General features: G+C 39.9%; 1 protein-coding gene across 1 annotated transcript; it reads left to right on the forward strand.

The window, feature by feature from the left end:
- The first annotated feature begins 22521 nt into the window (after positions 1 to 22521).
- LOC148346639 (steroid hormone receptor ERR2-like) lies at positions 22522 to 86787 on the forward strand. The gene is made up of 7 exons (XM_088325573.1): positions 22522 to 22792; positions 33471 to 33901; positions 48651 to 48767; positions 54258 to 54368; positions 56522 to 56683; positions 69986 to 70255; positions 82522 to 86787. Exons 1-7 carry the CDS (start codon positions 22743 to 22745, stop codon positions 82764 to 82766), a joined length of 1386 nt encoding a protein of 461 aa, XP_088181699.1. The 5' UTR covers positions 22522 to 22742; the 3' UTR covers positions 82767 to 86787.
- The last annotated feature ends 33343 nt before the right edge of the window (positions 86788 to 120130 follow it).

A 120130-nucleotide genomic window follows, 5' to 3' on the forward strand; every position in this document is an offset into this window, starting at 1 on the left:
CTGCAGTTCCTACAAAAACCTCATAAGTAAATGATTCGATGATTAATAGATTATTTGTTAATGAATCCAATTTTTTTTTTAAATGTAACATCACTTTTTTTATAAAAATGGGTCTTGGCGCCCTCTGCCGGACTAAAGCCGCAGTACAACTCCCAGTGTCACAACGGAATTGTATGCACTCTTGATTTAACGTACTTGGTGGCTCATAAAACACGTGATGAAATGGATCAATGATCGAATTAGTTGCCAACGCTTTTAATCATCGATTTTAACTGATTTTATCGATTAGTTTTTGCAGCCCCAATTCAAACCACTTTAATTTTGCTCCGTAAACCTCTTGCTGGATCTGTTCATTGACTGCATCTTGCCAACTGACCACGGGGCAGAATTACGGGTAGCCATAACTCAAACAAAATGTTTTTTTGTTCAGGTAATACGCGGACACACAATGATGGCTGGTTTCATCTGAAGCTCGAGGGGAAGATCCTCTCTGATCTATCAGTGGTCGGCTGCGACTGGCGTCACATTTTAGTCCTGGTGCCCTTTCTTGGAACATAGTCAGAAGTGGTCCAAAAAACCACTGGTAACAGGTATCAAGAACCAGGTATTTTTTCATAATGTAAAATCAAAAAAGGCGAGGCGAGGCAGCCATGGGAACATGTCGTGGAAAAACGCCATAACACTGTTGAAGGCCAAAGGTGTTATTTGAGAAAGTCTGCTAACGTAATTTTTGCTTCGATCTCATTAATTCAAAACGGCACAAATTGTCTTTGCGAATCAAGCGGGGGGTCTAGTTTAATCTCATTGAATGGAGCGATGGTACGTAGAGCTGCGAGCACGCTTCGGAATACAAGATTAGCCCGTCCCGATATAGCCCCATCGCTCCGCACCCGGTTTATTTTTATCCTCGCGTTACGGCAGTGATTCCCTTAAAGGCTGCCAAAACGATTCCGGGCCAAAAAAAGTGCTGAGTGCGGAATATGAAAGCTTCCCGCCGCCTCACGCGCATGACGGAGCAATGTGACTGCTGCGCTTGCAGTACGCAGACAGGGGTCACCCCCAGCAAACCCCCCCACTGCTACGCTCAGGTTAGGAGGTTATATCCGATGAAAGTCGTTTCTGGATTCGCCGCAAGGTGAAGTTCGGAAACGCGCCCCTTCCGCTTGACTTTTTCATTGTTAGCAACGGTGCTGTTTCCCAGGATGCAATCTGGGCGGCGCACTTCATGTTCTATGATCGGACGAGAGGACCGTTTTTTAGATCAAGTATTTAAGTTGAGTGCTTGTAGATAGTTTACGCTTAGCGCTGAAGAGCTCCTGGTAGCCCGCGGGCGATCCTGTCGCACACTCCTTTCTACTTCTTTATCGCAACTTTGGGTACGCATGGTAACGAATTTTTAAGTTCGTATGAGGAGTCGTACGTGCAGGTTACTTTGAGTTGATGTATGGTAACCAGTGTTGGACACGTTACTTTAAAAAGTAACTATAGTTATTTCCTACTTCTTCCACAAAGTAATATTAGTCTATAATTTATAAATGTAAATGACTAAGTACCCGAATAGGGGCCAGGTGCTTTAATCGTTGACTGAGCTCAATTTAACCCTACACATAGAGTTGAGCATGTTACTTTGAAAAAGAAATTACCGTATTTTCCGCACTATAGGGCGCACCGGGTTATAGGGCGCACCCCCAAAAAATAGTTTTTGGTCCTATATTTGACATACATAAGGCGCACCGGATTATAAGGCGCTACAATTGGAACGTCGACAAAACAGTCAGATGATTCAGTCCAACTTATTACCCCCTTAACATTCCCAAAGCTTGCAAAGAAGCAAATACGTGTCATAGACACGTGCGGATGCGGTGTTCGTACGATGTCACTCAATTGCGTCATTCCACATATCATTCGGAAGGTTAAAGTCTTGGGACTCAAGAAATAATAATAATAATAATAATAATTTCCTTTGTATTGTCATTCTTTGTAACAATGTACACAGAACGAAATGTCAATACACCTGACCCGTTGTAGCGAGTCGATGCAGCCGCAGCCAGAGGGCGCCGCCATTATACCAATTAGGTATGTCTCGGTCGAGGCGCGAACCAGCGACCTCCCAGTCTCAAAGCGGGCACACTACCATCTAGGCTACTGAGCTGGTAAATGCCAACCATTCCTTAGTTTCTATTTTCTTTTTCGCTTGCAACTTTACTGTGCAAATGACAATAAACACTTGGAATTGAGTTTAATTCACTCAACTCATCACAGCAACATCAAGATCGTTCTAAAACAAGATACCGGGAAAATATAAGGCCGCATAGCTCACCTAAGTTCAATAATGATACGCAATCATGGTCTTCTTACAACCGTGAGTGTAGTAAATCCAGGAGAGTAAAATGTTTACAAATACAGACTAATGAAACATGTTTCTTTATGGCGTAGTTTAGCAAGCTTGCTATTCAGTCATCTTTTTCGGCCAATTGCAGGGTTTGTTTTGGCGCTCTAGCCTGTCCGAGGCTCCGAATAACTTTAGCCAATAGCGATCGATTCAAATGATGATTGACACATTGGTTAGCCAATGAAACGCCGGTATATAAATCCCAACATACACCGCGGACTACTCCACGTTCGGGGGGAAATCGAGTCGGCAGCTGTTGCGTAAGTTGCGAGACCTTGCGACTTAATATTGAGCCATATATAAGGCGCACTGTATTATAAGGCGCACGGTCAGCTTTTGAAAAAAATTGAGACTTTTAGGTGCGCCTTATAGTGCGGAAATTACCTTAGTTACTATTTTGTCCAAAAATTAACTGAGTTAGTAACTGACTTACTCTATAGTAAAAGTAACTAGTTACCCGGGAAAGTAACTATTTCCGTTGCTTTGAAAAGAAGATGTTATGTGTGATATAATTTTCTATGCAGTATACAAGTTAAATAGAGAAGAACAGACGGGTTGTTGTATTGTCACGGTTGCCATGGCACCCAATTGGCCCCATCTGTGTCGCGCCAGCTGCGGCTCAATGACAGATTGGCTTTCCGCCTATTTAAGCTCAGTGCTCTCATTCTTCCCTTGTCAGTCCGTCAACGAACCTCTGCCCCGCAAGACTTGGGTTTTGACTCAGTTCTGTTTCCTGTTGGCATTTCCTGTCCTGTTCCTGTTTATTTTGTCCTGTTTAATATGTCCTTGGGCAAGACACTGAATCCCTAATGCCCCCAATAAGCAGGTTGGCGCCTTGCATGGCTGCATGGCCGCTAATGGTGTGTGAGAGTGTGTGTGAATGGGTCAGTGTGAAGCACATTGTAAAGCGCTTTGGGAGGTCTTCATTGACTTGAAAAGCGCTATATAAATGCAGACCATTTACCATTTAATATCGGTTCCCAGTTTTGTTCCCATCAAGTTTGTCCCGTTTAACTTCGATATCCTGTTTTGATATCAATCCTGTCTGTCCCGTCCTGTCCAGTATCGACCCCATCTGTCCGATATCTGCTCGGGCATTTGGTATCGATCTCGTCGGCTTCTGGCTTCCTATCATTCCACGCCAGACTACTGCCTAATGAGCATGACTGCCCATTTCCCGTAAAATAAAAGGCTTGTGTGAGAAACGTCACGCATTTGGGTCCTGGTCCTGTTCCGGTTCATGACACACCTAATAATTATGATCTAGTAATTATTAAAATTGAGCATGTTACTTTGAAAAACTCACTAATTCGTCCAAAAATTAACTTAGTTAGTAACTGACTTAATCTACAATAAAAAGTATCTAGTTACCCGGGAAAGTAACTATTTGTGTCAAAGATATTTATAATTTTCTGAGCAGTATACAAGTTGAATATAGAAGAACAGACAGGTTGTTGCATTATAGAACCTTGTAATTTCTATTGCATCTTACCAGCAACAGATTTATCCTACACTTGAAGTGCAATCGAAATAAACAATAGAAAAAAATATCATAAAATAACAATATAAAGTGAGTTTAATAAATGAAATCTAACTCTTACAACCTGAGACACTTGGTCAGGTAGTCATATGCTACTGTACTTCAAGAATTTGACACAACACTTGTAAACAATATAAAGTGTCTCGCGCCGCGCTACTGGGGGATGTCGGACAAGCGGGCTCCCCCCAGTTACGGGGGTAGCCCGATCACGCCCGCCGACTTTTCTCGCGTCGCAACGTGTGACGCCGCGTCCGCCGAACTTGCTCCGTCGCGCGGCCTGGGAGTGACCTCCGCCGACATTCAAACCCACCCCCGTCCCATCCAGCCGGCCGCCTTACCCTGTGTCCGCTGACGTTCCGCCGAAATAACCCGCAAAAAGTGAAAATCTGCGAAGCAGCGACGCCACTTCAATTAAAAAAAAAAATAAAAAATGCCAAGCAAGGGAGTCGGACTGGCAAAATTGAAGCTCTGAAGCCGCGAACGTCGAACCGCGAAATAGCGAGGTCCCACTGTATATGACATAATCTATATTTCTATCTATCTACCCTGGTCATATCCCTCGAGAGGGGTGACCAACAGCACGACAAACACATACAAAAACAAAGAAAATCCCTTATGCCTTGTCAAAAAAAGTTTTAGGAATTATTTATCAGACTTTACAAAATTGACAACGCTATTAGATTTAGTAAACTACAAATAATTACTTCTTAGTGGAAAAAAACTATTATTCTATTGTTTTATTATTTTCTAAAAATATTTCTGTACATTACAAAATGATTTGCAGTATATCATGTCATAAAATGTAATTATTTTTTTAGTGTTGTTATTATTACACCAACCCCCACATAAATTAATCAAGTTATTTACTTAGAAAAACGGGAACATTTTTTTTTCCAAAACGTTTTTTTACTAGAATAGGAAAATGTTTTGATTATCTTACTTGAGAAATTGTCATGATTGCTGATTCAGGGCACCTGTGACTGCCCAATTGGCGCCAACAGCCCTGAGAGCTGATTGGTTCAGAGACTCCTTTTAAACCCCCGGCTTTCAAGAGGAAACTGTAAGATCGTTGCGAGCCGATGCTCCCAGCTGGGCAATCTCATACCTTCAGACATTTTCCTGCTCCGTTTTTATCCTATCTGATACCTGTTGCCAACCTGATTCTGGACCCGTTTCTGCCCTGATCTGCCATCCCGACATCCGACCTGTTTTACCCCGTTTCCTGCCTGATACCTGTTGCCGACCTCTTTTCTGAACTCGATACCGCCCTTGCTCTCCCGTCCCGGCTAGTGACCAGTATCCCGGCTGTCTACGATTATTCTCGATAGACACGGAAATGCAACTTCCGCGTTCCAGCCATCTGCTACCCGTGTCCATCGATCATCGGATCGTGGAAGCAAGGACTGCTCTCCCTCATTTTTCAATAAAACTGAGTAGACGAATGCTACTGGGTCCTGTCTGCGTTTCTGGCCTGTGACAGAAATAATAGAAAATCTAGAGAAATATGAACAGTGATTCAATAGCAAGTTTTGTCAATCAGGCAATACGTTTTTTTTTTTAATTAAAAAAAAAAAACACAATAAATGTATGCTCTGAGAACCCAAACAGTTACAAGACAAATCCAGTTAGATACTACATACTCTCAAGCATTTTTATCAAATGAAGACGATTGCTACTCCACTACTACTGCACTAGTACTACACTAGCGTGTATGTAATTTACCGCCCCCCTGTGTCAACAAATATAATGTTGATTAAATTGGAGGGGAAGTCGAGCAAAAACTTCTAAAACATAATATTCAGTGTAATTACAGTACGTAACTTAAAACTAAAATATGCTATTTGCTATATGCTATTTATTGCAAAACAACGTTTCATTTCTGTAAGGCGGGAATAGGTCAATGCTATTTATGTGGATTTTTTAAGGAAATTCTGTTAACTCATCTTACACTCACTGTATTTTCCGCCGTATAAGGCAGATGCACCCCCCAAAAAAGTATTTTGTCAAACATATTCATGTATAAGGCACACTGGACAATAAGAGGCATTAAATTAAAATACAGCAAGAGCTACCGTATCAGGAATTTAATTCAGGTGACAAAACCTTACCACTGGTAATGGAAATAGAGTACGAAAAGACATTTGATGTCATGATTACCTAAGTGGAGCCTCCTGGGGTAATCATCTGGCGCGCTGGAATGCGCTTCCTGATTGGTTCATGTTCCCTTTTTAAGCATGCTACGCCGAGACCTCTTCGTCTGAGGATTACTTCTGTACCCCGTATGACTCTCCCGATTACCTGTGCCTTCTTGTTTACCTGATTCTGCCTGCCTGCCTCCGATCCGACCTGCTTCCGTCCCACGCTACGATCTTCTCTCCAGTCCTGGTAAACTCGACCTGCTTCCGTCCCACGCTACGATTGGCTACGTGTCCCGAAGTTGTCTTCACGGCGTTGCTACTGACGTTCGACGGTCATCGCGTCCCCCGCTAACCCTTACGCTTCCCCAAATAAAAGACTTGTAACGAACGCTCTGGGGTCTCCTGCTCTGTTCTGGTCCGCCCTGACAGAATCCTCAGACCAGAATGGACCCCGCGTTCGTACATGTGCCCCCTGACGACTATGAAAGCCAGAACCAGCAGCCCAATCCCCCTTTAGAATGTGCAGTTCGGCAAGTCATTTCCGACGTGGCGGAATTGGCTAAGCAAGTGAGTCAGTTACGGCTCGAGTGGGATCTGTTAGGTCGGGACTGGTCCTATCTCTCCAAAGTAATGACCCATCAAGCCACTTCATCGGCGCCCAACACTGACAGGCCACCTTCGGCCTTTCCCAGTTCATTCAGCGCAGGATTCGCTGAGCCGCGAGTGGGCTCGCCAGAAAAGTTTGGGGAAGATCCCGCTCAGATCCGCCCATTCATAGTAAATTGTAGATTCATATTTGATCTCCAGCCCCGCAATTTTGCTACGGAAGCAGTTAAGGTAGCGTTTGCCATTAATCACCTCACGGGAAGAGCGCGTCTTTGGGGAACGGCCGCCTACGAGAGAGGTGCTACGGCGTGCAAATCATTCAACCTCTTGGCTCAAGAGCTGATTAAGGTCTTTGACTCTGGTTCCTCATCGGTCGACGCCGCCCGCTCGATCATGAACATCCGCCGGGGAGACGTTCCATTGCTAACTATGCTGTCGACTTTCGTACGCTAGCAGCACAAAGTGATTGGAATAAAGAGGCGCTGGTCGACGCCTACCTCCACAGTTTGTCCGGTTATCTCAAGGATGAATTAGTCCCCCACGCTCCTCCGGCAACACTTGACGAAGCTATTGACTTGACCGCCCGGATCGACCGTAGAGTTCAGGCGAGACACCGAGAGAGGGAGGGTCCCAGCCAGTCCGTCACCAGGCAAGTTCAAGAAGCTAATAATGTACCGAGCCCCCGGGTTCCGTTCAGCCCCATCGTAGAAAGGATGGAGGTGGACCAGGTCCCGGTCATCCCCATCGAAGAAAGGATGGAGGTGGACCGGGTCTCTTTCCCCTGAGGAACGCCGGCGAAGGTTTGTTAATCAATTATGTTTATACTGCGGTGGCAAGGGACATCGCGTGGCCACCTGTCCGGTAAAAGGCCAACGCTCGTCGGACGTAAGGGGCGTCCGATTGAACTCAGTCCTTGTATCTGCTCCCAAAGACGCTAGACCCGTTATCCAGGCTTCTCTCTTCCTCCCCGATTCTACACAGACATTCCCGGCCCTGATTGACTCTGGCGCTGAGGTAAATATCCTTGATCTGTCCCTCGCACGCAAAATGGGGATACCTGTTAAACCCCTTCCTAATCCGGTATCTGCTCGGGCTTTAAATGGTCACCTGTTAGGCACAGTGTCTCAAATAACTGAACCCATAGAATTACAGTTGTCTGGAAATCACCGAGAGAAGATCCGATTCCATTTACTTCACTCCCCGAGCCAACCCCTCGTTCTGGGTCATCCATGGTTGGTCCAACACAACCCCCATTTCGACTGGCGCACTGGGTTGATACTGGAATGGGGCATGGACTGTCACCAAACCTGTCTGCGAGCCACTCCTTACCCGGGTCACTCTACTTCCACTAGAGCTTCACCCAATCTGTCCAAGGTCCCAGTTCGTTACAACCACCTACGGGAAGTCTTCAGTAAAGCTAAGGCCTCTTCCCTGCCACCCAATCGGCCTTATGACTGCGCAATTACTCCCATGCCTGCCTGTTCGACTCCCTTGCCTGCCTCTCCGACTCCGCGGCCTGCCAGTCCCACTCCGACTCCGACTCTCCGGTCTGCCAGTCCGACTCCGACTCCGCCGCCTGCCAGTCCGACTCCGACTCTGCCGCCTGCCAGTCCGACTCCGACCCTGCCGCCTGCCAGTCCGACTCCGCCTGTCCTGTTTTCGCCTGCCTGCCTGTTCGACTCTCCGGTCTGCCTGTTCGACTTCGACTCTCCGGCCTGCCACTCCGACTCCGCTGCCGGCCCTGATTCTGCCTGTTCTGATTCTGTCCTTTCTGCCTGCTCTGTTTGCCGGTTCTGATTCTGCCTGTCCTGTCTCCGCCTCTGTCTTGCCTGATCTGATTCTGCCTGTCCTGTCTGAATCGCCGGTCCTGATTCTCCTTTGCCCTCCGGACCCACCCTCTGCCGCCCCTTCGGATGCTGATGAGGGGGGTTCCCTCCATTCGGAGAGATTCTGAGAGGTATTGTGCTGTTACATAGTTCCCCGATTACCTGTGTTTCCCTGTGACGTGTCTTGGATTATTTATTTTTTTCCTGGGGGACTTCTGGAGCCGTCCCTTGAGGGGGGGGTTCTGTCATGATTACCTAAGTGGAGCCACCTGGGGTAATCATCTGGCGCGCTGGAATGCGCTTCCTGATTGGTTTATGTTCACTTTTTAAGCATGCTACGCCGAGACCTCTTCGTCTGAGGATTACTTCTGTACCCCGTATGACTCTCCCGATTACCTGTGCCTTCTTGTTTACCTGATTCTGCCTACCTGCCTCCGTTCCGACCTGCTTCCGTCCCACGCTACGATCTTCTCTTCAGTCCCGGTAAACTCGACCTGCTTCCGTCCCATGCTACGATCTTCTCTCCAGTCCTGGTAAACTCGACCTGCTTCCGTCCCACGCTACGATTGGCTACGTGTCCCGAAGTTGTCTTTACGGCGTTGCTGCTGACGTTCGACGGTCATTGCGTCCCCCGCTAACCCTTACGCTTCCCCAAATAAAAGACTTGTACGAACGCTCTGGGGTCTCATGCTCTGTTCTGGTCCGCCCTGACATTTGATTTGATCTCATAGGCACCATAATTTTACTCACGGTGCCAGAAACAAAGAGAATGGAGAAAAACGAAAAGTTGTATTCATTCGCAATAAATCTTTTAAGACGACGCTCTATTCTCTAACAGTCTAGTTTCTGGTACTGTGAGTAAAAAGGGTATGATAATGAGATAAAATCTAATGTTTTTTGCATGTCATCTGTACCACTAAAAGTCTAGAGCAGGTATGTCCAAAGTTCGTCCCGTGGGTCAGATACGGCCTGCGAACACATTTTTTACTGGAAAGTATTTTTTTCACCGAAATCTGAAACAACTGGGCCTCCAGAATTTCAAACGGGAGCACATGCATTGGAGCTTGAGTTAAGAGAACTGCATCAAGCGAAGCGAAGTCCTACCTGTAAGTCCACCTTTAATTTGTTTCAGTTTGACTGTTTTGTATTGATGTATTTGTTTTATTCAAACGTTCCTGTGGAGTTAGGAAAGTGAATGGTGCTTTAAAACATATATTATTTGATTGCTTTGTTGTTTATTTGGTACTTGAAATGAAAGTAAAGTAAATTATGTTTGTTGTATTGTATATTTTTCACTTACTTGACAGTCTGAGTGACTGAATGCTGTTGGTGGATCCATCCATCCTTTATCCTGACTAGGATCGCGGGGTGCTGGAGCCCATCCTAGCTATCTTCGGGCAGTGAGCAGGGGACACTGGAACTGGTTTCCAGCCAGTCACAGGGCACACAGAGACAGACAACACACTCACCCATTCACACCAAAGGACAATTTGATCATTTGGACCCGCCAATCAACCTGATACGCACAGGAAGGCTGGTAGCTGGATTTTATCCCATGACCTCAGAACTGTGCCACAGACACCCTAACCACTCAGCCGCTATGCCACCTTGTTGGTGGATCCGATAAGGAAAATTAAACATACAGCAAGAGTTGACACCGATTACGCTTCCTTGGCACCCCTTTGACCCCTAGTCAAATGAAAATGCTGGAAAGGCGAGCCACGATCGCCAAGCACTGCAAGCCTTTCACGGAGGGTGAAATTATTTAAGACTGTGTCATAAAAATGATCGAGAAAATTAGAATGTTTCATGTTTTTTGATTGAATAATCATTGCACAAATCCTCTTTTAGTAACACACACGTAAAAATACTGTATGCATGACCAATCTTATCCACTGTATATTGCAGTATATAAGGTGCACCAAGTTGTAATGGGCACTTTCAAATTTCTGGCCAATTTGGGGTTTTTAGGTTCACCTTATACTCCTGAAAATACGGTCTTTTTTCCTCAGTTGTTTGACCCACTTGGCGTACGTCACGAATCGCTGACGCCGCGCGGGACATTTTTGTTTTCCACCTCCTTGCCGCCTTCCGCCTGTCAGGGACGAATTTGAGATGAAGGCATCGATCCGCCTGGTCAACGGCAATGACACGTAACGCGTCGGGTTTAGAGGTGACTCTGTCGTCAAGATCGGACGCCAGATGCAAACAATGTAACAATTTGGACGGTTCCACAAGGAGCCGAAGAAGTCACGATCTTGATTATTCACCGTTTTGGAGCAGTTTCCAGAAAAAGATTAAAGAAAAAAGTGTAACACATGGTGCCAGTGACAGAGTCTTTTTTTTTAAAAAAGAGACGTTGTGTTTTACAGTAAAGCTTTGTTTATCGCAGGGGGTAAGGTCCTCAGAGAATCCGTGCTAGGCAAAATCCATGAAGTAGAATCCTATTCTTTTTGAATTTATGCAACGAGAGGTGGGCGAGTAGCCATAAATTATACTCAAGTAAAAGTACTGTTACTTCAAAATGATATGACTCAAGTATAAGTAAAAAGTAATCATCCAAATAATTACTTGAGTAAAAGTAAAAAAGTACTTGGTGAAAAAAAATACTCAAGAACTGATTAACGTCTTATTTATTGATTTAAAAAAGTACCATTAAATGAAATCATCAAAGTCCTTCCCATCTACAATAAATAACAAGTTTGGGTGAACCCTCTGTGGATTAAAAAATATGTGAGGCAACAGCTGTATACACTGCACATACAGTAGCCTACAGAACAAACATTTTTCCCAACCCTGCTTACAAGTGACACCTGGTGGTTGGGTCACTGGTCAGATGTAAATAAAAAAAATTAGCTTGCTCACAAAATAAATGTGCCCTAGCAGAGACAGAGAGATGAGTACTTACGTAGAGGATTTAAGTGACGGCTTCAATGTTGCCTAATATAGCTGAGTAAGGAAACACTTTCTTCTTCACAAATCTACTTGAATAAAAGTGAAAAGTAAAGTGATTTGAAAATAATCCTAAAAGTCCAAAATATCACAAAATTTACTCAAGTAACTCATTTAACGAAGTAAATGTAACTCGTTAATACCCAACTCTGTATGCGACTAAACACTCTATTGAAACCAAAGTACAAACCTTTTAACAAATTGAACTGTACTACTGTAGACTGTGGTACTGTAACCAAAAGTAAGATCTTTAGCTTGCGCCTGACCCGAAATTAGAATCGGACCTAAAATGTTAACCATTACGTTTGGGTTATGCGAATCCGGGCTCCTCCCTTGCTGAATTTAAAAAAAAAAAAAATTCCACCCGCCGTTGTTCTTTTTTGTCTCTTAGCCACTCTCTGTCTGTGCCACGCTTCTTAAGGACATACTGCTGGTGTTGTTTATGATCCAATTTTCAACCTTTCAAAACGACCGACGGCCTTAACAGTCAATGGTCAATCATGGCAAATTGTCGGTAAATGTAACCCCTGCAGATATAGAAATATAAGAGATGAAAATGTTTATACAGTCTTGTTTAACTTAGATTTTGTAACAACAGAGAGGCTTTACATGCTGCGCGTCCAAGTGGCGCAGGCGACTTCTTTAAAGACTCGTACGTAGGTCAAGAAATTTGTACTGATTTTACATAGCATGAGCCTCACCTAGAAGGAGCTGACAGAATAGTCCGCTATCTTGAACAAACACCTTGCCAAACACTAGATAAAAAATGGGAAGAAAAATGGTGTGGTTTGATTACTTTGTGTCTCTGTAGTTTTTTAATTATTTTTTTTTGCTTTGAATTGTTTTTGGTTGGACTACACCAGCCATGTCCAAAGACCAGCCTAGGGGCCAGTTACAGCCAGTGTTCACATTTGTACTGGCCCGCAGCCTCTGTCGTAAAATTATTTACAGTATATATTGTCCGCCAGTCATGCTGACTACAGTACAAAATTTGTACAAAAATAAAAAAATCACCATTCCGCCAGATGATGGCAGTAGCCCTTGGACTTTGGCCTTTGGCCAGAATTTTAGCCCACCCCATTTCCAACATTGCGACCTTAAATAAAAAAAGGAAAGTAGATTGTGAGGGCGGCCACTTCCAGGACAAGTGCAAATTAGTATATTTATCACTGAAATAACCATGTCTGCATAATTTGCCAAGAGACTGTGGCCATTTTCAAAGAATATGATATCGAGAGGCACTGCCAGACGAAACATGCTGACTACAAGAAGCTACCTGGAAACGAGCGCTGTAAAAAGATTAAGCAACTGGAAGCCATTTTATGGCACGGGCACGCTTTTTCACGAGACTTGGCAGGTCAAATGAAAATGCTAGGTGAGCTACGAGGTCGCTGATCGCTAAGCACTGGAAATCTTTCACTGTGGGTGAATTTATTACAAACTGTTCAAAAAATGCCAGGCTGAGTAGTCAGCCCTCACACATTTTCAGCTTACCAAATCCGGCACACTTTCTGAAAAGTTTAGATACCCCTGGACTACACATTACAGTTATCTCTACAGGTTGAATATTACACTGTATGCGTTTAATGCTAACTGGCGGGGAAATGTCTTGGCTATCTTAATTTGATTGTTAGTATGGACAAAAATAAATCATAACACAAAATGTGGCCGCAGGATGGTGGCATTGAGACGGTTTTGGATGACATCGCCGCCTAACAATCATTGTTTAACCCAGCTAAAGGTCGGTCTATTGACGAGGATCAAGAACAGTGTGGGAAAGCACCAACACCAGGTCACACCCAAAAAAATGCAGTCAGCTGACCAAAGCGAGCACCCCGTGAATCTTCTCATTTGCACGCAACACACTTCTTCCACACAACAGCCAAATGATACAGAATTCACATTAACTAAAGTGTCTATTTATACATAGCTAATTTTGGCTAAAAGGACCTATCCATACGCTATAGAGCAGGGGTCACCAATGTATTACCTTCTAATAACATCTGAATAGCCTGCAGACGGATCCTTGATATTGCTCCCCAGTGATAGAAAGTTCTTAAAAAAGTGCATGCAATGACCTAACTGGCATGATAAATTATTGACATGATCAATCTCTTTAAATACATGATAAATCCTCCCCAAATTGTTTTTAGAACTAGCCTATAATTTACATATGTAAATCACCAAGTAACCTTATAGAGGGCAGGTGCTATAATCGTTGACTGAGCCTATTTTTGTCAGAACCCACACAGACGGCGGACCCAGACGGGTAACGTTTTCACACAAGCTTTGTTTTACGGGAATGGGGCAGTCATGCGCGTGAACACAAACGCCAGGGATGCGAAGATCGCAGGGCGGAAGAAGTGAGACAGTAATCAGTGGCAGACGAGATCGAGGTCGGACAGAACAGATGGGATCGATACAGGACACACGGGTAGATATCAAACAGGACAGACGGGATTGATACCTGACACTGGAACAAGATACCGGACAGGTCGAGACCGACGGGATCAATACCGGATACCGAAGACTGGAGGAAGATACTGGACAGGACGAGACAGATGGGATTGATACCGGATACATGAGACTCAAGTAAGATACCGGACAGGACGAAACAGGCGGGATTGATATTGGATACTGGAGACTGGAGCAAGATACCGAGCAGGCGGAGACAGACAAGATCGATATCAGATACCGAAGACTGGAGCAAGATACTGGACAGGACGAGACAGATGGGATCGATACCGGACACATGAGACTTGAGTAAGATACCAGACGGGACGAGACAGGCGGGATTGATATCGGATACTGGAGACTGGAGCAAGATACCGGGCAGACGGAGACAGACAAGATCGATATCAGATACTGGAGACTGGAGCAAGATACCGGACAGGAGGAGACAGACGGGATCGATACTGGATAGTGGAGACGGGAAAAAGATACTGGACAGGACGAGACAGATGGGGTCGATACCGGATACTGGATAGACGAGCAGGAAACCGGACAGAGTTAAAACACAAGTCTTGCAAGTGGAGATGTTCGTTGACGGACTGACAAGGAGTGAATGAGAGCACTGAGTTAAATAGGAGGGCAGCCAATCAGGAAAAAACCCGCAGCTGGCGCCATATGGGCGGGGCCAAGTGAGGACAGTAGGCAACAATTTTAACCCTACTATTTAGTGATAATCAGTGTTGGGCATGTTATTTTAAAAAGGTTATTGGTTATACAGTAACTCACTACTTAGTAACTGAATTACTCTATAGTAAAAGTAACTAGTTACCAAGAAAAGTAACTATTTCCGTTAATTTAAAAATATGTTTTGCACTATGTCAAAGAAATTAAATATTCTAAGCTGAATTGGAGTCAGTTGAATAGAGAAGAACAGACAGGTAATTGTGTTATAGAACCTTGTCATATTTGTTGCATCTTACCGGCAACAGATTTATCCTACACCTGGATTGCAAAAAATATAAACAGTAAACAATTTAATAAAATAACATTTAGCACTAATCAATGTATAATGGCTTTAGTGAATTAAATGAAAGATAAGGTAGCCTTTAACAATACTCAGTAACAAAAAATGGGCTGAGTGTTAAATAGCTATAAATATGGATGGAATAGAAAAAAATACATAAACGGATTTCCTTTATAAATAGATTAGGACCAATGATTGGTAGGACTAAATACAAAAAAACAAAATCAATAAGAAAGAGGTCAACGTATGAACAAGCCAATACAAAAAATTAATAATGTTATAAATAAAGGAAGGGCAGCACGGCGGCGCAGTGGTTAGCGCGTGTGCGGCACGGTTCTAAGGTCTTGAGAACCTCCTGTGTGGGTTCAAATGAAGCTACCGGACTTACTGTGCGGAGTTTGTATGTTCTCCCCGTGCTTGCGTGGGTTTCCTCCGGGTACTCCGGTTTCCTCCCACCTTCCAAAGACATGCATTTCAGGTAGATTGGCCGGTCCAAATTGTCCCTAGGTGTGAATGAGATGGGCTCCAGCACCCCCGCGATCCTACTGAGGATAAGCGGTGCAGCTAATGAGATGAGATGAGATGAGATAAATACAGGAGCCCAAAAACAAAAGTCACATTTTACTTAAGAACTGTTAATCAAGAATCAGTACCGATTTTGGCTGCATTTACGCCCCTTCGCCTATACTGAGCAGCTAATGCAATTATGACTCTAGCCACTAATTTTTGGCTTCAAATGACTAGCATCACAGACACTAACTACCAATGCTAGCATCCGCGACTCTAGTCGCTATATCTAGCTGTAACATGTTTGCGGAATCAAATCAAGAAATAATTCCCAGACTCTCTGTGACAGCCCACTGTTAGTGAGGGCCCACATATTGATCAACCCACTTTTTGTTGGCCTTGATTGACTTTTCGCTGTGCTGCACATGTTCGCAACCCCAATTTTTGCTGTGTGAAAAAAAATATCCGCTGTGATCAATATAAGCTGTGTTCTTTCAGCAGAAAACAAGTTTGTATTATTTGAAGCTGTTTGAACCAGTATGTGGTTTGTTTAAAGGTGGGGTGCATCGTTCGAGGTGTCCTTAAAAAGTTGCAAGTTAAATGTTTCCTCCATTAGGTACTGTATGCGTTAACAATGCTCAACTGAACCCTATGCTTTATGTTTCATTGTGCCTATCTGCTCTGATCTTACTAGTAGTAGAGCTGTTCGGCGCGGAACACGTTAATTTCGGGAATTGGGGGCTTAGGGGAGTACTGTTGAGTGATGTCATGCTCATCCACATGGGTTTTTGTTAAGTCTAGTCATGTTTATTTGTATATCCCTTAATCACAATAAGTCTCAAAGGGATGCACAGACCATAGAGTATTACAGACTACAGAATATTATTATACCATCCCCTGATCTATAACCTACATGAGGGCAAGGAAAAACTCAAAACCTTTAAGCCTAGATTTAAACAGTTCCACTAAGGTTTCAGATCTCAGAGGCAGGGTATTCCACAGCACCAGGGCCCAAATGGAGAACGCTCCTGAACTTGCTCATCTCTTCTTGGCTCTTGGGACCTCTAGAAGACCAGTATTTCCGAGCGAAAGCTATGAGCAGGAACATCGGGGGAAATTAAATCTGAAAGATACAAAGGGGCATATCCATGTATAACATTGTATAATATTCAACAGAACCATAAAATCACATTTTTAACTGTCAGGGAGCCAATGCAGGTTGGCTAAAATCAGGGTAGTGTAATCAAAAGTCCTTGTCTAAGTCAAAAGCCTCACTGCAGTATTTTGTAACAGCTGCAGGCTTCTGATGCTAGACTTTGGGAGACCGTAGAATAGTACATTACAGTCATCGAGATGGGAGGTAACAAATGCATGGATTATAATCCTAGCATCAGACTGTTCTGTTTTATTTGTAAGTGTAGCATGAAAATTGTAAAAAAGTATTAAAAAGCCGACTTAAAGTACAGTCCCAGTGCCACCCCAAACCCTAAAAAAGAAAAAAAAAAGAGTTTATTCGAGTGCATCTAAGAAATGCACGTACTTTCTTTATGAAAGAGCCCATTGAGGCTGCAATTTGCCAGGAGATGGTGGCAGAGAGAACAGTTCCAAATTCCTTCCAGCTCCTGTAACAAAATGGTTTATAACCAAAAAAGGAAAGTAAAAAAGCCTTACAGAGATGTGGCGGCCGTGTTTATTTATACAAATATCCCTATCATTCATTTGCTGAGCGCTTACGAGTTGACATCCTGGCCCTCATCAAACAATTAGCGCACCAATCGCCTATGATTCGTCGATTTGGACTCGGCGTTTCAACGCCAAAGTTCACTGAGCTTCTTAGCACAGAGCTTGAAATCTGTTTTACTTTGACACAGATGTAATGATTGGATTAGCCGCTCTTGCTTTAGCGCTAGCGCAATGGCCGGATTACATAGATTTCCTGCCAGATGTTGCGGTGACCACGCCACGAGTCAACAAACAAATGGGACATAGTTTGAAATTTCTTGTAAAATTTACCGAAAGTCTGTTGACAAAATTCACGTTACTAGGGATGTCTTTGTAGAAAATCTTTCATTTTCCTGTTGTTTGCGGTGCTCCTCATTCAGAAAGATCAACATCTCCCCCTTATTGATTACGTCTGGATGTCTTAATCAGATCAGCAGAATCCCGCTTCACCGGAAAGTACATTCATGCCGAAATATTGATTGGGAATTTAATTGAACGCAGCGCTCCGTTTAATAATCAGCCCCCACCTGATTTTTTTTTTCTTTAGGCTTTCTGCGCCGCGACTGTGATTGAATGTGACAGCAAAAGAAAATGTCTTATTTTTGTTATTAAAAAAATAGAAAAAAGGAGGGTGGGTGGTCGGGGATTGTCCCCGCGGCTCCTGGGCTGTGATCGGTAACGAGCGCGTGATGGCTTTCGTATTGATTGCGAATGTGGGTTGATGAAGTGGTTTTGAGGAGGCGGGGCTAACAACACTCAAGTATTATCCTTGTATTGAGTTTCTACTATTTTGGTGCTCCATTCTTTGTTTACATTTGATTTTTACGCAGTTCTGTTTTTGTTTTGACACAATCCATCTAAAACAATGCTCAGCCGCCAAGAACTGTCAAGAAAAATAATAAAAAGGTGCACTACTACGTTCACGCCAACATGTTTGACAGCACGGAGATCTCCGGAAAAATTCATGTTGTATACAGCAGAGTTTTTCAACTGTTTGATCGCGGCCCAAAAGTGGATCACTGAACCATTTTTATTGGGTACATAATGGCAACATAATGTTAAGAAGAAGAAAAAACACATGTCGAATACAAAGTAAATGGCAATTAAGCCAAGCTTGAACTCTTCTTCCTGGTGAGTCAATGCCGTTTGTGTTTGTTTTATTTCCTTTTTATACCCAAAATAATCAGTCCCAAGCACGATAGTGGGAGTAAAAGTGGAAAACAGTGACAGCAACAATCAAGTCGAAGGAATGCAAAATACCAAACATTTTACGTGTGTCTGCCATTGAAGCACTGCATGGCAGTATAGTACATAGTTTAGAGAAAAGTTATATTTCAAGCTTTTTTACCTGTATATTGATCTTTATTATCCACAAAATTTACAGATGACACTCAACTATATCTTCCGATGGAGGAATATGCCACACTAAACTGTGGAAATGTGGAGGCCTGCCTCACTGAGATAAAAGAGTGGATGTCACTCAACTTCTTGCTCCTTAACTCTGAAAAGACCGAAATGTCAGTTATTGGTCCATCTAAATGCCGTCACTTGTTCTCAAAAACGTCTCTGAACATTGACAAATGTTATATCACCCAGAGTGACTGAGTCAAAAACTTAGGTGTCAAATTTGACCCTGATCTGTCCTTTCAAACACACGTTAAGAATATTACTAGAACAGCTTTCTTCCATCTTCGCAACATTGCTAAAAATCGCCCTTGCTGTCTCAGTCGGATGCGGGCATTATAATTCACGCGTTTGTTACCTCCCATCTCGATTACTGTAATGCACTACTCTCCGGTCTCCCAAAGTCCAAAATCAAGAACCTTCAGCTAAGACAAGAAAGTGCGATCACATAACCCCGATTTTAGCTAACCTGTATTGGCTTAGCTTAAGATGTGATTTTAAGTTTCTGTTGGTACTATACAAAATCATGCATGGACTTGCTCCCTCATATCTTTCAGATTTAATTTCCCCCTATGTTCCTTCGCTCTGAAAATGCTGGTCTATTAGTGATCCCAAGAGCCAAGAAGAGATCCGCAGGTTCGAGAGAATTCTCCATTCGTGCCCCGGTGCTGTGGAATGCTCTTCCCCCTGAGACTCAATCTGCAACCTCAGTGGAAATATTCAAATCTAAGCTTAAACACACTTCTATTTTATAGCATATGAATAGCCTATGATTTATGTTTACAATATCTGTGTATTATTTGCACTCTTGTAGGTTTTGGATCATGAGATTGTGTCATAATAGTCTGTGGTTTGCTGTAATCTGTGGTCTGTGCAGCCCTTTGAGACTATACAAATAAATATGACTTGACTTGACAAATAGGTATTAACTGTTCTTTACATACATGTTTTTTTAATAATTTGGGTACAAACTTCTTTTTGTATGTGGCTATTTTAAAGAGGCTTTAGGGGGTCGCTTATATACCATGTAGTCTTATATTCGAGTATACTGGTTACTTGAAGACATTTTGGGTTTTACCTGTCATTTAGTTTGTTTTTTGAAGAAAAAAAAGAACATTCTACTTTCTTTGCTTTAAACTGCAATACTTTCATTTGATAAATTTGAGAAATATATTACTGATTTGCGTTGCAGCTTTTCATTAGGGTGGAATGGTGGGTCCTCAAGTCAGACCAGTTGAGAACCACTGGTATGCAAGGTTCATACGGGTGCTTGAAATCCTTGAAAATGCTTGAATTTTAATGTGTTTTCAAGGGTTGAAAAGTTCTTGAATTTTGAGTGATGTGCTTGTAAATGCTTGAAATTCTTGCCACATTTCTCAACAAGTCTGCCTAAAATTCTCTTTCTGGTGGCTTTGCCATTTTATCTCTTCTTCTCTACTGATAAACGGAAGCTGGTATTTGTTTACATGCCATTATCCTATAAAGCATCATTGCCACCTAAGGGTCGCGCCCAAGAAGACAGATGCATGCTACGCATGAACAGGGCACTATTAGTGCAAGGATTGCGCATCAATTCTAGACAATTATGATGGGCCATGCAAAAATCTAAGATAGCGTTCCCAAGTGGTAACTGTAATGGGAAGAACTTTCTGAAAATGTAAGCTACATAGTACAGTTAGTTTTACCCAACACTATATGGGGAAACATTTGTCTCAGAAATAGTTATACACATATTGTTCAGATCCACACATAATGTATACCGTATATATGCCATTTACTCAGGATGTAAATATAATATGTCTGGATAAATGACCACACAAGATTAAAAATTGCATATGTAAATCGCAGGTATATTTGTTCATCTGCAAAACACATGATTCAGACCGGATTTCTTCGTTTATGTTACTGGAGATATTGGAAAATTGGCATTGAAAGTCCTTAAAAAGTGCATGAATTTGGTCATGAAAAAAGGTGTATAATTTCAGTAATATGAAAAAAAAAACAGCAATTAGAACACAACTTCCTACATGCTACATCTTTTTAACGTGATTGGTGTTGACAAACCACCCCTTAAGCCCCCCCCCCCCCCCCCCCCACGGTGTGGGAAGCAGCTGCCGTTACTTCAGAAGAAAAGGCGGATGCAATGAAAGCACGACTTTAGCCGTTTGTAAGCTGGCACTGAGCCTGTAAGGCGCCATAAGCAGTCCGCTGCCCGTCAGATGAAACTTTGTAAACACCTAGACTGACACCCACGAAAAACACTGCCCCTCTTCCCACAATAAAGCTTTTTATGTCTCACACAATTTTTATTCCACTCCCAGCATGTAGGGGGCAGGACACAACAAAGATTTTTTTTTTAGTATAGATTTTCAAAGGCTTAGCATTTGTCCTTCTGGTGTGCAACATCATATTTATATTCAAAAATTGTGTTCAGTTATCAAATGTAAATATTTCAATCTTTTAGAGGATAAAGAATACAATTATCCCTTGTTTTCCGCGGGAGTTGCCTTCTAAAAAAGCGGCAAGTTAAAAACATTTATTGATTAGATATCTATAACACATAATCTATACAACTGTAACAACATAACAACTGTAGATCTAAAAATTAAAACACAGAACACAGATTTGTAGTTGAATAAATAGTCTTTATTGTTATTACACAATAGTGGAAAAAAATTGGAGGGCTTCTCTTTCAATGATGGAAATCGATCTGGAGAGCGGCCGGCTAGCTGCATACAACACCGAGGATACTTATGTTGAGCCAGGTCTTTGTGATGATTAGAATATAAGAGTCACAAATGTAGTTGTTTCCCACGAGTTCTAGCTCCTGGTCATCTGTTTTATGAGTAATGGCGTTGGTGTGATACAGGCTTGGCGAGGAAGCTCGATATAGTTGTTGCCAAGACCTCTGCAGCAGCTAAAGAGGTAGAGCGCTCGTCTCGAAACCAAGAGTTTGTAGGTAGGATTTCCGGCTCCTCCGAGTTAAATGTCAAAGTGTCCTTGACACTGAACCCCTAATTCCCCCAATAAGCAGGTAGACTTTGCATGGCTGACTCTGCTAAGAGTGTGTGATTGTGTGAGTGTGTGAATGGGTAAGTGTAAAGTACATTGTTATAACCGATTATAACGCTGTAGAAATGCAGTCCGTTTACCCTTTAACCCAGCAGTAGGCCAGACCAGCAGTCTCACTATTGGGAGGTCTTCAGTGATTGGTTAAAACACTATAGAAATGCAGTCCATTTACCATTCAACCTCGCCATACCATTAAGCCGGACCTGCAGCCTCTGCTGCTTTCTCTCGAGATGCTACCACAGTCTCTTCCCGGACCCGAAAACAATCCACGGAGTACCTGGTGGTGATCAGCATTTCATTGTGCTTTTCTGGCTTTTCTCAGAGTTTGATTGTGGATTTCTTTTCAATGCAACGAGCCGCTAAAACAGTAGTTGTCGCGGTGGTTTGCAGTATGTTGTGGTGGACACTTGTGCACAGATAGACAGTCACGGCCACCCAATAAACACACAAAGCCCTCCCAACCTGCCCCCGTAATGGCATTTGCTGTGGGCTGACTGCTGCAAAACACAATGCATGATATGAAATGATATTTTAGAGTTAGTATTAGTTTAATAGTAAAGTTCAAGAGTGACCAGATATCGCATGAAGACATAATGCATTTTCTTTTTGTTGCTTTGATCAATAATTGCTTCCCTTTCAGACAATTATAACTACTTTAGCTGATTTATCCTTTTTTTCAAGGACCTCTTGATATGTGTTTCCCTCCAGTGGAATAACTGGATGCCTATCACTTTCTTACACCTTTGCCATTGGCCCCAATGAAGCTCCACCCCCTCCAGCCTTAACCAATAGTATCCATATGAGGGCCCACCCCTCTGCATTTAAAGCAACTCCCTGCATCTTCAATGGAGACTTCCTATCTCATTTGTGATTGCTGTAGCTGTGCTGCCTTCATCCGTCTGACTTCCTGCCTCACCTCTCGCGCTGCTCCTCTTCCCCCCTCGGAGGAGTTTGTCAAGGGGCGGGACGGGGAAAACCCCCCCGGCAAAATTCCGAAAAGATGCGGAGACCCGGAAACTGATCCCCACCTCACACCTCATCTTTTTCCCTTTTTGTTTTTGTGTGTTTAATTCGGTTTGATAACATCAGGAATGCTTCTGGTGGACTGATGGATGTTTCCGGACTCTGCATCCCTGACTCGCTCTGCTACCATAACCAGTAAGTGCATCCTCAAACTTAGTTTTTTGGGGGAGACGTTAACGATAAGTTACTAGAAGACATCTCCAAACTCTTGCAAACAGAAAAAGCTAAATGACAGTGTCTTTCAGGCTATGTGTTGTGAAACCTTCTCCAGTGTGCTGCAGGAAATTGTTCTAATTTGCAAAAAAGCATGCCCTCGGTCAGTGTCTTTGCTTTCCTTTAATGATTAGCCAAATAACTGCAACATTCATCTATATCAGTAGATGGCAGGAGAATACTTTTATCTGCCTGTAAGGTAGCACAGTATATTTAAAAATACTGTAATAACTAATATGATGAAGCTGTTTAATTTTGCTCTGCAAAAATAATAAAACTAATTCATAAAAACTCTAGTTCATACGTTTGCTGATTTTAATCATTTATAAACACACAATTCAACAAAAATATTTTGTTCAACTGGAAGATCTTTTTTTGGTTCTTTAAGTAGTATTTTTGTAGTTATTCTAGAAAACGTTTTTAAAAAATTGGAAACTTCAGAAAAAAGGTGAAAAATAAAGAAAAATTCAGCATCAGGTCTATTTGATTGATTTGCTTTTTTAAGTTATGCCGAGGTACTGTTGCTTTCTGTTTTGTTTCATTTGTATTATAAAAACAAATTCAAATTGTGAACTTTAAATTAATAATATATAAACAAATAAATAAATAAAACTGATGCTGGAAATAAATTTTCAAACATTTACAACGGACTGTGTGCCTCAGGTTTTTTTTTTTAATGACTGGCTCAAAAAAGGTTGCGAAACACTGGTCTAATGATTTAATAAATAGATATATGATAATCAATGCTGGAAATAGATCAAAATGTTGAATATTGATTAATTTTGCTTCAATTACAGAGTTAATCTACATTATTTTAAACTAAAATACTTCATTTTAGTGTTTTCGTATGTATCTTTGTATTTATCTATATCTATACTGTATATATATATATATATATATATATATCATATATATATATATATATATATATATATATATATGATATATTTATATATATATAGACGCCAGAGTTGAATTGGGTTCGGGTGGCCCCTGCACGCTAGAGGGTCTTTCAGGCCAAACGCGTCGGAAAGACCCTCAAGTGGGATCCTCTTAATGTTAAGCTGAAAATGGGATTGGAGAGCTTTAACTCGCTTGGCACTTTGCACAGCTCTGTAATTGAGAAGATGGAAAAGTGTATGGAAATAATACACAAAAAAATGGTGCTAATCCCCCTTGACCATCACCCTCGACAATATCCCGTATCTTTCAGCTGAACTTTATTTAAACGGCTTTCGAGAGAAGATATACATGTAAACGTTTTATGTTGATGTGAAAATTGGTGAAAACGCATGATAGGGAACCACTGAACGTTTACAACACTTTTATTATTATTATTATTATTATTATATAGACTAATAATGTGCACATAGACTGACAAAACAATACTTTTTTTGTAATTGAAGGGCATTTTATTACTCAAAGCTTACAATGAAAACATTTGGTTAAGGTAAGAAATGACAAATATTGAGTACCCTTGTCAAAGGTATCTTCACCGCCAAATTGATTTTATGCAGTAATTTTAAGCCTTAAAGTTACAAGCAGTCTGGATAACCTGATTTTTGCCACTTTTTATGTACATACATTCCATTTTTCCTTTTGTGTGTGTTGTTTTATAAATTATGCATAATCATATCCTGCAAAGTTAATTTTACATGATTCTCTTGATTAATGCGGAACATATACAAGCAAAGACAAAGATGAGTTATTTTATGATTCGTTTCTGCTCTCTTGGGACCCTCACACAAGCACTCGGAAACACAAATGTAAAAAGATATTGTACGTGCGCACAAAGAAGAATACAACAAATTGGATCGAACTCTGTGCTGCTTTCTAATTTTAGCGTTGTTAGTAAAATAACAATACCTTCCACTGTTGTATATTGTTTCTTCATGTACTTTACAAATTCGCCTACATTGTCTTTGGGAATAATCTTAGCCAAACATGAACAAATCGGGAAGTGAACTACAGTTATTTTTTATGGTGTAGGAAAAAGTTTTGATTAACAGTTGTGTTGTGATTGTATTTATTGAACTTATTCTACTCAAAAAAAAGACAAGTGTTTATCCTGCAACTGTTTTCAAGATTATTTTTTCGGAAAGTGACCCTATCCCCTACACTTTTTTCTGTCAGTATATAAATGTGAAAACAAGATCAGGAATTCCAGCATCAAATAAATCCAAGCTACATATCAATTAACGGTAATGAAATATTATAAACACGACTTTGGTTACCATGATGTCAAATGATGCATCTGATTTCCATTCAAAATAAGTAGAACAATATGTAGATCAATATCTGAAATATCTGAAAATTCGATAATTTCCTAATTTTCATATTAAACAAATCAATAAAAATACAGTGAAAAATGTTGAAACTGAATTTCCATATGGCCACTAGTGATGAGTTTGCCTAATCGATCGCTTTGCAGCAGGAAGTGTATCATAATCGTAACCGAGGGAAGTTCAAGACCTTCTTCCCCGTCAACGTTTGCATTCTGTCAACGGTAGAAGAGGTAAAGTAGCCCAAAATTTTACTCAAGTAAAAGTACTGTTACTCCAGAATGATATAACTCAAATAGGAGTCAAATGTAGTCAACCAAATAAGTACTTGAGTAAAAGTAAAAAAGGGCTTGGTGAATTAACTCCCAACTCCTCATTTGTCTCTTAAACAACCATTCAATCAGATGATAAAATCATCAAAGTTTATCATTCAACAATAAATTACAAGTCTGTGTCATTGTAAGTCTGTGTACTCAGATAGTTGTGTTGTTTTGCTTTTGTAGAGCATGGCACTACTGGTTAAATCTCAGTAAAAGAAATGTGACAGAGGTGGCAGAGGTCTCTGACATAATAAATGCGCCTTTCAAAGTCAGACAGACGCATAGTTATTTGGAGGGAATTTAGGTAAGGGCTTCAAAGTAGTCTAATGTAGCAGAGTAAGAGGACACCTTCTTCACAAATCAGCTCAAGTAAAAGTAAAAAGTATAGTGAATTAAAAATACTATTGGAAGTACAAAATGTCCTAAAACATACTCAAGTAAATGTAACGGAGTAAACGTAACTCGTTGCTACTCACCTCTGGTCAACGGTGCTACTAGTTTTAGTGTTCTGTAAACTGTTGTTTGCATGTGTATTTGTTGAGAAAAGTAAGGTCTCGAACTCTTTTTGTGAACTAAAAAATACATAAAATAAATAAGATATAAATACAAAAATATCTGTTCTTATAGAGAAGAAGAAAAAGAAAAAGGGAAAAAAATGCGCTAGCTAGGTATATGCGGTCTTGAAGTTGACGGAACTCAAAGCGTGGTTAAGTTCGTAATACGTATTTCAAACGGCTTGTGCTAACGATAAAAAATGTAATTCTCGTTGATTTGTTCTTTCACATTAACTCTAAATCCTTTTAAAATTTTGAATATCAACATCGTCATGATGACATAGTTGTCGAAAATATTTGTTTCTATTATTTACCTTTTTGTCCTAGTGCTTGCAAATCCCCCCCCCCAAAAAAAAAAAATTAATGCCATAGTTGTTTTTTTCTGAATACATCATAACTCACAGAAAACTATGTATTTTTTGTATTTTTCAGACTATGTGTGCACCTAAAAAACAAACATTTGCCAAAATTCTTAAAGTGTGCCCAATTGTCAGGAAAATATGATAAATAAAACTGTCACCATCTTGAATTCGGTGGAAATTAGAATCTGTATTGTATAAGGCGCCGCCAATGAGGAAATATTAGCCATAATTTTTAAAGTGCCCCTTGTAGACAGTAAAATGCTGCGAATAGAATTGTCAATATCCTGTATTTTCCATACTGAAAGTGCACCTAATAACCAAATTTCTGCTAGTATTTTAAACGTATGCCTATTAAACAGAAAAATACACTAAAACATGTTCGTCTAATAGACCTAAAAATCCAGTCTTTGTTTATTTATTCATACACATGGTTTTTATATGAGTATATTTTGTAAACATATGAGACATCGTTCAATATTTGTAAAAGAAAATGATATCCAGAATAACATTTTTTTAACATCAATAAAAATGCCATATTTTCCAGACTATCAGACGCACATAAAAAAAAAATGGCGAAAATTTCAAAAGTGCACCTTACAGACGTTAAATACGTAAAATACTGTATTTGTTTATGTATTTATTTATTTTAAAATGCATAATTTTTATTTAAGTATCTTTTGGAAATGTATAAGACAACATTCTATATTTGTAAAATAAAATCATGAAAAACAAAATGCCGTACTTTACAGACTATAAGGCACAACTAAAAAAATAAAATTTACCAGAAATTCAAAGGTGCGCCTTATAGTCCATAAAATATTTGTTGTTTCTTTAAATTATTTTTAGACGTATATTTTGGATTCTAGTCTCTTTTGGGAACGGATAAGACAAAATTATATGTTAAAAAAAAAGAAAATACAAAAATTGACTTGAGAGAATTAAGAATTATTTGTACATCTTGTTCCCTTCAAATTTTGATAAATCTTTTAACTTTAATTTCAAGATATTTCAAGAAAAAAAATGAATAAATGGTGTTTCTAGTTCAAACAAAATAAAAGCGGACAATATTTTCTTAAGCAGTTGCATCCTTAATTGGAATTTATTTTGAAAAAAACTACTCACCTAATAAATTCTGAGCTTTGTTTGGATGACTATTGCTTATTTTGCAATCATGAAATGATCTAATAAATTTTATGTCTAGTCATGTTTATTTGTATAGTCCTTAATCACAAAATGTCTCAAAGTGCTGCACAGACCACCATTACAATTCATGAGTTATGTGTATATATAATCAAAATGAGACAAAAGTAAACAAATAACTCAAGTGTCGGGTTTTAGGTGTATTTTTTATGCATAATGGTAACTGTCCTTGTTGAAATACTGTAACATAACTTCTCATTTTTAGATAAAAATCTTGTGACGTATTATCTAAATATGTTTTTTTCCCCCATATTACGTTATGGCGGCAGCAGACGATTGAAGGTTACGCTTCCGGGCGCTAATTGAAATGCAAAATAAGAGGCTTGGCGATCGATGTCCATCTCTGTTTATTTATGAAATCGATATGCTAACTGTCCCTCAGCGCTCCATCCGCCGCCTTTGACGCCGTTTCCCAATGATGGCTTAAGTCGTCGCTCTTGACTTTGCAGGGCAATTTTGCAGATGCCGATTTCACCCCGCGGGTGAGGCCACATTAGGGAAATCTCATTGGCTGCTTTGACTTTGAACACACCACGTTAGGAAATTTATGCCAGTTTGAGACCACAAACATGAAACAGTAATGGCACCCGGTGGCAGAGGAAATACCTCAACGCACTTTCGACAAACTTGTAACCAAAAACAAATTTGTGGGTTTGCATAAAACGTTTTCAGTTATCTAAGATTAAGATATATACTGTAGTATAGCCTAAAATATAAGTTGGGAAGGTTGCTTTATTAATTTAATCCAATACTAGTTACCTGTTAAAAAATGTAATCAGTAACGTAATCTGAAAACCATAATATTGCAGTTATGTAACTTGATCACTTTCAATGATGGTTGGATTACTCCTGTACCAAATGTTCCAATAAAAGACCAAATAAACACAATATGAATGAAATTAATACATTTTGTTTCAGATAAATGAACAGTTAACCCTTGGAAAAGAATAGGAGAAACCAAGGTGAGGTACTCGCTTGTAGTTAGGGGTAAGATCTTAAATCCAAGCCTGAGCCGAAATTTGAGTCGAGATGGGCGTAAAATGTCAATCTTAACATTTAGGTTTGGGCTAAGTCGGTTTCTCTCTCGAAGATTTATTTTTAATTATCCACCCGTCATTATTCTTTGTTTTTTTTTCTTTTTGGAGGATCCGCATGATGGATTCCGCCCCCCTCTTACGCAACCTGTGTCCACGCACTTGTTGTCGCGCACTTTGGTGCGCACTTTGGTGCGCTTGTCCGTGTGCTTGGCGGAGCACTGGCGGCCGCAACATCAGACCCAGAAGAGTGGGCATGCTGAGACGGGGCAGTCAGCCAAAATCACCCTTTCTCCTCTCAAGTCCTCACAAAAAATAGATTTCAGGTTTACTTCAGGGCTCAGTCCCTCATATCAAAGTTAACTGGTCAGACTCAGGCTGGGGCCAACTTTAATACCTGTGGGCCTTGGTCGATTTTAGGTCCCGATCTTACTTCTACTTGTAGTCCTGCAGAAAGTAGTATATTTTCTCATCTCATCTCATTAGCCGTACCGCTTATCCTCATTAGGGTCGTGGGGGGGCTGGAGCCCATCCCAGCCATGTCCGGGCAGTGGGCAGGGGACACCCTGAACTGGTTGCCAGCCAATCGCAGGGCACACAGGGACAGACAACTCATTCCCTCATTCACACCTAGAGACAATTTGGACCGGCCAATTCACCTGAAATGCATGTCTTTGGAATGTGGGAGGAAACCAGAGTGCCCGGAGGAAACCCACGCAAGCATGGGGAGAACATACAAACTCCGCACAGGAAGTCTGGAGCTGGATTTGAACCCACGACAGGTTCCCATGACATGAACTGTGCCGCACAAGCGCTAACCACTACGCCGCCGTACTGCCCGTAGTATATTTTATGAAGCAAAAAAAAAAAAAATTGTTTTCTTTGGCAGACTACATATGCTGTTTTAGTTCACATCAAGATACAGTGATCGTATGGTGGATTTTGAACAACGATTAACTGCAAAATACAAAAGGAAGACAAGCAATAAAATGTAAATGCATCACAAGAGCGCAACTGTGCCCTTCAATACACACTTGTAACTAGGCTCACAAAACTGCAAGCTTGCTCCAATTCAACAAAATGAGTGCTATGTTAAAGGAGAAATAAAATACAGACCAAAAAAAAGGCTTTTTACCTGCAACACAGTTATTGGGTGTAAATCTCTTCTCTCTCTTCTAGTCTTTCTAGTGTCCGTGACACAATTAGTCTATCAGTGCATTATGTATATGTAAATGTAATATAAGTAAAAATGTTATTTTTTGCAACATGATTGTGGTCCAATATTTTCAAATGTTTACTTTCCTTTGCTCTTTCAGGAAATTTAAATGCAAACTTCAAGACTCTACTCCATGCCTAAATGGTCAATTACTATTTAGGGCCGCAGTCGTGAAAACAACAGAATTTTAAAAGAAATCAATCTAAAGCAAAAATACATACTATGGTATAAAAGTGCAGTTTTCTTTTAGACTTTGTAGTTCTAGAAATATATATTAATTTAACATAATATGAGGCTCACCTAAAATGAGTTGACATGATTGTTTGCCATTTTGCTGCTAAGCGTACACAAAACGTTGCGAAAAAAAAGAAAAAGAAAAAAAGAAAATGATGTGGTCGGTCACTTTGGGTCTCCATAATTTGTATTCACCCTTGTGCTTTTTAGCATACGTTTTTGGCTGAACCGTACTATACAGCGGCATTTAGTGGTCAAATATTACACACGCTGGCTTGAAGTAAATGCTTTTGGAGTGTATTAGCTAAACTCGAGGGAAAGGAGAGCCATAAGTCCTTGATGCATAATTTAGAGCTAAAACAAACCCCCCAAAAACTCCTACACAGACCTCTACACATTTTTTAAATCACTCAGTGCCGAAAGCGCATTTTAATGTAATTTACAAATAGTTTTGTTTACGGGAAATGTTGTGTTCCATTCCGATGTTTCAATATCTCGACTTTTTCGCACTCTACCCCTGAAAAAAGCTTCCCCACCGTGCCATAAAAGTAAACAGCTTGCTTGATGTTCTTTGTCTCTTATTTTGGAGATTACCATATGATCCTTGAGAGGCCGTCGCAAATGTGGTGGGAATATAAACAGTCTTTGTGCCTGTTTCAAGCTCCCCATATAGCGAGAACAATGTTCCTCCCAAGGTCTTAAAGACTTGAAAAAGTCTTATATTTGATAACGGAAAATAAGGCATTGAAAAGGTCTTAAATTTTGTCAGCAAGTCTCAAATTTACCTCTCAAATGTCTTATATGTGTTGAAAGAACTGGATAATAAGTAAATTAACAAAAGTATGGAACATCACATCGTAAAATTATTTTTCATTTTCAATTACTTTATTGATCTCTGGCGGATAATTGCAATGTGTCGGTCGGAAAATCTAGATTTCCCCGTTTTCGAAAATGCAGCATTACGTCTGAGCTTCACGTACAGTTTCTAACCCGCTGTTGTCCTCGGAGTAACTTTGGGATGGGAAACTAGGTTTCAGCCATTGTGGTTAAATGATTTTAAGTAAAACTGGGTTCTGTACCAGTGTGGGAGGGATCGCCCAGCTGACACCCAAACTCTTTGCACCGGCGGTGCCGCCCTCACCCGGCGCAGCGGGGTGATGGTGGGAGTCGGGTGCAGACCTCCGTCACGGGGTTCACTGGCTGACATCCTGAACCCGTGGCGGCGGCGTGCCGCTCCGCCACCCTGGACTGATCTGTTTCGTGCGCCCAGAGTTAGCCGCCTCCACGTCCATCACCCATAGTCTAAGAGTACAGGGAGGGCGCACCGTGCGGCCGGGTCATCGCTGTGGGGTTTCTATTTCACCACATGGTCACCTGCGTCCCTACCCCAGGGTACGTTTTGCTGCGTTCCCTGAGAAGGAGCCGGCTGGTGTCCCGTCTTTTTGACGGCAACAGCTCGCGAGTTGCCTGAGCGCCAGGGTTGGTCCATCCCCAACCCTGAACGAACGCCTTGTGGTCTTACTCATGGCAGCCTCAGCCCCCCCTTAGTCATAGGCAGGCCGCGGCTGGGTCAGGGGCCAGTCACCCTTCAATGCTCCTTTTGCGCGAGGTGGGGCTTTAAAGTCCCTGCTATCGTGGCCAGGCAGCGTCGGGCACCAGGGTGCGTCAAGGCAGAAAATATTTACAGCTTAAAAAAAAAAAAAAAACAGGACATTGTGTATTATTTGACCGCTACATGTCGATATTGTGTTAGGGTCCACAACCTGCAGCTCTAGCCACTTAAGACTCTTTAGCGCCGCCCTAGAGTTTCCCTTGAGCTTTTCCACATATGCATGGAAGGGACACATTCTATATTTTAAAATCATACAAATTTAAATCTGGTTCTGTAGGAGGAAAAATCCAAAACAAATATTCTTAAAAGGACAGTTTAGCCGATCCTAGGCGTCAAAAACACATTTTATTCATGAAATATACATGTATATATAAGTAAGTAGTAAGTCATTCTAAATAAGCAAATATACATGAAGTATCATACATCCATTGCATGCATTGACTCGCCGGTCAAGAAATAAGCTTTTTTTTAATTATCATTATTTTTTTAATGAACCTCACTTAAAGGTAATTGTCTCCTATATCCAAATACCACAAACAGCTGGGCAAAAAATGGAAATAATGTGTTTTGGTCACTTTAGGTTCCCGTGGTTTGCAGTCTTGTTTGTGCTTTTCCCTGGCGTATTCGTGTCATTTCTGTTGTTTTTTGTCGTTTTTGGGGGTTGTTTTATGTTTTTCATTTTAAAAATGCTGTTCTGAATTGGTAGCTGTATTGCTACTGTATATACTGCCATATCCTGACTTAAAGTCATGATTGCGACCTCAGTCAGTACATTCCTCAACTACATGCATTTCTTAGACATGCTTGAATAAACTATCTTATTTGGCATTGGGCCTTTGTTTGAAACAGGCCTTTTCTTACTGTAATGCTACACTAACAAAAAAAAGGGGGACGAGCCTAAAATCGCTCTCAAATCCCCTTCCCCCTTTCCTGTTTGCACTTCTCTGAACGGTGTTGCTAAAAGTATGATGGAAGCAGATGGGCATGGTGAAAAGTACCTGTACGGACTTTTTGCTCTCAGTTGGGTATTGTTAACACATACTTAATAGAGAAAATATTCTACTTCTTTACCTTTTAAGGAGTCTTCAAACGACGCACCCCACCCAAGGTTCGTTTTCTGATGGTTTTGTGCTCGGTTTTGGTTGTTGTCCGAGCAGCATGGAGTAGGCAACAGAAGCCATGTTCAGAACAGTTCATGTTCATTCTTCCATTCATGTTTAGAAAGTTATGTTAAAGAACTGTTAATACAGGCAATTGAACAGAATAAAACTATTTTTTTCTAGTCAGCCACTATATGTGGTTTCTTCAGTTGTTTGAATATCCTGTATGATTATTATTATTTGTTATTGATTGGATTCCTTATGTATTTTTATTTTTTCGTCTTTTTTCGGTTAAGAAATAAAGATATTTGAGAACATTGAAATGTTTTCATCAGAGCTTGTGAAAAACCTGATGTGGCCCAGCCTCACCCAGACTCTGTTTCCTGTAACCCCGAACTAAATCAAGTTTGAGAACCCTGGAGTACGGTAACTGCTGAAGGGTGTTTGTATTTACTTACAAAATACAATAAAATAAAGTTTGGTTGTGCCGCCTCAAGCACTCAGTAAGAGAACGCTTAATTTCTCTTCATTTAGATATTCTCCCTACCATAACTGACATACGACCCCCAGGTAAATTGCGTTTGAGACCCCTGCTTTACACAGTTACCGAACTAATAATTTGTCTTACATTGTTTATCCGTGCCTTGCCTTGTCCTTCAATTTTTTTCTTTTCTTTTTGCTCGTAGGCTGCTAGGTAGAATGCCCTTGGAAGATCGGCACCTGTCGTCCAACTGCGGTTCCTACGTGAAGACTGAGCCCTCCAGCCCGTCTTCGTCTTTGGTGGACACGGGCAGCCGCCACAGCCCTAGCGGCAACTCGGACGCCAGCGGCGGCTACGTTAACGCAGGGCCCCAAGTGCGGCCCCACACAATGGACTCGCCGCCAATTTTTGGCCCCGGGATGCACGGCGTGGGCGGGGCCGTGAGTGGGGCCTGCCTGCGGCGTTACGACGAATGCTCCGGGGGCCTGGCGGACGATTCTGCCATCAAATGCGAGTACATGCTCAACGCCATTCCCAAGAGGCTGTGCCTTGTCTGCGGGGACGTGGCCTCAGGGTACCACTATGGAGTCGCCTCCTGTGAGGCCTGCAAGGCCTTTTTTAAAAGGACCATACAAGGTATGACGTGACTCTTCCCACATTCTCTTAACTTTTAGTCTAAAAAAAAATTGTATTTTTATTACTAAATACAATGCCCCCCTCTACTGTACATACAATGTCATTAGAGCAGAAATCCAAGTTACGAGAATATTCAGACGCTAGCATTGTATTTTTGCTTTTCATTGAATTACATTTTTAATGCCCTTTTTTAACCACTAAATAATGCACAGTCTATTTAAGAAACAATTCAAAATGAGATAAATAGTTGTTAAAGGTAGGGTCGATTGAGGTGACCTTAAAAAATTGAAATTAGTCCTTTCACTACTTAATATCCGTTAACGATGCCCACCTGACTCTATACCCAAATATATCGTATATAAGATACCTCCTAAACTGCTTAAAAATAGCCACATACTAAAAGAAATTTGTACCCAAAATATTAAAAAAAACATTTACCATGGGCGCCACAAGGCTGTGCCTGCTCAAGACACACCGCAGGAAATGGTGCCCCTACTACCCTAGTTGTTAAGAGATTCAACCGAGCAACCAACCAATCAACCAAAAATAATTACAACCTTTTTGTGTAGATATAAAAATCAATATACTAGGAAAAAAACTAGAAACACAACATGTTTAAACCATATGCTGTACTTTCAAGAAGTGTTTCAATGGCTGGCACTCGTGCAATATCTTTGTATTTTGAAATACAGTGGGACCTCGCTACTTCGCGCTTCGACGTTCGCGGATTCAGAGCTTCGCGGGCCTAAAAAATAATAATAAAATAAAATAAAATAAAATAAAATAAAATAAAATAAAATAAAATAAAATAAAATAAAATAAAATAAAATAAAATAAAAAAAAAAAATATATATATATATATATATATATATATTATATATATATATATATATGGGCAGCACGGCGGCGCAGTGGTTAGCGCTTGTGCGGCACAGTTCATGTCATGGGAACCTGTCGTGGGTTCAAATCCAGCTCCAGACTTCCTGTGCGGAGTTTGTATGTTCTCCCCGTGCTTGCGTGGGTTTCCTCCGGGCACTCCGGTTTCCTCCCACGTTCCAAAAACATGCATTTCAGGTGAATTGGCTGGTCCAAATTGTCCCTAGGTGTGAATGAGCGCATGAGTTGTCTGTCCCTGTGTGCCCTGCAATTGGCTGGCAACCAGTTCAGGATGTCCCCTGCCCACTGCCCGGAGATGGCTGGGATGGGCTCCAGCCCCCCCGCGACCCTAATGAGGATAAGCGGTACGGCTAATGAGATGAGATGAGATATATATATATATATTTTTTTTTTAAAAGCATTTTTGAAGGAGCGTCGCTACTTCGTGGTTCCACGTTCGCGGGTTCAGAGCTTCGCAGGTCTAAAAAAAAAAAAAAAAAAAAATTTAAAAAAAAATATATATATTATTATATACATATATATTTTTTGCATTATTATTATTTTTTTTAAGGTGCTACTTCGTGGATTTTCACTTATCACGGGTGGTTTTGGTCCCCATTAACCGCGATAACCGAGGTCCCACTGCAGTTTCTTTTTTCAAATCGATCGTTGTTGTCACTGTTTTCTATTTTAACTTCCCCTCATCACTTACTTACTTGCGTTATTATGGGCTGAAAAAGGAACTAAAACAAGCAAAATCACAATAAAATGAAATGTGATCCCTCTCAAACACAATTGGGATGATTCCATCGACTGAACAGGAAGAAGATTGAGCAGCGCTTTATCGCCATCTACTGTGTAATTCACCCTGTTTTTTTCTTCATCTTAGCATTGATTTGACAGGGCAAATGCCCGCAAACCACTGAAAAGAGGTCTTGACCCACTTTTGGGTCCTAACCCACGAGTTCCTGACCCACGAAACTTTGGTCTTGAGGTCAGAATTCAGCGCTTTCACTGCCATGACCTAGGTTCGATTTCCGTTGCATCCATTGTTTTGCTAATGCTATCAACGATACTTACAACTGATCAATCATTGCAAAATATGGTACGATACTCCCATAAAACCTTGTGTATAACGCACATTGAAACTTTAAGTTTTTAGGTTAAAATTTTTTATACATGAATAAATGCATTTATGAATTTTAGGTCATTATTTAATTCAGGGGTGTCAAACTCATTTCAGCTGGGGGCCATATGTTGGGAGAAAAATCTAACGAGAGCGGGACCAGTAGATTAAAGAGAAAGAAATAACGAAAGACAGAAAGACAGACAGACAGACAGACAGACAGACAGACAGACAGACAGACAGACAGACAGAGAGAGAGAGAGAGAGAGAGAGAGAGAGAGAGAGAGAGAGAGAGAGAGAGAGAGAGAGAGAGAGACAAAGGCAAAGACAGAGAGAGAAAGAAAGAAAAAGAGAGACAAATAGAATAAATACAGAGAGAGAGCTACAAAGAGAGAGAAAGAAAAGACAGAGAGTGACAAAGAAAGAACAAGAAACTCAGGAACTTTCACTTAAGGGTGTTACCAGGGATTAGGCTACTAATAGCTATATTTTGAGTCTTTTCAGCGGAAAAATAAATTTAAACTGCTATAAAAAGATTTACACAGACTACCTCTCATTTGATGATGTTTCTTCAGTGTTGTTCAATTAAACGTTACAGACGCTGCCCTACTTACGAATTGTTCAGTTGAATTTGTTCGTAAGTTGCTTCAGTGCTATATTTTGTACGTTTAAGGTTTACATAAGTATGTTTAAGGCTTGTAAAAGTAACCTGTATGGTTTTGTACTAAACAAATAAACATTTATGAAGAGAAAGAAAGAGAGGAGGGACAAAGAGAGAAAAAGAGAGTGACAAAGAAAAAAAGAGACACAAAGAGAATTAAGAGAAACAAATAAGCGTGACGAAGAGAGGAGAGACAAGGAGGAAAATGAGAGAGACCAAGAGAGGGAGAGAGAGTCAAAGAGATAGAAACAAAAAAGAGAGAAAGGGAGATATTAAAAAAGAGGAAGACAGATGAAGCAAAACATCTACAGTGTATCTGTGAATGGCACCTGTCTTTGGCGAATTCCAACACTTCTCTCAGTGTTGTCTCGCGGGCCTGACCCGGCACAGGTCATTTAATTCAATAGTTCAATCATCAAGAATTTTTTTTCCCAATAGGCGCTGAATACTACACACTGCCCCTTTAAGAAAGAGAAAAGAGTGTTATTTGACTTTGAGTCCCTCCTCGCAGAAGGACGTCCCCCCTCTGAAATGGACCCTACGCGTCCGTCAATCGTCCCCAGCTGCCGGACGCTCAGTCAATAACAATCTCAGTGTTGGGTGACTGTAATTAAAAAGCCGGCGTTTCAGTAGGGGGGCGGGGGGAATCGGGGACGGTCTCTTTTGGAAAGGGTCCGATTAGGACCACTGTGTGTTACTGAGGGGGTGTCCTCTAAATAAAGAAAGGAGACTCTGGTCACTCACTGAAGGCTGAAAGGAGACAGTCCTTTAATGGAATGGTAATCAGGGACTCGGTGGTCCCGGCCTCACTAAAGGAGGGGGACAAGGAGAGGTCCGGCCTGAGTGGAGACGAGCGTGCCGGATAATAGCGCGGCATAATAATATATCAACATTTAGAGGGAAAAATAAGCGAGGTGAAGGGAGGGAAGTGGGAGTGCTCGGAACGTCCTCTGAGGGAAGAAAAGTGGACGCAAGAGATGATTAACTAAGAGGCTGCGACCGCAAGCCGCTGCTTTTAAAAGCACAAAGTCAGAAATGTTTTCCTCCATAAGCATAAAATGATTGAGACAATGTGACCTTCCTTTTCCAAACCCATCAACTTCTCCGGTGTCATTTGTCCGACCTGAGTTAGTGAACGACTTTATCGTTCTTACAGGGTTTGTACCGGTGCTTGAAATCCTTGAAAATGCTTGGATATTAAAGTTTTGCTTTCAAGGTCATGAAAATGCTTGATTTTTGGGTGACGTGCGTGAAGATGCTTGAAATTGTTGCCATTGCCCTGTTTCTTGGCATTCTGACTTTATAGACCACGCAATAAATGAAGAAAATCTTTTTAAAAGTGCATGAAAATGATGCCAACACGCCTGCTCTGGTGGCTTGTCGTTCTGGTGTGTTCATGTGAGCACAGCTCTATTTGGAAAACAGGCTCTTTTGGCCTCGGGGGACTGAGAAGAGTCGGTTCTTTTATCTCCCAAACGGCTCCTCCGATTTTTTGTTTTTTTAAATTGCATATTAATAATAATAATAATAATAACAATAATAATAATACATGTTGTACCAAATTGTGTAGTAATTAATCATTTCATATGTTTTGAAGGGTATTTCTGAAAAACACAATCCCTAAAATATAAATAAAACAATTCACAGATCTACAAAATAAAATGTGAGACACAAAGCAATTTGAACTTTTTACAAACTTGAACTGATTTAAATTTGAACAAAAACACAAAATCCCTGGAACTGCAAAACAATAAAGTAAAAAAACAATATATTAACTCTCAGTGTTATAAATAAATGATAACATGCAAAAACTAACTATCTACAATTCTATTTTAACCAATTTAGATATAAATCCTCTAAAGACATATATTAACAAAATATAAAGTAAAATAAGTAAAACAAAAAGCAAAAAGTCTCTACTGTCTAAGAATGAAAGATTGAATCATTCCGCTTCGGAGTAATCGATACAATTAAAATGAGTCCAAATTCGACTCATTTTTTCAGCTTTTTATACATACAGTACTTTCCTTTTTTGGTTTTCCGTATTGAACTAAATTATAACACAACACCTATAGAGCTCTTTCCGTGTTTGTAAACAAGTGTGACGCATTGATACTGCTTGTGCATTGTTGAAGCAGAATGGCAGAACTTATGTCAGTTTATAGAAGCCCATTGACAGAAAAAGGTAGTAGATCATACGTAGGAACAGCTAGAAATAACACAAAGTACGTGCTAGCAGCAAGTAGCGACTCTGTTTTAGTCATCAGATTTAACAAGAAAAAAACATTATATTGAACAGCGCTGGATTTCTTTGAAGTTACTGGAAAAATTGCAAACTTGGCCTTGAAAGTGCTTAATTTGATTCAATTTTAGAATGTGTCCGGGCCGGTACAAGCAGGGGACCCAAATGGGTAACGTTTCACACAATGCTTTATTAAGGGATCGGGAAGTCAGGGCGAGAGGAAAAAGATAGCAATCTGGTGCTCGCTGGGCAGGAAGAGCGGGAAGCCCTTGTAAACAAAGTGTGGTCTGACATCGGAACAAGTCGTCCAGCCGGGATGGGAGACGGAGCATGGTCAGAGATCGGAACAAGTCGGTTAGCCGGGACAAGCGGGAAGCCAGGGAATGATACAGGAAACAGAATCAGGATACGGGTAGCCGGGACAGGAGAACGGAGCTTGGATCGGGGATTGATACAGGAAACAGAATCAGGATACAGGTAGCCGGGACAGGAGAATGTAGCTTGGATCGGGGATTGATACAGGAAAAAGGTCGGGATCAAAACGGGAGCCGGAGTCAAAAGAGCTTGCTTTGCATGCGCTGAGGTTCGCAGACGGACTGACAAGGAGTGAACAAGAATGACGTGCTTAAATAGGAGGACTAATTTAGGGAACGAGTGGCATCTAGGGCTGAACGAGTGAGCGCAGGTGAGGGCAATTGGCAAATTCATTTTGAAGACTTGAACGGTCAAAACCTAAAAAAAAGAGGATCTAATTAAAAAAAAAAAATTGGATAGATCTAATGAGATAAAAGAGCTACAACTTTTTATCCAAGATGAGTTCAAGGATGTGAAAGAGAAATTCAAGGATATAAATGACAAGTTTAATGAGCTGAAAAACAGGATTGTAAAAAATAAAAGACAAACTTGAAAAAACCTGGACACCTTTGAAAATATATAAAAAGAAGTTCCCCAACTATGTAAGATATCCCATAAACAAGACTGAGTCATCATAACCCTGCAAAATCAGGTACAGTACATGATCTTGACCAGAATAATTCCTTTTTTGCGCAAAATCCATCGCGCGAAAAAGGAACAAAGAATAATGACGAGGAGATATTTTTCTTTAAAAAGGGCCCCAAACCTGAATGTAATGATTGACATTTTAGGCCCTACTCAAAACGATTTGTGGCTCAGGCTCGAGCCAAAGATCTTACCTCTTACTACAAGCGACTACCTGACCTTGGTTGTTTTTCAAGGATACATTGTTCAACTATTATAGACAAAATTTAGTAATTGTATGTATATTATGTTTATTTTGTTATTTGTTGGAATATTTGGTTTTAGAGTAATCCAAATTAATTGAAAGTACTTAAGTTACATAACTGCAATGTTATGGTAATTAGATTACATAACTGATTCCATTTTTCAACGGGTAACTGGTAACTGTATTGGAATTCATTTTTAAAGTAACCCCCGAGCCTGTGTTTGGGGTTATACTGCATATATCTTGTATAACAGCTATATCTTAGGCTTAAATAACTGAAAAAAACCCTTTATAAAGTAATCTACAAAGGGGCAGAGAGGTACAAATAATGATTCAGAAACAAATGCACAAAAATAATATTTTAAAGTATGTAAAAATTGAACTGGCACCACAACAATGAACCTTGACTTGGAAATAATCTTAATTTTTTTCTCAATTCTTATCACGATCCTTTCTGTGGAACTGTAAGAATAGAGGAACAAAATACCTTAATATAAGAATGTTCATTATGTCACAAAAGTGAGTACACCCCTCTAATTTCTGCAGATATTTCAATATAATGTTTAAGAGAAAAATACTGAGGAGACATCACTTTGCCGCAATGAAAAAAAGTTAAACAAAGGCCATGGTTTACTAGAAAGATATTCTCTGGTCTTATGAGACAAACATAAATTTACTTGGCTCAGATTTGATGTGAAACATGTGTGGCGGCAACTAGTTGATGAGTACAGACATGTTTGTGTTGTGCCTAAAGTCAAGCAGGGTGTTAGGAATGTCATGGTTTGGGGCTGTATAAGTGCAAATGGAGTTGGGGAATTATATTTCATTAAGGAAAACATGAACTCAAGCATGTACTGTAAAATACTGGAGAAAGGAGTTATCCCATCCCACCAGAAACTGGGTCGCAGGGGAATGTTCCAGCCTGTCAATGACCCCAAACAGACTTCTATGATGACTAAAGCTTTTCTAAAGGGGCTAAGGCTAAAGGGGGTTGGCTGGGACAGTATTTCTCCAAATCTAATCCCAATAGAACATCTTGGGGCATCCTCAAGCGGAAGGTGGAAAACACAAGGTCTCAAATATCCTACAGCTCTGTCATGTTGTCATGAAGGAGTGGAAGAGCATTCCAGTGGCAATTTGTGAGGCTCTGGTGAAATAAATTGCCAGGAGGATTAAAGTGCTTTTGCAAAATCATGGTGGCCACACTAAATATTGAACATCAGGAACTTTAAGGGTGCACTCACTTTTGTTACCAGGGATTAGGCTACTAATGGCTATATTTTAAATTTTATTAGGGGAAAAATAAATTTAAACTGCTATATAAGCTTTGCACAGACTCCATTTCATTTTGTCAAAGCGATGTTTCTTTAGTGTTGTACAGTTAAACATTACAGACGCTGCCCTACTTACGAATGAAATAGGTTCCGAACGATCGTTCGTAAGTTGAATTTGCTCGTAAGTTATTTCAGTGCTATATTTTGTATGTTTAAGGTTTGTATACAGTGCATCCAGAAAGTATTCACAGCGCTTCACTTTTTCCACATTTTGTTATGTTACAGCCTCATTCCAAATTGTATTAATTTAATCTCTTATCTCAAAATTCTACACAAAATACTCCATTATGACAATGTGAAGACGTTTTTTTTTTTTTACTTTTTTTGAATTTATTAAAAATAGAAAACTAAGAAATCACATTTACATAAGTATTCACAGCCTTTGCCATGAAGCTCAAAATTGAGCTCAGGTGCATCTTTTTTCCACTGATCATCCTTGAGATCTTTCTACAGCTTAATTGGAGTCCACCTCCAGTAGATTCAGTTGATTGGACATGATTTGGAAAGGCACACACCTGTCTATATAAGTTCCCACAGTTGAGTGTGCATGTCAGAGCACAAACACCAAGCATGAAGTCAAAAGAACTGTCTGTAGACCTGCGAGACAGGATTGTCTTGAGGCAAAAATCTGGGGAAGGATACAGAAAAAATTCTGGTGCTTTGAAGGTCCCAATGAGCACACTGGCCTCCATTATTCGTAAATGGAAGACATTTGGAACCACCAGGACTCTTCCTAGAGCTGGCCGGCCTTCTAAACTGAGCGATCGGGGAAGAAGGGCCTTAGTCAGGGAGGTGACCAAGAACCCGATGATCACTCTGTCAGAGCTACAGTGTTTCTCTGTGGAGAGAGGAAAGCCTTCCAGAAGGACAACCATCTCTGCAGCAATCCACCAATCAGGCCTGTATGGTAGAGTGGCCAGACGTAAGCCACTCCTTAGTTAAAGGAACATGGAAGCCCGTCTGAAATTTGCCAAAAAGCACCTGAATGACTCTCTGACCATGAGAAACAAAATTATCTGGTCTGATGAGACAAAGATTGAACTCTTTGGTGTGAATGCCAGGCGCCATGTTTGGAGGAAACCAGGCACTGCTCATCACCAGGCCAATACTATCCATACAGTGAAGCATGGTGGTGGCAGCATCATGCTGTGGGGATGTTTTTCAGCAGCAGGAACTGGCAGACTAGTCAGGATAGAAGGAAAAATGAATGCAGCAATATATAGAGATATCCTGGATGAAAACCTGCTCCAGAGCGCTCTTGACCTCAGGCTGGGGCGAAGGTTCATTTTTCAGCAGGACAACGACCCAAAGCACACAGCCAAGATCTCAAAAGATTGGCTTCAGAACCACTCCGTGAATGTCCTGGAGCGGCACAGTCAGAGTCCAGACTTGAATCCGATCGAACATCTCTGGAGAGATCTGAAAATGGCTGTGCACAAACGTCTCCCATCCAACCTGAGCTTGAGACTTATTGCAAAGAAGAATGGGCAAAACTGCCTAAAGATAGGTGTGCTAAACTTGTGGGATCATATACAAAAAGACTTGAGGCTGTATTCGCTGCCAAAGGTGGATCAACAAAGTATTAAGCAAAGGCTGTGAATACTTATGTAAATGTAATTTCTTAGTTTTCTAATTTTAATAAATTCAAAAAAAGTAAAAATAAAACTCTTTCACATTGTCATAATGGAGTATTTTGTGTAGAATTTTGAGATAAGAGATTAGTCAAGTCAAGTCAAGTCATTTTTATTTGTATAGCCCTAAATCACGAAGAGTCTCAAAGGGCTTCACAGATTGTTACACTATATTACACAAACTATTTTCAACCGACAAGAGGAGTAGGTTATTCGTATGCAATGGAGTAGAAGTGAGTTTTAAGTTTAGATTTAAACATTTCCACTGAGGTTGCAGATCGAATCTCAGGGGGAAGAGCATTCCACAGCACCGGTGCCCGGATGGAGAACGCTCTCGAACCAGCAGAAGACTTCTTTGCTCTCGGGATCATCAGAAGACCAGCACTCTCAGATCGTAGGCTTCGGACCGGGACATAGTAAGAGAGAGATTAAATTAATACATTTTAGAATGAGGCTGTAACATAACAAAATGTGGAAAAAGTAAAGCGCTGTGAATACTTTCCGGATGCACTGTAAATATGTTTAAGGCTTGTATAAGTAACCTGTATGGTTTTGTACTAATAAAATAAACATTTATAAAGATAAATAAAGAGAAGTTTAGCTTACTTTTGTAAAATGCACTTCAAGAGGTCCTCCTCCGTGGTAAAAAGTGGCCAAAAAAAAGCGTTCCGACCATCTTCTCAACCGTATCAAGTTTTCTTATTCCACTTTCATTTCAAAAGTAATGGCAGACCTCTTCTATACACTTTACACCAACCATATTGAATGGACGTACAAGATATCAAATAATAAAAATATCAAAGTTCTTACCACGCTAGAGATAAAGTGCAGTTTGTTTACACACGAACCCGGATGCATAAGCTGGTTTTCTTCTTCGGGGTGGATGCTGGGTGAGCTCCTACAGCGCCACCACGTGGCGGAAAGAAGCACTACAGTACTGTCCTCTACTCGGAAAACGGTGCACACAATGCACAATCTAACTTAGAGCAATGTCCGGATATTTGTCGACATCCCCCAAAAATGTTCGTATCTACCGTTTTATGTCAAGTCGAATGGTCGTAAGTAGGCGAGCCTCTGTATGATAAAATCTCTGCAGAAATGTGAGGGTGTACTCACTTTTGTGACCTACTGTATTAAGGTAAGAAAGCTATGCCAAATGGATCTTAAAAAACAAAACAACTAAAATGAGCCAAGTTTTTTTGCCGTTTGTAAAATAATATTTTGATTTCTAACCTAATTCGGTTTTACATTTTACCGTATTATTTTTTTCTTCAATGCAAATGGTTTTGAGGATTTGCTGCACTGAAAAGAGCAAATTAAATTCAGCAGGGCAACATAAATAAATGAATAGCAATGAAGTAACTAAGAGAAAGTAAAAATAGCATGTTTTAAAAACCAGGGCCTCAGCAATGGGAGTTTAGTTTACACTGATGAGTTTTTAACAGAAATTATTATTCATTCGTTAATACATTTTCCAGCCGAATGTCTTCACTATGGGTTTGCTGGGGAAATTATTATTATTATTTTAGAAGTGATTTGACTTGTATTAAATCAGCGGGAGAAAAAAAATGATTTTAAAAATGTAGCTGATGTTTTGTCATTTTTTTATTGTATGTCTCTCAATAAATCTCTACAAAAAGTATTTATTTAGAAATAAATGCCCAAAATGATCTGACTATCAAAAATCCTGACCTTTTTCCAGATAATTTTCCTCATTTGGAATATAAGTGTTCTTAATATAGTTACAATATAGTTCAATATTATAATTAATACTTAAAGAGAAGAAAATCCCAAAAGGGCAACATTTGAATATTTTAAATACCTCAATTAATTCCAATGTACAGTGGTACTTCATTTTAGGAGCTTAGTTTTTTTAAGTACTGACTTAAATAAACAGTAGCTGAATTTTCACGATACAAAATAGTTAAAAACTCATTGGTGTGCTCCCATCCTCCCAAATGCATACAAGTGGACCTTAAATAGCTATAAAATACATCTAAAACACATTCAAATAGTAATTAAACATAAAAAAACTGTATAAGATAAAAACGATGATATTAATGAAATAAAATGTGAATTTATTATGTGCACTATAATGTGTGCGCGTGCAAAGAAGGGGGCAGGGGTACAAGGAGGAGTTATGGAGATCGCATACCTGTCAACGTTTTCCCCGTAATTTATACGTTTTTTGGTAGTTAGACATTGTGTACTTCGTATAAAAAAATGAAAACGGAAAAAATAAAAATATGAAAAAAGACCGATCTTGTCTTGCCCCATTCAACCCGAATCCCTATTATCTCTGTCACTGGTAGGAGACGACAAGGTCATTATAGATTGCTAATATTTGTCGCAGTATTCTAGATAGTTTGTGCTCCTGTGAGTAAATAGGTCCAGCGATGTGTTTGCAATGTTTAGTTTTGCATAATAATATTTGCAATCATTAATAAGGGTAGAAAGTGGCTGAGGTTGACAGGTATGAAATCGAGAGACTGTTAATGATCAGGCCTGACAAGGGTTTTAATCCAAGGGATTAAAATGAGCTGGAGTTTGAAATATGTCCACTTGATGTCACCAAAGCAAAGTGACACTTGCAAAGCAACAAGATTTGTATTTCTCTCTCTGTTCTTTTATTCCCTTTTTCGCTCTCTCTTTTTTTTGTTCTTACTGTCTCTCTCTTTCTCTAACTATTTATATATCTTTATTTTTCACACTCGGTGTCTTTCTTTTCTTTTTTTTCTATTTCTCTCTCTTTTGCTCTTTAATTTTTTTCTCACTTTCTCTCTTTCTTACTCTCTTTTTCACAATCATTTGTTTTCCCTTTCCCTCTTTTTATCTATCTGTCTCTTTTTGACCCTCTTTTTTTGTCTCTCTCTTTCTTACTCTCTTTCCGATCGCTTTGTTCCTCCCTTTTCTCTTTCTCTTACCCTTTTGCTCTCTTTATTTCTTTCATTCTATCATTCTCTTAAATCTATTAGTATGGTCCCCTTGATTTTTTTTTTTAATAGCATGTGGCTCCCAGCTAAAATGAGTTTGACACCTTTGCAGTACAGCAACGTCTAGCGGTCAAATAATACACAATGCTCCTTTTGTGTTTTGGTAAAGTTTGCAAGACCCTTTGTAACCGGTTGATTTAATCAATTGGGATGTTGCTGTGAGTAGAAAAAGTATTTTGGCTCGATTGTAATTTGTCAGCCAGCAAGCTGCCGGCCAGTTTTGTGCCGGCGTCCTGTCACGCGCTCCGAGCTGGCGACCTCAATGGCTGCATGAAGAGCGATCCTGACAAATGTTGGCACCTGCTTCTTCACCAGCAATGGGGGGTTTATTGTGTACGTGTGTGTTTTTGTGCGTGTTTGTGTGTGTGTTGTTGTTGTTGTTGTGTGCCTGTGTATGTAGCAGCATGGACCACTGCTGGCACATGCTGCATCTACCAACACCTGCTTTGCTGTTTTTAGCTCCCATTAATACATCTCACGGCTCACGGGACATCGTGTAAACATTCAATCAAGGGATTCGCTGCATGTCTTCAGATTCTGCTGTTTTTAGCACTTAATGATCCGACGAAGAGACGCTCGCTGTCCGACACTTGAGTACAACAGGACGCCAAGGAGAAAAGTGGGAGGGGCCCAAAAGAGGCGGGACTTGTCAACCTAACGAAGCACATTTATTCGTGAAGCAATCGGGTTAAGGGGGTGCACGGCCCATCAAAGTGCTTCTAGAAACGCTTCTCCCTCACTGGTGCGACACACGGTCACCTTTGCCAGAGTGAGACGTCTTCACGTCATTTACAATCTTCTGTTTGCAGGGATTAGGCATAAAGCTCCGGTGCAAATAAAGTTTTCGCCTTTTAGCAGTTTTTTTTTTCAATCAATTTTGTTTGCAGGAGATTTACTTTGCAACCAGCAACAATTGTGCTGATGTTTTCAGGAAAGTAGTTTCAACCTGTCCTTTAATACTATTGTAATATATATATATATATATATATATATATATATATATATATATATATATATATATATATATATATATATATATATATATATATATATATATATATATATATATATATATATATATATGTGTGTGTGTGCGTGTGTGTATATAAATAAAATAAAACAAAGAGAGAAAATTCAAGAAAATAAGGAGTAAATTCATCACAACTTCCAAAACGTTGACGAGTTGAGATCTATTGACGTATATTGGTATTCTATGGGGCAGCGCGGAACAGTTCTGAGGTCATGGGATCAAACCTTCCTGTGTGGAGTGTGCATGTTCTCCCTGTGCTTGCGTGGGTTTCCTCCTGGCACTCCGGTTTCCTCCCACATTCCAAAAACATGCATGTCAGGTTCATTGGCCAGTCTAAATTGTCCCTAGGTGTAAATAAGCGAATAAGTTATCTGTCTCTGTTTGCCCTGTGACCGCCTGGCAACCAGTTGAGGGTGTCCCCTGCCCACTGCCCGAAGATAGCTGGGATGGGCTCCAGTAGCCCCGCGACCCTAGTGAGGATAAGCGGTGTAGATGATAGATGGATGGTTTTCTATTCAAAATCTTTGCTCATTATGAATGCAAAAGGATACAATGATGCCATTTCACTGCAAAATAAAAAATTTTTTAAGCAGTTGAAATTTTGCTAATTTTAAATATTAATTTTTGTATTTTACAATATTTTTTGTTTAAATTTTGCTTTAAATGTATTTTTCTTGTATATTGTAGCTCTCAGTATTGAGGGGAATATCAAGTAAAATAAGGGGGAAGGAATTTCAAAGTTATCGGGAAAACGATATTCAATACTTAATATTTGCGAGATTTTCATATAATTTTGGTTGACGCCATTTTTTTCAACTGTCAGCAGAACTTTTCTGATTAATTTTTTCTCTTAATTTCAGAAGTTTGAAATTAAATGAACAAAATAGGGAAAAAATTATTAGTTTTTTATGCTAAAAATATCTTGTTCCATTGTCAGATAATATGTAATTCTTTAAAAAGTAATAATACACCTAGTTATTATTTTAAATTATTTTACATAACTATTTTTTGTAATTTAAGAAAAACCTTTTACAGTATTGAACTGTGAGAATCAAAGGAATTTTTTTTTCCTGGGACTTGTAGAATGTGAACAAAATAGCTGGTAAAAATATACATCCAGAACATTTAATTGCATAACAAATTTAAATTAAGTGTAGTTTATCAAATTATTTAAGAAAAAAAAGATTGTACAATTTTTTTGACCGAGACTCCTCGAGGAAGTTGATTACATTGGACCACGCACACAATACAATTGAGCATGTGAGCCTCCAAAAAGTTATCTAAAATACAAAATTCTATTTGAATGTATTTAGGGTTAAATGATTGCAAACACTTAAAGTGAAAAATTAAAGTCTTTTTATACATATTTTGCAGATTTTAGAGAAAAATCAGGGTAAGAGAAAGATGGGGACACGAAATGCCGCCTACAAACAGAATCACCCACATAATACATAAACATGTGTCCAAAGAGAGTAGGCTAAAGCAGAAGCTTTTAAGTGCCTCACCATAGCTCATGTTTTTAAAAACATATTTGAAATCTGAACAGGAAAACAAAACCGTATCCCATAGAAATTGCGGTGTTTTCGTATTATTTTTGTATTTATTTTTTGCAGGCAACATCGAGTACAGCTGCCCGGCCACCAACGAGTGTGAGATCACCAAACGGAGACGCAAGTCGTGCCAAGCGTGCCGATTCATGAAGTGTCTGAAAGTGGGCATGCTCAAAGAAGGTCAGATCATTTTGACTTTTGTGCTTGCCAGAGGTCAAAGTAAAAACAATCCCTCGTGGTCTAGAGACTCCACGTGACGTCTCTTTTGTGATGTAACAGCTTGGTGGTATTTGCTCTAGGAAGCTTGTGTGTCACAAAGTGAACTTGGACCCCCAACCCATTAGTTAGCCCCCCTGCCTCACTTGCTGACTGCCCGCCTGACGTATAAATCAGGGCTTGGCGGCGCAAAATTATGAAAGAGCCATATTGGTCAAAAATAAATAAATGAATACAAGCTTTATTTACGCCTTATAAGGAAGGCACATACTGTATACAGATACATACACTGTATATCCATAGTCTTACGTTAAGAATGCTTGTGTCATGTTTGTCATGCCACAGAAACCATATATTTTTCCATTATCAAACTTTTTTTAAAGTTCCTGGAGCGCCAAAGAGCTTCAGAGCCACCTATTACTGACCCCCTTGCTAAATGCTTTGCGAAAATCTTAGCTGTGTCATTTCCCTCCAAAGGGATATCAGTAGTATACTGTTTTTTTCAATGCTAATCATGTTACAGCTATAGATATTATTTTTTAAAATCAAAGAAAATGATAATAAATAAAGTACAAAAAAATAATTAAAATTCCATTTGAATTAACTTTAGTTACTTTCAAAATCTTTGAGAAGAGTAAAAAGTCGTAGAATAATTAATTTGTAGATAGTAATGGAAATTTGATCATTCTTGTTGGTCAAAAAAGATAACATGCCAATGAATAGCTCAACATAACGATTATCTGATCATTTTCATTGGCATGAACATGGTAAAACAATGTAAGAATTTATGAGATAACAGGGGCTGATTTTAATCTTGATTTTTTTTCATAAATAATGGTTTCAAAACAAGGTGTAAGCAGAGTTCTTTCGTAAAAATGTCACAAAAAAATGCAAATGAATCATTTATGGATGTATTTCCCTTCAGCTCTGTGGACACAAGTGAGAGAGAAGAGAGCGTGCAGTGTGTGCTCACCCAATCAAATGGTTCTGTGTCCTAGCATTTTAGGGTAATAACAGTTTGTTCTGTGGGTTTTTATCATAAATTCTCTTAACAGTGAGCATACATCATATAATAAGTTTCTATATAAAGGATCCTTTAGCAATTTACAGCCAAAATTGCCTGTAAATTGACTGTAAACTGTATTTAAGACATTGGTTTTTATATACTGGATCGAAAAGTTCGCATTATTAGTGTTGCTTCGGCTTAAACCAACAAACTCGAAAATAAGTATCAGATTTGAAGTGAATCAGTGGAAATTTACACAAGTAGCATTTTATCTCCGAGCCACCTATACTGATGAAAAGAGCCATATCTGGCTCATGAGCCACAGGTTCCCGACCCTGGTCTGAACAGCTAAGGACAACAACGCCTACGTTGTGCAGCCTGTTAATTAAATCTACACAGATTTGAAAGAACAAGAAGTCAATTTGCAATCCGTATTGATCACTTTTTAAGGCGTGTTAGGAGAGTAGGAGGCGGGGGGGGGTGCGTTTTTTGGGGGGGAGTGTATGGGGGAGGGGTCTTCTGGATTTAGCTTCAAACTGTTAGGCATAAAATGATGTCAGTGTGTTTGCTGGGAACATGAGGCTCCCCGCGGGCACGTCACGTAATTAGGTTAGTGGATAGTCGGTGTCAGGAAATTGAAAGAGCATCCTAATCGCCTCCCTTTTGTGTTACGGGGGAATCGAAAAGGGAATTGAGATGAGTCGCTGGGAAAATTTGCGCCACTCGATCCCCTTTGACCATATTTAAAGTCTGTTTCCTCCCAAAAAAGTGCCACCCGCATAAATAAACAACTTCGATCATTGTTTGAATTATTTTAAGGGACACTGTGTCATATTTTAGCACTTGACTGTATTGTGTAGTGCAACTGAAAAAGAGTGCTACAAAGCACAAAAAAATCTAACAAACAGTAGATACTCAAAGTGATCAAACCGCAATACTTTTCGTCTCATGGTTTTGTACAGCCTTTTAATAGGTTTATTTTTTTTGGGGTGGTAGCCGTAGAAGCAAGATGATGGACAACTATGTAGGCGAGCCTCATGTAGAGTAAAATAAATTATTTTTAAAGAAAGCACATATATATTGTGCATGTATTTTTGCCTGTTATTCAAACCAATATATTCTGTTAATGCAAAAAGTTTTGTTCCCACTAGGAGGCGTTAATTATTAAACATTTTCAAATTAGAATTTGGGTCCAATTCAAATATTTTGATTTGTGATCATTCATTTAGTCTAAAGAATTTATTATTATGATAATTAAAACCGAGTAAATATATTTGTCAGGGATTGGTGAGTTCTACACATGGAAGAGTAGAAATACCAGGTATCGGTATCAATGCTGATAATGCATAATAATAATGCAAGTTTTGTTCCCACTAAGATATCAGTAGACAAATAAAGTACCGTATTTTCCGCACTATAGGGCGCACCGGGTTTAGGGCGCACCCTCAAAAAATAGTTTTTGGTCCTATATCTTCCATAGATAAGGTGCACCGGATTATAAGGCGCTACAATGGGAACGTCGACATAACAGTCAGATGATTCAGTCAAACTGATTACCCCCTTAACTTTCCCAAAGCTTGCAAAGAAGCAAATACGTGTCTCAGACACGTGCGGATGCGGTGTCCGTACGATGTCACTCAAATGCATCATCATCTCATCATCTCATCTGCACCGCTTATCCTCAGTAGGGTCCCGGGGGTGCTGGAGCCCATCCCAGCAGTCATCGGGCAGTGGGCAGGGGACACCCTGAACTGGTTGCCAGCCAATTGCAGGGCACACGGGGACAGACAACTCGCTCAGTCACACCTAGGGACAATTTGGACCGGCCAATTCACCTGAAATGCATGTCTTTGGAATGTGGGATGAAACCGGAGTGCCCGGAGGAAACCCACGCAAGCACGGGGAGAACATACAAACTCCACACAGTAAGGCCAGGAGCTGGATTTGAACCCACGTAGGAGGTTCCCACGACCTCAGAACTGTGCCGCACACGCGCTAAGCACTGCGCCGCCGTGCTGCCCGTCACTCAAATGCATCATTTCAAATATCATTCGGAAGGTTTAAGTCTTGGGATTCAAGAAATGCCAACCATTCCTTAGTTTCTATTTTCTTTTTCGCTCGCAACTTTACTGTGCATATGACAATACACACTTGGAATTGAGTTTAATTCATTCAACTCATCACAGCAACATCAAGATCGTTCTAAAACAAGATACCAGGAAAATATAAGGCCGCATAACACGTTACTTTGAAAAGTAACTATAGTTACTTCCTACTTCTTCCACAAAGTAATATTAGTCTATAATTTATAAATGTAAATGACTAAGTACCCGAATAGGGGCCAGGTGCTTTAATCGTTGACTGAGCTCAATTTAACCCTACACATAGAGTTGAGCATGTAACTTTGAAAAAGAAATTACCGTATTTTCCGCACTATAGGGCGCACCGGGTTATAGGGCGCACCCCCAAAAAATAGTTTTTGGTCCTATATCTTCCATAGATAAGGCGCACCGGATTATAAGGCGCTACAATGGGAACGTCGACAAAACAGTCAGATGATTCAGTCCAACTTATTACCCCCTTAACATTCCCAAAGCTTGCAAAGAAGCAAATACGTGTCATAGACACGTGCGGATGCGGTGTCCGTACGATGTCACTCAATTGCGTCATTCCACATATCATTCGGAAGGTTTAAGTCTTGGGATTCAAGAAATGCCAACCATTCCTTAGTTTCTATTTTCTTTTTCGCTCGCAACTTTACTGTGCATATGACAATAAACACTTGGAATTGAGTTTAATTCACTCAACTCATCACAGCAACATCAAGATCGTTCTAAAACAAGATACCGGGAAAATATAAAGCCGCATAACTCACCTAAGTTCTCACGTTCAATAATGATACGCAATCATGGTCTTCTTACAACCGTGAGTGTAGTAAATCCAGGAGAGTAAAATGTTTACAAATACAGACTAATGAAACATGTTTCTTTATGGCGTAGTTTAGCAAGCTTGCTATTCAGTCATCTTTTTTGGCCAATTGCAGGGTTTGTTTTGGCCCTCTAGCGTATCCGAGGCTCCGAATAACTTTAGCCAATAGCGATCGATTTAACGGATGATTGACACATCTTTTTCGGCCAATTGCAGGGTTTGTTTCGGCCCTCTAGCCTATCCGAGGCTCCGAATAACTTTAGCCAATAGCGATCGATTTAACGGATGATTGACACATCTTTTTCGGCCAATTGCAGGGTTTGATTCGCCCCTCTAGCCTATCCGAGGCTCCGAATAACTTTAGCCATTAGCGATCGATTGAAATGATGATTGACACATTGGTTAGCCCATGAAACGCCGGTATATAAATCCCAGCATACACCACGGACTACTCCACGTTCGGGGGAAAATCGAGTCGGCGGCTGATGCGTAAGTTGCGAGACCTTGCGATTTAATATTGAGCCATATATAAGGCGCACTGTATTATAAGGCGCATGGTCAGCTTTTGAAAAAAATTAAGACTTTTAGGTGCGTCTTATAGTGCGGAAAATACGGTAGTTGGTGCCCTCTAGCGACCGCTTTACAATAAGGAACTAGAAACGACTCTGATAATTTTGTGGAAATATAAATAAGTTCACGATTCACGGATCCCTTAAATGCCTTGTCGTCGGGCAACCACTTACTGTTGTGTGTCTCGGGTGAATACAGCCTGGCGACACCCATCCCACTCCAGGCTGTTTTTTGGGGGGTAGGGGTTTATTGCCCCTACACAAAACAGGTTTCCATGGTTACCTGTCAGGACCAGAACAGAGACAGGACCCACTTGCATTACGTTTTTCTCAGTTTTATTGGGAAGAAAGGAAAGAAAGGAAAGGATTGCACCCACGATCTGGTGATCGCTGGTCGCGGAAAGCAGATCGCTCTGAACGCGGAAGTGGGACTTCCGTGGCAAGCGATTGCGGTGTCGGGAATGGAAAAAAACGTTTTAGTAGCAGGGACAGGAGAGCAAAAAACCTGGTCGGGATCAGCAACGAGTCGAAAGCCAGGAGAGCAGAGTAGACGGGGTCAGGATCAAAAAACGGGTCGAAGCCGGGGAACAGACAGGAGCAAAAACAGGAGTGAGTCAGGGTCGAAGAAAGCTCTCCTAGAGTGAACTGAGGTTCGCAGACGGACTGACAACAGGTGACAGATAGACGTGGGTTTAAATAGTGACAGGGAGCCAATCACAGTCCGAAGCAGTTGGCGCCAAAGGAGCGGGCACAGGTGCATCACATCGGTAATCATGACATTACCAGGAGCAGAAGAAGCCTTTTTGTCTGACTCAGATACAGCACCCTTATCAAGCGGCCGCCACTACTCTATGATGTAAAGCATCATCCAGTCATTCAAAGTTGAACTGTTGTGCACGTACATTTTCCATTAGCCATTTCTAAAAACAAATATTGTTTGTTTTTTTCCAGGTGTACGTTTAGACAGGGTGAGAGGAGGTCGGCAAAAATACAAACGGAGGATGGACGCAGAGAACGGAGGCTACCTTGGTCTCACCATCCCGCCACCAGCCAAGAAGCCTTGTAGGATTTACATTTATTTGACTTTATTTCATTGAAACAAAAACCTTTTTAATTGTAGGGGTTTGTACATGTTCTTGAAATCCTTTAAAATGCTTGAATTTTAGTGTTGTGCTTTCAAGGATTCATGAATGCTTGAATTTCAGGTGACGTGCTTGTTAATGCTTGCAATTTTTGCCACGTGTTTTAAGAAGTCTGCTTAAAATGACGCAAACTGCTTTTTTGTGAGTTGGCTTTGCCATTGCACTTCTTCTTGCCTCATGATGAACTGCAGCTGGCATTCTTTTGTATGGTATCATCCTATCAAGTGTTATTGCTCCTATGGGTCGCACTTAAGAGGACGTGTTCATGTTACACATAAACAGGCCACTATGAAATGTGTATTAATGCAAGGATTACGTAACAATTGTGTTTTCCGGGGATCAATTGTAATGGGAAAAACTTCCTGCAAACAAACTACATATTACAGTATTTTTTTACGCAAAAACTATTTATATAAGTTTTTATCAAAAACTAATATACTCAAGATGAAAAAAAATCTCGTATTGATAAATTAACACACAAAATTAAAAATTGCATATGTAAATTGCAGATATATTTATAAAATGCACGAGTTACACCATGAAATGAAATGAAATGATCTGCATTTATATAGCGCTTTTCAAGTCAATGACTTCCCAAAGCGCTTTACATTGTGCTTCACATTTCCCAATAGCGGCCATGATCTGTGCAGCCATGTAAGGCGCTAACCTGCTTATTGGGGGTAATTGGGGGTTCAATGTCTTACCCAAGGACACTTCGACATGTAACACGGACAAGCCGGGATTCGAACTGGGATCCCTTAATCCTAAAACGATCGCTCTACCTCCTGAGCTACACCAGACCTTTTAATGGTACTGGAGAACTCGGAAAAGTGGCTTTGAAAGGCTTTAAAAAGTGGTTTAATTTGGCCATTAAAAAGATGTACAAACCCTGTAATTGAGGCTCTCATATTAACCTGATATTGAAACAAATCATTTGTTTTTGGATGAGGACAACGTCAAACTACAACAAATCCCTCCCTATATACCATATTTTCTGTACTGTAAGGTGCACAGCATTATAAGACGCACCCCAATGAAAAAGTGTTTTGTCGTATATTTTCCATACATAAGGGGCACCAGACTATTGGGCGCTACAGTAGGATTATCAACAAAACAGTCTGGCAGGTCTGTTAAACTTTATTAACCCCTTAAGGATGATACGCAAATACATGTCTCAAACACGTACAGACACTGTGTCACCATTCACTGATATACGTCATTGGAAAGCTTAACCTCTTGGGATTCAAAATGTGCTGATAATTTTAAAATATTCTCATCACAGAAACCTATGTTAAGATACCCGAAAAATATAAAGCGGGGGTGGCTCACCAAAGACGTTGTTTTGCAGCTATCACATTCAATGGTCTCCTAACATCCATGAGTATAGTAAATCTATTCGTATAAGATATTTACATATTCCAAAATACACAATAATGTTTACTAATAAAAAATGAAAAAATCAGCCAAAAAACATCTCTGCATCGATGGAGGTTGCCTGTTCCAGTATACAAATAAACAGACTAGTGAAATGATTTTTATCTAGGCTATAGATCAGCCTAACTTGTGATCCACATATTTTTCGGCCAATTGCAGGCTTTGTTTTACCCTACTTTAGCCTATACGATCCTGTAAATGCTAAAAAGGCCCCACCTTCTTTACCTCTGAATAACTTTAGCCAATAGCCACCGATTCAAATCAGTATATATATATATATATATATATATATATATATATATATATATATATATATATATATATATATATATATATAGATATATAGATATATATATATATATATATATATATATATATATATATATATATATATATAGATATATATATATATATAGATATATATATAGGTATATCAGCATACATGACACAATACTTCTTCTACGGAGGAAAATCGAGACGGCAGATGATTACCGTAGTTGCGACTCAATATTGATCCATATATAAGTCGCACCGTATTATAATACGCATGGTCAGCTTTTAAAAAATATAAGGCTTTTAGGTACACCTTTATAGTGCGAAAAATACGATAAATTATTTTTTGTCCTCTGTTCCCCGTAGTGACGAAGATCGTGTCGCATCTGTTAGTGGTGGAGCCCGAAAAAATCTACGCCATGCCCGATCCCAGCATGCCCGACGGAGATATCAAGGCCTTGACCACTTTGTGCGACCTGGCCGACCGAGAGCTCGTTGTCATCATCGGTTGGGCCAAACATATCCCAGGTAAGATATATTCGGAGGTTGCCATTTTGCTACCACCTTGGGCAGAATTCCCTTTAGGCAGGGGTGTCAATTTTTACCGAGGACCACATCAGCGTAATGGCTGTCCTCAAAAGGCCTGACTTATGAATGAAAACTAAATGTAACTGAATGCTATGTAAAATAAATGAAATTACTCTTTACTGTTAAATAACTCATCACACCCCTGACATTGTATTTTTTTAAAATGTCGTTACACAAATATAATCTGTTAAAAAATTCATTTATCAAAATATCAAACATTTTTGGGATCAATTTTTAATTCCACTCATTGGGATTAAATGCAAACACTGTCGCGTTGTGGTGCTCAGCTGTCGCTTTCGTGGGTATTGTAGTCATTGTAGGAAATGTAGTTTTTTTTCCTCAAAACACGCTTGACAAATTCATTTTTAGACGCTCAGACAATTTTAGCTTCCACGGGCCACATAAATTGATGTAGCGGGCTACATTTGGCCCTAAGGCCATGAGTTTGACACATGTGCCTTGAAAGATCCATTTTTGGCAATCGAGTTATGCGCAGTAGGTACGTAGTCCTGTTGTAAACGAACAGCAAGAAAATAGATTGGAGTTCTTTTCTATTAATATTAATTTATTAAAGTATTTGGGTCCACAAACTAAATAGCCTGTGGTGTTAATATACAGGCTCACTATTTTATTATGTAGAAAGTCACACTTTTATGTTTTTGCTGTGTATTAACATAACTAAAGAAGATTACATAAACTCACTATTTAACATGCCGAATGTCCTATTAGATTTTCCAAGATTTAACTCAATGTATTGTAGCGAATATGGGTGGTAAATAAATTATTCCAGCAAACAAATTATTGACCAATTGAATTAAAGAGCCGAGTTTATTCCTTCCAAAACTCGTCTCGCCTTTTGGAGCACCACACATTTTTACATCATTATGTCAGGAAAACGGATGAAAAACCTTGTTTGGTTATTCTGAAGGGTGGCTACACACACTTTAGGTAAATTCTTTTAATCATTTTGATAGTTCAATATACTTTAATCAAGACACAGACACTCTTGGGTTTATGGACTTTTCTTTTACTAATCATCGACTGAAGAAGCTTAAATAGAACACAAATCAATAATAACAAATCAAAACAAAGACACCTAGAAGTTGAGAACTTAAACTGGCACCATTGGGATCGACAACAACATTGGCTTGATAATTACGTTACTGTATTTTGATAGTTCCCCCTTTAACGTCACACCAATACCAATACCTAGCAACAACGAGATGTTGTGCGAAGTTCTGCTTTGATGAAGATGACGACACAGTCTTTATATCCTCGGCTGTAGAGCAATGAGGAATCCTGGTAGGCCTGGCTCGAGAGCCGGTTGGGACGAAGACCACAGGATGCAGAGTGTTGAAGTGTGCTAGCTTGAGGATTCTCTGAGGTCGCTGGCTTTGTCCCACTGGTTTGGCCGCAAGCTTGATCAAGCTTGGCTGCTGACTTGGCAAGGTTCTCTGGCTGCTTGTTGAACTAAGACTTGGTCAGGACTGGCCAGGATTTTGGTCCAGTTCTTCCTTAACGATATGCCCTGTTGCCTTCTGGCTAGCCAATTCAGACTGCCCTTGCGAGGTAAAACGTGTACGAGCTCTGGGTTCCGATCCCTGGGTTCCGATCTCCTGGGAGTGGCGGACCCCTGTCGTGGAGTTGTCACAGCAACCTTTGATGCGCAAATACAAACAAACGTCCCCCTCCCCAACCTTAGATTCCACCAGTATCAGTCAGATAACATATGTATGATTGACTTAAAACACTGTATTCACCTGACAAGTTTTGACAATGTTTGATCATTTTCTAGAATTGGGAAATTGAATTCTGAGCAAACGTTGAATACTCTACAGCACTGATTATTAAGGGCACAGTGTGTATTCATTAGTGCCTCCAAGTGTTACAAAACGTCTTTCATTTAAAAGAAAAATCAATATTGATTTAAAAAAAGAGCAAAAATTCATGAAATATCATGTAAATGTGCATTTTTTTTAAATACTTGTAGGTTGAGACATTAGCAATCATTTTACATGACATTAATCTTACCTATAGGGAGCTGAAATAATTGTCTGACATTTTGCTGCGTAAGGTACCCCAAAAAAATAAAAATCCTCTCTATAGACAAAGAATGAAAAGAAAAACAGTGCGGTTGGGTCTCTTAAAGTCTCCGTAGTTTGTATTATACTTTGTGATTTCAAGCACTTGATTTTGGTTTTATAACACGATACAGCGACATGTAGTGGTCAAATAAAGCACACCCTTTAAGTCCCTTTGAGTTAAATGTTGACATACAGGGTCGCGTTTTTACAAATCTTTTTACATATACTTCTTTTTTTACATTGTCAATGTAATTGATGTGTGCTCACTGTTTGGCAAACAGGATTGCACGTTTCCTTTTCTTTTAATTCACTCTTGTCCATTTGCAAAGCAGATTTTCTAAATAAATAAATGCAGAAATAAGAAATCCGAGGTGCACCCACAGTCACTGTTCTTACACATGCACACACAGTGAAAAGATCATTATACTCTGCTGCTTGTGAGCACCTCAGGGAAAAGCCAGTCCCATATTCTAAAATCGAATCAATACAGAGCAACTGAAGCATTTTAATTGGTAGGGGGTCAGGGAGGGGGCGGGGCCTAAACTCCATCATATTGCATTGCAACTGCAAAGGATTAGTTGAATTATTCGGGGAACGTCGGCGAGTCGAGCGGGTCTGTAGGATCCGTCATTATGCAAATGAATGTCGCAATCGAGGCGAGGCTAGACTTTTTGCGATCCAATCAAAGTTGCAGCAGAAGTGATCGATGGCGACTTTCAGTGAAATTTTACGTTTTGTTTTTTTTATTCCGTTTATCTAAGTTCAGCTGTTGCCGGTAGTGCATCAAAACCACGCCCCTTTTTTCGACCTTTCCGTTACGTGACAACAGGCCACTCCAAATTATATGCATCGGTGTAAAGCCAAAGTCAAGTTAGACTATTTTCTTATGTGCCCTGCTGGCTTTATCTACAAATGCACAGCATGGTCAACAAAGAGGCGCCTTAAAGCAACTATGCGAGTGAGTTATTAAAGGAAATGCTTCAAATCGGCTGCTCAGGAGGTAGAGCACTCGTCTTGTGATCAAGAAATCGCAGGTTCGATTCCCGGCTCCTCCGTGTTATATGTCGAAGTGTCTGTCATGTCTTGCGCGGTTGCCATGGCGCCCAGTTGGCCCCCCCCATGGATACTGGCTGACTCGCATTGACTGATTGCTTCTGTGGGTACTTAAACGCGCCCCTTTCAACTTCGCTTGGCTGGATCGTTTGTTAAACCTGGTTAAACTCTGTGAGACTTATGTGAGACTTCTGTTAAATCCTGTTAAATGCCTGGTTTTGTAAATCTGCCCGTATTTGATCCTGTTTTAGTTTTGGTCTAATCCGTTTGTTTTTGGACATTCTTTTCTTTTGAGTGGATTTCTAATCCACTCCTGCGACCATCAATTGCCGGATCGATTGTGCGCCCTCCTCCTCTTCCCCAAATAAAATCGTGAGTACGTCGACGCGAATGGGTCCTTTCCTGTTTCCCGCCCCGTTCGGTGACAGTGTCCTTAGGTAAGACACTGAATCCCTAATGCCCCTGATAAGCAGGTAGGCGCCTTGCATGGCTGACGCCGCTATCGGTGTGTTTGTGTGTGTGTGTGTGTGTGTGTGTGTGTGTGTGTGTGTGTGTGTGTGTGTGTGTGTGTGTGTGTGTGTGTGTGTGTGTGTGTGTGTGTGTGTGTGTGTGTGTGTGTGTGTGTGTGTGTGTGAAGCACATTGTAAAGCGCTTTGGGAGGTCTTCATTGACTTGAAAAGCGCTATATAAATGCAGACCATTTACATTTACTTTTTTCATCCTGCGCTTTTTTTGTTTGATCCAGGTAGTGAAAAGATTGGTTATCAAAACAAAGGTGGAGTGAGTGGTTCCTTCAAAGGTTTTATTTGCAGAATATTCCGGGCACAAATGAGAGACAGACAAGAGCTGTAGCAAATCACATGTGTAATGACAAAAATGGCTTACAATCCTTCTTACTCTAACATTGTGGTCCACAAACTGAAACAAAATCTAAACCACTGGTACTCTAAAAATAAAGTACCAGTGGTGGACATTTAGGCTGCGTAACAACCCTTTCTAATGTTGTTCTAGGAAATCTTATATGACAAAGCTGATAATATAATTACAAAATTCCCACTGCATAATGAACATTTGTCTAATCTGGTTTAGTAAGTAACATCTCATCTCATCTCATTAGCCGTACTGCTTATCCTCATTAGGGCCGCGGGGGGGCTGGAGCCCATCCCAGCCATCTTCGGGCAGTGGGCAGGGGACACCCTGAACTGGTTGCCAGCCAATCGCAGGGCACACGGGGACAGACGACTCATTCGCTCATTCACACCTAGGGACAATTTGGACCGGCCAATTCACCTGAAATGCATGTTTTTGGAATGTGGGAGGAAACCGGAGTGCCCGGGGGAAACCCACGCAAGCACGGGGAGAACATACAAACTCCGCACAGAAAGTCTGGAGCTGGATTTGAACCCACGACAGGTTCCCATGACATGAACTGTGCCGCACAAGCGCTAAGCACTGCGCCGCCGTGCTGCCCCTAGTAAGTAACATGATCATGCTCAAAGCTTTTTCTGCCTGCAAAATAAAACACTACTCAAATAAATTTAGAAGTTGTATAATTATGATGAAGTTTGGGGGAAAGGGAGGAAAAAAGATAGAGTTAAAAAGAAAGAAAGAAATTAAGAGAGAGAAATAGAGAAGAGACAAAGAGACAGAAAGGTAGAATGAGAGATAAAGAGAGAAAAGAGAGACAGAAAAAGAGAAAGACAGAGCAAGAGTAAGAGCGTAAAAGAGAGAGTGAAAAACAAAGAGAGAAAGAGAGGGACAGAGACAAATAGATAAAAACAAAAGAGAGAGAGAGACAAAAAAGAGAAAGAAAAAAGGAGTGAGACGAAGAGAGGGACGGGGAGAGAAAAAGCGAGGGAGAGAGAGAAAGAGAGAGAGGGTCTGAGAATGAAAGAGAGAGAAAGAAATACATCTACAGTTGCCTCGGGAGTGGCACCTGGCTTTGGCAATATCAATTGGACATATTTAAAACTGCATCTTATTTTCCTCCTGCGCTTCTCCCAGCGTTATCTCAAAGTTGTCTCCCGGGCTGGATTAAATCACTTGGCTGATCTGGCCCACGGGCCGCATGATTAACACCCCTGTGCTAACCAGAGTCAGTAGCATGCAAAGAACTAATCATTTTTGAGAAACCAAAGTTGAAATATGAAGTGGATATTCTTTGATTTTGACTGCCTTTAGTGTCTTTGAGCATCAGCGGCAGCTCCCCTGACTCCAAGAACCCACCCGCCCCATACTCTTCCCTCGGGGGCCCCTCTCATCTCATTATTGCCTCTGTCTTTTTATTAGGCCTATTAGGGCTCTTAGGAGGCCTGTAATGATAGCAAATGAAGAGAGAGTCAACTGCTGTCTGCGTTCCGCTCGCCTGCCCGAGCCCCCAACTCGCTCGCTGACTTCATTGTGCCCAGTAGACCTTCGATTACTCATCCCGTTTTGGGTTGCCCAGCACAATACTATTGGACGAATGCGGAGAGTGAGCGCTTGGAATGATTGTGTCAAATGCGCTTACTCTGAAAGAGACAGTGTGTAGAATATTGTGTAGTGCTGGGGTCTCCAACGTGGTGCCCCCTGAGTACTTGTCCTGAAAATAGCCCACCAAATGAAATAAAAGGATCTGCAGTTATATAGCGCTTTTCAAGTCAATGAAAACTTCCCAAAGTGCTTTACAATGTACTTCACATTTACCCATTCACACACACTCACACACCAATAGCGACCTTGCAGCCATGCAAGGCGCAAACCTGCTTATTGGGGGCATTAGGGGTTCAGTGTCTTACCCAAGGACACTTCGACATGAGCCGGGATTCAAACTGCGATCTCTTGATCTACCTCCTGAGCTACTGATTTTCTAGTAAAAATATTTAGATATTTATTTTTTAAGCAAGTAACAAAGACAATACAATGAAATCTATTCAGGTTTTTTAAAATCTGTATTCATCTTTTTACATATTTATTTGAAATACAACCAACTAAATTCCAATTTATGGGTTTTATAAAGCGAATAAGCAGAATGAGGTTTTTTTTTTTGCAAACTATCTCGCTAACGTTTTAGCTTTGTAGCTATCATCCTACATATTTAGCTATTTAGTAAGCTATTAGGCTAGCTTTTTACATTTTTTACATGCTTGCTGGCTAACTTTTTACCTTTTTTTTACTTTTTAGCTATCTAGCAAGCCATCTGGCTAAGTTGCTATTTCAGAAATGTATATCAACCTGGGTGCCCTTTGCGCTGATTAGTAACACAAAGTAGCTCTCAGCTTGAAAAAGGTTGGTGACCCCTGGTGTAGTACAATTGAAAACAACTGCTACAACACAAACGCAGGAATACAAACTACAGAGACTCAAAGTGACCCTTAGAGTTGGCACGGCACCTGAGTGGTTAGTGCATCCGCGGCACAATTTTTCCTGTGCAAAGTTTGCATGATCTCCCTGTGCCTGCGTGGGTTTGCTTCGGGCTCTCCGGAATTCCTCCCACATTCCAAAAACATGCATGTCAGGTTAATTGGCCGGTTCAATTTGTCCCTAGGTGGGCATGAGTGAGTGAGTTGTCTGTTTCCATGTGCCCTGCGACTGGCTGGCAACCAGTTCAGGGTGTCCCCTGCCCACTGCCCGAAAATAGCAGGGGTGGGCTCCAGCACCCCTGCAACCTTACTGAGGATGAACTGTGCTGATATTGGATGGATGGGTGGATGGTCCCCTTTAGGAAAATTTACTTCCACATGGGAAAATTACAGACATTACAAAAAATAAAGAAAAAATACTGCAAAATGACAAACATACATGACAGTGGGACAATAAGAGCCTGTTGTTTAGAAGAGTAATAGTCGAGGGGATCAGGATTTTCGTGAGGTTGGCCCTCCTAAATCTTATAGGTCCGTATCTGCGCCCTGACCAGAGGTAAGATCGGATCCCAAAAAATCCAGCTCAACCCGACCCAGGCCCCCAGGTATTAAAGACGACCCAGCCCGAGCCCGACCAATTAACTTGATTTGAGGGACCGAGCCTGGAGAAAACCCAAATATTCGTAATATTTCAGTTAGGGTTCGGGCTTCTGTCTTGCTGACGTTTTTTTAGTTATCCACCTGTCATTGTTCTTTGTTTTGTTATCTGCTTGTCGCATGGACTGCGCTGCATGAGAGGGGGAATGAATCTACCGCGCAGATCCTCCAACGCTCGGCACAAATTTTAAAAGAAACAAAGGACAATGATGGGTGGATAAGTTAAAGAAAGAAAAAAAGGCAGCAAGTGAGAAGCTCAGCCCGGCCACAATAATTAAAATTCTAGGCCCAACCCGACCCAAATTTCAAGTCGGGCTCAGGTCAGGCTTGAGCTGGGGCTAAAGCTCTAACCTTTGGTCCTGGCTGTAGCAGGATAAAGTATTTTTGTAATGGGTGAGTAATATCCTGGCCTATGGTGTTTGCCATTTGGATGATGGACCTGTTATTTAAGTTTAAGAGGTTGGATGTGGGTAGGCCAATGATTTTAGCTCCTGTGTATGTGATACATCTGAGTTTTGTCCAGTTCACAACAGAGAGCATTGTGAAAAAACATGGTTTGCACCCATTCACAAGGTTTGTGTTTTTTGGGGTGCCTGTAGCAGCAAGATGGCGGACAATATTAGCCTTTATTTAGGTGCACCTTGTGTTATGTAATATTAATAAATATTTATTTACCTTATGATTTTAGCTGCTGTGTATGTGATACATCTGAGTTTTGTCCAGTTCACAACAGAGAGCATTGTGAAAAAACGTGGTTTGCACCTATTCACAAGGTTTGTGTTTTTTGGGGTGCCTGTAGCAGCAAGATGGCGGACAATATTAGCCTTTTTTAGGTGCACCTTGTGTTATGTAATATTAATAAATATTTCTTTACCTACAAGTATTAGAAGAAGTTTTTTTTTTCGATAGTGTATTTTTACTTATTATTTCAATTAATGTTGTCTTAATTTATATGAAAAGTTTTTTTTACTACTAGTTGGTGCTAAATAACACACAATGTCCATTTAATTTTTTTTTTGTCATTTTCAATATTTTTTACGATAGTTTTATATGTGACAGTCAGGTAAAAGTTTTTATTCTCAACACTTTTAAAATAAGTTTGATTTATCAACACTCAAATGTTATAAAACGTCTTTCATTTAGGTTTTTTCCAAACTCACTTTTGTGTTTCGAAGTGGTTTCAGTCATTCTTATATCAAAAAGCCATTGTTTAATTAAGATTTAATTAGATTTAGATTTAGTTTTTAAGAGTGTATTCATTTCTCAAAAGAAAAAGAAACGATATCTAGTAGACTGATTAGAGAGGGAAAATAAGATGTCTTCCTTTGCCTTCCCCGTTTTAAGTTTCTCAGTTACAAAATATCATAAATCATTAATTGTACTTTATATAATTTATAAGACCGTAAACAACAGCATTTAAAAAAGAAAACATTGTATCAAAACTTGAACAATTCCCTACAGAGCACAAGACTTTTTAACTAAGGCAATCTTAAAAGTATTGAATATAAAAACCGTTACATTATGTGAATTGTTTTTATTAATAAAAATATTTGGTTAAACAAAATAAAATATGTTTTAATTAAATATTATTCAAGAAATAATTAATGTGAGGCATAAATCAAATTCTTGCCTAAACAAATCAAACTAAAAAAATGCTTTCATTTTTAGTGTCATAAAATTTAATATACTAAAATGAATATGAATTATTATAATATTCAATGATATACTGTATATATATATATATATATATATATATATGAGCAGGACCCATTAGGTAGAAGGATGCTCGTCTCCACATTTATTTTTCTTTCTGTTTTGTCAGTGTAGCATAAAAATGGTGAAAGTATGTGGCAGCACGGCGGCGCAGTGGTTAGCGCTTGTGCGGCACAGTTCATGTCATGGGAACCTGTCGTGGGTTCAAATCCAGCTCCAGACTTCCTGTGCGGAGTTTGTATGTTCTCCCCGTGCTTGCGTGGGTTTCCTCCGGGCACTCCGGTTTCCTCCCACGTTCCAAAAACATGCATTTCAGGTGAATTGGCTGGTCCAAATTGTCCCTAGGTGTGAATGAGCGTATAAGTTGTCTGTCCCTGTGTGCCCTGCGATTGGCTGGCAACCAGTTCAGGGTGTCCCCTGCCCACTGCCCGGAGATGGCTGGGATGGGCTCCAGCCCCCCCGCGACCCTAATGAGGATAAGCGGTACGGCTGATGAGATATATATATATGTATATGTATGTATATATATGTTTTTATATGTATGTATATATATAATAATAATAATAATAATAATAATTTCCTCGTATTGTCATTCTGTGTAACAATGTACACAGAACGAATATGCATGTGTATATATCTATGTGTATATATGTGTATCCGTATCATATAATAAAAAACAAGTCAAGGTACTTCAAATATTTGTTTTCCCATTGTACGACATGTTTTTTATAATGTCAACAAAACCAAAATAACATTGCAGTATATATTTTCAAATACAGAGCGGGAAAAAATAATCAAAAATAATTATTTGCTCGGTTTAAGTATTTTTACTGTTTTACTTAAGAAATAGGTTAATACTAAAATATTATGATAGTCACTGCTCACAATATCAATTATGTTGGACTCATAAGGGAGACAAACTTTTTCTTCCGAGTGCCTTTTCAGTTAAATGTAATGATAAAAAAATCCACTATTATCTGTAATCATTTATGGTACTACAATTTAACCAAACAGTATACCGGCCAAAGGGCAAGCCGCTGCGTTTTATTGTGGTGATGGTTCAATGGCGCTTCTTGTTTGGTCAAGTTAGCGAGACGGCAGTTGGCTGAAATATTGATATTCCGTCACGGCACGCTTCTACGCAACACTTCACTATGCCGCCTCTGGGCGACGCACCTTCCAGTCAGGGGAGGGCCAGCAGACACCACCTAACCCCCATTTCACACACCCCGAGTAGGGGGTCTATTCTGTCGCTTGAGTAAACTGAGTGGTAACAGAACAAAATACAAGAGCGGAGACCATGTTGGACCTTTTAAGTTGGAAAAAAAGCAGAGTTTCAGTAGTTTTGTTTTTCGTTGTTTTTTTTTTTTTAACTTTACATTTTTAAAATAAATTACTTTATTTATTTTAATTTTAGTAGTTTAAATCAATTAAAAATGTATGACTTATTAAAGGAGCGGTACAGAATTTGGAACTTTTTAACTTTGAGCCGCCAACTCTTGGCTTGTGTCATCATTGCAGCCTCAGTCAGCTCATTCATGATGCGCTAGCAAGTACATGCTTTTCTTAGACGTCCTCGAATAAACGCGGGTACGAGCATGTAAAAGCACAATGAGGGAAACAACAACTCATCTGCATCTGATGATTAAACAGACTTTAAACGACATCAGATAAATACATTGTAAACGTTATGTTTGTATTTTCTTCATAATTGACGTTGTCAATAAATGGGCCGCACGTATTCAACGTTTGTCACATACAATTTCAGTTTTAGTTGATACTGATTCAGTTTCAAGTCTCCAAAGTCCAATTGTCTCATTCGTTGGACCGTCTTTGTGCGATAGACATTGTGGTCGAGCTCAGCGCGCATCGATCGCGTGTGATTGCGCTAAATACTCTCTAAGCCTTTTGTTTCCCAGTAAAAGCGTCTTTCGGGGCTCAAGTGTTGAATTCCTGATGAAGCATGTGGTACAGTATTTACATCGACCCCCCTGTCGTCTTCCTCAAGTGGGGGCCAAACACTCAGCTAATCGTGTCGCGGATGTCCTCCATCAGCTGTCTGTTTGTCAGATGCAAGGCACGGATCGATGGCCCTTTGGCATTTGTTGCACTGATTACAATCTGCTAATCAATGACTCCACTCACCCCAATACCCCCACCCAAAACCCGAGTGCCCGTTTCTCTATTTGCTTGATAAGAAGCCTTGCGGTCGTCCGCCTATTTAAGCGACAATCGGACATCCAATCGGCATTCTGTTCTCCATGCGGGAGTGAAGGCTATTGTGGAGTTTCGGGTGCTTTATTTTTTGCTGACTTGATGACTTGTCCTCGGGCTCTCAAACGGTTTCTACAACAAGGCGGCTTTCACACACTTTATTGATTCAACTGCAATCATGGTAGTATAATTATCGCTCGATTCATGTATGCGTTCACAATGACCCTGTCGGTAACCCAAAAACCGATTGCATCTTTTTTGACTTTACTTGAAAGGCGCACTGTATAATATTGGACCACTAGATGTCACTGTATTGTGTAGTGGAACCTAAAACAAGTGCACAAAGAATAATACATAATTACAGAAACTCAATGTGACCAAACAGCATCATCTTTCTTGTTTGTTTTGCCCAGAATTTCTAAAGGTTTTCGTTTTATGGGGGTACCTGTAGCAGCAAGAAGGCGAACAATCATGTCAGCTCCTTCCATGTGAGCCTCGAAAGGTTTCAAATCAAGGGCCTACTAGCAACAATTATCATGCTAAGAAAGAGAGTGTTTCTTTGCTAACTTTGCTAATGTTGTGACATATCACCTAAAAATGCTACATTAATGATAACACATGTACATAGTAAGCTTTTCCTTGTTCAAAGGGATAGTGTTGTGCAATCAAAAATGAGTGCTACAAAGCACAAGGAGGGATCCAACTAATTAGATTCAAAGTGACCAAACTGAATCACTTTTCTTTAAATAGTTTTGCCCGGATAGGTTTTTTGTTTTTTCAGGTACCCGTAACAGCAAGATGTCAGACAATTATTTTGGTAAGCCCCATACTTTGCTAAAAAGCATAATGCGGAAAACAAGCTACAGAGCCTCATTTTATGTAAAATAAATACAAATTTCTCGACCTACGACTTCTTAAAAAATGCACTTTCATTAGTTGGTTCATGTATTTTTGCTTTTTTTTCAAATCAATGTTGTTTTTTTCAATGATTGAAGTATTTTTACCCCAATGAGGCGCTAAATAATACACAATGACGTTTTTAAGCACAATTTTTTTCTGCTAAGGTGTAATAAATGTAATAAATACTCAGTTGTGAACAAGATTTTTTTTTACTCTCAGATAATTTTGTTGGTTTTAGGTAATACCTTTTTCTATATTTGTTTTCAAATTTTATTTTGTTCATGTGCTTATTTGAACCAAACCTTTTTTATGATAACCATCGTGCATTGAGGAAAAACTATAGATATAAAAAGTGTGTTTTTTTTTCCAATACTGTTAGATAAGAAAAAAAAACAACGTGAGAATACATAAAATAAGCAATGGATTTGTAATAGTTAATATTTAGAATTATACATAATTTATACTGTAATTTTGTTTTGCTACATTGTTTCTCAACATTTTTACTAGTTTTTGCACAGTGTGGAGCTGCAGGAAATGTGAGAAAAAAACAGATCATACAATTTTATTTTTTTTAAAACCATGAATAGAGGAAAAATACTCAATCATCCACCCTAAAAATGAAGAATTGTTACCTTAATGATGTTTTTCAATTCCAATATTTCCCCTTTTTATTGAAATGTGTGCAGTTTATAGTCTAACGAGATAAGAAAAAAAAGTATATCTTTTTAAATTCCATAAAATAATCGAAGAGTAATTGAAGGGACAGTGTGTATTATTTAGTGCCTCCTAATGGTTAAGAAAAACTCATTAAAAATGACAATATCGGTTTAGATAATAAGCAAAGATGCATGAACTATAATACAAACATGCATTTTCTTAAATACTTGTAGGTCAAGAAATTTGCATTTATTTTACACAACATGAACCTAACCTAGTGTGACATGATTGCCCACCATCTTAATAATAATGGTACCCCGAAAAAAACGAAAACCTTGTGAAAGAAAATGAGGAAAAATGTTGTTTTTTTTCACTTTGAGTCGCTGTAGTTTTTATTCTTCCTTATGCATTTTAGCACGTTTTCTGCTGCACTACACAATACAGCAACATCCAGTGGTCAAATTTTTGATACCTAGAAAGATATCTGCGGACAGAAAAAGAAAGACTTGGATATATATATATATATATATATATATATATATATTTTTTTTTTTTTTTTTTTTTTTCTTCTTTTTTTGGACTGGAATTTTTGCACTGCACTCAAATCACCTTTTGCCTTCCAGGCTTCTCCAGTTTATCGCTGGCCGACCAGATGAGCCTCCTGCAGAGCGCCTGGATGGAGATCTTGGTGCTCAGCATCGTGTTCCGCTCGCTGTCCTGCAACGAGGAGATCGTCTACGCTGAGGACTACGCAGTGGACGAAGAGCAGGCCAGGAGCTCGGGCCTGCTGGACCTGCATGTGGCCATTTTGCCGCTGGTGCGGCGTTTCAAGAAACTGCGTGTGGATAAAGAAGAGTTTGTCACACTCAAAGCCATCGCACTGGCTAACTCAGGTGAGTCAGATACCAATGTATACCTATAGAGTGGCCTCTCGACATACGAAATTATTTCATTTTCGGATGGAGTTCATATCTAGAATTGCTCGTATCTCATCTTTTCCCCAGAAAAGTAATTTAAAAACAATTACCGTAAACTTCAGACTACAAGCCACTACTTTTTTTGCCTTATATTAAACACTTTGGCTTTAACTGCAGTGCGGCTTATTCTTTCTTTTTCTTGGCGAGAAAAAAATGTTGCCAATCCAACGTAAAACAATAAAATTAATGACTGGTTCACACAACTTCTGTTATTGTAAATTAGTCACTTGTACTAACCTTCATCAACATGGAAACCGATCACTCTGCCAGTTGAAGGAGCAAAACTCGGGCAAAACAGGTGGTTTGACAGCACTTTATTCAGTGTTGACTACATACTCACAATATTTTAACTTTTCAAACCACAAAATCAACTCCTCAATTCATACAACCGAATGGAACTGCAGAAGAAGTTATCCATCAAAGACGCGTCTGTTTTTATTTCCGTATCATGGGAGTCATTGTCAAGGCACTGGAGTCTCCCTCTAATTCTCAAGGAACGCCGACAAGTGAATGCAATTTGGTCCCTCACTGCATCAACCACCAATGACAACGGCATCAAAAACCACCTCTGTATTGCAATCTGGCATTATTCTTCACAGTAGGGTTGCCCTGTCATCTAGAAATATAAGGCTCACATTTTACGCCACGCACCCCTCATTCGCGTTTTCTTTTGCCATTGTAATAAATATATGCTCGTTTTTTAAATCGCTCCGATAGTCTCCATCTTGAATGGCCACATGAACCAAAAATCGGCCAGGTAAACAACTTGCAGTAGAGCTGAATGCAGCTTCAGTTGTATCGGGGGGAAGACATCACCTCAAAATGCCCTGTGTGTTTGGCCCTAGGTGTATACCAGGCTTAAGCCTGCTGCTTAAAACTTGGTGCAGCTTGTACAAACACAAAATTGAGTTTCTTTTTTTAATTTGAACATGCCGCTTTTAATCAAGTGTGCTACAGAGTCAGAAAATTACAGTAAATCGTTCCTGGCCTGGAAAAATCATAGCTATAAAACCTGATCACTAAAACACATTCAATTAGTAATTGAACATAGAAATGCAGTAATGGGATAAATAAGATTTTAATGAAATGAAATGTGAATTCATTATATGAACTAACCATTGAAGTCGGTGGTTGTTAACGGAGGTGTACGGTGTTGGTGGTGGTGGAAAAGTGAGGGTGCGCTAAAGACTGTTGATTATATGTAATCTGGCTCTAAGGACCAAATGTTAAGTTTAACCTTTACTAGATACTCAAAATAAGGCGTGAATACCTCAATGGATTTTAAACTTGCAAGGAGGACCGGGATATGAGAATTCCCTCCCTTCCTAAAGCCCTCCCCCAATCCCCTCTTTTTTGAAATCTTCAAGGTTACAAGAAAGGGATCAACCTTACAAGATGTAGAACTCAAATAACAGAATCATAATGGGGACAATTATGTAATAGTCAAAACAACGAACAACAGTAAGTCAAAATAAGGAGCTGGCATCCTATGAAATCTCCTTTATATTTGTCCAATATTAAAAATAAAATAAACTTATCAGCAATGCAATAAAAAAACACAACACAAGTGGGCAGGATCAGGTCTGCATGCGAAAAAACGCATGTGATAACTGAGACAGGCCAATGTCAGCGGTGAGCTGTCTAGAGCACTGGGCCCCCTCATTACTTGGATATTTTCTTGGGTGGCACGGCGGCTGAGTGGTTGGCGCGTCTGCGGCACACTTCTGAGATCATGGGATCAAATCCAGCTACCAGCCAGTTTCCTCCCATATTCCAAAAACATGCTTGTAAGGTTAATTGGCCGGTCCAAACTGTCCCTAGGTGTAAAGGAGCAAGTGAGTTGTCCGTCTTTGAGTGCCCTGCAACTGGCTGGCAACCAGTTCAGGGTGTCCCCTGCCTACTGCTCGAAGATAGCTGGGGATGGGCTCCAGCCCCACATCGACCCTAGTGAGAATAAGCTGTGCAGATAATGGATGGATGGATGGATGGATAGATGGATATTTTCTTGTTTGTTGGGCCAGATTATAGCTCAAATTATATCGTATCTTGAGTTTCTCGTAACTAAAGTAGACAATTCAATTCATTTTAAAATCTACGAAGCAGTGAACCAGTGACAACCAAAACACAAATAAGCGAGGGGTTCCTGTATGTATTGTTAGTCATATATATATATATATATATATATATATATATATATATATATATATATATATATATATATATATATATATATATATATATATATATATATTAGAACACAACACAAGGGGGGAGGATCAGGTCTATACGGTGGGAAATGCACGTGCTAAATTTGACGAAGTGATGCTGGAAGTGAGCGGTCTCCAGTGGTCGCATCTGGAAAGTTTCGTATATTGGTCTCATTTGTATAGCGGGATTTTTACTCAAAAAGACGAATTTCTTGTATCCCGAACAGCTCGTATCTTAGTGCGGCCGTTTTATTTTTTTTTTTATCTTCTGTAGAGAACGACCACTAAAGGACCATATCGCTCTTCAGATCAAAAGCAAGGTGACGTCCAATTAAAGGAAGGAATGAAATAAAAACTCAAATTGTCTCTCATGTCGCCACGCTGAAGGGTAGCGAGATAAGAGGGGACGAAAAGGTCGACATGAAGGGGGGAGTTAGTTTTAATTTAACGTCCGCTATCTGCGTGTGTTCGTGTATGAGCGCACGCGCAACTTGGTCCCCCGTCTCCATAACAGCAGCTGTCACAGGCCAGCCCGATACCTTTAGCATTTCATTAAAAAAACAGGGCCCGTCAATAAAATGCGTTAAGTGGAGCAGAATGGCGAGACGCCGCCACCGCCGCCCGTATCGACGCTTTGCTTTTCATTCGTTCGGCGACCGATCGATTGCGATGCCGTGCGGTCCTTTCTACCACCTGACTGACAAACACAAAAAAACGCTGAGCTCGCTGATTTTTTTTTCACCACCGCGATTACAAATTGGTTTAGGTGCTTTTTGTTGCGCTCTTGATGTATGTTAGCGTAGGAACTGTTAGCATAAAAGTGATTCTCTGTTTGGAGCATTTCCACATATTTCTCTTAGTCTGATTTTTCTCTAAAATATTTTTGCAATCATTTAACCCTTAATAAATATTATTTTGTAATTTAGCTAACTTTTTGGTGACACACATGCTCAATTGTATTGTGTCCGTAGCACAATGTAATCAACTCCTTGTTTTTAAATATTTAATAATTTGATAAACTAAACAAAATATCATTATGAAATTAAATGTTATGAATGTATATTTTTGCTCACTAGTTTGTTCAAACTGTCAAGCGGGACAGAAGGAAAACCGAGATCACTTGCACTCGTTTCTTCGTTTTTATTGGAAGGAAGGAATGACAAGGCGTGATTCTTCGATCCGTTGTTTGACGGATTGACGAAGCTTGACAGGCGGGTGAAGGCTTGGCGGGAATGGTCGTGGACAGGCGTAATCGTCGTGTTGTTGGTCGGGGCTGGAGAAGAAGGGCGTCGTTGTGTTCGGAAATGTGATCATTAATCAGACGGGCAGGGCAGGTCGTAGGCAAATTCGGAAACGGGTCGGCAACGGAGATCAAGTAGAAGAAAACAAGAGGCAGGCAAAGAGTCGGAGGTACGGGCTTTCTGAGCAAATGGCAACAGGTAGCATAGTACTATCAGACAGCTTGTTTCCAGAAGCTGAGGATTTAAATGGACAGGGTGCGCCAATCAGCTGTCCTGGCTGTTGGCGCCAAATCCTGAGCACAGGTGTTCCAGATCCGGGTGATTGTGACACAAATGCTACATGTCCCATTAGTAATTATCCACCTTGTACTCATTGACCCTCAAAAAGACTACAATTCCATAAAATCCATTTATAGGAAGTGACTTCATTTGATGTAGACAGCACGGCGGGGCAGTGGTTAGCACGTGTGCGGTACAGTTCTGAGGTGGTGAGATCAAACCTCCTGTGTGGAGTTTGGCATGTTCTCCCCGTGCTTGCGTGGGTTTCCTCCGGGCACTCCGGTTTCCTCCCACATTCCAAAAACATGCATGTCTGGTTGATTGGCCGGTCCAAATTGTCCCTAGGTGTGAATCAGCAAGTGAGTGTGTGCCCTGCGACTGACTGCCAACTAATTCGTAGTGTCCCCTGCCCACTGCCCGAAGGTAGCTGGGATGGGCTTCAGCGCCCCCGTGACCCTGCTGAGGATAAGCGGTGCAGATAATGGATGGATGGATGGAGTTCATTTGATGTTGTTGGGAGTTTAACTCTCCTTACTTTTTATTTTATTTTAAATGTGTTATACTTTTATGAGCCACTCTTAAAGTTCTACCCTGTTATGGCAAATTATCACAAATGTTTATCGAGTACATTTTTTTAAAACATTAGATTGAATTATTAACGTACTACTACTACTACTACTAAATATTATTAATGATAATAATAATAAATAATAATAATAAATAATAATAATCTATACTATTAATATAGTAATAATAATAATAGTCATAATAATCATAATATTAATCATGATATTAATCATAATAATAAAATCTTCGGGCAGCAGGGCGGTGCAGTGGTTAGCGCGTGTGCGGCACAGTTCGAAGGTCTTTGGAACCTCCTGTGTGGGTTCAAATCCAGCTACCGGACTTCCCCGTGCTTGCGTGGGTTTCCTCCGGGCACTCCGGTTTCCTCCCACATTCCAAAGACATGCATTTCAGTTGGATTGGCCGGTCCAAATTGTCCCTAGGTGTGAATGAGCGAGCGAGTTGTCTGTCCCTGTGTGCCCTGCGATTGGCTGGCAACCAGTTCAGGGTGTCCCCTGCCCACTGCCCGATGATTGCTGGGATGGGCTCCGGCACCCCCGCGACCCTACTGAGGATAAGCGGTGCAGCTAATGAGATGAGATGAGATAAAATCTTCATATAGTATAATGTATGTGTTTATGAACAAAACATTTTCTTTTTTTATTTTTGTAGTTTTGGGGTAAAACATTTGTTAGGAGACACTTAAAAAGAAAACAAGCTATAATTTTGATTGTACACATCCCTGAAATTGAATTCTATGAAACGTATTAGTGTTGTAATCAAATCATAAATACATCAAACATGGGATTATTTTTAAAAAAAAGGTTTTTCAAAAATCATGAAACCAATCATGCTGCAAAAAATAAAAAACAATTACCCCTTTAACTTTGTGTCACGACCAGAACGGAATTAGGACCCAGATGCATAACGTTAACCACAAGTTTATTGAGATAAAGCGGAAAGGCAGCGCCCGCAATCCGGTGCCCGCTGAAAGCAAGCCGCTCACAGAATCAAAACGTGTTCCAAATGCGGAAATGGATCTTCCGGAGCGGGAGATTGTAGTGTTGTAGACGATAAACAGGTCGATAGGCGGGACAGGAGAGTAAAACATGGTCGGGATCAGAAAACGAGTCGTAAGCTGGGACTGGAGATCAAAAAGTGGTCGGGGTCAAAAAACAAGTCGTAGCCAGAGACCAACGGGGAAATCAGGAACGGACGGGTGGAAAATGAGTGAAAAAAGCGGGGCCGACGGAGTCAGAATCAAAATGCTCGCCTTGTAGAAACAGGTTCACTGCCGGACTGACAACAGGTGAGTGAAAGGACTGAGCTTAAGTAAGACGGGGAACCAATCAGGAAGCCAGCAACGGCTGGCGCCAAGCGAGCGGGCACAGGTGAAATTAATCAGCCATGATGACACTTTGCTTAAATAAAGCGCTAAGACAGGATTACCAAAATATATTGCATTAAACATTATAATATTTAATGTCGGTCTAAATTAGAAACGAAAAGCTTCCTATCACCAACCACCAACATGAAACTGTATTTAAAATGAATAATATCAAAAATTAATTCACTAGTTGCTCCATGTTAAAAATTAATGAATCATTTATATTTGTTAAATAATAGTAACCTATCACATTGAGTTTTTTTCAGTAGAAAAGTACTTTACCAGAGCTGTATTTAAGATTATTTCTGAATTTGCTATCTTGCCCTCTGTTAGCAAAATTCTGTATTCATTCAACTCCTTTAATTGCCCTGAAACTTGATATCTCGCCATATGTTAGCATAGCAGCGGCTAGCACTCTGTTGCCTTTTTCTGGCGCGGGGTTTGTTCAGAAACCGCGTTCAAACGGGTAGTAGTAAGTGCCAAAAAGGTTTTCTGGTGGGTGTTTGCAAGGGTGGGTTTTGGGGGGGTTATCCCTCGAGTGCTCTCGCCATTGATTTTGCGATTAGTGGCGCATCGACGGGATCGAAGGCGGACCGCTGACGGATTACTCGGAAATTGTTTGTTCAAAGTAAGCTTGGAGGGCCTCCCGCTCGACGCTCACGCTAGCTAGTGTGCCGGCAGAGAAGGATCAGATGAGCATTAACATGAAAGTTTCCCATGCAGAGCGCAGTGACACATGTGTGCTCCTTGTAGCCCAGTTAATTTCCCAAGATAGAAACGTAATTTACACAGAAGGCGACTGGCAAAAGAGACTTCATCAGTAGCTTTGGAACATAATTAGCCTTCCTTTCTGTCTCTTGGCTTTTTTCAAATCTCATTTACTGTCATTTTTTAATGGCATTTTTTTTCTTTGACTAAAAACACCTGCTTTTAATTGCACGGCCGCATGTAATACGTTTTGTATCACATACATCAAAGAGTTAACTTGAGTTAAAGGGACAGTGTGTAACATTATCACCTCCTTGAGGTAAAAAAAACAAAACATCAATCATTAAAAAATAACAATAATGATTCAAAGGAGGGAAGAAAAGAGAGTACACAGTAGAGAGAAAAAGGAGAGAGAAAAGAGGAGAGAGAAAGAGAAAGAAAGAGAGCGTGTTAAACCAATTTTGGCTGGAAGCCGGCCACATGCTAGAAAAGAAATCTGACAAGGGCCAGACTTGTAGATTAAAGAGAAAGAGAGAGAGATGAAAAAAGAGCGAAAACAGGGGGAGACCGAGTAAGAGAGAGAGAAGGAAAGAAAGAGAGAACACGGTAGAGATAGAAAGGGAGAATAAAGGAGAAAGTAGGAGAAAGAAAGAGAGCCAAAACAAAGACAGAAAGAGATGGATAAAGAAAGTAAGAAAGCGAGAGACAAGGGGAGAGATAGAGAGAAAAAGAGAGGAAAATAATGAGAGTAGAGAAAACAAGAGAGAGGAAGACAGAGAAAGAGAAAAAGAGACAGAAAGAGTGAGAAAGACAAAATGAAAGCAAAAGAGAGATTAATAATGAAAGAAAGGGAGAGAGAAAGCAAGAAAAAAGCAAGAAATAGAGAAAACTATAGAGGATGAGATAATGAGAAAAAGAAAGAAGTAGAAAGATATGGGGACATAAGGGAGAGAAAAAAAGACAAAATAAGCAAAAGAAAGAGAGAGGGAGAGGGTGAAAGACATACAGCTCCAGTTGCTTTGCGAGTGGTGACATCATTTTTTACGCTTCTATCTGCATTGTCTCACGGGTCGGATTAAAACACTTGGCGGGCCTGATCTGTCCCTGGACCACATGTTTGACATCTATGCCCTAATGTGTAATATTTGACCACTAGATAGCATTGTTGTCTAGTGCGAACAAAAACCAGTGACACGGCAAGCAAAAACGCTGCACAAACATGACGGCGATTTAAGTAGGGATTATGTAAAAAAAAAAAAAAATACAAATTTTTTGACCTATGATTCTTTTATGAAAAATAACATTGGTACGATAGTTCATGTTTTTTTGCCTAGTGTTCAAATCAAGGTTCTTTCTTCTTTTTTACTAAATGGAAGTTTCTTTGTACCAGTAGGAGGCACTAAATATTATACACTGTCTCCTTAAATAATAACCAAAAATACAAGAATTATCATAAAAATTGCATTTCTAATCATTCTCGTAGGTCAAGAAAAATTGTCTGCCTTCTTGCTGCTACGGGTACCCAAAAACATCAAAAAGGCTGGGCAGAAAAAGACAGATAAAATAGTGCGTTTTGCCCATGTTGAGTCTGTTGTTTGTTTTCTCCTTTGTGGTTTTTAGCATCCGTGTTCGATTAGGTGATACAATACAATGACAGCGGCGACTATTGGTCGAATAACACACAATGTCGCTTTGAAAATAAATATTCATAAAGATCCTCTTAAGGAGAAATTGTGTGTTATTTGACCACTAGATGTTGCTGTATTGTTTAGTGCAGCTGAAAACAAGTGTTGAAAAGCACAAGGAAGAATACAAACTTCTATTTTTGCCCCGGCTTTAGCAATGTTTTGGGATTTTTGGATACCCGAAGCAGAAAGATGGCAGTAAGGCTCATGTTACGTAAATTAAATGCAAAAACCCACATGTTTTTAAAGAAATGCCCCTTCATATGTTTATTTATATTTGCTTACTTTTTAAAACAATACATAATTCTTTCTTTTCATGTGAATGTTGTTTACCATTAGGAGGCGCTACATGATACACAATGTCCTTTTAAAGCATGAATGCTATACTTAAAGACATTGCAGCAAAAGGGAAGACAATGTTAAAAGTACTCTATAAAAATTATATTTTTACATTTTTGGTTCGGTGGGCCAGATTCCAAAGCCAGTTTGCTAAAAGCTGATAGAACTCCACAGCTAAATTTTCAACCGTATCAAAGTAAAAAATTTAATTGCGAAGTTAAAGTTTGCTATAACTTTAAATGACCCCGGCGTTAACTCAAGAGTTGACTAAATACTATAAAACCTGAAATTAGTTCAGTTCTGTGCCATAACACTACCCATTGTTTTTAGAATCAATCCATCTGATTTTGTAGATTTATCAATCAATGCACATGAAATAAATACATTTATATCGTAACACCATTCTATTAAAAAGATTATTTAAAACGAGGTCCGAAATATAACAAAATTTTGTTTACATAGCTAGTTCAACCCATATCTTGGAAATAGAAAGAAAAATGATTCTTTTTAGGGTTTTTTTTTAAATTGTAACCAATTATCTTTATATATATTTCCTATTCAGAAACTGAAATCCCGAACTTCTGAGTAAACCCCCCAAAATTAAGAGATTATCATACTTGGTTGTGGATTGGGACGGGGGATAGGAATATCCAAACAATACCAGGACATATTTTAATACATATCAGCACAGGCTACCATTTGCCAGATTTTGGCATCAGTTAAATTTTATGTGATACACAAACATTTTTTGTAAAGGAATGGGAGAAATACCACAAAGTCATTTCCTGTTATATTTTAATGAAATTTGCGATATTCAGATTGATAAATCATCCATCCATCCATTATCTGCACCGCTTATCCTCAGTAGGGTCGCGGGGTGTCTGGAGCCCATCCCAGCTGGCAACCCTGAACTGGTTGCCAGCCAGTCGCAGGGCACACAGGGACAGACAACTTACTCGCTCATTCACACCTAGGGACAATTTGGACCTGACATGTATGTTTTTGGAATGTGGGAGGGAACCGGAGTGCCCGGAGAAAACCCACGCAAGCACGGGGAGAACATCCAAACTCCACACAGGAAAGTTTGATCCCATAACCTCAGAACTGTGCCGCATACGCGCTAACCACTGCGCCGCCATCTTGCTCTGATAAAACATTGTTTATATTATTATCAATATTATTATCATTATTGTATGCATCAATTCTATGTATTACCAAATTTATTGCATGTATCAAAACGATGACAGTAATAGTATTGTCATTTGGCATTGGTGCCAGAGAGCACTTTTATTGGTTTTGGTCTGACAAAGTGTGCTATTGAACATGCATAGTAGTCGATTAATTGATTTGTGTTTCGCCGCTAGTGGAATACAGAGATGAAAATAGAATAGAAGATAGAAACAAAATCCAAATTGTTGATTCGGGTTCTTCTTCCCTGGGTTTTTTATATCAGCGTTTTCCTTTTAGCGGCTGTGTAATGGGGCCAAGTGGCTTCCCCCAAGGAAAAAGAAGCCATAATTCAGATGAAGCAAATCCTATAACAATGCTGCTGAATTCATTAGCAAACACTCGGGACCAGCCGCGGTCCATATTAGCGATACGAATGAATCCTATCGCACGTTCTCCTGTTTATTCCTGCATCCCATCGGTGCCGCCTTCCCTCGGGATGAGGCCGGACTATGCGCATGCATTTATTTAAGGAGTCTCGTTAGTGGCTAGCAGCTAAAAGCGAATGCTAAGGTTCAAAACTGCAAATCTATGCAAAAGTGGCGGGGACAGTTGTCAACATTAGCATTAAATATGTTAGCTACAAGATAAATCTCTTCTGGAGTTTAGAAACACACTGTATTTGGTCTCCAGTGTTGAACATGTTACTTTAAAAAAGTAATTAGTTAGAGTTACTATTTCTTCCAAAAAGTATCTGAATTAGTAACTGAATTGCTCTATAGTAAAAGTAACTATTTCCATTTTCTTTAAAAAGAAGTTGTATGTTATAGAACCTTGCATAATTTATTGTACCAAATATGCAACAAGTGCAACAAACAAACGGTAAACAATATAAAGCGATTTCAACCATCCATCCATCTATTATCTACACTGTTTATCCTCAGTAGGGTTGCGGGTGTGCTGGAGCCCACCCCAGCCGTCTTTGGGCAGTGGGCACAGTGGCAGGGTACACAGAGATAGACAACTCGCTCATTCCCCCCCCTAGGGACAATTTTGACTTGCCATTTAACCTGACACGCATGTTTTTGGAATGTGGGTGGGAAACTGGAGTGCCTGGAGGAAACTTACGTACGCAACATGCAAACTTTGCACAGGAAAGCTGGTAGCTGGATTTGAATCCATGACTTCAAAACACGAGGAGGCAGCGGTAGTTGGACTTGAACCATGAACCTTTGCACAACAGGGCTGCGTGCTTACCACCCATCCGTTGTGCCGATGAGTCTGATCAATTAAATGGAATAAAGGAGAAAAAAAAACAAAGTTAAAATACAATGCCAAAGGGGAAGGAAAGAAAAAGAAGAAAAAAAGGACTAAACTTAACATTTGTATTCAAATACATTACTCCTAAAACACGGAAAATAAAATCAGAATATTTATATATCGAAAAAAAAGAAATGATAAGCTGCAAAAAAAGTTTAACCTTTTTTTATGCTCAACAAATGTAATATTCAACAAGACAGAATCCCCCCAAAATGCTTATGGACTCATCATAAAAAAAGCGATGCAGAGGGAACCAGCTGTGATTAGCGGGATTAGCAGCTCCTTTCGATCACTTCCAAGAGTTGGCTCATAGAGACGTTTCGTTCGTGAACGACACGTGTCGCTTGTTGGGTTATTCAGCAATGACTGAATGACAACAAGCAATTGGTGCTTTTAAACATCAGGCTCACATATTTAGCAACCCATCCCTCATTTGCCCTTCTTTTGGCACATTAGTAAAAGCTGTAATTATAATTGCGGTCTTACTCCATTGCAGTCGCTATTTTGAATGGTGTTATTATCCACAAAGACGTGATGTAAAAGACTCGTAAGGGAACGGGAAAACGGCTGCGCTGAAAACGGCTTTAGTTTTGTGGGGCCAAGCCGCTGTTGCCATTCTGCAGCCAAAGTAACGCAGCGCTTTTGACAGTCAGTTACTGTAGCGGTGTTTTAACGGCGGGAAAAAAATAACCTCGTTACGTAACAGCATTAATTTTAACGGCGTTATCCCCAACAATGTTGCTTCCACGTCAGGTTTCACACACCTTTTTGAACTCGATAGCTCCTTTTGGAGCACTGATTATTTTGAAGGGCAATTCATTGTATTTGTTGAATATTGCATGAAAGTTTGGTCTTTTTGTTTTTTGTAGACCTCGATTATGTTACTTACACAAAATGACAGCATTCAGAATATAGATACCTTGAAACTGTCTTGAGTATCAGCCTCATACCCATGTCCAGTACAAGTACTCAGCCATTCTTTGTAATATTTGAATCAACCTAATGCTTTTGTAAATGACCCAATGGTCTTAACTTGTTCAAACTGGGTCATGTGGCAAGAGTGCTTTTAGATAGGAATATGTCAAAGCAAGGATAAGGTCACGGCAACCTCTAGCAGGTTAGCTCAAATCTTCTATTTAATATCAGAAAGGCCTAATCTAACACGCGCGGGCTTAAAACAAAGCCATTACTTTGTTGCGTAACTTTGGATGTGTCCATTTTGTGCCCCCTTCTCCGCCACCACGCCCCAACCCAACCCTTCCCACCCCACAACACACCACCCTAGACTCCATGCACATAGAGAACGTAGAGGCGGTCCAGAGGCTGCAGGACTCCCTCCACGAGGCCCTGCAGGACTTTGAGGGCTGCCAGCACCCTGAGGACCCCCGACGGGCTGGCAAGCTCTTGATGACGTTGCCTCTCCTGCGCCAGACAGCCACCAAAGCCGTGCAGCACTTCTACAGCATCAAGATGCAGGGAAAGGTGCCCATGCACAAACTCTTCCTGGAGATGCTTGAGGCCAAGGCTTGACAGGGGTTTGGGAGCGCCCTTTGACGGACAGCTATGACAGGCCACTCACGTGCGAGGGACAGCTGAATATACTGTGCCAAGAAGCTTGAAAAGTGAATAAGAACATGTTGCGGGATTATTATTATTATTAAGGTTATTATCATGTGTACATAAAATGTACAGAAATGAAGCAAGTGAGGGCTTGTAAATTATCATCTGAAGATTCTGTGGGTTTTCAGATTTCACTCCACCACCTCCTTTAAATATGCCAATTTCAAATGTGTTAACAAGCTTCCTAACCACTTTGACCGTCATTTATGTTTTTTCTGTTGTTTGGAATGTCAGCAATAGTCAAAATAATGTATATGTATTAAAACATTTGTTGTTCAGTCTTTGGAAATTGCAGAGGTCATCGAGAAAGTGTTTACAATGTTTCATTCTCGTTGTAAAATGTAATTATTTTACTCTGCTTTCGATTTTATACACAACACCCCAAAACTGGCTGATTGAGATTTATCGGGGAAATTGATTCCACAAACACAGAAACCAAAGAACATTGGCAACTCACAACCTAAAATCTTTGTCCCCTCAGACCAAACAAATGTAGGTGATCCAATCTTCCATTTCTAAAAACAGTAAGGTTTTTGGCGGGTTTTAGCTATAATATGGCTTTTTTTGTTATTATCTTGTTTAGTCTTGGGTCGACTGTTACTCGTTTCCTTACTGCCACTTTTTTGGTCACTAGAGGTAATTCACTAAAAGCATGTGAGTTAACTCCAAAAACCCGATTAAATATATTGAATACAATCTGTTGTATATTGTTGGCAGATTCATTCTCTCCTTTTAGGTAGTATTTTTCTTTTACAGTAAAAAAAAAAGTCTTCATATGAATTAAAAAAATTAAAATATTACTTAAAATTAAAGAGTTGAATTGTCATCTCCGGGCGGTGGGCAGGGGACACAACGAACTGGTTTTCTAGCCAATTTAAAATTATTTGAATTCTTCTTTTAAATATTCTCATTCTTGCACTTTTTCTAATTGTCGAAAGATGGTTTATTTTCATTACCACCATTCTTTGGTCACTGGCGGTAATTCCCCCCAAAACGCCCACTTCCCTAAGAATATAGAAAAGTAAGAAAAAACCTTTTTGGGCAGAAACATTTCCTCATTTGAAGTAATATTTTTTCTCTTTTTTTTAATATAGTTCTATACTTTTCTGAAAAAAAGCAATTCATTAAATGAAGAGAAGAATACAGTAAAATACAAAATCAAAAAGAGTTAAATTAAAAGTAAAATATTGTGAAAAGTTTATTGTTTAGTAGAAACCCAAAATAAAGGAGGGAAGACATCCTCCTTTTGAACTTGCATGAAGAACAACCCACTACAAGCCGAATTATGAATTCATTTGGACCAAAATTGTATGCGGTTTGATAATTTTCCGTTATAAGCTAAGTGTCTAGGATCAGGTATGCCCAAACTCTAGCCCAGGGGCCACTTATGGCCCGTGATCACATTTTTATCGGCCCGCAGCCTCTTTCAAAGAAATAATATGTAGCCCGCCAGTTATGTTGACCACAGCATAAAATAAATGTATACCAAAAAAGAAGAAAAAAAATCAAAATTTCACCAGATGATGGCAGTATCCTTTGGCCATATTTCCCTTGGCTTTTTGTGAGTATTTTAGCCCACTTATTTTAGACACGGCGACTGTTATGAAAAAAAGGAAAATTGACAGTGAGGGCCGCCGCTTTCAGGACAGGTAGAAATTGGAGTATTTTTTTCACGAAAATCCAAAACAACTGTGTCTGCCTAATGTGCCATGGCTGTTTTCAAAGAATATAATATCAAGAGGCAGTGCCAGACGAAACATGCCGAGTACAAAAAGCTAACTTCGAACAAATGCTGTGTAAAGGTGAAGCAACTAGAAGCTGTTTTACCAGGACATCAGTGTTTTTTCAAGAGACACTGCAAGTCAAATGAAATTGCTACAAAGGCGAGCTATGAGGTCGTGACGCTAATAACCAAGCACTGCAAACCTTTCACAGAGGGTGAAATGATGAAATACAGTTCAAAGAATTCCAGGCTGAATAGTCAGCCATCACACATTTTCACCTTACCAAATCTGGCCCACTTTCTGAAAGGTTTGGACACGCCTGTCTTAATTGGTTTAATACAGTAAATTTTTGAAAAAAAATTTGAAAAAAAACATGTCAGCTCGGGATGTTTTGTGTAAAATCTTGAGGGGAAAACGCAAATATATTTTGCAATAAGATAACGTGAAACGTGTAAAAGGGGGTTTGTGTTTAAAACATGACCTGGATTATAGAGGGAGAGGCGGTGGGCCCAAGTGCTCGTAAATGTGCAATAATGATTAATTTGAGATTGTCAATTCCTTGAGTCCCACCAACGAGAATCTTGGGGGTATCTTTTTTTTTCCTTTTTCTTTTTTATTATTCAATCTACTGACGCCCTGTTAATGTGACCTACTAGATCTGCAATAAACACACTTGTAGTGTTTTTTGATGTCAGATCAAATGTTTATATGTTTATATTCAAATGATATATGAAGTACAGTGATGTGCGCTGAGGTTCAGGTCTGCTGAGGAGTAGTCAGATTTACAAAAAAATTAACCTACTATATACTCAACATTCGATTGGCAGAACAAGAAAGCAGTGTATAAACTGTAGCACAAAAATGTGTTATTCTCTCACATTAACTTAAAACAAAAGTCTATGCGCTGCTCCTTTTGAATAAAAGCATCCATAGGTAACTATTTAAAAAAAAAATCCATGCAAAGAAAAACAAATTACTGAACGGCTTGATTTGCTGTTAGTCTGCTAATACTACCACTAAATCACAATCCCTTTGCCATGAGGTAAGAGAATCGCATGCCTCATTCTGCATCTGCAAACGCTCAGCACAGTAATACGATACATACTAACTTTAATCACACTATTCAGAAATAAAAAGTTTAAACTTTAGTAGAAACTCAAAATAAAGCGAGAAGACATCAATGGATTTTACATTTGCAAGGATCACCGAAAGTAGAGCTTTCAAATAAAAACAATTCCATCCTTTCCTAAAACCTTCCTCGAGTCCCCTCTTTGTATTAGATTTTCAAGGTTACAAAAAACAAAACACCCCCAAAGGGTGTGGAAATTGAAGAATAGTCATGTAGTTAAAATGATTCAATAATCAAAACAACGAGCAACACTTCTGGGTAGGTTTGTGGGGCTGAACAATGTTTAAATATACATTTTTAAATTTCTACTTGTCCCCGTATCACTATTTGTGTGTCATCACCCTTTTTTAGCCCAGTGCAAGCAAGTTCCATTCCTACGGACAAGTCTGCGGTGTCCGCTCCATCACGCTCCTCTTCTGAAAAACAACAAAGGTTTTGACAAAACTGGAAAAAAAGGGTAGTTCCATTAAAATAAAAATTGCTGTTGGTCGGATATTATATATGCTATTACAATAGGTAACCCAATTTTTCCTTAGCCGTTTTCAACCACAAACTTCGCCGAAAAGCGCAGGAACCTAAAGGATTCACAAACTAACATGCCAATGCACAATGTGAAGGTTTGTCCGACAAAAGGTAACATGAAAAAAAGATTTCACAACAAACCATTGTTGGTGTCGGGTGTAAATATCATTCTGACAAACTATGAAGTAATTCGTGATCATTTGAAATGAGTTGATTATCTTAAAATTTGGCTTATTGAACAGTTTGTTCACCCGCTACAGAATCCCTCCCCTTATTTTCCCCACACAATTCCTTTATGTTTGTTAATTAGAAGCACGCGATTTTCTCTTGTAAATAATGTCCTTTGTTTTGTTTTTTTTGTTTGTTTTTTTTCTTGCCATGTAAATAAATCGTAGTTCGTTCAGAATGAAACCATGTTGTATTATTTGTTTGTCTGTCTATATTTTTTTCTTTGAATTAATCATTATTGATATAAATGAACTACAAAGTCAATGATTTAAAGCTAAAATATAATATGTTTGGAGGATTGTTTCTTTTTTAATACAATGAGACTGCAATTTGAGGACTAATTCTGGCAGATAGTTAGCCCCACCTAACAGGGGGACAGGTCTCCAGCGAATCCAATTATTTTATGGCAACATTGTTTTCATATAAGTGTTTTATTTTGTAATGACACAAATGCATTATCACCATGTAATAATTCAAAGTGTAATTAAAAGAGACAGTATAAATTTCGTGTTTTAATCCCTAAAAGTCAGATGGACATGGACTAGGACACCGGGCAACAAACTCGTTCAATCTTATTTGCAATGCAGCGTTGAGCTTTTCTGCTTTTTCTACTCTTTTCCGTTGCTATTTGTTGAAAAATGATACCAGGTGGGAGGATGGCGCGTTTCGTCGGAAGCGGGCCACGTTGGAACCCTCGGGAACAGCTGACACAGAAATAAAGTGACATCACGAGGGCTTGGTGTATTAAAAAATGTACATGAACTGAGTCGTACGTTTCCTCGCAAGGGAGAATGCTGCGAATCGGTTGTCTCATTTGCGGCCCGTTTTTTTCTCCTTCGTGTGCTGATTTGCATAAAAGAATGGAGGAACTCTTCGACTGTAACCGACCTAGCAAGGTTTTGCTCTTCTTTCAAGCAACACGACATTGTGGTATGAGTTATTTTATATTTAGCTCCATTTTGAGGATAAAGCGACCCCTAAAGTGACCCCCCCTTGCTGGTCTAACTCCCAAATTACAAAGAAATGTGGACGGAGCTGAACAATACACTAATGAAAATAGTTAGATTTTTTCTAATCAGGTAAAATAGCAATCATTGATATTTACTTTATAAAACAATAATTTACATAATTGAAGTACCTGGAAGGGATTGTGCATCATGCCTCCTCCTGCTGTGTGCGACCTTATCACAAGAGGGCAGTAATTGTCATGCAGACTTAACCAAAGAAGACTTTGAAAAATACTGTATGACTGTTAAACCAGATCTGTTATTTTATCATTTGTGTTAGGGACGTTCGCTACCACGTTTTTAAAGGCAACAGTCAAGACAAGTGATGTCCAGAGTGGAAAGTGTCCTTCACAATTTTCCTACCTCTCTTGACACAGCAAGCTTTCCACTGTTCATCAAGTGATGGGAGGGGGCAGTCCAAAATTTTCTGTGCTGTGCTGATCACCTTCTGTAGCGAAGATCACTGGGCAAATGTGCAGCTGGTGGACCATATACATACACAGTATGTGAAAATTGACTCAATATTGCATCTGTAAAAGGGCACAAGCAGATCGTGCCTGGTATTAGTAAGTGGAGTCTTTGCTGCGCCTTTTAAAGGATGTGTGTGCTGTTATTTCATGTTAGAACCTACTCGACACTCGGGAATTGAAGCTTGACACCTGCTCCACACAGTCCCCTTTCGTGATTAGGGGTGGAATGTCAGTTTTATTCCTCCTGAATTCCATCACTATATCCTTAATATTTCTTGTGTTTATCCGTAAGTTTTGTTGGCTACAGCATGCTACCAGGTGTTCCATATCTTCCCATAATGCTGACTCGTCCCATTAGGCTGACTCGTCTCCCTCAGAGATGAGCCCCACCACCATGGTGTCGTCTGCGAACTTCACAAAGATGTTGCTGTTGTGATCAGGGGTGTAGTCATATTTGTAGAGGTTGTAGAGCAGGGGACTCAACACACATCCCTGAAGTGTGCCAGTGTTGATTTTAATGGCCTAGATGAGTGGTGTCCCACTCTCACCTTCTGTGCGCGATCAGTCAGGAAACTGCTAATACATATGCAGATAGGGCATGAGATATCCAGGTTTAGCAGTTTATTGAACATTTTTTAGAGAAGAATGTTGCTGAAAGCACAGCTATAATCCAGAAACAGCATGCGTACCTAGCTTCCTTTCTTCTCCAGGTGGCAGAGTGCAGATATAGGGGTGTGGCCACAGTGTCTTCTGTTGATCTGTTGCCCCTGTACACAAACTGCTCGCCGTGGACTCATTTCCAAAAAGGGTTTTAGGTAAAGATATTTCTTCAACAAATTGCAAACACAAAAAACACTTTTTAAGCAGATGACAAGGCTACAATATATATTAAGACAAAAACATGGCAGGTATCAAACCTTATTTGTGTGCATGCGTGCACATGTAGGAGTGTGCGTGCGTTTTTATTTTTAGTGTGTGTGTGTCTTTGAATGAGACGTAGCCAGCCTCCCTGATGCCTTTGGGGTGTAACGGCATCCAGCGGCTGCAGACTGCCAGCCGGTTGGCAGTCTCGGCAACCATCCTGCTTGACCTTGTCACCGGATGAGCGCACAACTGACACACATGCTCGCTCTTTGGGGCGAAATCTCGTACAAGTCATTTAATTTACTTGCCTTGTACTTGTGTAATCAACCTGCCAAAACTGTATAATTCAATTAAAAGAAATAAATGTGTCTGTCAAACTTTGATAAGAACACTGATCGCACACTGTACATTTAAAATATATTTAGAATAAGATTTCGAATTAGAATTGTCTTTATTGTCGTTGTGTAAATGACAAAATACAGCGCCAAAATACATGACAAATTACACAACAAAATAAATGACAAAAAACACAGGTGACAAAATCAATGAGAAAATGCACGAAAAAATATATCCCCAAATACATAACAAAATACATGCAGAAATAGATGACAGAACACACGACAAAATATGCAAAAAAAAGTGACAAAATACACCACAGAATAAATGGCAAAATACTTAACAAAATAGCGACAATAAACTAGAGGAAGAAACGCTACAAAATATCTGACCCAATACATGACAAAATACACTCCAAAATATGACAAAATACGCAACGAAAAAGGGACAAAATAAATGACAAAAAACGTGACAAAATGAATGGTGAAATACACGGCACAATACATGTCAAAGTACGTGATAAAATAGACAACCATATACAAGAGAAAAGTACACTACAAAATACGGTGGCTTGCAAAACTATTTGGCCCCCTTGAACTTTGTGACCTTTTGCCACATTTCAGACTTCAAATGTGAAAATCTAAAATTGTAATTTTTTTGTGAAGCATCAACAATAAGTGGGACACTATCATTAAGTGGAACACACTTTATTGGATATTCTAAACTTTTTTAACAAATAAAAAACGAAAAGGTGGGTGTGCAAAATTATTCAGCCCCATTGAGTTAAGACTTTGTAGTGTCACTTTTTGCTGTGATTACAGCTGCAAGTCGCTTGGGGTATATCTCGATCAGTTTTCCACATGGAGAAACTGATATTTTTGCCCATTCTTCCTTGCAAAACATCTCGAGCTCAGTGAGGTTGGACCGAAAGCATTTGTTAACAGCAGTTTTCAGTTCTTTCCACGGATTCTCCTTTGGATTGAGGTCTGGACTTTGACTTGGCCATTCTAACACCTTGATATGTTTTGGGGTGAACCATTCCATTGTAGCTTTTGCTTTATGTTTTGGACCATTGTCTTGTTGGAGGACTTTTTCATTTTTTTATTTGTTAAAAAAGTTTCAAATATCCAATTAAGTGTGTTCCACTTCATGATTGTGTCCCACTTATTGTTAATTGTTCACAAGAAATTAATTTTATATCTTTTTGTTTGAAGTCTGAAATGTGGCAAAAGGTGACAAAGTTCAAGGGGCCAAATAGTTTCACGAGCCACTGTATTTGACCAAAAACATGACAAAATATATGGCAAACCAAATACCTCCTGAAAAAAAGAAATTACAAAAGAAATGCGAAAAATGCATATACATTTTATCAATGTCTTATATTTTCGGGATTTTCGGGATTTCGGGATTTATGTATGTGTTAATGTATTTTGACGGCATATATTTGTTGGTATTTATTTATTTATAGATTTATACATATAACAGGATTGGTCCTCCATAAAAGAAACGTTGAAGAGAATTTCAGGAGAAATAGAAAAAAATGTTTACAAGGTAGTGTTTGATAACTGGCACAAGTTGTAACAATCGTCTAATAAATATTAGAGCAATAACATTGTGCAGCAAAGTTCCAAAATAAGTCAATAAATAAGATATGAAGATATGAACACATATTTTCTACACTTATTGGAGTGTTTGGGTGTAATCAACTCCCACAATATCCAACAAGTGCTTAGCTTATTTTTGGAAGACTCGCACAAAAAAGTCTATAAGACAAATAAAGTCTGCCATTTTGTTTTCCAGGAATAAAATCTATGTCGCACGCTCTCTTTTGTGTCCGGTGAGCATCGTTCAGCAGGCCTATGGGAGCTTTCTTGAAGAGTCTCAAGCACGCTTAACCGGAGTTCTGTTGTCAGGGCGGTGAGTGGAGAAGATGGGTAACCATCAATATGCCTCTGCTGGAAATTGAAGGAGATGTGATTTATGGCTTCTACGTCCACACTACATACACGCTGAATGCATTTTTTTCTCTTCCCCTTCCCCCTCATAGCTCTTAGCAGACTCAAGGGCAGCTAGGGGTGTTTTTCCTGGGATCTGTGATAGACAAGCTTAGTGCAAAGTTTTTACCAGCGGAGGGTGCGCCATCTGTAGGAGGCAGGTGGCCCCAAATGTCTCTCATTATTTGTTTGGGTCTGACGTTATTTTAGAGCAGGAGTTCAAACTCATTTTCGCTCAGGGGCCCACATGGTTTTTGTGTGTCCGTATCTTCATAGATTCATTTTTGGACTCCTAGCTGACTTAAGTAGTCAGGAAAATAGATGAGGTAAAGGAAGATGTAGCATTGTGATACTGTAGGAATGGTGTCAAACTAATTTCCTTCGGGGCCAGACTAGGAAATTTATGACATAAAAAGTGTATGTTAACTAGAGGGAGCTGAAAAATTAAAGTCAAGTCAAGTCAAGTCATGTTTATTTGTATAGCCCCTAATTATGATTCAGGGATGTAAGATTTTATTATCATACAATTATTTTTTTCCTCATCATCTTGAAGTGTTTATCAATTACGCATTAATAATATATATATATATATATGTAACGGGTGTAAAAATAACTTTTGATTTATTGAAATTCCTGCTGAAATATGTGTATAGTTTTTGGTAAGTGTCCTGCAATGATGAGTCCAACAGTGCCACCTGCTGGTATGGGGTAGGGTTTGTTTTGGCTTTTGACATGTGACCGGAAGGCAGGGTTTTGTTGGCAGCCTACAGAGCGAGCTGCCAACGGTAAGACACATCTTTTGGTGCGCCACAAAAAAAAGTTAATTTTAAACATTATAACCACAGCTGACAAATCTCTCAACATGCATAGTAATGTGATTGATATTGTCAAGCTGTTTGGATTTATTTTCGTTTCGTTTCTGTTGTACTAAAATGTTAATTCCCCTTGTAGAGATCAAAGAGATCAAAGACAGCAGAAAAGCTAATGATGTGACCCATTTCATTTGCAGGTAAATTGTACCCGTTTTTATACTCCTTATTATTTATTATTATTATTGTTATTTCTATTTTCTCACATATATAAAAAGGATGATGTTGGTTAAAATTCAGTTTAAAGAAAAATATGTTGAATTCATTGTAAACGTAAAAAAAAACACTATACGATCTCTTGTTAAAAGTATCTTGAAAAAATGGATGTAAAAATGTATTGTCATATTCTAAAATGTATTTTATATAAATTGAAAAGAAAGCTCTTTTATATGCTTTAGGCAGTCTACAGAGCGAGCTGCCAACGAGATCAAAGAGATCAAAGCCAGCAGAAAAGCTAATGTTGTGACCAATTTCATTTGCAGAAACGGTAATAAAAACCTCATCATCCAGTCCAGCGTGAATGTGGATCTTTGATGGGACAGGTACACCGCGGTTACATATATATATATATATATATATATATATATATATATATATATATATACACACACACAGTGGAACCTCGGTTCTCGACCATAATCCGTTCCAGAACCCTGTTCGAAAACCGATTTGTTCGATCACCGAAATCATTTTTCCCATTAAAAATAATGTAAATCGTTTTAATCCGTTCCAACACCCTGAATGTTTACCTTGAATGTTTAACGTAAACTAAAGCTAACCCAGGCTAATCGTACGTTCGCGTTATCGTAATCTTCCTTTCGAAAGATTACGCTAACATGAACGTGTAAAAATTAAAAAAAAGGATAAAGAAAATAATTATGAATAGGATTTCTTACCTTTGTGGTGGTCAGCAGAGGGCGCAGGTGGACAGTGGGGTATTCCCTAGCAAGATCAGACACTCGCACACCTCCTTCATATTTTGCTATTATTTTTTTCTTAAATGCAATAGTTGTACGCACTACCTTTCTTTTTTCACCTGTAGCAACTTTGCTGCTTGCACTGACTTTCTTCGGAGGCATAATTAGGAGCTAAAACACTTCGTACACCTCTATTAAAAGCGAAAGCAAAACGAAGCACGTCCGCACGCAATAACTACACCCGGACGCCGCTCAGCATCGCACCCTAGCGTACGCACTCACGCATTACAGACGTTCGAACTCAGATTTTTTGATCGAACAGCGAAGCAAGAATTTCTCTAAATTTTTGGTCGGACTCCGATTTGTTCGAACTGAGAGGCGTTCGAAAACCGAGGTTCCACTATATATATATATATATATATAGGACAGCTGATTGGCGCACCCTGTAAATTTAAATCCCCAGCTTCCGGTAACACTTTATCCGATTGTAATATGCGATCTGTTGCCATCTGCTCAGAAAGCCCGTACCTCCGACTCTTTGCCTGCCTCCTGTTTTTCTACCTGATCTCCGTTGCCGACCCGTTTCCGAATTTGCCCACAACCTGCCCTGCCCGCCTGACTCCTGATCTCTCTTCCGAACACAACGACGCCCTTCTTCTCCAGCCCCAACCAACAACACGACGACTACGCCTGTCCGCGACCATTCCCGCCAAGCCTTCACCCGCCTGTCAAGTCTCGACAATCCGTCAAACAACGGATCGAAGATTCACGTCTTGTCATTCCTTCCTTCCAATAAAAACCAAGAAAGGAGTGCAAGTGATCTCAGTTTTCCTTCCGTCCTGCCTGACATATATATATATATATATATATATATATATATATATATATATATATATATATATACACACACACACACATATATATATATCTATATATATACACACACATACATACATACATACATACATACATACATACATATATATATATATATATATATATATATATATATATATATATATATATATATATATATACATATATGTATATAATATAAATTTAAATGTGATATCTAACTCTATTTACCTCAAGGAAACTCATGCACACTGAAAAAGTACAGCTTACAAACACTAATTTAAATGATATATTTATTGGTATAAAAGTTTTCTGCTTGTTATTTTTTCATGAAAATGTTTCATAATGTTATAAAAAGGTGTTAAGGCTTCTTCTGAACCTATGCAAAGACACACCGATGATATTTTTTTAAATGTCGTATTTTCCATATTGTCTCAAACAGCATGCCTGTGCCCTTTGTTTTATGTAAAATAACATTAAGTTTTTTTTTTTTAATGTTCTCTGTTTGATAATTGCTAGTCAGCAAATACAGCTACAGTGGGTGCTTTCCAAGTGGTGCCTGGTTTTGGTTAGTAATAGTAGCCCAGTTTATCAATAAATGATCAAATCCAAAGAAATTAATTATATGAAGTTCTATTTTAACCAATTTAGACACAGATCATCTAAAAAAACATGCAAAAAACATAAATCAAAATAAGTAAAGAAAAAGAAAAAGATCAGCAGTTGAATGCAATGAGTGAATGCACTCTGCTTCGGAGCAATCAATATCATTAAAATAAGTCCAAATTTGGCTCATTTTTCTGTTTTTATTCTGTACATACAGTACTTTCTTTCTTTTTTTGTCTTCAATATTGAACTCAATTATTACCTAACACCTATATAGCCCTTTCCATGATTTTAAGCAAGTATGATGTAGCCAAGCTGCGCGTGCATTGTTGAAGAAGAATGGCAGAATTCATGTCAGTTTATAGCAGCTCATTGACACAAAAAGATCATAGGAAACTGAAAGGAGCATCTCAAAAGAGCACAAATTATTTGCGAGCAACAAGATAGCGACTGGCAGCACGGCGGCGCAGTAGTTAGCGCGTGTAGGGCACAGTTCTGAGGTCATGAGAACGAACCTCCTGTGTGGAGTTTGCATGTTCTCCCCGTGCTTGCGTGGGTTTCCTCCGGGCACTCCGGGTTCCTCCCACATTCCAAAAACATGCATGTCGGGTTAGTTAGCCGGTCCAAATTGTCCCTAGCTGTGAATGAGCGAGCGAATTGTCTGTCTCCGTGTGCTCTATGACTGGCTGGCAACCGGTTTAGGGTGTCCCCTGCCCACTGCCTTAAGATAGCTGGGATTGGCTCTATATATCAAAAGCCAGGAGTATTCAAAATACTCCTGGCTTTTGATTACGTCACTTCAATCTGCAAGCCCTGGTCTGCAAATTGAATTGACTCCGCTGGTTCTTGCAAAGTAAAACCACACGATGATTCCTCTCAAGGAGCGTATTGAAGACTTATGTTGAGCGTTTATGATTTATTCCTCCGATTTATTACGTCTGCCAACCTGGTTTAGTTCCTTGAGCCTCGGAAGGAGCCAGACATAATAAACGCAGACTTCATTAGCATTTGACCGCCACACAATGCATTGTTTACCCACTTCTCCTCGCTTGTGGGTTGGCAAAACAAAAATGTGATACCGTTTCAGCCACTGCAGTGAGAAAGAGGTATGTGTCACATTTGCATTGTAAACTTTTTAGGAGGGTGTGTTTTCGGCTCCTCTGGGATAAGGCTCGTCTCATCTCAGCTTTGGAGTCCCGACAGATGCCTTAACCCTACGTGGAAAAAAAAACAACAACAATGTTTTGTGGTGTTACTGTAGCCAAAAAGGCTCCAAAATATAGGAAAATATGGACTGGATATGGTGAAAAAAACTAAGTCAGCAAAATTATGTTAAAAATTCCACGCACCAATTGGATTTTTAAGGAATTCATAGCATATATAGTGGGTTAAAATGTTCTTGGCGCAAATTTGAAACATGGGGAAAACATCATGGAAGATTTCACATTCTGCAATTTCTTAGGGCGCAGATTCTAAATATGCTCACAACTTTTCTTCACAGAAAATTTAAAATTTGATAAAAAGTTATTTTATTGATTATTTATCTCTTTATGTGATTATTTATTATAGAGGTGCCCAGTTTTTCTGATCTTTAATTGATTTTATAGTATCATCAGTCCAAGATTGGATTCGGCAACTTGGAGTGGTCGGGAGCTGCACTACCTAATTTGGTTGCCAGATAGTGCTAGAGACCCCACAAAAGCAGAGGTTTATCGAGTTTGTTGTTATTTATTGGGGGTGCCTTGACACGAAATTTAGCTTAAGACACTCACGGAGGCCTAAGGTACAACTGTGTAAATTTTTACAAAAATTGCTTCCTCCATTTTAGAGCCTATCAGTCCCATTAAAACAACCACATACATTTTGTGGGATTTGTAAAATAGTTTAGATTGATATTTAGATTTAGACCGTTCGAAACTCACCTTAGGCCGCAAGGAACCATAGTTACTTGACAGCATGCTATTTATTGGGTAGATTAACCGGAGCCAGCAGTCTTATAAAGTTTGGCTTTGTAGAGCATCCAGAACTGGGTCTGTTGACTCACTTACAAACAACTTCAATACTGCTTTGGTTAATGTTCTTGATTCTGTGGCGCCCCTAAGTGCGTCTGTAGCGAGGCTGAATCACGGCCAGAAATTTCTGCCTGTGAAGCGGACGCTATTGGACGCTTTGAGATCGCCATACAGACGAGATACAGCAGTGCTTTACACGCGGTCGGAAATTCACACGCGGTTGGCAGCGCGAAAAAGTTTTGCGCTGCTCAAAAGTTTTGCGCTGCTCCAAAATTTTGCGCTGCTCAAAAGTTTAGGGCCCGGTCACACAGCCTTTCACGGGCGTATCGAGGCTGAATCACGGCCAGAAATGTCTGCCCGTGAAGCAGACGCTGTTGGGCGCTTTGAGATCGCCATATAGACGAGATACAGCAGTGCTTTACTCGCGGTCGGAAATTCACACGCGGTTGGCCGCGCGAAAAAGTTTTGCGCTGCTCAAAACTTTAGACCACGTGTTAACCGCGGGCGGCACACGAGGTAATGACGCGGAAATGACGCGGAACGACGTGCTATGGCCGCGGCCAGGGCGTGATTACACGTGGGTAGGACGCGAAATTTCAGCGGGTCATCGTGGGTGGAGCACGGTCCTAGCATGTTCTGCGCCTGTATTGCGGTGTTATTACGTGAATTTAGAGTGCTACGTGTAACGCCTTTCTCCGCGTATATACAGCGCGATTTGCCGAGCACACGTCAGTTGTGCTCGAGACGTCAAGGGGTGAACATGGATCCCCGTCACAGTAGTGACCTCGTCTTAATCCATTTTTATTTCTTGACATTTCTTTTTATTTCATAACAAGATAATAAAATAAAAATGAAAAACTATGACAATAATAACATATTGGCTTCTTCGGTGCCATAGCTTGAAATCTTGATCTTCACGGGACTGTGTCTTGAGCGGTTATGATTTCTACAGCCCGGTGTTATGCCGAGAAATGCATCCCTGCCGAGATTTGCATCCCCTCGCTACTACAACGTTTTATCTCACTTTTAGGGAATGTAATGGCGAACATATAACCAAATCCACTTCGTCTTGCATTTGTTGGGAATGTAATACAACATAAACCATTCCGTCTTTGTTTTTGTTGTGAACGTAATCGAACGGTAATGCACACCGTATATAAATCACTTTTGAGAACTGTTATGCACTCTACCGTAAAGCTTATTATGCAGGAATAAGCTTTATGGCAGAGTGCATAACAGTTTCAATACGAGCGATTTGAATAGAAAAAGGCAAAATAAACATGTTACCTGCTCAAAAGTGATTTGTATACGGCGTGCATTACCGTTCGATTACATTCACAACAAATACAAAGACGGAATGGTTTAAGTTGTATTACATTCCCAACAAATGCAAGACGAAGTGGTTTTGGTTATATGTTCGCCATTACACAGAATGACAATACAAGGAAATTATTATTATTATTATTAAATTCCCTAAAAGTGATATAAAAGTTAGATAAAACGAGGTAAAAGTGGTTGTAGTAGCGAGGGGATGCAAATCTCGGCAAGGATGCATTTCTCGGCATAACGCCGGCTCGGCAGCTTTTATACCCGTGGTCCACACGAGAAAATGACGCGAAAATGACGCGATGAGGAAGCGGAACAGTCGCCGGCGTCTGTTTTGCGGGCATACCACCGATGAACAGCGGGTTGGCCAATTTTGCGCATTTTCCATCGCGGGCAACCACGGGCAAAAACAAACCGCAAAATTTTACCCGCGATACAGACGCAAACGGCTGTGTGACCGGGCCCTAAGGCATAAATTCCAACCTAAGAAGAATACACCTTGGTTTACTGAAGAAAGTAGGTTACTCAAACAAAGTTGCAGAAAACTTGAACAAAAATGGCGCCCTACTAAACTGGAGGTCTTCCGACTGGCCTGGTGTGACAGTTAGCTGAAATATAAAGTAGCTCTTGCCTCAGCTAAAGCTTCGTTTTTCTCTAAGATTATTGTTAAACATAAGAATAATCCGAAATTTTTGTTTGACACAGTGGCGAAACTTACCAGACAACAACTTAACCCAAATGGTTGCACTTATTCTGCTAACGACATTATGGAATTTTTTAATAAAAAGATTCAACTAATCAGGAATGAAATTTCAAAAGAACGCTCTGTATCCTCCTCCTATATCAAAGATGTGGAGGTGTTAGGTATGGACCGTGTCGGGGGTTGTTCAGAAACATTCTCCAGTTTCAATGATTTGTCCCTTGATAATCTAACACAGATGGTCAGTAGGGCCATCAAACTACGTGCCTGCTCGATCCGTTTCCAGCTTCACTGGTGAAGGATCTGTTTGGGATCTTAGGACCATCAGTTTTAAATATTATTAATATGTCGCTATCCTCGGGTATTGTTCCTGTAGCCTTCAAGTCTGGCGTCATTAAACCCACGCTTAAGCGACCTAACCTTGACCCAGAAAGCTCAGGTAATTATAGGCCAGTGTCAAATCTGCCATTCTTTGCAAAATTACTTGAAAAGGTCGTTGCACAGCAGCTAAATGACTTCATGTCAGAAAATAACCTCTTTGAAACTGTCCAGTCAGCATTTAGGGCAAATCACTCTACTGAGACAGCCCTGGCTAAAGTAACCATTGATCTCCTTTTAGCAATAGATTCCGGTGCCTCATCATTGTTACTGCTGCTGGATCTCAGCGCTGCTTTTGATATTGTCGACCACAACATATTATTGGTTCGTCTAGAACGCATTGGTATCTCAGGAACTGTACACTCGAGGTTTAGGTCCTACCTGTCAGACAGAATGCAATAACTATGGCAATTTGACCTCTAAACAATCGAATGTCCCCTGTGGTGTTCCTCAAGGCTCTGTACTTGGCCCCCTTCTTTTTAGTATTTATATGATCCCGCTTGGTGACATTATCCGCAAGTATAATTAATTAATTTCCATTGCTATGCAGACGACACTCAACTGTATGTGCCACTGGAAAAAACGGAAAAAAGTTGTAGAAATCTGGAGGCTTGCCTTACTGAGATTCAAAGATGGATGTCACTTAATTTTTTACGCCTTAACCCAGAAAAAACTGAAATGTTGATTATTGGTCCAGCTCACTGTCGTCAGTTGTTTTCAAACACTACCCTGAACCTAGACAAATGTAATATCACCCATAGTGACTCGATCAAAAATCTAGGTGTTACATTTGATCCTAATCTGTCGTTTCAGTTACACGTGAAAAATATTACTAGAATAGCTTTCTACCACCTCCGTAATATTGCGAATATTCGTTCGATGCCGTCCCAATCAGATGCAGAGGTTTTAATTCATGCGTTTATTACTTCTCGGCTTGATTACTGTAATGTATTGCTTTCTGGTCTCCCGATGTCTAGCATTAAAAGTTTGCAGCTGGTTCAGAATGCGGCAGCTAGAGTTTTGACTAAGACCAAAAAGTTTGAGCATATTACTCCTGTATTGGCCAACTTGCACTGGCTCCCAGTCCACTTAAGATGTGACTTTAAGGTTCTCCTATTAACATATAAATGTTTGCATGGGCTTGCACCCTCTTATCTCTCCGATTTGATTCCCCCCTATGTTCCTGCACGGAGTCTGCGCTCGGAATAGGCCGGTCTACTTGTGACTCCGAGAGCCAAGAAGTCTGCAGGCTCGTGAGCGTTCTCCATCCGGGCCCCGGTGTTATGGAATGCCCTGTCTCTGGAGATAAGATCTGCAACCTCAATGGAAGTTTTTAAATCAAGGCTTAAGACACACTTCTATTCCAAAGCTTATGATTGATGCCCACCTCATATTCTGTTTTGTCCTGTCTTTTTCCGACGCCTGCCTGCCTGATACGAAGGAGAAGGATGATTTGAGATGAGTCAGCGGACCAGCGTCTGACCTGCAGCATGTCAACCCCTGCATTTACCAGCTGGCAGAGATGGGAAGCAGCGTCGTGGCCGTCATAGACTTTCTGCACTAGTTTACAGGCTGGGGGTGTTGTTGGTGTCATGCTATTTCCGGACATCTTCAACATCTTACCTAATGTTTACTATCATGTACAGTAATGCTAATTGTAATTCACCCTGGTCAATCCTGGAGGGGGGATTGCCGCGTGTGGGGTTTTTTCTCAAGGTTTGTCTTTTTTCCTTGTGCTGGGGTTTTTGGGTTGTTCCTTGCCCGCGTGCTGGTTTTGGGTCAGGTAATTGTGACATTTTGTAATTGTAATCCTGTGCAGTCCTTTGAGACATTTTTGTGATTAAGGGCTGTATAAATAAATGTGACTTGACTTGACTTGGATTTATTCAACCGACGTCAAGAGAATAGAATTTTAGAAACAGTGAACTTCTTATTGCTGGAGTACTGACGACGTGGATCTCTAACCATCTCTTGCACCATCTCCGTAATAATTCTGTCCAGTTGCTGTTCTGAGGTTAAGTGCTTGCGTTTGTGGAAATATTGCGGTCCTCGTTAACCCCTTCTTTGAAAAATGTACAGTAGCCGCGGGGAAAAATTCATCGAAAAGGCAATTTGATGCATTCCCACGTTTCACGGGCGAGCAGGTCAGCCCTAATAAAAAGCCGGCCAGCGATAACAAACAAACGCGCACACGCGTGTGGGACGGCGCCACGTTTAATTGCACCACCAGAAACCGGCTCCCTCATTTATTTGCTGCGTTTCCATACAAGGGGGATCATGGAAAGCCATTCATTTCACGCAGACACAATTTTCATATTTAATGAGCATGACTCCAATACAATTACTGTAATTAGTCAAAGCTCACTCCTGGCCAATGGAGCTCGCTAGCCAGCATTATTAGCGCTTTTTATTAATGATGTTGCTCACATGGAGCTTGCGGGGTAATTGGGGGCATGTGTAGGTGTGGGAACGAAAACTGGGAGGTGGGGGGAACGGGATTGTGGAGCCTTGCTGTTAGAGACGAGCAATTGTCCGGATCCTCCTAGATGTTTTTGCACTACTTTTCCTTGCACTACAGTATTGTCAAAATACACTATATTTTATTGTACTACCATTATAACTTAGGCCAGTGTCCTAGTACTACTTAGTAAATATTTTTGACTATTTATCCTGTCATTCTGTTATCTTGTTCTTTTCATATAAGTCTTTTACCTGTTTATTCTGGAGTGGTATGTCTAATCTTGTTGCAAACAATGTTCACTATGTTGTTATCAATGGCAACAAATGCCAAGAACCCAATCAGGGTGGTACAGATGCAAAATGCTGAAACACCGAATAGTACAGAAAGTGGTGGTCTATTATTATCCAGGAAGGATTAAGTACACATGAAGTCAGGTAAAGATGCAATCTTGATCCAAAAGGAGGGCAAGGGTTTGTATTCCAGTAAACCCAAGCAGCAAAGGCAACAGTCCAAGAGTTTTTCAGGCGGTACTTGTGATCCAAAAGGGCAGTTAAGGGTTTGATATACTGGAATAACAAAAGATTGAAACAATAGTGCTTGGGACATGACATGAAAGACAACAGACTAGCACAGAGCCAAGGAGACGGATTGTTTGAATAGTGATGAGGGAATGTTGTCATAAAATGGAATTCAAGACAAGTGGCCACAGCTGCAGCAGAAGCAAATTTGACAAAGTACAGGGCAAGGCTTCAAGCTATTGTCTCACCTGTTTTCCAGCTAAGATGCCCATGCTACACTCTTTTTGGGGCATTTGATTACAAAAAAGATTCAGGCGAGGAATTAAAAACTCAGCTCAACTCAGATTACTCAATGTTAGTAGAACTTGCTGTGATTGTTTCAGTTTGGGACAAAATATTAAACCTATTAAACTATTATCTCTTATTCAAAACCTTACATATTGTCCAAACAGTTCAAGAACAGCATTCAAGTTACTTTGGGTACATCTTGTATTTGGATTTTAGGCAAATTATACAGAAACAGTAAGGGGTTAAACTTGTGTGTGTCATTTGGCCAATGGCAAAATGTACAAAACTATAATGTGTGTTGCTTTATTCGCTCGTAATTCTACAAACTCCTCCAAAAATGTCACTTCATTCTCACTGACGGTGAGTGATGATACTGCACTGTATGGCATTTGCTAGCTTGCATCGTTCCCCTTTGATCCTTATTAAAGGCGTGCAGCCATGTGCTCTTAAAAGAGCAAGTGACAAAAGTTGCAAAGACTTGGCTAAGAAGGCAAAATATGTGACCTCCAATCTTTTATCCAATTAGGAGCAGAATTACCGCCTAAAGAGTTAATGAGTTGCAAACATATTAACTGCTGCTAATTAGCGGAACTGAGTGCAATTAAACCACATCAAGCTTTTGTACAGCTTTCATTAAATACGGAAGAAAAGACAACAATTAAGTCTGCTGTGCCAGTTCGTGTCCGAAAGGATTCCTTTTGTCTTTCGGGGAGGCAGGGGAGCTCTTAAGGGATGTTGCTAATTCTTGCCTTATTTCAGAGGTCTTCAGCAGTTGTTATAAACATCGGTTTATATTTCAGTAAAGTTTTTTCTTTTGGAGTGCTTTGTGGTAAACCATGAGTGTTTTCACATCAAATGAAAGAGAAGGTGTCTGTAAAGAAACAAAAGTTTGACCCGACAATTTGGACTTTAAGCTGGCTTGACAGTTTTTTAGAGCTTTATTATGTCTTGGGGAGATAATTGACCTATTAAGGCCCCTTAGAGTCACCTTCGTAAATTGCTCTGAAATAAGGTGAAAATGTAAATACATTTTTTCAAAAGTTTGACTTAAAGGTGAGGTGCGTAATTTGAGGTGTCCTTGAAAAGTTGAATTTAGAATATTTTCTCTATTTAGTATGTTTTAACAATTAGTTCAAAGAGCCTTTATAATTGTTGCCTACCTGCTTTTACCTTATTATTATCAGAGCTGTTCTGGACTTGCAACACATTAGTAATCAGAAAAGGGGAATAGGGGGAAGGAGGTGGAGAGTGATTTCATGGTTGTCATCAGTTTTTTGTTTATGTAGCATAAAAATGGTGAAAGTAAGAAAAGGTCAGTTTCGATACAGTCCAACCACCAACCAAAACTCCAAAAAAGATACAAAATGAAGACAATTTGGAGTAACCAGTTAAGGTGCCATATATGTTTTTGGAAAGTAGGAGGAAACCCACACAGGCACAGGGAGAACATCCAAACTCCGTGCGGGAAGGCTGTTAGCTGGATTTGAACCCATGATTTCAGAACTGTGCCACAGACGCGCTAAAAGTGGAACACCAATGAAAGAAAAAGAAAGTTTGATGTGATGACCCAGTTGATACATTATTAGGTTAGTAGACATTCAAAATAAGGAGAGAAGACATCAATGAATTTTGAGCTTGCAAGGAGAACAGAAAAGGACTGGACAAAACCCTTAATCTGTTCTAAAAGAGCCTTTTCCTTTGATTAAATCTCCTAGGTGGCAAAAAGTAGATCAATGAGTGTGGAAATCAAATAAAACATGTTTGGCCAATAGTAACAATAATGTAAATACTGCAAAATAGTCAAAATAATTAACCAACAATAGTCATAATAATAAACAACCCTGAAATCATGAGCGATCTACTTTGCGGGTGTCCAATAGTGAAAACGGAATAACAAATCCGAACAAACATTAAATTATTTAGTTATCATTTTTCCCTTTCTATATCACAGACACACAAAAATTATAAGCAGTCTTTATTTATTTCTTCAAATTTATTTGTAAATAACTTTTCAGTCAATAAATTGCCATTAAACGTGCTGTATAAAACATTCACTTTACAATAGATTAAAAAAAAAAAACATTTTATCCCAACCCAACAACCAGAAACACCGTATACACAGACGCTCACAAAGGTTAAAACACAATAAAAAGAAATAAACAGTAATAGAAATAAAATATGATTGTGGTAAGGCACAGACTAACCAAGTACTTATCTTTGAGAGGGATGACTGCTTTAGAGTGCCTTATTGTCGACCATGAGTGCATGGACATTATATACTGTAAAAGTCTACGTCCCTGCAAGTTTTCGGACAGGACTAAGTTTTCTCCGGTGCGACCAACCAGGAAGTGAGAAATAAGGAGGAAAGCCGCCTGCAGATGCTTTTATCGTCCTCGTTGTCCTCCCTCCCCCTTCCTTGCATCACCTTGATGGCAAACCTCCATGACCCGGACCAAGATCAATAGCTCAGTTTAAAGAGTCCGGCTTGCGTAAATAGAGACGATAGATCCTGCCGACGAGGATCTCTTGACCACCGATGGCCTCTGACCGGCGCGCCAGCATTTGATCAAGTCTCCCGTTAACGCCTGCCAATACGAGGGCCGCGATATCCGCGGGACGTCAGCTAGTCGAAATGCAGCAGGACGCGGGTAGCCGCGTCCTCCCATGAATTTCAGGCCGAGTGCTGCCTTCGGGGTCAGCCCGGGATTTGGAGTCGCTATTGAGGCATTCAACGGAGGCAGTGTGAACCTGCACTTTGTCTACTTCACACTGACCAGCAGTTTGCATTGTGTCACGCTTTCTTGAAAGGGAACTCGGGCCTTCCGGATGAAATCCAGGACTTTTGCATCAGCAGTGTTGTGCATGTTACTGAAAAAGTTAGTTACTAGTTACTTTATTTAAAAAGTAATTGTGTTACCCCCCAGATTACTGACACCAATAAGTTGCATGTTACTCTGAAAATAAGTATAGCTTTAAAAATTACCGTACACATTCATATTCAAGCCGACCCCCTCAAACTGCTTAAAATACCCACATAATAAAATGAATTTTTAAAAAATGGTGTAAGCCAAACTGTGGAAGCAATAAAGCCTTATTATTTCTTGGTATGTGTAATTTTGGGGGCTTGCAAACGTACACAGCAAAGACACTGCATTTCCATTTCGTCTTTTGGCTTCAAAACAATCGAACATTTCCATTTCTGGAAAATTTACAATGCACTTTTTATCCAGGTATAGTGCATCCATCCATCCATCTGCACAGCTTATCCTCAGTACGGTCGCGGGGGTGTTTGAGCCCATCCCAGCTATCATCGGGCGGTGGGCAGGGGACACCCTGAACTGGTTGCCAGCCAGTCCCAGGGCACACCAAGACAGACAAGTCACTTGCTCATTCACACCGAGGGACAATTTGGACCGGCCAATTAACCTAACATGCATGTTTTTGGGATGTGGGAGGAAACTGGAGTGCCTTGGAGGAAACCCAAACAAGCACAGGGAGAACATACAAACTCCGCACAGGAAGGCTGGTCGCTGGAATTGATCCCATGACCTCAGAACTGTGCCGCGAACGTACTAACCACTCGGCCGCCGTGCTGCTCTCCAGGCATAGTGTATTGCAAAAATAATTTCCCAAATATTCATCACACTTTAACGTAAATTCTATGCTCATGGCGGCCCTATTGATTTTGTTGTTTCTGCATAAGCCACTCATGTTCCCCAGCCGCTGCCTACCATTTTCTACTGATGACTACTTTGGGCGATACCTAAAATTCTAGTATCGATCCAATCCAACCCATGGTAGTATTGATTGGTACCAATGATACCAATTGATACTTTTTGCTTGAAAATTTCATTATAATTGAAGCCTCCCCCTTGAGTTTCTTTGCAATTATGAAAAACACAGCACAGATATTTTAGGCATCAAAACAAACAACTACAATTCAAACATTAAAAAAAATAATACAAATATTTATATTACAACTGTTACAGGTCTCAAGACAAGAGATTAAAAAAAGCAGCATTGTAACGAAAATACAAACAACGATGTGAACACATTCCATCCATCCATCCATTTTCTGCGCAAGCACAAGCGAGAACATGCAAACTCCGCACAGGAAGGCTGGTAGCTGAAAGTGGACCCATGACCTTGGAACTGTGCCGCGAACAGGCTAACCACTCGGGCACCATGCCGCCACCATTGTACAATATTTTGAAAAAAAAGTCAGAAAGTGGTTACGGCTTGTTTCTCTGTGGGGTGAATTGTTTTCATGGGTTTATGTCAACTTTGCAGAACAGCGGACCACTTTACCACACTAATTACACCTTGCTTTGACCTTTTATATTGTTGAACAAAAGGTTTACACCACGCTGCAATTCCCTTTTGCCTCGGTCACATTTAGCTTCTGATAGGGGTGCATGCATATATCTGCCCCTCTCTTCTGCCTGGTAGCCAGGATGCAGCAGCAGGCCAGGTAGGGGGAGGTGGTAAAGTGGTCACACAAATCTGCATAGGTTTAGAGCAGACCTGGGCACTCCGGTCCTGGAGGGCCGTATGTTCTGCATAATTCTTGAGGTTTGTCTGATCCAATACAGGTGATTCCAATCACCAGTATCGTTAACGAGCACTTGCTAGCTTGCTAACGAGGTTATAATTTGTATCACCTGAGTTAAAGAAGAGCAAACTTCAAAATCTGGCAGGACGTATGGCCCTCCAGGACCGGAGTGCCCAGGTCTGGTTTAGAGAGTGACCGAGGGCATTAGGTGAGAGAAAGGACTGCGTTATCTACATATAGAAGTGGCGCTTTGGGGACATTTGTTGAGAGGTAAAGTTTTGATCACAGGACAATAGTATTGATTCCGATAAAAATACTTGCTTAGTATCGATTATATCAATATTTTAATAGGCGCAGATAAATCGCTCATTAAAGTATTTTATTTTATTGTTGTAGAAACATCTTAGATGTCAATATATACGGTAGGGAGAATATCAGTAGGGATAAATTACTCGACCTCGTGTGCTAATTAACATACTCAGTTGTATTTAGTAGGTACATAAAACCACCTTTACAGGTATATCAGTGTTGTGTTGTTGAAAGTTCAAGGATTTTATGTTGATTCGTGAGCAAAGGGATAATTGTCATGGATTAGAAGACATTCTAATCCATGATCTGCTTTATAAAAAGTAGGGGAGTTACGCACCATGTTGTAACGACCAGCGAATTACAACATTTTATTATTATCATTACCAAGAAAAGTGAATGCATTCCAGGAACGCATTCATTTGTAACGCATTACTCCCAACACTGCGTCGAGTACTCCCTCCTTTAATTTGAAGCACTTTGATTAATCAATTAATATTCCCCTCCGCCCCCGTCTTGCTCAAGGTCTTTTTTACAAAGCTTGTCATTAATAAAAGTAGACATTCAATTAGCAGGCAAATCTTGATTGCCAATTCTGTCATAACACTAGCCCAGTCGGCGCATTGTTCGCTTTCTTTTGGTTTGTTAGCGTTGCAAAGAATGGAGTCGTTTCATTAATTCTCATTGTCAAGGCCTTCCACCGTCACGCTAATTCCTACAAATTAGCATGATTAATCAATATGACCACAGAAATTGATTGAATTTGATTTTTAATGACGCTCTGGGCATGCCCGGTGGGTGAGAGGGTTGCAATTGCTAGCGTTGCCCGTGTTGTTGTCAAGTTAGGCCATTTGTCTTTGGGAATTTAACGCTCGTTTGCTCAGAACAAGTGTTTTTTAACCTTTGTTTTACACCTTTATTTTCCAAATTAAAGTACGGAACATGTGTACTAAGCCATATGTATGTACATATGCATATTTGGTTAGGGCCCGGTTACACAGCCGTTTGCGTCTGTATCGCGGCTGAATCACGACCAGAAATTTCTGCCTGTGAAGCAGACGCTGTTGCCCGTGTTGAGATCGCGATACAGACGAGATACAGCTGGGCTTTACACGCGGCAAGAAATTCACACACGGTTGGCCGCGCTAAAAAGTTTTGCGCTGCTCAAAACTTTAGACCACGGGTAACCGCGGGCGGCACACGTGGTACACACAAGGTAAAAACGCGGTACAGACGCGGAACGACGTGCTACGCGGTTACACGCGGGTAGGACATGGAATTTTAGCGGGTAATTGCGGGTGGAGCACGGTGGAGCACGGTCATAGCACGTTTGTTCTGCGTCTGTATCGCGGCTGAATCACGTGAATTAGCGTGTGTAACGCATGTGACGGTCAAACGCCTTTCTCCGCGTATATTCAGCGCGATTTGCCAGTCAGTTGTGGTCGAGACGTCAAGGGGTGAACACCGTAGTGACCTCGTCTTAATCCATTTTTATTTCTTGACATTTCTTTTCATTTCATAACAAGATAATAAAATTAAAATGAAAAACTATTACAATAATAACATATTGGCTTCTTCTTCGGTGCCATAGCTTGAAATCTTGATCTTCACGGGACTGTGTCTTGAGCGGTTATGATTTCTACAGCCCGGCTCGGCAGCTTTTATACCCGTGGTCCACACGCGGAAAAGACGTGGAACTGACGCGATGAGGAAGCGGAACAGCCGCTGGCGTCTGTTTCGCGGGCATACCACGGATGAACAGGGGGTTTGCCAATTTTGCGCATTTTCCACCGTGGGCAACAGCGTCTGCTTCACGGGCAGAAATTTCTGGCCGTGATTCAGCCGCGATACAGACGCAAACGGCTGTGTGACCGGGCCCTTACATATGTGATACAGTACTGTGTAATATTTGAATATTGGAAAGATATGGCATCAGGGGCGTGACTTTGTAATGGATTCAAAGTTATTTGACGGGGAGGAAGCAATATGTGAAAATGGGAGAGTTGTCATCTGAATACTTAGACATCTGTTGTGGAGTACCACAGGGTTCTATCCTGGGTCCAAAGTTATTTAATGTATATATTAACGATATTTTTAATGTTTCAAAACTATTAAAAATAGTAATATTTGCAGACGACACTAACATTTTCTATTCAAATGATAACTGTCAAGAACGAGAACAGGATCAGGACCCAATCGCGTGACGTTCTCACACAAGCCTTTATTTTACGGGAAATGGGGAGTCCTGCACGTTAGGCAGCCAGTCTGATGTGGAAAGATGGGAAGCCAGAGACCGACGAGATCGATAACAAATCAGGATAACGAAAATAAACAGGAGGAACTAGACGGGAACAAAAACTTGAGAAATTAACAAACGGGACAAAAACAGACAGAAACAAAACTGGAACCCAAAATAAAACAGGAAAAAAATTAACGGGAACAATACCGGACTTGAAATACCAACAGCAAAAGAGGACCGAGTCAGAACCCACGTCTTGTGGGGCAGAAGTTCATTTGACGGGCTGACAACCGAAGCAAGAGAGCGCTGAGCTTTATATAGACAGATATCCTATCTCTCAACGAGCCGCAACTGGCGCCCCACTGGCAGGGCCAATTGGGCACCATGGCAACCGTGACACACATGGGCGGGGCCAATTGGACACCATTATGTTTATTTTTATTGTTGTTATTATTATTGGTGCCGCAGTGACATTTGGTAACTAGACGCATTATGACATTGGGGGATGGGTATTACGAAGATTAGTGTATAAAATATGTGATTATTGTAATTTTTATAATTATTGATATCTGACCTATGTAATATTTATATCCATGAGACTTTGTTATATTAGACACAAGAGGAGAAGAGGATCTGTAAAATGTATTTAATAGGGAAGATGAAGGGGTAGGGAAAATAAGCATCTGCTTCTGACTGGCCCTTTTTGAACATGTTATGTAACATTATTTTGGTGTTGAGTTATTGTCTTTGTCCTGTTTTTATTTTGATGTTCTAAATAAATTTTCATTCATTCATTCATATTTGACAGCCTAATGTTGCAGTATTGTGTCGTGAAACTGAAAATGAGTGTCTCAAAGCTCAAGGATAAATACAAACAATGGAGACTCAAAGTGACCAAAACACACTATTTTCTTTTCATTTTTTTGCCCAGTCCTTCACAGGGTTTTTTTTTTGTTCTGCCTAAAATAGTACTAATAAAAGTAAGATAAAAGCTAATAGGCGCAGTTGAAAATAAAGCATACTGGCTCATTGAACTCAGTTGGGCATTGTCAACGCATACATAATGAAAATACTTTTTAAGGACACCTCAAACTATGCATTCCACCTTCTAACTCAAATGTCAAAGCAGAAATTACCATGCTACCGAATACTAAATATCTCCCTAGTTTACAGCGCAGTTTATACCAAATTACAAAATTTGCTTTTATGAAAACTATGAAAAGCATGATGTACGATTTAACACCTAAGAACCACTTTTGACTTGAAAACGGCGCTTTTAAATCCTCCATCGAAAAATATTTCAGAATATGAAAAAACAATCTTTATCTGGGGCAGCACGGCAGCGCAGTGGTTAGCGCAGGTGCAGTTCTGAGGTCATGAGATCGAATCTTCCTGTGTGGCGTTTGCATGTTCTCCCCATGCTTGTGTGGGTTTCCTCCGGGCACTCCGGTTTCCTCCCACATCCCCAAAAACATGCCTGTCAGGTTAATTGGCCAGGCCAAATTTTCCCTAGGTGTGAATGAGCAAGTAAGTTGTCTGTGTCTGTGTATCCTGCAACTGGCTGGCAACCAGTTCAGGGTGTCCCCTGCCCACTGCCCAAAGATAGCTGGGATGGGCTCCAGCACCCCTGTGACCCTACTGAGGATAAGTGGTGCAGATATTGGATGGATGTAATCTTTATCTGAAAAGGAATTGTTTATGTTTGCCTTCTCTGAGATTAATTAAAATTAAAATTAAATTCAAATCAAAATGAATTCACCCAATATAAACTGTCACACTCTATTTGTTTTAGTATTATTATAATTTTTTTAGCTTTTTGTGTGATTGCCAACAGCCTGTTGTTAAATTTAGAAAAGCAAATAAAATAACCTATGTCGTGTTGCTCTTTGCTTCCTGAAATAAAAAAAAGTTGGATGCCTACGTTGGGCAATTGCTGCAAAGTAATTGGTGTGTTTGCAAGAGCATAAACATGCTAACACAGCACTTTTTGCTGCCCTTTAATGCACTCTATCTTATCAGGCAAGCATCACCTCCGCTCCAAACAAAGTCGAATATTCGGATCTTTGACTGACAGCAATCGATCAAGTCCCGTGTCCGTCCTAAACAGAAATGTTTCGCACTTATGACGTCAAGGCTCGAAGGTGTCACTGCAGTGAATGTGTCCGGCCATCAAACAATATTCCAGATCCAAAGTCAAGGGAGAAAAAGGGGGAGTTGTGGGTGTCGATCAATCGGCGTCACTTTTCTCCTCACCGGGTTATGGGAAAATTGATTTGCCAAACAAAGCATTTTGGAAGCCGCGCATGGACTTGTTGGGGGATCCATTAGCCTCCATTGAGCATTTTGTTTAACATCGGATTTTCATCACAGAGAAAATGCAGTGTCCTCAATACTTTGAGCCGGGGGCTTTACCATTTCTCATTTCTTTGTTCTTGCTTGGAAAGCTTTCCCAAAAGTGCTGATCGACATTGTTGGGTCACTTTCAATCCCTCAGAAAATATTAGTCGCAGAGCTGTGTATGTTGATATTTTTAATTGATGCGTGCAAATTCTAATTGTCAATACCTCTTTCCGAAGTATTTAAAACTCCTTTAATATTTTATTATGACTTTATTTATTTATTTGAACTGATTTGTGTATCAATGTTAAAAGGACCAAAAAAACGGTGGCTGAACAATGTATACAAATTTCACACATTTGATAATTAAAGTTACACTGTGTAATGTTTGACCCTTAGATATTGCTGCCTTGTGTACTGCAACTGAAAACAAGTGGTACAAAGCACAAGGAAGAATGCAAACTATGGAGACTTAAAAGGACCAAAAAGGATCATTATTATTCACGGTACTGATCTGCTTTTATTTTACTTTTAGCAAAGCTCTTGACGGTGAAAAACACTAAAAGCAGGTATGGGGGGAAATGGGAGTGGTGGAGACTGATTTTAAGCTCATCCCCACCATTTTTGTGAGTTAACCATAAAAATGATGAACGTGATAAAAGGCTTGTTCCAATCACAGTCCAAATGACAACCTAAACTGCAAAAAAACTGAAAAAATAAGAGCGTGTCCAACCAATGCACTTACAGTGGTACCTCTACATATGAATCCAATTGGTTCTGGGAGTAGCTTTGAAGAATTCGTAACTAGCCTTTTGAATGTAAATGTGCTAATCTGTTCCCAGCACCACAAAAGTAGCAAATATTTTTAATAAATCATAAAAGAACATGAAAGAAATACATGGTAAAATTAGATTATTGTGCAATAAACATAAAACGAGAGACACATAATGTAAATAATTTAAAAAATTAATTCAGCTTGGAACTGGCCTCTTCGTTTACTGGTCCTCCAGTTTTTTGTTGTTTTTTGCCTCGCCTTTCTGGAAAAACTGATCCGATGACATCTACCTTTGCGGGCTTTTGACTAAATGCGTGTGGCAGACGTCATCATAATGAGTGATATCCCGACATGTCAAAAGTTTTTTGGGGTCATTTTTTTCCACAAATTCCGAGACTTAGTGGAATTATGCCAAAATGTCTTTGATACCGGCTGTTGAACTTATGGCGGCGTCTTCTCCCTGTCGCCTCTGAACGCTTCCTGCACGCCGATTTTGTACATCACCTCCAATTCCAGCCGCTCTTTCGTTGAAAGCTCCTCGTTGTGCTCCTGAATCAGCTTGTTTAATTTTTGTGCCAATCGTAGATATATTATGGCCATATTCTTTTGAAAGAGCACACAAACGCTTCCTTTTTTCATACCTTTTTACTATTTCTTGCTTTTTTTTTTCGAAATGCCGGACAAAGCCTCTTACTCTTCTTCTCTCCTTGTCCACTTTTCTGCATGTCTTTCCATTGTGAATGCTAGCTCTTCATAGTGGTACAATACAGTAGACTGTTTACAAAGCCAGAAAGGGACAAGAGCATGCCGGGGATTCACGCGTACGCATCGGGTTTCCAGGTACAGCTCTGGGAGCGGCGAATGGCAACGCATACTGTACTGTATTTTTGACCTTGTATCCTGAAACGCCTTCGTAACTAGAGGCGGATATTTTCCAGTTCAGGTACTTCGAAACCTGAAACTTTCATATGTAGAGACATTTGTAAGTAGAGGTGCCAACTGTACTTGCTGATGAGCTGTGATCCTGATTTTATACCAGGGGATGGCGGGAAAGAGTAACAACATTTTAAATTCTGGACAGCAACTTCGTGCATGCTGTCCGTAGTGTCCTCAAAAAGTTAAAAGTTAAATAGTTTCTCAATTAGGAACGTTTTAACAATGACCAACTGAGTTAAAAATCCTTTATATTATTTATTTACTTTTATGTTACAATTATTATCGGTGTTCCGGCCACTCAGTGCATTAGACTGGACGAAAGGAGGCTGAGGGGAGGAGCGTGGTATAGTGATTTCACGCGGATGCTGTTTTTTTATTTATTTATTTATTTGAGGATAAAATGGTGAAAGTAATAAAATAACTGTTTCAATACAGTCCAAATGCCAACCCAAAACCCGAAAAAGATGAAAAAATAAGAGTCTATTTGAGTGCGTCTAAGAAAGACACGTTCGCGCAAGCGGCACACAGGCAGCTTGACCGAGGGTTCAATGATGATTTCAGCCAGAAAATGGCGTTACGTACAACAGCTTTAAAGAGGCAAAAAAAAGTAGAACATTTAGAGTTTTATGTACCTAAAAATGAAATGCTATTTTGGTATAGATTTTTTAGCCAAAGTAATTCTCAAGATATTGATTTTATTTCTTCATCTGCTTATATTGATTGATTTTGGAGCGCTCTGCGGTTTTCACGTTGTTTTTTTCTGACGCTCTGTGGTTTTTACGCATTGCCCCTCTGCAATTGCACCGTGTTACTCTCCTGACACCGCCGCGCCATATTCAACCTCAAGCTGTGCAACCAGTGCGGCCCTAAGGTATCACATTGCGCCCGTCATGCCGTTTTGCAGCCGAGCAAGCTTCCTCTGTGGGATTTCCACCACAGCCCTCCCCCCCGACAATGTATCATCTCTCCCCCCAAGGCCGGGCCTCCGTGACCTTGCCTCTTTCAGAGAGGGCGTCTTAAGCCCGAGAAGCCTAAACCCTGAATACCCCGTTCCCCTCGCCTCCTAACACCTCCTTTAATGTCATCGGTGAAATATGAAGTCATTAGGCAATATTAAAACACTGCTGACAAACTAATTAACGGGGGACATTAAACAGGGCGGCCTTGATTAATCCGCTTTAACGATTTCTTTCTGAAAGTGGTTCTGCTCAAAAATGAATACGCGTTTATTGGTGGTCTTAAGTTCGAGAAAAAAAATAAAAACACTCCACTGTGTATCGCATCTCAAGGGCAAGCTAAAGTCGACAAGGCCTCTTTTACCTCCAAATGTTCTCCCGGGGGAGTAAGAGTCTTTCGAAGGGGTCTTTGCACTTTAGAAAAAGTCAAACGTTTGACGTACAGTATGAGTCTTGACAACTCTATTCAAGATTTTCTATGACAACCCATACAGGATCCTACCATCTTCACGTTGAGTCAACAACTGAATAAAGTTCTATAAAAGTTATATGAGATTTCGAAATAAATGTACTTGTCCTTATTGTCATTGATATCAACGTTGTAAAAAATTGCATGTAACGAGATTAGACATGGCACTCATTAGGGGATGGTGTAATTGTAACCTGTGCAGTCCTTTAAGACATGTTGTGTTTAAGGTCAAAACAAATAAATGTAACTTGACTTAACTTAACACTCCAGGGTAAACATGTAATAAAGAGTTTAACGCAGGAGACCTTTTTTAAGCTGTGGGGTACTTTTTGTTATTAATTAGCATAAAGGGAAGCCATCTTCTTATGCATTTCTAAAATAACTTATCATGTTATAAATATGTTATTAAAATGTTTTACTATGTTATTACCAGGTTAATTATTGGAAGTAGGGTTAAATAGACCCAGTCAAAAAAATAAACATTTTACTCGAAAATTACAGTGACCGAGTACTGGTGAGCTATTTTCAGGATAGGTCCACAGACACCTCAGCTGTCCGTAGGGGGCACTCTGGTGCCCTCAAGCGCCACGTTTGAAACCCCTGCTTTAAAGAGAAATAAAAGATAGTAAAGCTCAGACACTGGCCTAAGTTATAATATTTGTGCATTAAAAGAGAATAGTCCATTGTAACAATAGTGCAATTAAAATAGGTGCAATAACATTCAGCCGCAATTAAAATCTTAAGTAAGTCGCAAGAGATATATTGGGGAAGAAGCCGTCTCCGAGCCTATTTGTACTTGTTTTAGGGACCTGTAGCACCTACCAGAGGGTAACAGGTCAAGGAGGGGGTGGCCGGGGTGGGAAGAGTCCTTTATAATGTATTCAGTGTTAACATTCTTTCTCATTTAACTGCACAATATTTGGATTTTCTGTTTCAAAATTGCTGTATTTTCACATTTTACTCAAGATATTATCAATTCAATTACTCATTTATGTATTAATGTGCTGAGCGTCTACAGATGCAGAGTGAGACATGCAACTCTCTTGCCTCATGGCAGAGGGCGATAATAAGACCTTAGTTTCAGATTTCTGGCCCATCACATTCCCAAATAATAAAAGTAGTGATAGTATTTGCTGGCTAAAAGCAAGTCAAGCCCTCCAGTAGTTTTTTAATCGTTGCATGAACTTTTGATTTCATAATGGAGGATTACCTATCTATTGATGCTTTTATTCAAAAGGGAAGGCCCATAGATTTGTAAGTTAAAGTAAAACAATTACAAAAATGTTTTACTATGTTACAGTTCATATGTTGCTTTCTTGTTCTGCCAATCAAATGATGAGAAAGATGTATTTTCTTTTATTTGCAAATCCGACTGTGCCTCACCAGACAGATACCTCATCTCATGTCTATCTATCTATGTATCTACCCTGGTCATATCCCTCAAGAGGGGTGACCAACGGCAAGATAAACCCATACACAAAAACGAAGAAAATAAAAATAAGGGAAAAAGTATCAAAAAACACATACAAAATGTTTTGCTGACCAAGTCCAACCCAAATGCCCATACACCCAAACAAGTAAAGCACCTCGGCACCCAAGTTGGTCGTGCTTTGAAACGGGACACTAGAAAGCGGCCATGTCACTCTGGTCAGGGTGACACAACACACTCTTCTGTTCAACAGCAGGGCTCGACCGCTTTCACTGGTTTACCCCTGCCGCATCATACAGGTGCCCTGCCCATCCCTTAGAACACGTCTAAACTGACAACAAATATATGTCATTAGGGTAATGCTATGTCCTTTTGTGTGTACCTTGACGAACGTGGAAAAATTCTGTTTTACACGTTTTTGTTTTATTCCTTTGACACAATGTTTTTTTAAAATTTGACCATCCAATATAAAGTACCATAAAAAGTTACTTTTTTTGCCCGATTTATTTTCCAGATGTTAGTGACAAAAATTGTGTATTTTTAAGCATAAGAAACAAAACAAAAAACACAATAATGCTTTGCTATAAAGCAGTTCAGCTCTCACAGTCTAGCTGCTTCAAGGATCTGCATTGTCAAGTCAAGTCATGTTTATTTGTACAGACCTTAATCACAAAGTCTCAAAGGGCTGCACAGACCACAGATTATTGCAAACAACAGACTATTATGACACTATCCACTGATCTAAAACCTACACAACGGCAAATACTACACATACATTGTCAATATAAAATATAGGCTATTCATATGCTATAGAATAGAAGTATGTTTTGCGCTTAGATTTAAACATTTCCACTGAGGTTGCAGATCGAATCTCAGGGGGAAGAGTACGGCACTGGGGCCCGAATGGGGCCCGAATGGAGAACGCTTTCAACCTGCGGATCTCTTCTTGGCTCTTGGGATCACGAGTAGACCAGCATTTACAGAGCGAAGGCCCCGGACTGGAACATAGGGGGGAATTAAATCTGAAAGATATGAGGGAGCAAGTCCATGCAGGATCTTGTATACTTGTGTTCTGCGTTCTGGTTTGCTAAGAGTCTCTGAGAGAGTGTTCCAAAAACGTTTGTGGGAACACAATACAGTCCTTGTATTAGTTAAACAAATACTTGGACTTCTAAAAGATTGTTTTCTTTGATTTCAGTGTATGGTTGAATATACCATCATCCAATAGTTGTGACAAAATAAAGGTTACTACTTTACAGATGTCACCTAGCAAGGTTTCTTTTAGGAACTTAACCCTCGATAGAAAAAGAGAGATTATTGTTTAAAGAAATTGATTCAATCATTGGTTCAAATGTGCTTTTTCTTTATCTGATGATTTTAGATCTGCATGAACTCATCGTTGTCTGTTATGTGAATGTGTTTGGAGAATGAAATGAACAATCTGTTAAATTTAGGTAGGTATGTTTGGATTTGTCCATTTTTATAATGCTAAATTTGTCTGTTTTAAATTGACACTGGATCCAATTGTTTTGCACTATTATATCATTTTGCACTGGATTTGACCTTTTTTTGTTCCATTTATTATGTAATGTAATCACAAAAGTATCGGCCACAATAATGTTTGTTTTTTTCTGAGTAGCTCATGCTGGAGTTTCTCCCAGCTTGTGTTTGGGCAAGATCCAACCAGGAATTTTTGACAGCTGTTGCAGGTCACATGTATGTAACACTCACATTTACCTAAAGACAACTTTGAATAAGGGTTTCTTAGTTGGTGCCTGCAGGCACCATTTTTTCCTAAGGACCGCATGAGTAGCATACGTGCATGTTTTAAATATTGCCAGGGATGAGAATTCGGATGTTGACTCCTCTACGAGGACAAAAACATATCTACATTTCCATGATAGTACTGACAATAATTATATCATTATCATCATGGTTATCATACCCGTCATCCTCTGTCAACTGCTCCCTTATTAATTATAACAATTTCCTTTATTATGCTATAATAAACCTTACAAACACTACAGAGCTCCTCATTACTCACAGCAAGACAGACTATGTAAAAACAAAAACACAGATCCTTTGTGCAAACAAGTTTGATTTAAAAAATATATAACACAAACATTTCTGTCAGCATCTTTGTTAGTCGTTTCCCCACTTGATGTAAATTACGTGTTACTTATACTTAACAGTGTAATATTTTGCAGACCTAATCTTCATTAGCAATCTACGATGACGTTGTCGTCTGCCACACGCGACCGAGACGATCCGGATTAGAACCAAAATGGTCAAGAGATGGATCTAAAAAAATATATATATATATATATATATATATATATATATATATATATATATATATTCCCCATACAGTACTTGTTATAAAGCGTACACAATTCTAAATGATCGGAAAAAACGTAAAAAAATACGGAGAAAACATATAGATTGACAGTTATTATTATGAATGGTTCCGGTTTGGGGGTTGGCGTTCGGTGTTCGTAAATAACTTCGTCTGTGTATGGATATGATAATAAGGTTACATACCTGTCAACCTGGGCAGCACGGCGGAGCGGTGGTTAGCGTGTGTGCGGCACAGTTGTGAGGTCATTGGTTCAAATCCAGCTACCAACGTTCCTGTGCGGGGTTTGCGTGTTCTCCTCGTGCTTGCGTGGGTTTTTTCCGAGCACTCCGGTTTCCTTCCACATTTCAAAAAACATGCATGTCAGGTGAATTGGCCGGTCCAAATTGTCCCTAGGTGTGAATGAGCGAGCGAGTTGTCCGTCTCTGTGTGCCCTGCGACTGGCTGGCAACAATTTCAGGGTGTCCCCTGCCTACTGCCCGAAGATGGCTGGTATGGGCTCCAGCACCCCCGCGACCCTACTGAGGATAAGCGGTGCAGATAATGGATGGATGGATGGATGTCAACCTGTACGGTTTTGCCGTATAAAGTATGTTTATTATGCATTTTAAGACGTGTATGACGTACGAGAAAATCTGTACGGGAAAACGCAAATTTGTCAATTATGGGTACCATCCGGTATACACCGACTATCATAAAACAGCAAATCAATCAAGTCAAACGAGTTCGCCATGGAAGCCTCCATCTCTGTGTCGTTTTTTTGTTGCAAACGAAGCGAGCGGTTTGATGTAGTGAAAGGAAGTAAGTCTCTTTTTAGAGAACCGGCTTTTTCGACTCAACTCATTAAAGAGAGCCGGCTCTCAAGCGGCTCGCTTGCTTTGATGCATTATATTACGAATTAATATGTTGTATAAAGAAATTAAGAAAAAAAGGTACTATAAAATGAGAAAATGAAAAAAGACAGGTTTTTGGTTATCCCTTTAATCAGTATATTACCAACAATATTTTAATGCAGAAAATGAATTCATAATTTGAATAAGAAAATGTATTATTCTACTTAATTATATTTGCATGTATTTTTCCCTCTACAGTGAACGTCTAAGCTACTTAATTTTTGAACTTTTTTATAATAAACCTCATTCATGTCGAGCAACTCAGGATCTCACAACAAAATGTTAATTAACAATATCTATGATATAACGAAACACATGTACAATATAACATGTTAAACTACATAAATAAACACGTTTGAAAAAAAAATATGGTGTAAGATTATTTTGTATTTTGTAAGGGAAAATGCGACAGTTTGTAAGGGCATGGAGCCCTGGAGGTTGACAGGTATGAGGTTACTACTCAGAAATCAATTTGTTTAATTTAGTTTTTTTCATGTTCGAAATAAAGTTTCGTTCTTCAATTTGCCTAAAACGCATAGATCACTGGTCCGAGACCGGGTGGAAACATTTGTTGCCCTGGAGAAAGATGGGCACACCCGGTTGTACATACCCAAATCACGCAACAGTTAAAGGACACAAGCCACAAAAATATAAAAATAAAAAATAAAACAGACAAACGTTGACTAGAAAATAGTCTGGTAAATGGCGTCCTCAAGCGGTCACTATCACGAAACACATACAGTATTTTCTTTAGCCTGGGGAAGACGCTTTATGGAAAATGACTTCAAATCAACAAGGTTTATTTGCACATTTTGTCTTTGT

Source organism: Urocampus carinirostris, chromosome 20, assembly GCF_059441175.1.
Source record: "Urocampus carinirostris isolate Australia breed hairy pipefish chromosome 20, RoL_Ucar_1.0, whole genome shotgun sequence".
NCBI classification, from domain to species: domain Eukaryota; kingdom Metazoa; phylum Chordata; class Actinopteri; order Syngnathiformes; family Syngnathidae; genus Urocampus; species Urocampus carinirostris.

Excerpts from the sequence above, each read along its gene's own strand:
- LOC148346639 (XM_088325573.1), top strand. The coding sequence starts at position 22,743 with ATGGATGTTTCCGGACTCTGCATCCCTGACTCGCTCTGCTACCATAAC. Across the intron at positions 33,902-48,650 it reads TTTTAAAAGGACCATACAAG|GCAACATCGAGTACAGCTGC; the intron begins GTATGACGTGAC and ends TATTTTTTGCAG. Across the intron at positions 56,684-69,985 it reads TTGGGCCAAACATATCCCAG|GCTTCTCCAGTTTATCGCTG; the intron begins GTAAGATATATT and ends TTTGCCTTCCAG.